Source organism: Manis pentadactyla, chromosome 4 (genome assembly GCF_030020395.1).
Source record: "Manis pentadactyla isolate mManPen7 chromosome 4, mManPen7.hap1, whole genome shotgun sequence".
Classification (NCBI taxonomy): domain Eukaryota; kingdom Metazoa; phylum Chordata; class Mammalia; order Pholidota; family Manidae; genus Manis; species Manis pentadactyla.
In genome coordinates this window covers 168,768,570-168,890,465 of record NC_080022.1, presented here as the reverse complement: position 1 = coordinate 168,890,465, position 121,896 = coordinate 168,768,570, and the positions used below count along the sequence as shown (strand labels likewise).

At 48.9% G+C, this 121,896-nt stretch overlaps 7 protein-coding genes and 1 non-coding gene across 19 annotated transcripts; 3 read left to right on the top strand and 5 right to left on the bottom strand.

The window, feature by feature from the left end:
• Positions 1 to 698: 698 nt before the first annotated feature.
• CASC3 (CASC3 exon junction complex subunit) lies at positions 699 to 22,943 on the bottom strand. 2 transcript variants are annotated; one of them, XM_036930411.2, is made up of 14 exons: positions 22,659 to 22,943; positions 22,284 to 22,311; positions 21,932 to 21,969; positions 8,164 to 8,319; positions 7,927 to 8,078; positions 7,227 to 7,403; positions 6,360 to 7,045; positions 5,020 to 5,084; positions 4,582 to 4,696; positions 4,233 to 4,331; positions 3,769 to 3,983; positions 3,028 to 3,150; positions 2,817 to 2,880; positions 699 to 2,363 (listed from the first exon to the last, which is right to left on the bottom strand). In XM_036930411.2, the coding sequence occupies exons 1-13, from the start codon at positions 22,887 to 22,889 to the stop codon at positions 2,857 to 2,859; spliced, it is 2,109 nt and encodes a 702-aa protein (XP_036786306.1). In that variant the 5' UTR covers positions 22,890 to 22,943; the 3' UTR covers positions 699 to 2,363; positions 2,817 to 2,856. The 2 variants fall into 2 exon arrangements, with proteins under 2 accessions (XP_036786306.1, XP_057357445.1); XM_057501462.1 differs by having other exon boundaries at positions 699 to 2,358.
• A 1,823-nt stretch (positions 22,944 to 24,766) lies between these two features.
• Positions 24,767 to 36,804, bottom strand: MSL1 (MSL complex subunit 1). Of its 2 annotated transcripts, XM_036930384.2 has the most exons (9): positions 35,674 to 36,804; positions 33,044 to 33,267; positions 31,627 to 32,009; positions 29,674 to 29,721; positions 29,156 to 29,220; positions 28,443 to 28,510; positions 27,921 to 28,045; positions 27,682 to 27,754; positions 24,767 to 27,297 (listed from the first exon to the last, which is right to left on the bottom strand). In XM_036930384.2, the coding sequence occupies exons 1-9, from the start codon at positions 36,436 to 36,438 to the stop codon at positions 27,207 to 27,209; spliced, it is 1,842 nt and encodes a 613-aa protein (XP_036786279.1). In that variant the 5' UTR covers positions 36,439 to 36,804; the 3' UTR covers positions 24,767 to 27,206. The 2 variants fall into 2 exon arrangements, with proteins under 2 accessions (XP_036786279.1, XP_036786281.1); XM_036930386.2 differs by lacking the exon at positions 29,674 to 29,721.
• Positions 36,805 to 41,060: 4,256 nt separating this feature from the next.
• LOC130683575 (uncharacterized) lies at positions 41,061 to 52,758 on the bottom strand. Of its 6 annotated transcripts, none has more exons than XM_057501457.1 (4): positions 52,013 to 52,758; positions 46,589 to 51,182; positions 42,256 to 42,455; positions 41,061 to 41,181 (listed from the first exon to the last, which is right to left on the bottom strand). In XM_057501457.1, exons 2-4 carry the CDS (start codon positions 47,224 to 47,226, stop codon positions 41,069 to 41,071), a joined length of 951 nt encoding a protein of 316 aa, XP_057357440.1. In that variant the 5' UTR covers positions 47,227 to 51,182; positions 52,013 to 52,758; the 3' UTR covers positions 41,061 to 41,068. The 6 variants fall into 6 exon arrangements, 5 of the variants coding, with proteins under 5 accessions (XP_057357440.1, XP_057357442.1, XP_057357444.1 ...); XM_057501459.1 differs by having other exon boundaries at positions 46,589 to 51,153; XM_057501461.1 differs by having other exon boundaries at positions 46,589 to 51,148.
• A 595-nt stretch (positions 52,759 to 53,353) lies between these two features.
• Positions 53,354 to 60,759, top strand: NR1D1 (nuclear receptor subfamily 1 group D member 1). The gene is made up of 8 exons (XM_036930432.2): positions 53,354 to 53,980; positions 56,618 to 56,956; positions 57,237 to 57,325; positions 57,429 to 57,573; positions 57,939 to 58,582; positions 58,892 to 59,077; positions 59,576 to 59,786; positions 60,429 to 60,759. Exons 1-8 carry the CDS (start codon positions 53,950 to 53,952, stop codon positions 60,626 to 60,628), a joined length of 1,845 nt encoding a protein of 614 aa, XP_036786327.2. The 5' UTR covers positions 53,354 to 53,949; the 3' UTR covers positions 60,629 to 60,759.
• A 320-nt stretch (positions 60,760 to 61,079) lies between these two features.
• THRA (thyroid hormone receptor alpha) lies at positions 61,080 to 83,575 on the bottom strand. The gene is made up of 9 exons (XM_036930433.2): positions 83,387 to 83,575; positions 72,637 to 72,981; positions 70,182 to 70,249; positions 69,502 to 69,602; positions 67,498 to 67,645; positions 66,665 to 66,870; positions 65,596 to 65,742; positions 64,824 to 65,082; positions 61,080 to 64,451 (listed from the first exon to the last, which is right to left on the bottom strand). Exons 2-9 carry the CDS (start codon positions 72,687 to 72,689, stop codon positions 64,201 to 64,203), a joined length of 1,233 nt encoding a protein of 410 aa, XP_036786328.1. The 5' UTR covers positions 72,690 to 72,981; positions 83,387 to 83,575; the 3' UTR covers positions 61,080 to 64,200.
• MED24 (mediator complex subunit 24) lies at positions 83,049 to 113,871 on the top strand. Of its 5 annotated transcripts, XM_036930425.2 has the most exons (28): positions 83,049 to 83,204; positions 85,533 to 85,655; positions 91,093 to 91,292; positions 91,380 to 91,462; positions 99,788 to 99,826; positions 100,121 to 100,194; positions 100,556 to 100,788; positions 100,924 to 100,980; positions 102,436 to 102,547; positions 102,696 to 102,846; positions 103,127 to 103,240; positions 103,791 to 103,835; positions 104,266 to 104,348; positions 104,635 to 104,721; positions 105,127 to 105,238; positions 105,746 to 105,888; positions 106,413 to 106,450; positions 106,885 to 106,967; positions 107,323 to 107,501; positions 107,618 to 107,717; positions 108,030 to 108,205; positions 110,128 to 110,392; positions 110,771 to 110,952; positions 111,130 to 111,220; positions 111,537 to 111,636; positions 112,564 to 112,644; positions 112,980 to 113,128; positions 113,312 to 113,871. In XM_036930425.2, the coding sequence occupies exons 3-28, from the start codon at positions 91,163 to 91,165 to the stop codon at positions 113,426 to 113,428; spliced, it is 3,024 nt and encodes a 1,007-aa protein (XP_036786320.2). In that variant the 5' UTR covers positions 83,049 to 83,204; positions 85,533 to 85,655; positions 91,093 to 91,162; the 3' UTR covers positions 113,429 to 113,871. The 5 variants fall into 5 exon arrangements, with proteins under 5 accessions (XP_036786320.2, XP_036786319.2, XP_036786323.2 ...); XM_036930424.2 differs by lacking the exons at positions 83,049 to 83,204; positions 85,533 to 85,655 and adding an exon at positions 90,646 to 90,714; XM_036930429.2 differs by lacking the exons at positions 83,049 to 83,204; positions 85,533 to 85,655 and adding an exon at positions 99,485 to 99,570 and having other exon boundaries at positions 91,178 to 91,292.
• Positions 106,703 to 106,806, top strand: LOC118934776 (small nucleolar RNA SNORD124). The gene has a single exon (XR_005033590.1). It is a non-coding gene; the product is annotated as a small nucleolar RNA SNORD124 (small nucleolar RNA).
• A 1,326-nt stretch (positions 113,872 to 115,197) lies between the features above and the next one.
• CSF3 (colony stimulating factor 3) lies at positions 115,198 to 117,687 on the bottom strand. The gene is made up of 5 exons (XM_036930548.2): positions 117,657 to 117,687; positions 117,354 to 117,508; positions 116,884 to 116,991; positions 116,606 to 116,752; positions 115,198 to 116,261 (listed from the first exon to the last, which is right to left on the bottom strand). The coding sequence occupies exons 1-5, from the start codon at positions 117,667 to 117,669 to the stop codon at positions 116,097 to 116,099; spliced, it is 588 nt and encodes a 195-aa protein (XP_036786443.1). The 5' UTR covers positions 117,670 to 117,687; the 3' UTR covers positions 115,198 to 116,096.
• Between the last annotated feature and the right edge of the window lie 4,209 nt (positions 117,688 to 121,896).

The window sequence follows — 121,896 nt, the reverse complement described above, 5'->3', positions numbered from 1 at the left end:
TCCCGCAGTGTACAAGGATGTGTGGGACCCAAGAACACATATCATCAACTCCACCTTATACTCAGTTGCTCCCCCACACTGGGGACAACCTCTGTAGTAAGGTTCCACCCCATCGAGGATCTGGAGGACAGCTGACTTAAAGCTAGGAACTGCCCTGTACACTTCAGAGGCCATGTGGCCTAGGTAACTGGGATGAACCACAGCTGGGGTCTTTCAATTGCCCCTCCCCTTTACCTATACTAAGACAGATGGGAGCCTTTCTTAGACTGTGGTCCTGGATACTTTAGTGCCAGTTTGAGCAGTTACTTCTCAAGAAGCTGGCTAGCTACTTCCTTCTCATCTAGGACCTAGTACAATTGTATTACTTGGTGCATTACCTTGGGAAACTTGCTCATCAAATATAAAGGCATAAAGGATATGAGATGTTCATGTAGGTAAACAGCATCTCACTAGTTTTTCTGTCCTTGAATTTCAATCTAAGGGACTGCATGATATCCTGGTGTCCATGTGACAATGTCATTAGAAAGGATAACTGATGGGGATATAGATGGACTTGCAGCCTTACAGAGGACCCTCATCTCTGTGGGCTTCCATTTCACAAGTCAGCTGGTTCAAGTTGTGACTGTGACTCTGTGGAACCAGGGGGTCCTCTTCCTTCCTTCACGACTCAAGACTCATGCAAAACACTGGCAAAAAGGCCAAGTTTACAGTCTAAATTTTATTATCTCCAAGTCACAATACTTATCACAAACGTACACCCTTTAAAACAGTAACAAAACAACAACACACATGAAGAAATTCTTGCAATGAAACACAGCAGGCCAATAGAGAAAACTGTCACAGTGTCTTAAGGTCTGGGAATCTGGGCATGCTGCCCACAGGCTTGAGGAGACACCTTCAGGTTTAAGGCAAAGGGAACAGCCTACAAAAGGCACAACCACTAGCTACCCCAAAGAATCTCTTAGTTATTTCCTCCTTGGGGGTTACAGATTGAATGCCTCTTCCCCCTCCCCACCCCACACCTGTGACTCAAAAGCAGTCAGGCCAGCTGCTAGAGAGAAGGAATAGCAATAGACAGTGACATTACTTGGGGAGAAACAGCCACCACCTTCTCCCTTGGGTTCTGTAGGACAGGGACAGTGGCCAAGTTAGCCCTGGCAGACACAAGTGCAGCAGTAACAGCAATCTTATCCATAAAGGCAGAAGGAGAGTGGTTCAGAGCCATGGATAGGGAGGAAAGGGAGGAGCCCTTGCCCCGAAAGTGGCTAGCTTCCTTAGGCCTTATGCCCACGTATGGTATCTTCTGTTTGCAAGGACAGGAGAACTTAGGAAAATAAGGTAGTAACATATAAAACACGTGTAGCAGGAAGGACATGGAGATGAACAATTACAAAGGACAGGTTAGACTGCTTGCTGGGTAATATTTGCTTTGAGAGAGATGCATTGGTCCACAGCAACTGGAAAGGGGGTGTGGTAGGAGGATGGGAAGAAGAGAAGCAGAGCCATTTAATTCCACTTACCTCAAAGACTGAGCCCTGAGGACTGTGTGAATACATACCCCTAAGCTGTAAAGGCTCTCCCTCCACCCCACAAAAGCATCTGGTTTGCCCTCTGCCTCCACTGTAGAGACTCTGCCCTCAGTAGAAGTCTGAAGCCACCAGAATACTGGGACTGATAAGAGGCTCAGACTCCTAAAAACCAAAGTCAAGAAGGGTTCCTACCACACAGTTTGAGCTTTTCTCCACAACGGGACACTCTGTGCAGACAGCTATGTTTCCAAAGGGTTAAGAGAACCCAAGTATACAATAACAGAGGTGGCCAGCCGAAAACAAAAGGCCAGCTTTTTGAAGAAATGGTGAGGAAGACTGGTTGGTAAATTCTCAGTTATCTGGGATGCAGAAAGAACAAAAAAACCCAGAGGAGATAGCAAACCAGAAAAATCAACCTGTCTTTAGAGAGAAACAGAGAGAGAAACTAAAAGAATATTAAGAATAGCAAGCCAGGCTTTAAAAACAAACATCTTAGAAGAAAAAACAAATAGGAAGGAACTTCCCTGGGAGAAGACACTTGAATTTCCCAGGAGAAAGCGAAGACAAGCAAAAGACGTGGGCTTCTAGATATAGACTTAGAAGCCTGGGCTATCTGGACTTCTGCTCCTCTGAGCACAGCCAACTCAAGTAGAGTGGAGATGGGAGGAAGTCTATTCATTTCTCCCTTTTGCCAACAAAGCCTGTCCTCGGAGGAAGGCAGGGGTCCTCCTCATTCAGCTGTTTGCTGTTAGGAGCCACCCTGTTACTTTGAAGCCCTCCTGGTAGTAGAGTCAGTTGTATTCTCTTCTCTCCTGGGTTCTCACCTCTGCTGTTCTGACAAGGGTGGGGAAAAGGGTAGAACCTTAGTGGTTCTAGCATTTATAAGCTGTTTTCAAAAAGCCACATTTCTCAATAATGGGGTTTTTAAAGCAGTATCTCTGAGAAAACAAAATGACAACAAAAACCCACTTTCTCCTCCATGACCCTTAGAACTGGCTATGCTCTAACACCTCAAATTTAGATTGCCCTCTTCCATTTTTAACTTTCAGCATCCCAAATGAAGTTCTGCCAAGTTAACAATGGTTTCTACTTCAACCCTGGCTCAATGCATTCACAAAACACACATAAAGAAACTAGAAGATCTTGGGACTCCTTTAAGCCTCCTCCCAAGATATTCCATGATTACAACTAAAAGCATTAATTAGAGGATTGTCTGTCTTTTAAGCAAGTAAGTGTGTGCATTGGTTTTAAGAATGTTACAAGAGTCATAGTGAGTTGTGCACTTACTTTCATATGATGTTAGATTTAAAATATTCAGAAACTCATATTAACTGGAACCCCTGCTTACAACCTGAAATAGTAAAATTGAAATTTATCAGTTCATTAAAAACAAAACTCTTTTCCACAGAAACACATTCAGAAAGAGGTAAATCTTCTGGGGAAAAGGAAAAACCACTAATGTAGGATGTGTTCTAGGCATAGGAAGAAGCTCTCCTACCTCAGGCGGTGGGGGCTTGATGGTGACTGGCTGGGGAGTCCTCCGGGGTGGGGAGGGCTTTGGCTGTACCTGCTGCTGGGCGGGGTTATAGTAGGTAACTCCTCCATATACCTGCGATGGAGCCTGGGACCCCAATAAGCCAGGAGAATAAAAAATTAGGCATTAATTTATCCTAACTATGAAGAACAAGAAACAAAGTATGAGTACTGGGGAATTTATAATTTTTAAATTGCTAAGCTGCCCCTCCACTCTTCAAGTGATTATTCATTTCTGCCTTAATAAGTCTGAATTATGCTCTGGTTCCTAGTTCTTCAAACTACTGCCCATTTTTTTCTCATTCCCACCATTAGCTGACAAGTGGAAGAGGCTGAGCTCACTGGTGACCTTCCATAGCCCAGATGGTGTCATCCTGTTGAGAGTTAAGCAGTAGCACAGGGAGGGGTAGGGTGGCAAGTAGAATATAGCTTCTTTATACAGTTCAGTAAATAACACACATGGCCACCTAAGACATACCAAAACACTTGAATGAAAACACCATTAAAGAAATGGAAGAGAATAAACAGATGGGCATTAAATAAGCTGCATTTCCAGCTCGTGACCACCAAGAGGCAGCCTGGTGCCACATACAAATCAGTGACACTGAAATGTTCTCTCAAATTCCTTGAGCATCCTCCCCATAACACATTCCTATCTGATTTGAAGGATGTGTACCTAGAAAAATCTGCTCATTAGTCATCTCACCTGCGTGTTAGGATATAGATGAGGAGGTGGGGGGGGAGGCAGTGCCCCTGGAGCATATGGGTAACTTGGATTGCCAAAGTTCATGACGCCTGGAGCAGAAAAGTAAGCAGGAGCAAGCAACTGCTGAGGTGGTGGCTGTCCTGGAGACATGGACACTGGTGGGGGATAGAGGCTCGGATTGGGCAGAGGTGCCGGTGTCTGGTGGGGATGTAAACCTGAACAAGGACAAGAAATCAAAAACTGAGATAGAAAATAACATCATTTCCATGGGATGGCCTGGCTAGACTGCTCAGCACAAACAGGCTCAGGATAGAAGTCCTCAGGATGGACCCAAAAGGAGTGTATTGCCCAAGCAGCAAGGGTGGCCAGCTTCATAGGCAAGCAGAACAGAGCTCAGGAGGATGGGGTTTGTGAAGCCTCTCAACACACACCCTCAAGCATACAAGCAGAGGTGTAAAGCTTACCTGGATGGGGAAGGTGCATTTCTGGCTGCACAATCATGCCCTGAGGAGGCAGTGGGGCAGGGGTGTCACCATGGGTATAGATTGGTCCCTGGAACTGCACTGTAAGATACCATGTTGAGACTCTCATAAACTCTCACACTTCATATCCTAAGTCTCCTTGTCCCCCAAACCCTTTAAAAGATGTTCTTGATTATCCATGTGAAGAAAACAGCAACCAGATGATGTTTGATAACCACTGTGGGAGGTCAGAAGGGAAACTCTGGAGGCAGCAGGCTGGTCTCTTAGTTCAGTTCACCCTGCAAGAAATGTACCCCAACAAAAAAACAAACAAAAAACCCTCACAACTCACATGGATCATAATAATGTCCTTCCATGATACTGATGTGCACAGGAGGGGCAGGAGGCTCTGGCACAGGTCTTTGCCGCTGAGATGAATAGCGTTTGGCTCGCCCACCCTGGACACCCTGAAATAAAGACAGAGGTCTGAACAAGATCAGAGGGTGGACTCTCCTATTGAGTCCCACCCTCCTCCTCTAGGTGCTGCAAAACACTTGGTACATGTGAAGTATTTAAAAAGTGTTTGCAAAATGGATTAAAAAACCAATGAAAAACATCAAGATTTGAACTTAAACCTTCTACCCTACCTTTCTGGAGACCCCTCCACCCCCCAAAAACACACATGGGGGTAATCAATGGGAAACTGACTTCAAGACCTTTTCTTGGTTTAAACAGTGAACCAGCTATCATATGCAGTCCCCTCCCCCATCCACCCTTTTCCCTTCTGTACCATTTCTTCTATCCGGTTAAACTGAGGTGGAGGTCCTGCTCCCATGTGCATGTGGTTGGGCATACCTGTAATACACCAAAAGAGTCACTGCTATAGAAAAGACAAGATGTGAATGGGACTAAAGATACCATCAAGAAAATGACAGGTTAAAGAATCCAACGAGGGAAATGGCCTTCTTCTTTTAAACTAACAAAAATTCCTTTTAAACTATCTCTGCTTTCTGTCAACACCAGCACTTGGAAATTTGCCTTCACTGCCTGCAATCATAATATAGCCATAATGCCTTTAAACATGAAAACAAATTGTTTCAGTGAGAAAATGCATGTTCAAATTTTTTCCCACCAAGTACTTCCCTTTATAGAATCCTTGAGATGTTGTAATTAGCACATTACATTATCAAACATACTGAAAAATCTCAGCTCTAAAGCTTCTGAGCAACAACTAGAAAAGGGAGGGATGTTTTGTAAATCTGCCTGATTATTCCTGCTACAGTGGTCTGGACTAGAGTCTGGGAAGTGAGAAGATTCCCTTCTGGCTGAAAATGACTCAAGACAAAAAAGAAATGTTCTAGAGACTGTCTTCCAATGGTAAGATATGGGTAAGAGGGTATATTTCTCTATTCAAAGATCAACTCTAGGTCCAGTTTAGGCTATGCTAGTTTTTGGTGCTCAATTATCATGCACATCAGAGGATACCTAAACTCCCAATCAAATGAGGATCTCCAATCTTTTAAGTTCGATTTAGATTTCAGAAACTAAGGAAAAGATTCTTTGAAGTACCTGATCTGTCAGTCCTAGTTTCTAAAACTATGCTGTCCAATGTGATATCCATTAGCCACATGTGGTTATCAAAAGTTCAGTTCTTCAGTCACTCTGATCACATTACATGTATTCAAAAGTTCTTACATTACAGAAAGTTCTACTGGGCAGCTTGGCTCTAGATTAAGGAAATTAGAGAGACTTCCTTTCCAAAAAGATTATAAAATTCTCATCCAAATTAAAGTAAGTTTCTGCATTCAAACATTTAACCGTTAGCTCAAATAATAACACTGCTGACTCCATCCACCTTTTCTACAGAGTGGTAAAGGATTCTGCACTCAGCAGCTCAGTATCGACAACTGATCAGTTAACAGTAGGCAAAATAGTGGGGGCAGTCTTGGGTAATAGATAAAAACTGCTCTCAGGTCTTTGGATCAATGTATCTATGAACTGTTTCTTCCAATTAGTGAAAACATAGATATTTGTCAGACACTACATCCCTGAGAGACCTAAGTTCCATGTCCCTAAACCCGATGATACAAATGGAAAATGCTATTCACTAACCCTAGGGTAGGTACCTACCCCGAAGCTCACGTGGTTGCAGGAAGGAAGGCTGCCCTGGACTCCAATTCTGTTCTGTTATATTTAGTTGTGCCACGTCCTGCTCAAGTCCACTGGTAGTAGAATCCACTGGAGTCTCCCAGTTCCCAGTCTTAGCAGGTGGAGGAGGAGGAGTTTCTGGGACTGAAGGTGCTGGGGTCAGCCCTTCAGGTGGAGGGGGCATCTCCTCTGCAACCTTGACTGCATCGCCAGCTTTGATTCTGGTTCTTCTTACCCGGGAATAGGATTTCTTCTCAATAGGCCTGTCAGGGGCTGGTGGTACAGTGTCAGGAGTAGGAGCTGGTATCTCTGAAACCTCCTCTTCTTTCTCAGGACTGCCAAGCACTTGACCATCTGTTTCTGGAGATGCATCCCTCGCAGGAGTCTGCTCCAAGCGCCGTGACCGGTAACTAGTCTCGTGTTTCACAGTCTCACCAGATCGGCCACCACGCTGCCCACCAGCCTCCACAGGTCTAAAACCAGCACGTCCTTCCTTGAAGCCCCCAGATCGAGAGTAATTCCTGGGAGCAGACATGCGGCCAGTACCTGCAGCATTCCTGTTGATAAATGTCCTTGGTGGTAGGATGCCCCCAGGACCCTGGTGGCGATGGGACTTGTTTGGCCGCTCACCAGTCCAGTTTGGATCTCTTTGTGGAGGACTCCCAAATCTGAATAAATGGAATGAAGAAAGTCTTAAGAAAGAAAGAACAAGACACCATTAGGGACATAAAATGAAGCTCAGGGAGACTCCCCATATTCCTAACCCTTCAATTATGGGTTGGAATGGCATTTTAAAAAGCAGAGCTCCTTCTACAAATATCAGTAGTATAGGCTCCAAAATTTCTTCACCTGGGTTTCCGGATTCTTCGAGGTTTGATGTCATCGGGATTGTGAGCTGAGCGGATATCATAGCCATAAAGAGCAATGAGCTCCTGTCGGGACTTGGGAGCCTGTTCATCTTCCCGGAACTTGTCATGCTCCCAGCGACCTTCATCCTTCCATAGCTTTCGCTGACGACCCTTGGGTCTGAATAAAACCAGGGAAACGTGCCTTAGGTTGGCAGACTCTACCAAGATGTTCACAGAACAAACAGGGTTGGGCAGGAAAACAGCAGAAACTTCATGTAGTCTCCCCATCTCCCAGAGAGATTATACAAAATGGGGTTTCCAAAAGTAAGAGTGGATCACAGCACCTAAGGGCCTGCTGGACTCAAATGTAACAGGAATAGAAATGAGGAAAGACTTCATTTCAAACTACTCAGCACCTTGGAAACACCTCTCAAGTAAAAGGCAGCTTATGCAAGTACTTATTTCCAAGCCCTTGAGACTCAGATTAAGGAAGGCAGTGGAAGTGCATCTGGATCCCAGCTCCTCCAGTTACCAAATTGTCTAAGCTCCACTTTCCTCATTTGTACAAAAGCGGCAATGTAATATTTACCCTAAAATACTGTGAATAGTAAATGAGATAATGCAAGTAAGCCCCAAACCAAGTGCCTGGTATGCAATAAGTACAAAACACATGTTACATAGTAGTAGTAAGTGGCTATTACCTGACTTCTTCCTCCTGAGTTTGCCCTCGAAGATCATGTTCAAAGAAGAGCCCTTTCCGGGGTATGTATGCTGGGTTCTTCCGATCTTCATCATCATCCAAATGCTTAGGACCCTTCTTACCCACTTTGTTCTCCACAGGCTCTGTGCTCTCCTGGAGGACACAGGGTGCCTTATTTCCTCCATGGTTAAAAGCCCATATTCCAGCCCCCAGACGGAGGCCTTCAGTGGGTACTGACCTGCCCATCCCCACTCTGCCTCTCTCCAGTCACAGTGCCTTTGGTATCAGATTTTTCTTCCTTCTCTTCTTTTGCTGAAGAATTAGCAGCATCATTGGCTTCTGATTTCAGCTCTACTTTGGAGTTTTCCTCTTCACTGTATTCCCCTTCTTCACCCTGAAATAGACTTTCCCTGTCAGCTGTGGAGATAAGATCTGAATGGCTCATTTTTAAATTTTCCTATCTTTAGGAAAATATTTTCTAACAAACTTTATAGTTACTACCATGTTAGAATTAAAAGCAAACATGTCAGTAACCATACTAAAATTTCTAGAGGATAGGGACACTGTAAAAAAAGAAGGCACCTTAAAAAATATACATACATAAATGCTTATATAGATCCATTTATATAATGGATAGAGGGGATAGAGGCTTTAAAGTGCCTAGCAAACAGAAGGAGCTTTATCTTTGTTGACAACTTCTCTCCTCCATGAACTGTCTCCTAAATATGCAATGCCTAATAATTGCACTCTTAAATTGTGAATTCTCTAATCTCAAAATGGCTTAAATAAGAGATTCCTAACCTTGTAGATTAAATGGACCCCTTTTTAGGATCTAAAATTTTCAAGGATACCCATGAGACAAGAGCTCAGTATGGTATCCACTGAGGGAACATATAACAAACAACTGCTATACATTCAATAATATTTTTAAATATATTTATTAATGTATGTAATAAAGAATAGGACATAAGGGTAGGAGATGTATATTTAGTCTATAGATCATAAGAGCTGAGCTAGTCAATTTGCAAACTCCTTGTGATTCCAAGACTTTCCAAGGCATTACTTATCCTCAAGTTGGAAAATTGAGGCTTACATTTTTTTAAGTCTATGATGTGAATACTCAGTTTTCTGCAGCATGAGATTCCCCTTAGCCAACAACACTGTCCAGAATTACATTAATTATAACATTTTGACTTAGAAAACTTTAAGGAACTTATACAACTACAGTGCCTTACAAATGAAAAAATTAAAGCCCAAGTGCTCTCTCTCCTCCCCATCTTCTTCCCTCTCCTGCCACATCAAGATTGGATAATCCTGCCTGTGACAAAGAAAATGTTCAGTCTATACAAAGGAGAGTCCTTAGGCCTTCAACTAAATAGGGGCCACTGGAAAGTCTTAGGTAATAGAGGTATGGCTAGTTCTCCACAGGGAAAAGGAGCATCTAAGGCTCATGCTAGGAGGACTGGCTTCAGAATATTGTTACTCTCATCTCCTTGTCCTCTCAGGATTTGGAACTAAGAGGGCAGAGCTACAGGCTAGGGAGGTGAGTTTACAGTTCTCGGAGGACACAAAAAAATGGGCTCAAGGGAAGGAAGGTGGTCTAGTCCCCACTGCTGGGTTTTCAGGTGGAAGATACAGGTACACGGGTCTCTTATTCTCCTACTGGGTCTGACCCTTGACCTGAACTTGACCCTCCCATACCCAGGCTGGCCTCAGCAATCTGATCAAAGAGACTCACTGTGAGATTTCTGATGAAGCAAGAAGCTCTCAAGCTCTAAGTTTCTGCCCTTTCTTCAAACAGAGAGGAGTTGACGGGCCCAGACAAGCCAATTCCCCATTCTTCCCTGCTCAACATCTGGGTATTTCAACCTCTAAGTGTTTTGGGTTAAGATTCTCAGAAAGGTGATACTATTATGAAATCCACAGTACTGAGAAAGGCTGTTTGACCACACTTGTACTATAAGGATCAAACTTTTTACCCATAGCTTTTTAACAACCAAGTATACTTGGTTCTTCCCATTTTCCCTCAATCACAAGTTTTCCCTTCTATTCAGATGCAGATAGGTGGGTGATAATCATTCAGTTCTTTCCTTTATCTATGTTCCCTGCAGGTTCTGAAGCAGAAATTATAAGAATCCTGCTTGGTATGTGACTTTAATTCATTACCCGCCCCCCACTCCCAACACATTCAATGACTAAATTCAAACATCTTAAAATAGTATCAGCATGATTAATGATGGAACTTTGTTTTATGCTCCATCTCTCCTCTAGTTGTAGTAGAATGTCAAATGAGGCAACTCTTTTATTCTAAATGACAAACTAATTTTGTTTCCAGGACAGGACAGAAAGACACAAAGAACATAGTGCTAAATATTTGTATAGTGCTCAGAAGACTCCAAATAAGAGCCAAAGTCTGGTCTAACTGAAGCCAAGGTGCTACCCTAGGGTCATGCTGCTTTGGATAAGGGCTGACATCAAAACCCTTTTCCAGAGACAAACTCCCCTACTGCTGATTCCACCCTTCAATGAATACTCTTCCCAACTCTAGCTCTCCCCTGAAGCAACAGCTTCCCTAGCAGGATTCTCCTGCAGAGGTTTAGCTGTTTTCCTCTCCCCACATATTTCAGAGTAAGAGGTAGAGTTGGTGTCTTCTTCATTCTCAGTGTCTCTTCCAGATTACGTCCTCCAGCCTCATTTTAAACTCTTGCTTCTCTGAAGCTCCCATCATCTAGCTATGCCTCTGCCTGGGCCCCTAGTGCCACTGACTTGAAGACTTTGGCAGGGAGCTCAGTGTTCACCTTCACTTCAGCCATGGAAATGGCCACACTCATTTCTAGTCTTAGCTGGAATTGCTATACATTTTTTTAAAAGTAAGCCTGCTCCTCTTTAAAAACTCTTAAATATGCCAGACTTTGATCAAAACTGCCACATGCAAAAGAATGAAGTTAGAGACCCTTACCTCACTCCATATATAAAAATTAACTCAAAATGAATCAAAGATCTAAAAGCAAGAGCTAAAACTGTAAAACTCTTAGAAGAAGACCTAGGATTTAATTTTCATGACTGGATTTGACATGGATTTGGGAAAGGCTTCTTGGAGATGACCCCAAAAGTACAAGCAATAAAAGAAAAAACAGATATATTGGACTTCATCAAAACAAAAGCCTGACACCATTAAGAGTGAAAAGACAACCCACAGGATGAGAAAAAAGATTTGCAAATCGTATTTCTGATAAGGAACTCATATCAAGAACATACAGAGTTCTTACAACTCAGTAATAAAAAGACAACCCAATTAAATAATGGACAAAGTATTTAAATAGACATTTCTCCAAGGTAGATACACAAATGGCCATAAGCACAACAAAAATGCTCAACATTGTTAATCATCAGGGAAATGCACATCAAAATGATACAATTTCACACCTACTAGCATGGCTAGAATAAAAAAATTAAGACAATAGCAAACACTGTTGAGTATGTGGAGAAATTGGAATTCCCATATATTGCTGTTGGGAATGTAAAATGGTGCACCGCTTTGGAAAGCAGCCTGGCAATTCCTCAAGCGATGAAACACAGTGTTACCATGTATGACCCGGCAATTCCATTCCTAGGTATATACCAAAGAGAAATTAAAACACCTTCACACAAAAACGTGTACACCACTGTTCACAGCAGGTTATTCATAATAATAAGAAAAAAAAAGGAAACCCAAATGTCCATAAATGATAAATGGATAAACAAAATATGGTGTACCCACACAATGCCATATTACTTGGCCATAAAAAAGAATGGTGTACTGATACATGTACAACTGGATGAAAACCTTGAAAACATGTAAGTGAAAAAAGTCACAAGTCCACATATCACATGATTCTACCTTATGGAAGACTAGAATAGGGAACTCTCTAGTCACAGAAAGTGGGTTTGTGGTTGCTTAGGGATGGGGAAATGAGGATGGAAGAACTCGGGGGTGACAACTAAAGGTACAGGGTTTTTCTTTAAGGTGATGAAACTATTCTGAAACTAACTGTGGTAATGGTTGCACATATCTGTGTATATACTACAAACCACAGAACTGTATACTTCAAATCAATAAATTGTTAAGATATGTAAATTATATCTCAATAAAGCTGCTTTTAAAAAAACCACTGTTCTTACCCAATTATTCCCTTACCTTCTCTTCTCCAACTTAAGACATCCAGTCCCTTGACCTTTCCACCTTCTCCCTATCAATCAATCAGTCCTTTCCCACATTCACTTTCCTCTCTCTCTAGACTCATGACCCATTCATTTCAATCACTACTATGTAACACTTGCCACTCCTGTGCTTAGAACTAGATACACTAAAATGTCTGTTTTTTCTAGGCCTACAACCAGACTACTGATCATTACTGATGGGAGTTTAAAAAATCACTCAACTTTATACATCAGTGTGGCCTCCAACCTCAATTAGTCAAACCTCCTTTAGTCCATACCCTGCCTCTCGAGCAACCTCCCCTTTCTCAATGTCTTCCCTTTCACTTTACAAGGAAAACAAAACCAAGAAGGGAATACCAGCTTCCTCCCCACACAGTTTTCCTCCCTTCCTCTCTCTGTAACTACAATGGAAGAGGTTTCCCTTGTCCAGTTAGGTTTCTTCTCTTGTACTCAGTCAAGGACACCAGTAAAGTTATTACCTACCCTCTCCCTTTTTCTTTACCTTTCTACTTGTTTTGTCAGTCTTTAACAATTATTTGATTCTCTAACTTTAAAAAATAACCACCAAACCCTCTCTTGACCTCACAGCCGCCTTCCCAGCTACCACCTCTCTAGCCTCCCCTTCACAGCCAAGTGTCTTAAAAGTTCTCTTGGAGGGTTCTGGGGCCACGGCAGCAGCATAGTTTTTGATCTCTTCAAATGTCCACATGAAATGAGAGCTTCCTAGACAGCCAAACCACAACTCTTTAAGCCCTTTGGACAACACTTACAACAGAACTACATTATAAGGTATCTCCCAGACCACAAAATACAAGCACATGAAAATAAAACACCAGAGCCACAAGACCCGCATCAGACTGTTGTAAGTGCTGGAGAAAGCAGAAAGTAGTAAATGGACCTGGGAACATGAGAACCCTGAACTAATTAACAGATATTCAATAGAAAGCAAAATTGAGAACCATAGTTGAAACTAGTTAGTTTTTACTGTCTCCAGTAGCATGTGAGTTTAAGGGTTCTGCAGTAAGAAGGTCTAAAAGGGCTAGAGCAGTCTGACCCCTCTGAAATCTTGACAGTGAGGAGTCCCTTCTACGATAGGGTCCACACTGAAGAGAAACTGTTGAGAGAAGAGTCAAACTGAGCAGGAGAGGAACAAAAAGAATAAAAACAGAAGCTCCAAAACAAGCTAGGGAAGAGAACAAAAACAGGAAATCTCAGAAAGCAAGTCTCAGTATTTTTTTTTAACACTACAGGTAAACAACAGAAGAGGGAGTGCTATGAAGTTAGAAAAAGCTACTCTGAGTCATACTTCCTTCTAAAACATCAGGAAAATGAATTTGAGTTAAAAATCAAGAACAGAAAAATATAAAGGTCAAATCCCATATAAACTTATTCTAAGGGAAAAATAAATTAGTAGAACAGCATTCGTACAAAGAAAGCATCCCAGAAAGACATGCCCACATCCTATCAAAATTTCTATTTCAAAATGAGCTAAAAAGACTTTGAGAAAATTATATAATCACAGACAAACATCAGTTATAATTAGAAAAACTCAAAAATAAAATGGACTCAGGAAGGGATTAAAATTAAAGAAAAATCATTTCAAATACAGAATCTAAAACTAGAAGGGACAAAAAATAAAAAGTGAGAAAGAAAATATTTAAAAATCAAAAAGAAATGAGGAAAAAGATAAAGGATTAGAGAGAAAAGGTCAAATACTGAAAAGAGGCAAAGAATATTTGTATAGGAGTTCCATGGCACACCAGAGATCTCATACCTGTGAACTGTCCCAGAACAACCAACACCAAGACAAATTCTAACAGAATTACTGGGCCTTAAAGAAAACATACTGGATTAGGCAGACAAAAACTGTAAATGACTTATAAGGGCAAGGAAATAAGGGGATCATCAGTCAGTTTTGACCAAGATAAAATCTCTCACTCACATGTCTGTCCATGGGTCCAGAAATACAGAGGACAGAGGGAACACGCTGAGTTGTACCACGAGTAAGCAATCATCAAAATCTTTTTGACTGATAAATTGAAAAGAAAGGGATGAAAAACTAACCTATAGATTATAACCCAGGTCAAATTTTGATATAAGTAAGATTAAACTGTTGTGTTTAGGTATATATAATTAGTAACCAATAAGAAATGCAAGTAATGGATTACTATGACAGGATATCAGGTGTTCTCTAATATAGAACAGTGCTGTCCAAAAAGACTCTGGGATGATGGAAATATTTTTATTTGTAATAATACAGCAGTCCCTAGCCACATGTGGCTCTTGAGTACTTAAAATGCGGCTACTGCAACCGAGGAAGTGAAGTTTTAATTTAAGTTTAATTAAGTAGCCACCTTTGGATGGTGACTACTGTATTAGAGCAGAACGAGACTCCTCTCTCAAACTTCAGATAAATACCACATACCACGACTTCAAAGTCACACAGGTCTCTCAATCTCAAAACATCCAAAACTTAACCCTCTGTCCTTCCTGAAATCTCTTCCTCCAATGGTCCTTTCTTAGTGAATAACACTATTCATCAACCTGGGCATCCCTTTGACTCCTTAATTCAGGCTCCACCATCAGTCAAGAAGTTCTATTAGTACCACCTGAATCTCTGTCCAATCTGCCTCTATCTCACCAGTCCCGCTCCATGTCCCTTCTTTACGGTACCAACATGTTCTTGCCCTATCCTAACAACCTCTTAACAGATCTCCCTGCCTCCAGTCCTGCCTCATCCACAATTTATCCTCCACACTTACGCCTTCTTTCCTTGTTACTAGGATAACATCCAAATTCATAACATCCTGAATGTGAGTTGCTATAAATCAGTAATCACCAAACCTTACTGAATACTCCATATTGCCTAGCAGTCTTTCTGTTCTCTAGTGCTACTGCAAACATTCCTCACCCCAAAACCACTTATCATCCTTTTACTCTTTGCAAATAAGTTCACCACCAACTTCAGAGAAAATAAGTCCTTTCATCAATCCGTCTGTCAATTCCATGGCCTAAATAACTTTCAATTCTGTTGTTCACTTCTATTTTCACTGCCACTGCCACCACTCCACTCCATGCCACACCTACTGCCTGCCTAACTTTCATGAAAGCTTCCTTAACTTTTCTGTCCCCAGTCTTACTCCCCTCAGATCAACTCTCTCCATTGCAGATAAAATATTTATTATAAAAATAATAATTCTCAAATTATATTCTGCATAAGTATCAACCTGGGATCATCACATAAATGTCTCTTGAGTCTTCCCTTCCTCTGCAAGATTCTGTTTCAGTAGGGCTGGCTAGCTGGATTTTCTGATACAGGTGTTTCTTGTATCTGACAAACACTGCTTTGAAACCTAAGGCTAGGTACTGGCACAAGAACAGACCCACAGACCAATGGAACAGACTAGAGAGCCCAGATATAAACCCAAGCATATATGGTCAATTAATACACGATAAAGGAGCCATGGACATACAATGCAGAAAAGACAGCCTCTTCAACAGTTGGTGTTAGCAAAACCAGACAGTTACATGCAAGAGAATGAAACTATATTACTGTCTATCCCCAAACACAAAGTAAACTCAAAATGGATCAAAGACCTGAATGTAAGTCATCAAACCATAAAACTCTTAGAAAAAAACATAGGCAAAAATCTCTTGCATATAAACATGACCAACTTTTTCCTGAAAACGCATCTCCTCAGGCAAGGGAAACAAAATAAAAAATGAACAAATGGGACTTCATCATGCTGAAAAGCTTCTGTACAGCAAAGGATACCATTAGCAGAACAAAAAAGCATCCTATAGTATGGGAGAATATATCTGCAAATGACATACCCAACAAGGGGTTAACATGCAAAATATATAAAGAACTCACACACCTCAACACCCAACAAGCAAATAACCCTATTAAAAAATGGACGGAGGATATGAACAAACACTTCCCCAAAGAAGAAATTCAGATGGCCAACAGGCACATGAAAAGATGCTCCACATCGCTAATTATCAGGCAAATGCAAATTAAAACGACAATGAGATATCACCTCACACCAGTTAGGATGGCCAGCATAGAAGAGACTAGGAACAACAAACGCTGGCGAGGATGCAGAGAAAGGGGAACGCTCCTACACTGCTGGTGGGAATGTAAACTAGTTCAACTATTGTGGAAAGCAGTATGGAGGTTCCTCAAAAAACTAAAAATAGAAATACTATTTGACCCAGGAATTCTACTCCTAGGAATTTACCCTAAGAATGCAGGAGCCCAGTTTCAAAAAGACATACACCCCTATGTTTATTGCAGCACTGTTTACAATAGCCAAGAAATGGAAGCAACCTAAGCGTCCATCAGTAGATGAATGGATAAAGATGTGGTACATATACACAATGGAGTATTATTCAGCCATAAGAAGAAAACAAATCCTACCATTTGCAACAACATGGATGGAGCTAGAGGGTATTATGCTCCATGAAATAAGCCAGGCAAAGACAAGCACTAAATGATTTCACTCATCTGTGGAGCACAAGAACAAAGGAAAAACTGAAGGAACAAAACAGCAGCACTCACAGAACCCAAGAATGGACTAACACTTGCCAAAGGGAAAGGGAGTGGGGGCAGGAGTTGGGGAAGGGAGGGAGAAAGGGAATAAGGGGCATTATGATTAGCACACATAATATAGCGGGAGTACAGGGAAGGCACTATAGCACAGAGAAGACAAGTAGTGACTCCATAGCATCTTACTACGCTGATGGACAGTGCCTATAATGGGGTATTTGGTGGGGATTGATAATGGGGGGAATCTAGTAAGCACAATGTTGCTCATGTGGTATATTAATGATACAAAAAAAAAATTTGAGAAAATATTCCTCCAGTATTAAAGAAAAAAAAAACTTAAATCTATTTCATATTATATTCTTGTTTAAAACTAGTATTTTCACTTCCTTAGAATAAAATCCAAATACCTTTTAACCTGGCTTATAAGGTATTTTAATATTTGGACTCAGACTCATCATTTACCACCAGTCATACTAAACTTTTCATATCCTCCAACTAATCATGCAGTCCATCCCTTCTCTATCTTCCTCCCAAACAGTTCACTGTTTAGCAAACCCTGCCTAGCTAACTCCTACTCATCCTTCAAGTCTGTATTTTAACATTCCATCCTCTAAGCATCTCTAAACACCCTAAACCCTGTAAGTTGCCCTTGTTATGTGCTCCCAAAGTACCCTATGCTTCCAATATCATGGCACTTACCAAACACTGTTAATTACTTGCTTAACTGTCTATTTTCCCCTCTGGCCTGGAATGTAAATTCTACAACCATGTCTGATTTTTATTCCAGTGCCTACCTAGTACAGCTCCTGGCACAGATCAGGTACTTAGTTAAAAAACAAGCAAGCCCCTAACAACATGTTCCTAAATAATCAATGGATCAACAACAAAATCAAAAGAGAGATCAAGCAATATATCGATACAAATGACAACAACAACACAAAGCTGAAACTTCTGTGGGACACAGCAAAAGCAGTTTTAAGAGGAAAGTATATAGCAATCCAGGCATATTTAAAGAAGGAAGAACAATCCCAAATGAATAGTCTAAAGACACAATTATCAAAATTGGAAAAAGAAGAACAAATGAGGCCTAAAGTTAGCAGAAGGAGGGACATAATAAAGATCAGAGAAGAAATAAATAAAATTGAGAAAAATAAAACAATAGAAAAATCAATGAAACCAAGATCTGGTTCTTTGAGGAAATAAACAAAATAGATAAGCCCCTAGCCAAACTTATAAAAAGAAAAAGAATCTACACACATCAACAGAATCAGAAATGGGAAAGGAAAAATCACGACGGACCCCATAGAAATACAAAGAATTATTAGAGAATACTACAAAAAACTATACGCTAACAAGCTGGAAAACCTAGAAGAAATGGACAATTTCCTAGAAAATACAACCTTCCAAGACTCACCAAGGAAGAAACAGAAAATCTAAACAGACCTATTACTGCAAAGAAATTGAATCGGTAATCAAAAACTACCCAAGAGCAAAACTCCCAGGCCAGATGGATTTACCGCGGAGTTTTATCAGGCATACAGAGAAGACATAATACCCATTCTCCTTAAAGTTTTCCAAAAAATAGAAGAGGGAATACTTCCAGACTCATTCTATGAAGCCAGCATCACCCTAATACCAAAACCAGGCAAAGACACCACCAAAAAAGAAAATTACAGACCAATATCCCTGATGAACATAGATGCAAAAATACTCAACAAAATATTAGCAAACCGAATTCAAAAATACATCAAGAGGATCATACACCATGACCAAGTGGGATTCATCTCAGGGATGCAAGGATGATACAACATTCGAAAATCCATCAACATCATCCACCACATAAACAAAAAGAAAGACAAAACCACATGATCATCTCCATAGATGCTGAAAAAACATTCGACAAAATTCAACATCCATTCATGATAAAAACTCTCAGCAAAATGGGTATAGAGGGCAAGTACCTCAACATAATAAAGGCCATATATGACAAACCCACAGCCATCATCATACTGAATAGCGAGAAGCTGAAAGTATTTCCTCTAAGATCGGGAACAAGACAGGGATGCCCACTCTCCCTCTATTCAACATAGTACTGGAGGTCCTAGCCATGGCAATTAGACAAAACAAAGAAATACAAGGAATCCAGATGGGTAAAGAAGTCAAACTGTCACTATTTGCAGATGACATGATATTGTACATAAAAAACCCTAAAGACTCCACTCCAAAACTACTAGAACTGATATTGGAATACAGCAAGGTTGCAGGATACAAAATTAATACACAGAAATCTGAGGCTTTCCTATACACTAACAATGAACTAATAAAAAGAGAAACCAGGAAAACAATTCCATTCACAACTGCATCAAAAAGAATAAAATACCTAGGAATAAACCTAACCAAGGAAGTGAAAGACCTATACCCTGAAAACTACAAGACACTCTTAAGAGAAATTAAAGAGGGCACTAACAAATGGAAACTCATCCCATCCTCTTGGCTAGGAAGAATTAATATTGTCAAAATGGCCATCCTGCCCAAATTTAATGCAATCCCTATCAAATTACCAATAGCATTCTTCAACAAATTGGAACAAATAGTTCTAAAATTCATATGGAACCACCAAAGACCCCGAATAGCCAAAGCAATCTGGAGAAGGAAGAATAAAGTGGGAGGGATCTTGCTCCCCAACTTCAAGCTCTACCACAAAGCCACAGTAATCAAGACAATTTGGTACTGGCACAAGAACAGAGCCACAGACCAGTGGAACAGAATAGTCTCCAGACATTAACCCAAACATATATGGTCAATTAATATACGATAAAAGAGCCATGGACATACAATGGGGAAATGACAGCCTTTTCAACAGTTGGTGTTGGCAAAACTGAACAGCTACATGTAAGAGAATGAAACTGGATCACTGTCTAACCCCATACACAAAAGTAAATTCGAAATGGATCAAAGACCTGAATGTAAGGCATGAAACCATAAAACTCTTAGAAAAAAACATAGGCAAAAATATCTTGGACATAAACATGAGCGACTTCTTCATGAACATATCCCCCCGGGGAAAGGGAAACAAAAGCAAAAATGAACAAGTGGGACTATACCAAGCTGAAAAGCTTCTGTATAGCAAAGGACACCATCAATAGAACAAAAAGGTACCCTACAGTATGGGAGAGTATATTCATAAATGACAGATCCGATAAAGGGTTGACATCCAAAATACATAAAGAGCTCACGCACCTCAACAAACAAAAAGTGAACAATCCAATTAAAAAATGGGCGGAGATGCTGAACAGACAGTTCTCCAAAGAATAAATTCAGATGGCCAACAGACACATGAAAAAATGCTCCACATCACTAGTCATCAGAAAAATGCAAATTAAAACCACAATGAGATGTCACCTCACACCAGTAAGAATCGCCACCATCCAAAAGACAAAGAACAACAAATGTTGGCGAGGTTGTGGAGAAAGGGGAACCCTCCTACACTGCTGGTAGGAATGTAAATCAGTTCAACCATGTGGAAAGGACTATGGAAGTTCCTCAAAAAGCTCAAAATAGAAATACCATTTGACCCAGGAATTCCACTTCTAGGAATTTACCCTAAGAATGCAGCAGCCCAATTTGAAAAAGACAGATGCACCCCTATGTTTATCGCAGCACTATTTACAATAGCCAAGATATGGAAACAACCTAAGTGTCCATCAGTAGATGAATGGATAAAGAAGATGTGGTACATATACACAATGGAATATTATTCAGCCATAAGAAAAAAACAAATGCTACCATTTGCAACAACATGGATGGAGCTAGAGGGTATCATGCAGTGAAATAAGCCAGGCGGAGAAAAACAAGTACCAAATAGTTTATTTCACTCATCTGTGGGGTATAAGAACAAAGAAAAACTGAAGGAACAAAACAGCAGCAGACTCACAGAACCCAAGAATGGAATAACAGTTACCAAAGGGAAAGGGACTAGGGAGGATGGGTGGGAAGGGAGGGAGAAGGGGGGTGGGAGAAGAAAGGGGGCCTTACAATTAGCATGTATAATGTGGGGGGGCATGGGGAGGACTGTGCAACACAAAGACAAGCAGTGATTTTACAGCATCTCACTACGCTGATGGACAGTGACTAATGGGGTATGTGGGGGGGACTTGGTGAAGGGGGGAGTCTAGTAAACATAATGTTCCTCATGTAATTGTACATTAATGATAACAAAATAAAATAATAAAAATCAAAAATAATAAAAAATCAAAAAAGAACAAGCAAGCCCCTTCATGACCTGCCCCCTGCTCACAAATTTGCCTTTATTTCTGGTATCCACTCTATTCCAACAATGTTCCAGCCACACCAAACTATTTTTAAGTTTCCAAATATTCAATCCTCTGTCGTGTGTCTGGACTTTTGCAGCTCTTGTTCCCTTTGCCTAGAATACGGTTTGCCCAGCTAACTCCAACTTTTTTCCTGATCATCTAAGATGGATTCAGTACCCAGCCATTAACACCCTACTTAATCCTATCCCTCCGCAGTTGTCACTCTGGTTGCCTCATTGTATGACTTCCTAAGTTGTAGATTCCTAAAGATAGGAATTTTGTTATAGTGTTCACTGTCACATTAGGAAGTCTCTTTAGTAGTAAGAATTCTATAAAATTTACAGAATGAAGCTTTGATTCATAACCCAGTTCCTCTTACATGCAACCCCATGACCCAAATCTGGAATTCAGGACTCTGTTCAACAACCCCAGGAAACAAACCACCATTCAGATAGCATCCCTCATAGTTTACCTAAACAAGTAAGCTCACAAAGGTTGGCTTAGGGACACAACAGAGAAATCCCCATCTATAAACTATGGGATGTTTCTGACACAACCAGTCAAGAATCCTGCCCTTCTGAAGTCTGCAGACACTCAAGAAAAAAAAATCCAACTAACTGGCTTCCCTCCCTAGGCAGCATAAAATGAACTGTCAAACATCCTGTGAAGGACTTCAGGATGTTCTCATTCTCTTATTTAGAACCTTATTTCTTCAAGTGAAAAGCCAACTACTAATTGCCTAAGACCTATGGTCTGAAAAGGCTTGCACTAAGTTTCCCTCACTCTAACTAAAGGAGCCCTTCCCTAACAGTTTTTCAGAAGCATAAATGAAAATGCACAAGAGTCATAATAAGTACATGGTAGTTTTCAATCACAGGTATGTACATGCTTTTAAAACACATTTTCCTACGTAAACCCTAGGAAAAGGAACCTATCACACTCACTTCTGAGTCTTCTGCACTTTCATAATCCGAGAGAACAGCTGAAAGAAAACAGAAATGTGTAAAGAAAAAGAACACAACAGAAATTACTAATACATTTTCTGACTGCTTGTTGTGAGACAAGGACTCATATTTAATTCTGGCATCAACCTATGAGGTAGATAAAACCATAGCCCCCGTTTACAGACAGGAAACAGGGTCAAGGAGTGACTTGCCCAAGATCATACTGCTCTTAAGTATTATGCTACAAAGCGCCACTTTATGGCACCCTCCCCAAATCCTTAACGGTCTGAGACTATGTCAATTGCCGGAAATGAATTTATGGGCAAAAAGCTCTTGTTATGATGCTACTCACCATCGCCCTCGATGCCATCTTCACTCTCCTGAAGGAAAGGAAAAGACATGGGTTAGTTCCGTGATTTCCAAAGGGTGGTGAGCTGAAGACTCAACACAAAATGGTTGAAAAGGAAGATGAGGAAAGGTGTATATTTAACAAGCAGCATCCGAGAGAGGTCAGATCTCCACCTCCAGTCCCAATTTCTCAATAAACACCCGCTTTCCATCCGCAGCGGCTCTGCCCTTTCCTCAGACCCCCAACCCCTCCTCTTCTTTTGGGGCTCCGGATCAAACCGCACTGGGATAGCGCTTCTCTTCTCCAACACAACCTGCCCCGGCGTCTACCATCAACTCGCAGCCTCCCATCACCTACGCCCCGCCCACGCGCACTCACACACTCCGACTCCTCAGCGCTCTTAGCCCCCCCGCTCTCCACCCGCCGCAGATGGAGGGCGCCAGCTCGGCCTCCGCGCTGGGAAGGCAGAGAGCCGCTGCCGCCGCCTCCAGCGCTCTCGCTGCAGCTCTCCCCTCCCCGCGCAGGGGAACCGCCGCTGTCTGAGCCCGAAGCACCCGACTCTTCATCCTCGGTGTCCTGCGAAGCGCGCTGCCGCCGCCGGTCCGCCATCTTACGGAGAACGGCAGCCGCCAGCCACCTCCTTACGTGCCGCGCCCGTCGCAGAGGCTGCCGGGAGGCTCGAGAGCTAATCCCAGCATGCTTCACTTGCGGCTCTGACCGCCCCGCTTTTTAGGGGGAGGGGCCGGGGCAGGGCCGGCGCCCTGCAGCACGTTTGCCAGTGAGCGGGATTGCGCAAATCGGTGACGTGAGGGGGCGTGGCACCATTCCTCACTTGCCTTGGGTAGGCCCCGGGCGAGGAGAGCTGCTCTCAGGCAGCCTTCTGTTTCCCAGCCCGGCCATCTTGGGCTTTCCGAGTGAAAGTCGTCGACCTGTCACAGCAGCACTGAGGCACTGGAGCTGTTTCATGGTTTTCTATTTCCATTTATCTTTTCTACCTTCGTTTTAAGGAGATCATTTTGTTGCATTCGTTTGCTTGGTAAAATCACGGGTCAAGGTAAACACAAAGCCGTTGTGCTGCGTCGGATTTGCCACCGTAGCCTATTTTAAGCTAAAGGGCGAAGGACTTAGTGTTGCAGCGCTAGTGTTTTCCTTGTACTCTCTCATTTCCTCTTCTCTCTTCATGTGCCTCCCCACCCCAGCCATCACCTCTCCCAAAGTGCTGGCCGGTATGATGCTGAACTTAACAAAATTTTAGAATCGATTTAAAAAGAAGAGATGATCATAGGAACCGGCGTTGGTTCAATCCTGACATGATCTTAAGGGTTACCAGACGGGTAGATGAAGGATGCTTTGATTTTGGCAAGACATTTCTCAACAATTAAAAAAATTATTTTCTTTGGACTGTAATAAGGACACGCAAGATCCATGACCTAAGTTTTTAGTGCAGCTACAGGAGTGCACAATATAAAACAAAGTCACTATGGTGTAGCACAGGATTCTGTCCTGTGTAATCGTTTTCCAAACTATGGCCAAGGTTCCTGATGGTTGTCAAATACATAGACAGTAGGAAACTACCAGGCATTCTGAATGTCTTTAGAGATAGAATCAGGATCCAAAAAGATCTTAACTGTTTAAACAAGTGGCCAAATGTGACAACTTGTAACTCCAACTCCAAAACCAACTACCTGAGTTCAAAATGAAGAATACATGACTTAGTACTTGTTGCAAAAAAAAGACCTAGATGGTCTTATTGATCACAAGGTAAATTGATGCAAATAAGTCTGCCAAGTTTAGTGTCTAAATGATAGTCTACCACTTTGCCTTTCAGTTATTTGGCCTGAGTTCCCGTTTTCACAGGAGCAAATTGTTCACTCATCCAGAGGGAACTGAAAAATTAAAAATCCTTTCTTTTGAGGAACAAGTGTAAGCTCTCTGAATGTTTACCATGAAGACTTAGGATAGCCACAGCAATCTTTAACTATTCCAGGGACTATGAAGAAGAGAAATTGATCTTTTTTCATCACTTGGAGGCAGAGCAAGAACCAATGGGTTCAAGTTTCACGAAGTTATAGATTTTGTCAGTAAGAATTTTCTAACATTTAGAAAAAATGTATAGGACAGAAACAAAATATTGGAGCAAAAGCTGGGCTTCATCAGGAATGCTGTCAAGGAGAAATATATTAGGGGTCAGACTAGATGACCCAAGGTCTTCCCAACTATGAGGTTTTCATTCATTTAGACACCAGGCACCAAGTATCCTACCCTATAATCTCTTGTTTTTAAAGTTGCCAGTTACATGAAAAGATGCACATAGAAGAAAGATGAAACATATATAGTGCTCATACACAAATGTTAGCAGATACACAAAAAGGAAAATAGTGTGCTTTTTAATTTTGTGAAAATCGATTTTTTTCTAATTTTTAAAATCAAGCAGAATTATTTAATGCTTCTAATAAATCTAATAAATTGAAGCAGAAGTTCAAAAATTAACAGCCACAATAGTTTATTTACAGTTGAACTCTTTATAAGATATTTACAAGACAACCAATTTTACACGTCAGAAATGGTATCAAAAGTATGAATTACAACACAGACAACAATATGAAATGGGCATAAAACAAAGCTGAAGTGGACAGACAAGCAATTTCTCTTTTTAATTTATTAACACTAGCTTACACTTTGTTAAAGAAACAAAGAATTATGTTTTAGGAGAATTGCAGGGCATTCAGTTGAAGATGGAATTTCACAGTGTTGTATCCCATGTAGGGAAAAAATAAGACTAATTTTTCCCCCACACTCTAACACACTGTAATTCGCTTTTGGAACTTTGCTAATCTACTCTCAAACCTCCTTCTCAACAAACCTCACCTTTTCCAAATGAAAGGAGAATTGATCTAGAAGAGGGAACAATAAAATAAGAGGTCCTAAGTAGAGGGAGAACCAAGGAAATAGAATCCGCTTAAGTCTGGCTAGATAGCACCTCATGGATTCCTTAGTCTAGCTCAAATTCATAATCTGAGGAGTGCCCCAAGTAGGACACAAACATAAAGGTTAAATTTGCTAACCCATATCCAAATCAGGAATCCAACAAATGCTGAAAATCAAGAAGAAACTCAGAGGAATCAAGGAACAAAGTAAAGAGACACTGATTCGTCTTTTTTCTTCTTGGGCACATTATAAAGGAACATATCGTAGGTCAGAGTAGGAAAGCCAAACAGCTTGTCATATTAAAATGATGGAAAACAAAGAAAATTGGCCCAGTTTTTCTAGAAGTCTCCTTTCTCTCCTTAAGGTGTGAGATGAGAGCCCCTAGTGGAGTTAAGTCCTATTTCTCTACATTCTTGCTGCAATGAAGTTCACAGCAGGTTCCCTTGTGGAGAACCCACTCTCCTAAGCAGATGGAGTTACAAATGAAAACCCATAGCCACACACACAAAGGAGAAATAAAAGCAGCAAGATTATCCAAGAATACTACATGTGCTGCCGGAACAATTCTTTTAAAAGTTAATCTCCGAACACAGATCAACATCTCACAAAAAGCTTTAGCAGTGGGAGGCCCCTGAGGAACTTTACTTTTCTTCCCACAATGGTATCCCAGTCTCTCATACTCCACCGATGGGCCAGCCACACACCCTACATACCTTGGCTTCTCCTCTAAAAGTGCTAATAATCTGGGGACATATTCTCTTTAAGGATAAAAGCCCCTACCTTCTAGGAGATTAGACCCCTACTTGTTTTCACACAATAGTCCTAAAGACTAAAGAAAGGCAGTTCCTATATATTTAAGACCAGAGGTCTTGGCTCTATTTTCCTTTCAGATAGTTACAGGGATCTTACACTGAGACCAAAGTGGCCTGGAGCACTGTCCTGAAATTTTTTTTAACAACATGGGGGCAGGTAGGTGGGTTGGGAGGAGACCAAGATGGTACATGTACAAATTTATTTTTACAACGTGAATGGAGAAGCTCATTAGGTACATCTGTTTGTTTCAAGATCTAGACATTTGCCAGCCAAAGGAAGCACATATTTCCACATACACTCCCCACCCCCCTCCCTATATCTCTATCCCACCACCAAGAGCTTAGCTAAAAGGATAGAGCCCAACTAAGGAATACTTGAGAAGTGATGTGACACAAGGACATCTATACAGGTTCTGGCAAGCCATTCCCAAATGCCAACTACTTCCATTTAGAGCCATAACTTGTCCAAAACTAACCATTTCTGTTCTCTTTTCCAAAGATTTTACTTTTTGAGGGGTAGGGGAAGAAATTGTTATCCATTAACTAAGAAAATAATCACAGCCAAACATCCTTTCCCATATAGCTATATCACAGAATAGTCTTAAGAGAATAACTGTCTTTTCAGACATTTATCTACCAGTTTTCCAATCTCTTTTCTACCCTGTGAAGATGTCTTGCTTTATCACTTCACTTTTTATTCCTTTTCTGGTCAAGCTCATGGTGAGGTTTTTGTTTTGTTTTAGGGTAAACACCACTATACTTAAACTATAAGGAAGGGTATACCAGGGTGAGAAGAGTGCCATGTAGGCACAACTCCAAAGGCAGGGGTTGCTTCATCTTCCACAAGTTTAATGAAGAGAGCCCTTTTACCCCTTGAACATAGGCAAATGTATAGAAGCAGACCCCTGAAGCTTCCAAATCTGCCATCCTATAGATTTAGCTTGAGAGCTCATTTTCCCGAAAAGAGAAAAGAAATTGCAGTCACCTTCCATAATTCACAATTAGCCCAATGAAAGTTTATGTGAAGTCAGTGATGAAAACAAAATCAAGATCAAGGGAGTATGGAAGGGCATTATCAGCGAATGAAAACATACATAAGGACACAGGTCACATATACAGGTCTCTGCCACTCTTTGGGAATGGCATGCTACAACTATCTGAAGACAGAAGGTTCTTGCCAGCCCAGCTATTTCCTACATGTCCGGTGAGGTGTTTGCTTCTTCTGGATCTCCAACCTGCATCGGCTACGCTCATCCAACCAGGGCAGCTCAAAATTTCTGGCAAAAAAGGAAATCAGTTTGAAAGACTACAGGTATTTAGTGTGGACATGAGAGAACTCCAAATATACTTTATGCCTCACCACTCCTAGCCCTGACTCCTAAGTCCCAAGTTTGGAATGTTTTTCCTGTCTCAAAGCCAGAGCATCAGTGTGCTATTTAATTGATTGAATAATCTATTTCTAACTCAAAAAGCAATCCTCTTAATTGCTGACTTGGGAATCTTATCACTTGCAAGAGCTAGTTACCTAGGTAGCCTCATTTTTGTGGAAGAATCATGGCTAACCACCTGTTGCACCTTATCTAGGCTTCCAATGAAGTCTGAAAGGGAGGTAAAGTGCAGACTACCTGAGAGGGAAGGGGGAGAAAAAACTTTATACTTACTGTGGAGTTAATTTTGGTAATGGTTGTCCAAATGCTACAACAGGCAAGAAGGGGGTAATCATCAAACTTTCAACTATGAAGAAAACCAGATGAGACCTTATTAGTGATATAGATGGGATATGCCTAGCAACTATACCCACTCCAAAATGCTGTTCATTCATTCAAAGCAAGTTGTATCCTGGAGACTTGCACCCTTTTTCTTCTTAAAAAACCTACTCTTTTAGACAGACAAAACTTACCATCATCTGGCTCAGGGAAAAATGAGGTAACCTCAGGCTCAGATTCCTGAATTCCTTTCTTTTTATACATTCTGAGCTGCAGTCGCTGTAAAATTCTTTGTTCCCTGATCCTCTGAATATCCCACCTGGGAAAACAAACCAGACAAACAAAACAAACCCAACATTACTGAAAACCTGCTCTATAAAAGCAACTCATACAATCCATATGCAAGGGAGATTTTTGCTGACTCTTCTTGATTGGGGTAGGGTAGGGGGGTCTTGTATAGAGAACTGCCTGCTATTTAGGTTTAGTTGTCAAAGTCAAATGTTGGTGTTCCAGAGAGCGGAACTGAGAAAGGCCATACATGAAGAAAAAGAAGCCAACATCTTCACCTACAACAACTACCACTTGAAATTAAGATAATGAATTGGGAAACCAGTAATGTCAGAGTGCTCAGAGGCCCAGGACTCTCCACCATCTGGGCGGGCAAGGTCAGGTTCCTGGGGCTCAGCTGTTCCCAGGATGAACATCTCTAGCTTTACCTTTTCCTTCTCTTCTCATCCAGCTCCAGTTTTGCATGCCGCTTTGCAAACACACTGTCATCCAGGTTCTGTGTGAGGAATAGCAGCCAATAAGCTATTTATCACCATGTGACACATGTATGCTAACTCATTTCGTTTCCAGGAATGTAAAATATTTCACCTTCACGTCCCACCTGAGTCTGTGAGTTCTATGGATATCATGGGAACCTCCTGGTAACAGAATCAACAAAACACTTATTCCTTTTCCCACCTCTACCCCCTTTGCAGAATCTCCAAATGTCAAAATCATTTCTGTAACTTTCTGAGGTGAAAGTCATGTCAAACTGAAATAACCTGAGACTGTCATAAACCCTCCCTACTGCCATACTTTGTGAAAATCTGAGTTTGAAATAAGTATCAAACTTTTAAGAGTCAAATGAGTTTGGAATATATAATTTTGTTGCTGAGAAGTACATGCTAACTTTTCTACTTAGCATGAAATCTAGCTTTGTTTTGAAGACTCCTGAGCTATTTATTTTTTGATAAATCACTTAACCACTCTGGACCCCCATTTTCTCATCTGTACAACAAAGAAGTTGGACTATATAATCTCACAAGTTCCCTCTGGCTTTAAATTTTCATTAACCCATCTATACAGTTACTACGAGATATTCGAGTTATATCCCCATTTCTACTCTCTCACTCCTTTCCACTGACAGGTCTTGGGTACCTACCTCCAAAATGTCTGAAGGATTTGGGTCCCTTAGAGGCTCTACTGAGTGGTCCCTCCAAGAAGGAACTGAAAAAAAGAAAGAAAAAGAAAAAGAAAGGGAGGAGGGGTGGAACCACCCTTAAGTCCAAGGTCACAAAACCCTACTATTCACTAGGACAAGAGGTTTCTCCCCAAATAAGACCAAGTTACCAAAGTGATAGGAATCCATTCTATGGCCTCGCCTGAAGCCATATTCAGTGTCCTTGCTATGGTGTACAAGAACCTAAAATGCCATTGAAGTCTGCCCAACACAGGATCACAAAAAACCCTAAGCCAATACCTGACAATTCATATAATGGATGCTATTGCAGTTCCTGAAAAACAACTGAAATTTGCAGTCATTTTGAAGTCTGCAGAGTAATCATACACCAAGCAATCTCACTCTTCCACATCCAGCTGACGGAGAATGCGACTCCCAACCATCCACCATCCCACCAACCGCCCCCCAGCCCCAGCCAGCACAATTCCTATTCTACTCACCAGCCAAGACTGAAGTTTCTCCTGCAACACTTGATGGCATCAGACACCCTAAATAATGCAGGAAAGAAGAATCATCTCAGTGTAAAAAGAAAAAATGCCCATACCCAAAATGGAGGAAAGGATCATCACTGAAGTTCTCACTAGAAGCCATTTTGGTTTTTGAGTTGTTCTTTTGAGAATTTCTCTCTGGGGGAGGGGAAGAGGGAACAACAGACAAAAGAAAAGAAAATAAGCCCACCACTTTTTTTTTTTACACTGAGACGACTTCTTTTCTTCATTATTTAGGGTGGTTTCCCTGCAACAGTTGATGGCCAAGGATATCAAACCTTAAACTCAGAACATGGCAGGTGAGTAAAAGTTAACCCTATTTTTCAAATAAAAGATCAATGTTCTCAAAACTTACATATGTAGTCTTCTTAAACAGCTCCCTCCTCCCTCCAAACAACTACCTTGCTGGTCCAGCCTGAACAACATGCACAAAAGACTTTGGCTTCCTTAGAACAAGCCATTGAGACTTCCTCTTGAGATAGGGGCATCAAGAATAAGGATTGACACATTTGTTCACAACTCAGGCTCCTCAAAGGGCTGGGATCCCCCCAATCAGACTCCTTCTGTACTGCTATGCCCACAGTCTTAGAGGTGTTTGGAATTTTCTGTACTAGGGCAGATAGGGTTTTCAAAAACAGCCAGTCACACAGAACAGCTCTGAACCAAGCCATTTCCCAATTCCGGATGGGAAGTTGCTTCACAGTTTCTCTTAAGTTGTTACACAGCATTGCCCTGGCAGCAAGAAGGTTAACCATTAAGGATGAACTTGTTCAACTGACTGAACCAACAAAAAACCTGAACCTAGATCAGGATCCTGGTCTAGCTCATGTACTCAAATGTGAGGCCTAATGAATTTTAGATAATTAAGAAGAGTCATCTATCTTCCCCACTTAATTTTGTCATCAGAACAGCCAAACAAAGCCTGGAGAATGCTCTTGTCTCTTTGGAATAGATTCCCATCCCCATCCCTGCTAAGGCAAGACACAGTGGTAGGAACTTGGGGCTGTGGCTCTACCCAAGGCTTCCCCCCAGCATCACCCCAGAGCACCCACAGTGACTTTCATAGACTAACATTACATGATTGAAGGCACATTGCAGTTACTGATTGATGTAGGAATAGGGGAGCATCTCTGTGTGGAAGCCATAAAGAAAAAAGGGAATGAAGACCAAGGTCCCACACCCCACACCCTCCCAAAGAGCTCAAATATCCCAAGATAGTCCTTATTGTTTGAAAAATAGTTTGTAGACCATTTTATTTAAATATATGAACAACCAATGGGCTACTGCAATCCAAGTAAACTCTTCACATTTAGAACCTTTGTGAAGTTTATAGTAAGATAAAGTAAGACTGTTGGTCTTTGGCAGATTCCTCCTGCCCCCCAGACCGGGACATAGAGATACAGATAAATGTTTATATTGTTAAAGAGCGGAGGCCCAGGTGAAATTCCCCACCCCAAGCTGGCTCCCCAACCCAAAAATTACCATTGGCCCCTGAGAATACCCAAAGACCACCCTCCCAGATTTCACACAATATCAATTGCAGGAACAGTCGTGCATGGCAAAGTATAAGTTCTATGCATTTCACAGCACAGAAAACCCTTCTTTCAGAGGGCATGCAAGTTGCCGGAGATTACACCCCCAAGTCTGGTGCTCTTGTGATGAGCAACTTACTGGCAAACACATCTCCCAGTGTTGTAAGCAGGCAAATACATTGAGCACATTTTGCTGTAATTCCATCTATTTGCAATGCCTGCACAGTGTCTGTCTCTGGCTGTTAACTTACTCATTCTTGACAGAACTCTGCTTTATTGATTGCACTTTTTTAAAAATGCCAAAGGCATTTTCACACTTGTTAGCTTGACCGCCACCACTAGGGTATAAGAGCAAGTGTTCTCTATGCCTTACTTGCTACAGTCTCCTCCTTCTTTGGAGAGGATTCCCGTAATGGTAACGGTGATGGGGGAGGCTGGTGCCAACGACACAAATACATTTCTGTGGTGGAAAGGTACGGCAAATCTTCTATCTCACTTGAGAAGGCTTTCTCCTTGGGATGAGTGCTGGGTCCCTTCTGGGGAGTGGAGAGTCTTGGCGGGGTGTCCACTGAAGACCGGGGCTTTTCTGGAGTTTCTTGGCTCCTCAATTCACGTTTACAAACAGTTTCAGATAAGGAACCACAGGGTTCCTCTTTAATGGGAGAGTGCTTAGGAGTTTTTGTTTTGACTTTTGAAAATTCAGGAGCCAGCTTTTTAACAGGAATCTTTCTTTCTGTACTTCCAAATGGAGATTTCCTATTAGATAGGGAAGAGAACATAAAATGTATTGACTTTTGAATAAAATCTGATTTAATTACATTTTGGGGCAAGAGAATAAACTAGTTCTCTTGCCCCAAAGTGACCAGTATTCAGGAATCTAAATAACTGGGTTCACTTGTCAGTCATGAGCAGGAACAACCTCATGCTTACCAGTATATATAATAGGTCCTTAGTAAATGTTTGTTGAACAAACAAGTTTCCATGTTTAAGAACATCTGATAGTATCCTATTGCCTACTGTATCTAGAAAGGTTCCTATTTTATTCAAGATCCTTTAGCTACATTAGGAGCCACTACCTTGTCACCTATTTCAGTCTTGTTGACCAGATACCAGGCTCTTATTTTTTTCCCCCGGCCTCATACCATGCTAACTGCAATCTCAGTTTCTTTCCTTTTGCTGTCTGTTGGCTCTTTTTCTCCCACTAATCTCTCCCTACCAACACACACTCCTAGAATGCCATCTCCTTTCCTTTTTACCAACCTAAATTCTATACTTTTTTTTCAAGATCCATCTCCTCCTCAGTTTCACTATTCTAACTCATAATAATCTTTAATGTCCCTGAGTCTTACAAAACTCAGTTTGTATCACTGTTGTCTATCTGCATATTTTACTGCAGCTGAATTCTGAGTTTTCAAAATTTTATGCCATCCTTACAGCTAGACTAATTTCTTTGAGTCCAAGGACAGTTAGATCTTACTTTTTTGTCTACCAATGCCTAACACAATGAATGAATTTAATACTTCCTAACTAAAAATGAACTGCTATAGTTTTAAAAGCTCAGCTGTCCCATTTGTTGCCCATTCTGTTTCTGATGTACTCTGCATTCTGTAATCACTACTGTCAAAAAAGTTCCTAACAGATGTTTCAAGATATTTTCTCAGCATGGAAGGCTCATAATTTAGGGTATGGTTGTATTAAAACTAATCCATAAATCCCAATCCCCTACTCTCAGTCACTGAAAACAAGTGTCCTCATCATGTCCAGACAGTGTAACAAAGTTATCAGCACACCTTTTGTGTCCCTTTCCACTCCGCCCACATGAGAAAGGCTTGGGAGGCAGAGTCTGGGATGTCTCGGAAAGCTCTGGCTGGCACTCCAGTTTAATTTTCTCAGATAGGTCCGTTTCCTCTCTCTCTTCAGTTTCATAGCCCTGAAACAGCTTGTGTCTTTCTTTCTCGTTATCCTTCTTTACCAGCTGCATCCGCCTTTCCATACGTTCAATCCGAGCAAGGAGCTAAAAGAGAAGTGGCAAATGCATACTTAAAACAGAAAAAACTAAACACAGGTACTTATTTCCATTTATGAATCAATATGGTCTTGTGCCTCTTTCCATGGACCACAGCAATTTATTTTTAGTAGGCAGACATTAACTGATTAGTTTTCCTTAAACACAATAGAGAAGACAAGGTATACTGCTTAATTGTAGGGGCTAATCTAGTTGGGGAGGAGCATGGGGGAATTTGTAGTTCATTCCTCTGAAAGAAAATCCTCTTCACTGGGAGGGGTGACAACATGCCTTTTAAATGGCATGGTCTCTGCTACTGCTAACCACGTGGCTCCAAGTCAGTTTGGGAGTTTCCAGAATTAACCTTTATGTTCTTTTAGGAGGCCCTAAGGTTCTCCAAATCCTGTCCTCTCTACCTCCACTCCTATAAATGCTATACACAAGGGCAGAGTCCAACCAGTACATTGAGAAGGAATTAAGAGCTCATAAAGTACCACTAGGGATTACAGTGTTATTTGAAAGGGGTAAGTCGGGTGTGGGGGGGTGCCATCTAAACAATGAATACTCAATTTGGAAGAATTATAATTGAAACCAGTGCCCATAAATTCACTATTGATAATGATAACATGCCTGTTGCTTTGCATTTGCAATAACAGAAAAAATACCTATTTATCTAACATTGATTAAAAACAGTCTCTTAACTCTAATTAAAGAGAGAACTACATAAACAGAAAATGCAAGTCTATTATCATTGAAAACTTCACATTAAAATGTTGTAAGGTGCCAGCTGTGCTTATACCCTATAACAAGAATTTTACTTGCGTTAGACAGTGATACTAATGTTGTCTTCATTACATCTACTTGGTTGCACAGATTTCAGTAGAGGCCAAACAACAACTGGAATAAGAGAAACAAGCTTAAGCAACGCTAAGACTGCAATACACAACAGAAGCAACAAACGCCAAGTTTAGAGACACTCTATCCTTAACTCACCCCACTTTTCTTGCCTACGAAAGTCTGCAAAGGGGCCATTACCTCAGGAACTGAGCAGAAACCTCCACAATCAGCAGAGTCCACCTGTCAGCCATACTCTCATTTCATCTTGTTTTGATTCACAGCCTTACTTAACCATGGTTTGTGAGTGACATTCCCTTGATTTCTTCTCCTTCACTGGTCCATCCCCCTGCACCCGGGTGAGGATATGATGTGTTGTAATTACAGTACCATCACACCCCTAGACTGCAGTACAGTAGCTGAGCACTGCCACCTCCATGTTGAGTAACTTCCACAAATCAACACCATGAGATATTTTAATGAGACCTGCCCCAGCTCCCATTCCACCTTGCAGAATGCATTCTCCAATAAGACAGCCGCTGCCTGATGCGATTCATTTGGAAAGCAGACAACATGAATAGCCCTCTGCTCCCCTGCTCAGCCCTTGGTGCACACAACACCGGGAGAGGGTGGGGGAAGGAGAGAGGCTGCTGCAGCCTGAACACAATTGTAGAAACCATGTTTATTTTTAGGCAGCTATAAGGTATGCTAGCACAGTAATACCCCACCACCACAGCTTCCCTGATAACTGAAGGAATATGTTTTAACACATAAGGTACCCTTCGCTACTGCTGCAGTGAAAACAAGCCTAGATAGTCATGCTCCTCAGAAATACAAAGAAATGATAAATGACTTTCCTATTACCTTAAGATTCCAGAACAGGGATTTGGAAGGATGGGGGAGTCTACTTAATAAACTTTCTTTCCCCCGATGCCCTTAAAAATCTACCAGCCTCTAAACACCATGATTATACAAGGGAGCTAGTCTATGGGTCATGTTTTATAACTAAGATTCCTATTAAAAACTGTCTGAAATCAAAGGCGGTGAGTCCCTTAACATCATTTAGGAAAACTAAAATAGGATTTCACTGTGAATCACCTCTGCCCTTCTGCCAATTAAAAAGCCTACTACCCTCCTATCTAAAGATGCTACAGCAATGCAACAGCTGCTATGTCCCGTTCTTCCAGAATGGCATTTCTTACACAGAAGCTCTTTAATTTTAACCCCTTTCGTAAAGCCACCACATATTCATCCCACCTTTTTATTTTCAACTCCCCACAAATCAGGTCTTTTCCCACTCTAAATGTCTTTCCCACAAGTCTGAGGCTGTCATTTTAAATTAACCCTTTGGCTCCTGAAACTCCCCTCCCCCACTCTGAGAGGTTACCCTTTAACCTTTCCCTCCCATCCAACGTGTTTGTGAGCCTCGTTTGCAAGGCCCCGGCACTTAGGATACTCCTTTGCTGGTGGCCACCTCCTTAGCCCTAACCAAGGGATACCTTAACCTCCTACAACACCCCTGCCCCCGAGCATGCGCACAACTCGCTCCTCATCCCCAACGCACGTTAACCCCTCCCGTACCGTGTCTCTTTCTGACTTCAGCTCCTCGATCTCCTTTTCCTTGGCCTGCAGCTGCTGCTGCTGCTGTTCGATGAGGTCCAATTGCAGCAGAAGGATCTGTTTGAGGCAGGCGGCCTGACTGGAGGCTCCCGAGCCGCCGCCACCCCCATGAGGGCTCTTCCTCATACTCTTCCATCTGCCCTCGCTGGCCGCCAGAGTCCCGGCGGTGGCAGTGGGCGCGAGGGGTGGCGGCCCCGGCAGAGGTAGTGGTGGGGGTCCCGCCGGGTCCGAGGCGGTGGCAGCTGGAGCAGCCGCCCCACCCTTGTCCCCAGCCCAGGGCGTAGGCTCTTTGGCCGCCGCCACGAGAGAGCCCGTCTGAATGGGCAGCACCGCCTGATACTTGGGTCGGGGGCTGCAGCCGGCTCCGGCTGCCGCTGGCTCCCCCCCAATGCCGGCTTGTTTGGTGGCCGGGGGCGGACAGGGCAAAGGCACCGAGCCGCCCCAGCTCTCTTCCTGCTGCCCGGGGGCCCCGGCCGGGAGTAACAAGCTCCGGCCCTTGCCGCCGCAGCCGGCCGGGGAGGGCGCGGGGCTCCCGCCCTGGGAGGAGGCCAGCGGGGGCCCCGGTTCCTTGAGCTTACGGTGCCGGGGGAGGAAGTGGGCTTCGGCCGCCCCGGGCTCGTCCTCTGGCCCGCCCAGCGCCGCAGCCCGCTCGTAGTCCAGTCGCTGCTCAGGATTGCCGCCGGCAGGGGCCGCGGCCGCCTTGAACACTGCGGATCTCATGGTCATAGTGGTCCGGAGCAGCGCCGGGGACAGAGACGGAGGAGGGGGTGGGAAAGGGGCGAGGTACGGGGGGTCGAGGACGGAGGAGGGGGAAGGGAGTTTGGCGGGCTCGCCTCAGCAGTGCGACAGCAGGCCTCGGCTAGTGCGGCTTCTCCGGGGCCCGGGCGCCATCCCGCCGGCGTGCGGAGAAGTGGAGGCCGCGGCTGAGGCCCGCCGCCGGCCCATGGGGGCCTCGCCGCCGCCTCTGCTGCCGCCGCCGCCGCCTCCTTCGCCTCAAAGGCAGGAGCTCGCACCCAGCCGCCCCCGAGCTCATCCCCGGAGCTCGCTTCGGCCCCCCCTGGCCCGGCCGGGCCCGCCTCGTCTCCCCACCCCACACCCCCCTTCCCCGCCCCGGCCCCCCGCCCCGGAGCTCGCCTCAGCCGCCCCGAGCCTCCATTTTCCCCCCCCTCCTCTTCAGGAGGGGTGGGAGGGATGGGTCCACCCAAAGCCCTCCTACTCCGAGAGGGGGTCTGTCGCTTCCCTCGGGGGTCTCTGCCGCTCGGGGTTCCCTCCCCCCCAGTCACTCCCGGCGCCTCAGCGTTTCCCTTTAAAAAAACGGAGCCGCTCGGAGCCGCCACAGCCGCAGCCGCCGCCGACAGGAGGGCGCATGTGCAGGGAGGGAAGCGGGCGGGAGCAAACCGGGCGCTGAGAGGAGAGAGGCGGGCCGCACTATTGTAAAAGGGGCCGCCGCTGCCGCCTCGAGGGGGGCGGGAGGGGGGCGGCCTCGAGGGCCCCGGGTAAGGGGGCCCGGCGAGGGGATGCCAGAGATAAGGGGCTAGCGCGGAGGCGCCCGCGGAGGCGCGGGGTGAAGGTGGGCCGCCGGGGGAGGGTCAGGAGGTGGGAAGAAAGGGCGAGGGCGGTGTCTTGTGGATGGGGAATACGGAGGCTCCCGGAGGAAAAGGAGCGCGAGAATGGAGTTGAGAGGAAGGAAGGGGCGTCGGGAGGCAGATGCGACCTTCGTGGAAGTGTAGCGGGCGCTCCAAGTCCCCGGCCTGCGCTGGGCGGCCCCTTCCCCGGGCTTCCTGGCAGCCCGCCTGGCCCTCGAGGAAGGGGCCCCGCTGCCCCTCACTCCTCCTGGATCCGAGTCAGGATTCAGGCTCCTGTTGGAGCCTGTGGGTGTTTTCTAGGGGGTAGAATTCTAACCCCTCCACCCTCTCCCTCCTCAGAGCCCCACACTCGAATAGGAGAGAATGAAGTTCTTTGTCTCTAAGGGATGCAGACCAGAACGGAGGGACCTCTGGTTCCCAGAGGGAGGAAAATCCATGATGTCTGCTGCTGAGGGAGTTGTTACCACAACGTCCCTGGAATGTATTGACAACTACCAGCAGTTCTTTCCCAACGGCCATCTCCCCGGCCTTCTTAAGCCACTTCTAGCATCTTCTGGAGGTTCATGAAGGGTCGAAGGGAAGAAAATCAAGAAAGGGATTTTTACCTTTACCGGGAATAGGAATACATTAGAGTATTCTATACTGAGCGCTTACGATCTCTCAGTGTTCATTGTGTGTGTGTGTGTCTTAATTTCTAGACAACTTTAGCCAACAAATCCTCACATAATTCATGGTGGAAAAACTTTAAATAGTTTTAATTGATTGTTTTTCTTTTCTGTTGAAGGTTGTTTTTTTTTCCCCTCAATCCATATGGAGATGACTAACATTCTTGGCCTAATGTGAAACCCTTTAATTAAACTGTACCTCTTCCTTGTGGACCCAAAGCGTGAAGCACTGGTAATTTTAAACGAATGGGTGTAATGTGTTAAGCTAAGAGAGCCCCAGCCCATTCCACCAGATTGTATGGCCACAGGTCTGCAAAGGAAGTACTGGCTCTAGACTTTCAATACCATCTCTACAGTGACAACTCCCAAATTTGTATCTTCTTCCTGGATTCATCCCCTAACTCCAAAATCGTATATCCAACTAGGAGACCTTCCACTTGCATGTCGAATAGGCATTTCAAACTTAACATTTAGAAATCACATTCCTAGATTTCCACCATCCAAATCCTGCAGCTTCTACAATTTTCCTCTCATTCTCTCTCCCATATCCAATCAGTATTCAATCCCATTGCCCTTCAAAATATATATCCAGAATCACCCACCTTCGCTACACCTCCACAACTTCCACCTTGGTCAAAGCCATAATCATATCTCACTTTTTTTTATTACTGTACCCTTGTAATTAGTCCCCCAGTTTCAACCTTTGCCTTCCACTCACTACTCAAGTCCCTCACAACACAGCAGCCATCGTGATCCTGATAAAAAGCAAGAGAAATCATGTTCTTTCTCTGCTCAAAACCCTCTCATGGCTTTCCATCGTACTTAGAATATAAACAGAATTGTCGTCATGGCCAATAAGATCTGGCCCTCTAGTACTGTTCTCTGACTTCAACTCCTGCCACTCTCTGCCTTATTCACTCCTCCTGCCACACCTGTCCCTTTACTTTCCTGCAAACACACCCACATGTGGCATGTGTCTGCTCTGGTCCTTTCACTTGCTGTTCTCTCCCCCAGGATCACTCTTCAGATATCGACATGCTTTCCTCTGTCACTTCCTTCAGCTCTTTACTAAATATATTTTCATCAGACCTCTGGCCACCCTGTGTAAACTCACTACCCCTTCCAAACTCCCTCTTCCCCTTTCTGTTTTATTAGTCTTCATAGTACTAACATATTTTACCTTGCTTAATGTCCTCCTACTAGAATTTAAGCTTCATGTTTTGTTCACTGCTGTATCCGCAGCACCTAGAACCATACCTGTTACAAAGTAGGCACTTAATAATTAGTCATTGAATGAGTAAGTGAACTGTTTAAATATGTTCAGAGAAAGCAACTACCCTTGCCCTTAACTTGGTTGAGTGTAACAGTCATGAAACAATATAGCATAAGAAATAGTGAAACCTAGGAAAGAATAAAATTGTCTAGGACCACAGAGAAGATAGAACATACTATCTGGAAGGTATTGAGGAAGTGGCAACTGAGGTGGGCCTAAAGGTTGAGGCCATAAGAGGACATTTCAAAAGGATGAAAATATTGCAAAGGCATGGGATAAAAAAGAAGGTTTTGGGGTAAATGGGAGAAGTTAGCTGGAGTTTAGCTTAGATAGGGGGCGTATAGGGGACAAAGCCAGTAACGTGGGTTGAGACCACATTATGAAGGTCTGAAGGTCCAGTTAAGGGATGGATAATTTGTCAGCCAAGGTGAAACTGAAAGATTTACAGCTAAGCCTGGAATGATAAGATTTGTGTTTTTGAAAGCTAACTTCAATATTTGTATCTTTTATGAAGCCAAGAGGCAAGCTTGAACACTTAGTCCAGGTGTGAGATGAGTGGTTAATCTAAGGTACTAATGGTGTGGAAATTTGGAGAAATGGCAGGAGACTCACTGGTTATGAGCAAAGGCAGCAATCACAGTCCTACCGCTTACTAACTATACATTACTTAACCTCTCTACCCTGGTTTCCTCAGCTGCAAAATGACCCAAACAACAGGTTTATTGTGAAGATTAAATTAGTCCATGTAAAGTGTTTTTCATAGTGTGTGACACCTGGGACTGCTTGAGAGCGTAGTTACCACATTATTATCAATTTACAGAATTTGTTGATCAACAGAAAGTGGGGAGGGAGTGGGGGAGAGAAAAGATCAAGATTTCTAAGGCTAGACAGATGGCAATATCATAAACAAATTGCGTATGTTTTCCTCACCAGACCAAGTAAGGTCCTGGACCAGCATCATCAGCATCACCTGGGAACTTGTTAGAAATGCAAATTATAAGGCCCCACTGTAGACCTAATAAAAGAAAATTGGGGTAGGAATCAGCAGTCTGTTTTAACAAGTCCTCCAGGTGATTATGATGCATCTCAAGTTTGAACACCTGTCTTGCCTAAAGGTTTCAGCCCTGGGCAAGTTCACTCTTGATTCGGTGAGACTGAAAAATGACAATGGAACGTTCTTGGGGTAAAAGGGTTTATAATTGACTTTATTCTCCCAGCGATGGCGGCGGGTCAAGTACTAGAATCCCATCCACCTCAGAGCAAGTCTGCATGCAGCAAGTTGGTCTCTGCCTCTGGGCCTCTCTGCCCCCACAGCCATCTCACTCTCTGTTCTCAGACCTGCACCACTCCAGCGCCTACTTGCCTGCAGCCCAGAGCACTGGGTGGAGCTCTTTATATAGAGTCAATGATAACATATTGCCCACCTGTGTGTAGTGAGCAAGCTGACCAGGGTCAGGTGAGAATCCTGGCCATAGGAACTTCCATTTTCTCCACCACACCACTGCTTTGGAGTCTATGTTATGGATTGGCAGACCTATTCTTAAGGGCTAGATAGTAACTATTTTAGGCTTTGACAGCAATGGGGACTCTTGCACTATTCAACCCTGCCATTGTAGCCCAAAAGACAGTATGTAAACAAATAAGTGTGGCTCCTGGTAAGTGATAAAACTAGTGGTATGACCATACTAGAATGACAGGTGGGAGACAGTGAAAAGCAAAGGATCTAGTATGAGACTGCAAGCAGCAATCACTGTTCCACCATTTTATAAAATTTTATTTAGGGATACAAATTTGAATTAATAGCTTTCATGTGTCGTGAAATACCAACTATTTTAAAATTCTAGCTTGTGGCACATACAAAAACAGGCATTGGGTTGGGTTTTGCGCTCAGGCTGTAGTTTGCCTACCACTGGTCTAGAGTCCAATAGACCAAACTGGAGCCAATCTACAACAAAATGGAAAAAAAATGGCACTATATAGTACTCATGTATGTCAGTGCAGGGTGGCTTAGAACTAATATTTATTCTGAGATTACATGCTTCCAATTTTATGTGTTAAAATGCACTTTTCTTTGTGAAAATGATGGTGATAGTAAACCATATTTAGTAGTGGTAGTTTTTTAATGTCCCTGCCTAACAGAAAGCTGGTGATCCTGTACCAGTCCCCCATTTTTTTTTTTCTGGAATCTCTGTAACTCTGAAATCCAAAGTCTAGGATTTCACTGCTCCAAACTAAGTAAACATGCTTTTCTCCTCTAAAGCCAAAAAGCTGGAATTTTTGGATTGGAGGTGTGATCTTCTTGATTTTAATTCACAGGATGAGGTAGATAAACCACCAGAAAACTGAACCCTGGGAAGAGAAGCTCTTCTACGAAGGAAAGAGAATTCTTGGTTCTAAACCCTTCAGTTTTAAATTGTGGTAATCCCTGAACGAAGACGTATAAAGACAATATGAGAGTCAAGGCCAAGAGGAGAAAGTGGGGCTGCTAGCTGTAAGGGAGCCTAGGAAAACCTTAGGACCCATAAATGAAGTCCCTAAACAATTCTCTATTTTATCCATAATGGAGTAATGACCATTCCCTTTTGCCCTCTGCCTAAGGGTATGGACGGAGTTAAAGCCAACACTTTCACCATTCCTCTGAGGCTTTTAGAAAGCTAATTCCATTTCCGTGACCTACATTCTTTGAAGGGAATGCCTATGGCTTGGAAGGAGCAGGTAACAAGCCCTTTTTATTACCTGAATGGGTCTTGGTTTCCCCACCCCAGAAAGAAAATTGAAATAATCATCTTTAAATAGTCCTTCCAGTTTAAAGACTGTATGAAGCTGTGTTTTCCTAACAGTAGGGCAGAGCTAGGTAGTAAAATGAGACTTGTTTTGGCTTCTTCCAGGGAGTGAGGATTCATCTATGCGGCTTCCTGAGGCTCTTGGAAAACTAAAGACGGGTTGCGTGGCTGGCATTAGCCCAGCCCTACATGGCACCGAAATGAGACCCACAGGAGACCATGGGTAGAGAGATCACCTTTCCCTTCGGGAAGCTGGGGGATGGAAGCCGGTATGGAGCCACGGTTCTGGCTCCGCAGCACCGCCGGCTCACAACTCTTTTCTGGCAGAAACCCCAACCAGCGTTCCAGGCCTCCGCGAGCAGGATGCTCATGTGCTGCTCCCCTTCTCCCCGCTGCCGGGGACCTCTCCAAGCGCAGGACGCACTCTCCTTGCTGCCTTTTTAAAAAAAAACAAAATCACAACTCCAAGTTGGGCAATTTTCTCCCTTTTCCAGCCCCGCCAAAACTTTCAGTGGGCCCCGCCCACTCCACGTGGCCCTCCCTTCCCTGTCCCAGCAACCCTTGCGAGAACCCCCACACCACCCCCAACACGTGACCAATTGTTATGTTTCCTTCCTGGGGCTCCCTTTTCGCTGGCACCAACTAACGACTGAACAAAAGTGCCCCCTTCAGGGTGAGCATGGGGCAGCAGCCTGGGGAGGAGAGGAAAGCTGAGGACTGTAGTACGATAGGGGAATGTGACTGCTTCAGCTTAAAATGATTTCATATCCACATAGCTCAATGGTTAATAACATTAAGGATCACACAAAAGATGAAAATTCGAAAAGGATATCATCAAAGAAAACTACTTTGGGAGTGGAGTCGGGTAAAGCTTTAATCCCTAGCTACGAAGTTACCTCTGCTCCATTTCCCCTAGTTTTTTAGTGATGTTGGCAGAGCTGTCTGAGATACTCAGATACCAAACAAGAACCAAGAGTTCTGTAATTATGGGTTGGATAATGGGAACATGGCCCCTCCTAGGGTGAAGGTTCTGCTTCTTGTCTCCTTCACCACCTTTCCTTCCCCAACGACACTGGAAGTAGTTCTCCTTCTTTGGGCTCATATTCCTTAAGATGACATAAAACATTTCCAGAACAGAGAAGAGAGTCTTCCTTCTCTCACCATTGGGAAAATTTTCCCTGGACAGGAAAGCATAAGATCATGTTGGAGGAAGAGGAATTGGACAGGACAGCAAAAATAAGTCCACTGGGAAGGCTTGATGTCCAGAACAAGGGGACTAACCAGGAAAATCTAGAAAACAGGGCAAGTGAAGCCAAGCAGAGAGAACTGGTTTGTTTGGGGGAAAATTCTGAGCTAGGTTTTGGCCATTTTCCTTCTTGTTCCCACATGAAATATGGTTGGGAGATTGGGTAGGGAATTAGAGTGAGGGAAGGTATGTTGTTGGAGGCTGACTGGAAGAAGGAGTTGTACATCAGGCAGTGCTCAGAGAAGGAAGGGTAGGGAAGGATAAATTTAAAATCAGAATGATCATGGGGCCATTTGCCCCGTGAAAGTCATAGAGGTCATGAATAGTAGCCAGTCCAAGAGCTACAAGTCCTGGAGCCCAAGGAGGGGGACCTCATTGTATCCAAGAAGCATACTACCCTGGAGCATGTTATGGAGCAATCCATGAAAGGGAGGAGACCCTGACAACTACTTTGAAGGAAAACAGCCCCAAAGCTATCAAGCTAGAGCATTAAGGATTAGGGACACTTGCTCTTCTGTAACTCGGCATTTGCCTGCACTCCCATTTCCACGTGCTATTGCCAGATTCCTGGCCTTAGTGGAAGAAAAGGGAGAGAGGCTGTGGTGGACAGACAGACGGAGACCCTCAAGGCTCCTCCAGCCCACTGCAGTTCCAGATTTTGGCCGCTCGAGGTCTCCCGAGCTCAACCACAGCCCCAGAGTAAGGGAAGGAGAGAGAGAGAGAACCTCTAGAAAACTGTGGGATGTCATTGATGACTGTGAGCAGGGAGGTGACCTAGGGGTCATCTGCTCTGAAGCTGTAGACCCTTTGCGTGGTTGTTTGGAAGGCATTTAGCCTCAACTGTTCTCTCTAAAAGGGACTTGTGGCAGTGGAAACTAGCTCCCCACCTCTTAACCCTCACCCCGTTCTCTGTGGTCATTTCCTCCTCTGTGCATTTCCTTCTCCTCCCCCATCCTGGTGGTAGGAACACCACCACCCTCCCCCACCCTTTGGCCTGTCAGAGTCCTGAGGAATGCTCTCACCCTGGCTAGGTGCCAAGCTGCGGACTTCCTGGGCTTTGGGGTGGTGCTTGGTGGAGGGGAAGCCCTTTGGACAGGACAGCCACAAAGTCCTAAACAGCCTGTGTGCTCTGGAGGCTCATGCATGTTGGGTCTCTCTCTCTCTCTCTCTCTCTCTCTCTCTCTCTTTCTCCTCTTTCTGCTAAGCAAAAGGCTCATTTGTCATTCTCTGTTGCCACCACCTAATTTCCTTCCCCCACAATAGGATTTCTTTGCCAGGGCAAAATATACACACCCTGGAGCTGGTGGGCATCCCAAACACTGTGAGAGAGGGAAAGCACCTATTTCAGAAACTGCCTTCTCTGTTTCAGAAAGCTGTAGCTGGGAGGAGAGGTTCAGCTGCCAGGGACCTGAGGTAAGAGGTTTATTAGAGGTAATTCACCTGCCTTCTGGAGCCTTCTCAGAACTCTTGGGTCTAAGGAAGTACTTAAGTCTCTACATAGTGAAGCCTGGGAGTGGATTTCTGCGTATCTGACCACCTTCACTCAGCCTTAGCATGTCCCTGAAATAAATCAGCTGAAATCTGAACTCACTCGTCCACATCACTGCCAAGGAAATCTTTCCAGCTAGCTGCAGCAGACTAACTTGCAGGGGTGGGTTCAGCAAGAATGAGGAGCAGACAGAAACCACTCCTGAATCTAATGAATAGAGAACAGATCTGTCAAGAGACCTCTGGCTCATATCCAAAGGGTCACTGCTCAGAATGTTTTTGCATTTGGGGATTGGAGAGTCTCCTGATATTGTGCACAAACGACAAAGTGAGAACTCAGTCCTGTGATGTCCCCGGCCTCACAGTCCGGTCCCTCAGTGCAACTTTTGCAGCTTGTCTCCCTGACGTCACCGTCTGTAGACCTGTGCCAGATTCCCAAGTTCCTATCTTGAAACTTCAGCCCCCACACTCGAGGCCTAGGGGAGAGCCAATGTAGGTCACTGAAGCTGAGCCTGCAGGGCTGTCTGCTCCTTGAACCTTGAGCCTTTTAGGCACAAAGAGGAAACCAGGCAGAGAAGTGAGAGAAACAGGTCTCTGAGACTCAGAAGCAAGTATTCCTGAAAAAGTTAAGCAGGGAGAGGCTGGGAGTCAACTGGTCACACCTGAGACCTCTGCTTCCTTAGGGGTACCTCTGCTCCTTAGGAGCTGCATGTGATGGAGGAGGGAAGGCCAAAAGAGGGGCTGAGCATGGCTCCAGGACTTGGTTTTTCCCCTAGACCCCCACCTTGCTCAATTGCCCATGTAAGGGAACCCTTCTGATTGGTGTCCATACCCCATTCTCCAGTCACTTAATTTCCAGGTTTGGGTTTCAGTCTCAGGAGCCTTTGTGTTTTGCCTTAGCGTCCCTCTGCTTCCTGTGGTCAGTTTCTGGGTCTCAGGAAGCTGGAGTAGGCCGGGGTTGCCTCCCCCCTCCCCCATTGAAAGACTTTTCCTGCTTGTTATCTGTTAAACTCATATTGCCCCCTGGGTACTTTCAACCCTCTGGGACCTCATTCCTTTTCTTGGCTGTCCCTACCCCTGCCTCCAAGATCCCAAGGACTGTGTGTTTTTGTATGTGTGCATTGTGTTCATAGGTTCTTAGTTATGCATGGGGACTCAAGGACCTATGGTTGTCACTAGCTTGGGGTCCCCATAGCCAAAAAAATAGACAAGGGACCAATTTCCACCTCTAGCCTCAAAACAATTTAAACTCCTCTAATAGGAGCCTCAGGACAGGAAGAAAAGTAGGTAAGATGGAGACAGGATAAGTAATTGCAATCCTAGCCTACTCATCCTTCCCTCATTTCCTTCTTTCCCCCTTTCAGATCTCAGCTACTCATTCTCCCACTACTCATTTACTCTCATATCCAGAATCCTTGCACACAGTAGGCACTCAGTAAATGCTTTTTACACTGAGTCAAACTGAATCTGGCTTTGCTTTGTGGGATAAACTTTGAGATGAAGAAGCACAAAGAGGGAAGGTGGACATTCCCCAGATTCTGGGCTAGATTCTCCTACAGGACTGATTGCCAGGGAACGAAGAGCTTTGAGCAGTGGTTCTCAGAATTCTGCATGTATCACCTGGAGGGCTGCTTAAAACTCAAGACTGCTGGACTCTACTACCAGTTTCTGATTCAATCAGCCTGGGAATTTGCATCTCTTAATAGTTTCCCAGGTGATGCTGACCCCAAATCCCTTGACAAATCCTGGGACCACCAGTGGATCCCCAGAACCACTGTTAGGGAACCCGAGAACCACTGTGTTAGGGAACCACAGCCCCTCACCCTAATGCTCACCATGGGGACCTAGGTTGGTGAGATTTGGGAACACGTGACTCCTGCTCAGTCCTCCATCCCAACAGGTCCAGGGATCTAAGAAAGATAGGGCAAGCGGGAGCAGAAGTCGGTCTCCGTCTGATTATCCATCCTGTCTCTTTTAAAAATAGTCCATTGACTCCATCCTTATTGAAAGTCACTTCCCAAAAACATGTTTTGCAGCAGCAAAGGAGCACTAGGAATTTCCTGTGGCGGAGCAGCGCCAGTGTGGGGAGGGGAGAGGCAGTGCTGAGCGAGCGCCTTCCCTTGGCTCGAGCAGGGCCACGTGCCCCACCCCCTCGCTTGCACATGTCTCTGCCGCCACTGCCGCAGCAGCCGGCCTGTTTATGAGCGAGTTGTTGTGGTAGAAATGGAGCAGCCTGCACATGCCCAGGCCATGTGACCCCAGCAGCCCGCGTGAGCCTTGAGCCGGCACAAACACACTCAGCCCTGTCCTCTGCTGGCCAGAGGAACAGGAGAAAAGATGGGGAAGGAGTGAAAGGGCAGTGGGCTCCCTTCTTGTCTCCTGGCTCTTTATACTGTTTCAGTCTCCTTTTGTCTCTCTGAGCCACCACCAGGGGAGCAAACACCCAGGAAAGAAACGTGATTTCCCCAGGCATATTCTCCTCCCAGGCAGCCCCTTGGCGTTTACAAAACCCAGAGCCCTAGGCCCTAAATGAAAAAAGGGCCTCCCCAAGCCAAGAACGCAAAATGGCCAGCCCCAGCCCTGGAGTTACGTGCTGATGTCAGCTCGGAGCCAAGACTTGGTTTCCCTGCAGCCTCGGCTCTCCATATCGGGCTACCTGGTCCCCTCTTTCTAGGAAGGATACCCCACAGAGATTTAGCAAGTGCCCTTTCTAGCATTAAAACAAGGAGAGGTCAGTGACACAAAGCAAGGGCTCTTTCAGCAGCAGTGATCTGTGGGGTTAGGGATGGGAAGGGAAAGTCTGCCAATTGGGAATAGGGAGGAGCTGAGGGGAGGGAGGGGGGATCTAGAAGAACTACACACTAACCCTGGGCCAGCTGGAGAGCAAACACGCTTGTGAGAGACAAGCTCAGCCTCCATACCTCATGGAAGTGTCCCCTCCCAGCCCCATAGAATCCTACTCTCATCACTCTAACCCCAGACCCCCACTTCCAGCCCTCGCTCCAGGCCCCTGCCTGTGACCCCATTTCTGAGCAGCCTGTTCCTCTTGCTGGGATGTGAGACTGTGCTGGAGTCAGGCGGACAGTAGGTTAGCAGGAACAAGCAAATGAAACGAGCACGACCCACATTTCCTCATCGCACCAAAACTTCGCAGATCCTGCATTGCAGAGCTAGCTTTTTTTTTTTTAATCTCAGCTGGGCCCCTACACACGTCTGCATTTTTGCAACCAGCACAGATTTTTTTTTCAGGGTGCAAACTGTGCATTCTGATGAGCCAAAGCTCCTTCCTGCCGCATTGAAAATCTCTTTGGCAAATTGCTTTTCCCCCACCACCAATTTAGAAGAAGGGGAGGGATCCCAAATTTGTGAAGTCGCATCCTCTCTCCTTCCACTGCCCCCTCCCCCAAGATACTGCAGTCTTTCCAGCCCAACTAACAGCTGCAGACCAGGAAAGAGGGACGGGAGAAGGGAAAATGAGCCTTGTTTCTTCTTCTCATGAAGGCTGAGCTGGCAGGGCAGGGGTTGCTTTTTTCCTGGACAGCCCATTTCCCTCCCCATCCCAGCCAGTGTTTATGTAAGCCTCCCAGAAGCTACACAAGGCCCCTGATGCCTGCACATGCTGTGGCTCCTCTGAGGTCCATCCTGCTCACGAGGATTGTCATGAGCCTCTGGCCTCTGCGGGCAGCTGCAGAGAGATCCACTGAGGCCCAAGGAATGGGGAGACACTGTATAAGGAGAGGGTTTGAGATAGAAATTGGGCTAAGGGGTGGAGGTAGGCAGGCACACAGGCACCCTTCCACCACTCCCCACACACATTCCCCTGCATCTCAGTGCTACAAAGGCTCACAGACAGCCAACAGGCAGGTTTAAGAACCTGGAAGATGACACCAGTGGGTTCCAGCAGCAGCATAGCAAAAAGTGGACAGGATGGCCTTGGCGTAGCATGTGCTGGATGCCACCACACCCCAACCCAGGAGGAAGAACCCCTGCCAGAAAGAGGGCAATCTGGGGCTTAGTTTTCCACTGCCAAGGACAATTCATGTCATCTCCCAGATCTTGTGTTGTGCATGGGATCCTAGGCTCTGAAAGGGGGACCCTCCTTCAGGTTCCCTAAAACACCTGCCAATGAAGCATTGGCCCAGGGTGGTGGGTGGCTTTCAAAGGGCTATTTTTAGAGGTGCACATTGCTCAAAGAGGTAAATAGGGAAGCAGGATGTTGTTTCCTTAGGGCTTTTTAAACTTACCTCTTTTGTGGCTTTCCACACTTTCATTGAACCAATCCGTTAATACATCCCCTGAAAGGAAGCAGCACAGTGTTTTAAAGGGCCCTGACCTACCGGTTGCACATCCCAAAGTTAGGGGGCTAGGGGAGAACAGAGATCAGATGCCTGCTTCAGTTTCTCACCTCTGTGCAATCCATGTGGAAATTTATGTTTGTTGCCCCCTGTTCTGGCCCCCTTTGACCTTTACAACCAACCACACAGGAGAATGTGGGAGGGAGAGAGGGAAGAGTTTAAGGGAGGAGGAAGTGGGGTTGGAGTTAAAAGAGGGCTTCTGGGAAGCTGAGGTATTTGTGGGGACCGGAGCAGCGTGCTTCAGGCTTCTCTTGGTGACACACCTCACTTCCAAGCACCAGCTCAGGAAACACCAAGGTGAGCTCACACCTCAGACATTCCACCAGAATAATCATTCTCTCCAGGAAGGGCAGTCTTTCTAGTGGAAAGAGTTTTATACTCAGGCCTGGGGTTGAATTTCAACATTTCCATTTTCATTGTGACGTTGATAGTAGTAGTTCTGAGAGGTAGCAGGGGGAGCTTTAGCCCTTCCCCAAACTTCTATCAACTCCACCTTTTGATGTGACATCTTCTCAATCTTAAATGCTTCACTTCCAATACAAAGATAAATAAAAGACAAATATATTTTCAGTATAAGACAAAATCGCCTAGTCTCTTTAGTATGTTGGGTAAATTAATAAACATCTCTAAGTCTCAGATTCTGTCTCTAAAATGAGATCTACAGCATAGGGTTGCTGTGGATATTAAATGAGATAGTGTGTGTAAAGCACTTGGCACAATGCCCAACATACAGTAGGAACTTAATACATATTTACTATTTCCTTTTCTTGGAAAAGGGAATAGTAAGGTAAACATAGACTCTGAGGCAAAACATATTCACGAAGCCCAGCACTGAATCATGCCTTACCTTCTCTTTCTCTATCTCCCCCAAAGACAAAATTTAGCATAGACTCTGACCCTCATGTTCATGAAGTTTTCCCCAAGACGTCAAAGCTGTGAGTGGATTAGGAAAGATAGTTGGGCCTTTTAGAGACTAGGAAGAAGATGTAGAAGGGTAGAGAATGAGTCTCTCCCAGGCACATGGCTGGATCCTTGATTTGGGGGCATCCCACAGGTTTCTATCCAGGTTTACATTACTTGGGAAGGCAGGTTTTCCCCTGGGCAGTGGCTCGCTTTGTGAGAAAGGAGAGGGAAGGGAAGGTATCTACTAAAGTCTATCCCAGTTTCCAGCAAGGACTCACCTTCAGTCAGTCAGTCAAGCAGTAGGCCCAAGATTTGGGCTGCCCAGGATTTGCCTAGGGTGTTACCTTGTTACCCCAAACAACCTACTGGCCAGGAATATAGATCTTGGATCAAACACCCACACCTACATGTACTCACACATGAAGCCTCTCATATAATCACATGCACACTCTGACCAGAACTAGAGTTCTCAATCCCTTCCTCCCTCTGTTTTATCTCTGTTCTCCCCAGTGCACAGAAATCCAGGAGTATTAGACATATTTGAAAACACACACACACACACACACACACACACACACACACACACACACACACACACACACACAGGATTCAACCCTACGCCTAAATGGTGAGAATCCCAGACACTGAGGAATCTGAATAGAAGTGTGTAAAACATGGAGCCAGAGCTATGCTTTGCTGTGCCAGGTCTTCTATGTGCATCTATTCCACATGGTTCCAATCTGAGCACTGCTCATGAAGAGTCCAGTTCTTTCTTGGGATGAATTTGGCTGTGGGAGGGATGGTTATGTGTGTGTATTTGTGTGTAGAAGTGAACTGGAATGTCCAGCTGGCAGGAGGGTGGGAGGCTGTGTTGAGAGGCACCTACTGTCTTAAGTTCAAGGTTGAAGTCAAAGAGGGGCCAAAGTTAGATTTTACTCCAGGTCCAAAAAGCTAGAAAACTCAACCTTTTCTCCCTCCCTTTGATGGCTCTGGGTCCCATAGTTTCTGTACTTCTCCCAGCAGCTATTGGCAGAGACAGGAACAGGGTGGAGAGACTAGAAGTTTCTGGAGTCAAGAGAGTTCTGCCTCTTTATTCTTCTGTATCCTTCTCTCCAGTTGTAGAAGGAAGATGTGTATCTTCTCTCCAGTTGTTAAGAGAAAAGAAGGGGCCCTATTAAGAAGTGCAGAGGAAAGAGGGAACAGAGGTAACCTCCCCTCCTTTTCCTCCTCCCTCCCAGTCTCTGCGTTCATACTTCAGACAGACTGCAAAACAACCCAGCTTTGTGCCAAGAGCTAGGCTGACTGAATTTCAGCACTCCCTGCCTCTTCTTCCTCCTCCCTCTCACTGGCTGCAAACTCGGGGATGGAGTCTTGACCACGGGCCCTTCCCCTGTAGGGGAAAAGACCAGCAAGTAGACTGGGGTGGGCAGGATCACCACAGCAACAGACAGAGCTGTGGGCGTTAGGGAGGGTCCAGGACCACTAAAGGGAGTGTGCCAGTGGTGGTGCTGGGGCCAGTGGGGGGCTGCAGGTCATGCCAAGCTCCCCTAGTGTGAGAAGAGCTCTGGCAGATGCATGGGCTCTCGACCTGGCTCTGATGAAAAGTCAGGACGGGCACAGAGAGCATGCAGCATTGGACATGGCAGCTCACCTCCCAGCTTTCCCTCCAGAGCACGGAGAGAGGAGGGAGAGGGGGTGGAGGCTGAGTTCAGAACCCAGTTTTCCTGAAAAGCCTCTTTCCTTGTTTGTCCTGGCCCCTCCCAGTACCTCCCACGCTCTGCTGCAGCTTCCCAGCTCTGGGCCAACAAGCTAGAAGAGGCCAGGAAGAGCCCACTGCCCTCCCTCTCCTTCTCTTCTTGGGGACGGGGATGGGGGAATAAAGCTAAAGTCCAGGGCATTCCAGGGAGCCCATCCTCTCCTGGGAGTCAGAGGGTCAGTGGTCAAGATAGCTGCCCAGCCACCCCCACTTCAGTCAACATTATGGTCTTTTCAGCTACTCACTTCCTTACTGCCCAGCTTACTCTGTCCTTTTGCCCACAATCTTCCTTTTCTCTACCTCTTTGGTGGCTGTCACGTTTCTAGGCATCCATCAGTGCTGCCCTGGTTGCTGCCTGGGAACAAGTAGAGAAGGGCTTTCTGTACAGAACCCCCCCCCCCCCCCCCGCCCTAGAGGCACTGGGACTGAGGAGGAACAGGCTGGAGGCAGCAGGTGGCTCAGGCTCACCTGACTTCCATCTCTCCCCACAATGCAATCCTCAAATGGGACAGACCTCTACCTGAGACCCATTTTCACCAAGAGGGCAATTGCTGCTCTGAAAGGAGATGCCGTATGTTTCCAAACCCTGTTCAGTGTTTCACTTGTGTATCTGCCCATTTCCCTGATGACACTAGGAATACATATCTAACTTTGGGCCAGTAACTTCTTCTAAATCTCATTTTCGTCATCTGTGAAGGAGAGAGGACTAAGATGATCTTTGTGTTCCCTTCTAAGTTACCTTTTGTAGAATTCGCAGCTACCCTCAAATACTGGGGGTGGTGTGTGTGTGGGAGATGGTATCACTCTGCCCCCAGATCCCTGCCTCACCTCTAGCCCCATTACTTTAGGGCTTCAAAGCACTTTCATCATAAAGTTCCCCTCCCCTGTTTTTTTTATTTCCCAGACAAAGGGAAATGACTCATCTCAAAGTCACCTCGAGTGAGTGGGGTGGTGTCATACAAGCAAATAGGGAGTCCCTAGGGACATCCTCACCGCCCCCCCCCCCCCCGCCCCATGGCAACTCCTTTCTCTAGGGGTGTTCTCCCGAAGGGAAGTATAAGGGAAAAGGGGTAATTTTTCCTTTGGTTTCAGGACTTAGCCGTGAAGCATAAATTCAGCTTAAGCTCCTGACTGGGGGATTAAGCTCCCTTCCCTACTGGTCATCTCTCCTTTTGTCACCAGTAACCTCAAGGCGAGGTCAGTCCTGCAATCACGTGAAGCTCTCACGTTTGCAAGGTTTGCAGAAAGGGCCCATTAACTTTGATCTCCCAGGGAACTGCCCAGTTTGCCAATTCCTTCCCAGGAATTCACATGCCTCTGCCATACAGGCTTTCCAAACACGCCACCGTGACTCTTCAGCGCACCCCACCCTACCCCGTTCTCAGCTCCTCTCGGGCCCCAGTCACAGCTTCTGCCAAGCGGAAAGGGGCAAAATATACGCAGTCCGCCTGTTTGGCCAGTGGACTACAAATCCCGGCAGTCTTGGCGTTACGCAGGCGCACAGAGCTCAACGTGCCTGCTGCTGGAAAAGTGTGTCACTGGGGCACGAGGCGCTCCCTGGGATCACATGGTACCTGCTCCAGGGCCGCGTGCAGCCCGGGAACCCTGGGTTGCTGGCGCCTGCGCAGAGCCCTCTGTCCCAGGAAAAAAGGCTGGGGCAAAAGGCGGCTGAGATTGGCAGAGTGAAATATTGCTGCCGAGGGAACGTAGCAGGGCACAAGTCTCTCTTCTTTGCGCCTGGGTGCCCCGTTTCTCCCCATCACCTACTTACTTGCTGACTGCAACCTCTCTCCCTGTGGGACTTTTGCACCGGCAGCTCTAGATTCGCTACCCTGCAGCGCTGTGGAGTCGTCAGGCAGTGACATCCCGTGCACTGCAGAGACCCGACCTTCCTTGCTTCCTTTTAGCCAGAACAACTTCAGGCGATTCCCCTTCCTCCTCCCCCATACTCTTTTTGCCCTTCTCATGCAAAGCAGACCTCGGTTACTTCAGCGTCCTACCCTTGTGCAGGGCTGCAGTTCGACCACCGCAAGACCTTGCTGCAGGGTGCCTCGGATCCTGATCGTGAGCCGCGGGGTCCAGTCCTCACCCTCAGCCAGTGCCAAGGGGGCGAAAGCGGCAATTGCAGCCTCCAGTTTGTGTCAAGGTCCAGTTTGAATGACTGCCCTCAGCTGGTGAAGACATGACGACCCTGGACTCCAACAACAACACAGGTACTGAGATTCCTTTTACTATCATCATCCTCCCTCTGTCACTGTCTCCTCACTCCCATCTATGTCTTAGAACAAGAGGAACTTTGCAAGGTACTGGGAACTCCCTCCTTCCGTAGATTTGCTAACATGATGGGGATCATAGGCTGGAATTTCCAAAGCGGGTTGTTCAGCCTGGGAATGCGCCCGGAGGCTCCCCACCGCCACCCGAGTCCCAGTGCTTCTTTTAGCCGAAGCACTCAGATCATGGGGAGAAGGAAACGTTAAGCGGGTAGGTATGGTGAGAGGAACAGTTTAGAGGGGCTGGGAGCTTTTTAACAGTGCCCCAAACGCCCCCATCTGTCCATCCCCTGCAGTGTGGCATGCCTGGCCTTCTCGGAAAGAGAATCCCTCTTTCCTCTCTTCCTCTTTCCCTAGTTTCCGCAGGCTCGAGGGTGCCTGAGAAGCCGTGAGGCGATCGGGGCTCCAGGCAGGTGGGGCCTGGGGAAGGGTCGAATCTCCCTGGGGAATCCTCAGGGCGCGGCACCTGTGGAGCCGGGAGAGTGGTGCTTGGTCCCAGGGAGGACACCCACGGCACCCGGCCTGCCGGGAGGGCTCACATGGCTGCGGAGCCGAGCCCACGTGCTGCGTTTGTTTTCATTCAGCAGAAGCCGCGGCCGCCACCCCATTGGTGGTTGCTTCTCGGCCCCGTTACATAATGAGCTCCGCCCCCCAGGTCGCCCGGGCAACGCGTGTTACCATCTCTTCTCCAGTCGGTTCTTCTAGCCTAGCTCGCAGTTGCGGCCCGGCCCAGGATCCGGACGCTGGGGCGGGACGGGGGCGGGGCTGCTGCTGCGGATTGACGGGAAACAGAGAGGGCGGGGCCTCGAGTTCCGGGGTTCCTCGTTGGGGATCCACGTGCAAGAAGCACACGTGGAGCTGGTACGTGAGGCCGGCTGAGGGCTGGCTCCCGCCCCGCCCCGCTGAGATCTGGGTGAAGCTGGGCTGACTCACCGCAGCCGCCTGCCTCCTTTTCCTGTCAGCCTGCCGGGCACCCCCTCCTGCCTATCACCAAGCGGAGTAAGATGGAGCCATCCCTGACCTCTCATGGCCTCATGTTTACACTCCTCAAAGGGACCTCACATCTAGCCACCTTCTCCTCATTCCTTTCCTCTTTATTCTGTTTGCACCTACTTCACTGTACTGCTTTTAGACTCAGCTTCTCCATATTCCGAATTCTTTCTGTTCTCCAAACATCTTAGTCCTGCAAACATTGCCCTCCCACCACCACCAAACAAGCTGCAGTTTGCCTCCTAAGTAAGGGACTTCCCCCAAACAACTACATTCCAGAATCACAGCTGAAAGGATATTAAGTCTCTTTCACCTTTTTTTTTTTTTCACAGAAAGGTAAACAGATGCAGAGAGTGGAGTTGATTTCCTTTAGGTGGTGATAGATGTAGATCTAAAACCAGACTCTTTTGAGCATTCCCCTCACTTCCAGGTTGGAAGTCTCTTCTTTTGAAGGTCTTACTCCCCTTCTGGGGTTGGGTGAACTAGGTCAAGTTCATCTGCCACCTAATAAATATCTCATCTCCCCACCTCAGTCCTGAAACTGTAGAGGCTGATCTGTTGTGCAACTGCTTTACAGGAAGCTGGGTTCACCCTGACCAACCTTGAGCTATTTTAGGGTTGCCCTGCCCAGCTTAGTGTATGTCAGTGGGTGAGCAAGACATGTGCCTCTGGAGGCAGGTGGTGTGGTCTGTGTCAATTCACACGTGTCCTGCGATCCTCCCTTTTCCCACCCCACCCTTGGTGGGCCAAGTTAGGTGCTTGGGAAAGGTGTGGCAGGTAGGTCACCTTTTTCTCCTGCTAATACCATGGGAACATGGCCACCTAGTTGGCAGTATAACCAGAAGGCTGAAGTCCCTGAATGGCCAGAGAGCCAAGGTCATTGCCACCAGGCTGAGAGATCTGGAAGGGGGAATTTCAAAGCCCTAGGTTGGACACTTTGTCCTTTGTGTCCACCTCCTGCAACTTGCACTGTTAAGACTTTCCTGGATCAGAGGGAGAGTCCACTTTGACTCTTGCTCTTAGAGGTGAGGGGAACCAGGGTAGGCAGATTTTCAGTACTTTCAGGACCTTAGGAGAATACATCTTCCAGTTTTGAGAAATCTGTCTTGCTTTTGTAAGACCTTGACTTTCCTCACTGCTGGCTAGCTAGCCCTCTGTGGTCTCATCCCTGGAATGGTCTTGGTGTTAAAATCAACAGCTTTTTTTTTTTTTTTTGAAGACTGGCCATTATGAACGGGTCTCAGCTGCTCATCCCATCCTGAATTCTGCCACAGACAACAAAGTCATTAGCGCAGTGCATACTCCCCAGGAAGGTGTCCAGGGCAGGGGGTTATGTATGTGAGATGCCCACAGAGGTCATGTCACTAGGGAGGCATCTCACACAAGGCAGAAGCTGAATGTACCCTGCAAAGGGTCATGAGTGAGGGAGTTGCTCATTGTGGCTCTTCTGGGGACTGCAAGATGTGGTTCCACATGGTTAACTTCTGAGCATCCAGCAATGTTTTGGGGAGACAGGTGGGGGATGAGCAGAGCCCTAGGACCAAAGATACATGGCCACTGACACCCCCTTTCCTTGTGTTCTCCTGCCAGGTGGTGTCATCACGTACATTGGCTCCAGCAGCTCCTCTCCAAGCCGCACCAGCCCTGAGTCCCTCTACAGTGACAGCTCAAATGGCAGCTTCCAGTCCCTAACCCAAGGTTGCCCTGCCTACTTCCCACCATCGCCCACTGGCTCCCTCACCCAGGACCCAGCTCGCTCCTTTGGGAGCATTCCACCCAGCTTGAGTGATGATAGCTCCCCTTCTTCGACATCTTCATCGTCATCCTCCTCTTCCTCTTTCTATAATGGGAGCCCTCCAGGGGGTCTGCAAGTGGCTCTGGAAGACAGCAGTCGAGTTTCTCCCAGTAAGAGTGCCAGTAACATCACTAGTGAGTATATTTCCAACTGATTGGAGGGAAGGGAAGGCAGCCAGGCCTAGGTTGGGAGTTGGTGTTCACGTGAGTTATCCCAGGGTAGGTAGGCCCTGGCCTCAGGGATTTCTGCTAGAGTTGCACCAATTGATGTCTGTCTGGCCCAGTCTGGTCATTCAGGTGCCCCATATACTGGAGCTCCTCCCTAGCTTTCCCCCAGAATCTGCAGCCCAGAAGACCTTCATATCCCTGGCCACTCATATAGTCCTGCTCACCCACTGCCCCTCTCTTCCTTCAGAGCTGAACGGCATGGTGCTGCTGTGTAAAGTGTGTGGGGACGTTGCTTCGGGCTTCCACTATGGCGTGCACGCCTGTGAGGGCTGCAAGGTGAGGCAGTTTGGGAGTGAGGGCAGGGGGCAGTGACCTCCTTCCCCAGGACATACAGACCCAGCCTAGACGGAGATGCTCACTAGCCACCCCTGCCCCCCAGGGCTTTTTCCGTCGGAGCATCCAGCAGAACATCCAGTACAAAAGGTGTCTGAAAAATGAGAACTGCTCCATCGTCAGAATCAATCGCAACCGCTGCCAGCAGTGTCGCTTCAAAAAGTGTCTCTCCGTGGGCATGTCTCGAGATGGTGAGGCAGCACTATTGCTTCACAGCATCCCCAAGCCCTCCCCCTTCCTACCACCCAAAGTTTCTGAATTAATCCCTCCCTTTCAAAAAAGTCCCAAATCGAGACACATCATTGCTGTCTCATTTGCATAGGGGCACCCATATTTCATCCTCTTGGGTAAACACACATTTCTTTCCCATTAGTGCCTTTGTCACTCCTACCACAATCCCTACTTGGAAAACCTCCTCAATAGGCATGGCCCTGCCAGTTTTAGTTTTGATGTGGAACCCCAAGCCTTCAGGGTCTTGCCCTTCAGGAGGAAGGAAGGAAGAGAAGCATGTGAGTGTGTATGAGAACTTCCTGACATGGCTCTCATCCTGTCACAGCTGTGCGTTTTGGGCGCATCCCCAAACGAGAGAAGCAGCGGATGCTCGCCGAAATGCAGAGTGCCATGAACTTGGCCAACAATCAGTTGAGCAGCCAGTGCTTGCTGGAGACTGCACCCACCCAGCACCCGACTCCAGGCCCCATGGGCCCCTCACCACCTCCAGCTCCAACCCCTTCACCCCTGGTGGGCTTCTCCCAGTTCCCACAACAACTGACGCCTCCCCGATCCCCAAGTCCAGAGCCTACAGTAGAGGATGTGATATCCCAGGTGGCTCGAGCTCACCGAGAGATCTTCACTTATGCACATGACAAGCTGGGCACCTCACCTGGCAACTTCAATGCCAACCATGCATCGGGTACCCCTCCGGCCACCACTCCACATTGCTGGGAAAATCAGGGCTGCCCGCCTGTCCCCAATGACAACAATGTCATGGCTGCCCAGCGTCATAATGAGGCCCTGAATGGCTTACGCCAGCCTCCCTCCTCCTATCCTCCGGCCTGGCACCCTGGCCCTGCCCACCACAGCTGTCAGCAGCCCAACAGCAATGGGCACCGTCTGTGCCCCACCCACGTGTATCCCACCCCGGAAGGCGAAGCACCTGCCAACAGTTCACGGCAGGGCAACTCCAGGAATGTTCTGCTGGTGAGGGCACTGGGGGCGAGGGGGGCAGAGGGTCTGGGAGAATGAATTTAGTATAGGGCAGCTGGGTGTGCCCAGAGACTAATGCAGGGATATCCTCTTCCCAGGGGAGGATGCTCGGCCCTGCAGTAAGGGCTCTGCCTGGGAATCCCTGATCTCTACCTGGCCCCTGATTGCCACTTAACCTGACAGACCCATCTTCCAGGGCCACATCTCCTTATCCAGGCAGAATCTGGGGCCCAGCCCTGCTGGGGGAGCCCATCTGAGCCAGCCCAACTGATATTCTCCTCCTCAAATCTCTTCCTCTTCCAGGCATGTCCCATGAACATGTACCCGCATGGATGCAGTGGGCGAACTGTGCAAGAGATCTGGGAAGATTTCTCCATGAGCTTCACACCTGCTGTGCGGGAAGTGGTAGAGTTTGCCAAGCACATCCCCGGCTTCCGTGATCTTTCTCAGCATGACCAGGTCACCCTCCTTAAGGCTGGCACCTTTGAGGTGAGTGACCCTCTGTGATCCCTGCTCTTGACTTTGGGAAGGCTCCAGCAGCAGGCTTGGCGTCTGGGGTAGGCAGGGGCTCTGAAAGACTTTGGAACCCAGCATCTTTGTCCTTGCAGACTGACTGATGAACGGGGTGCAAAATTCCTCCCACTCCTGGCTCAGGACATTTGGGATGTCTGTCATCTCAGCTGGGGTCTAATCACAACCCATTACCTTAAACTAACCCACAGGGTACATTGCTACTCCCATTCTAGACATGAGCCAATAAACTTTGGCAAACTTTTGTGACTTTGCCCAATGTCATAGGTAGTGATGAAGTTGAGACTTAGATCCAGGCCTGCTGGATTCTAAAGCCAGTGGGATGTTCCCCATCCTTCCACCTGTTCCTCAGACACTACCCCAACTCTTCACTGAGAGATCTAAGGCAGAACACCATAGGGGGGATTTGGCAACTGCTCCTCCCACCTACCCAGGATGATTGACCCTCGCCTTTAGGTGCTGATGGTGCGCTTTGCATCACTGTTCAACGTGAAGGACCAGACAGTGATGTTCCTGAGCCGCACCACCTACAGCCTGCAGGAGCTTGGCGCCATGGGCATGGGGGACCTGCTCAATGCCATGTTCGACTTCAGTGAGAAGCTCAACTCCCTGGCGCTTACCGAGGAAGAGCTGGGCCTCTTCACCGCGGTGGTGCTTGTCTCTGCAGGTAGGTCAAGCTCTCGCCTGAGCCTGACCTGGGGGAGGAGGCGGACGCAGTTCAATTCAACACACCTTTTATGGAGTACCTACTCTATGCCAGGCCCAGCACTGGGCACTGGGGGATACAGACATGATTCAGACACATCTAGCTTGGGAGACAAGACTTATGCCCAACTAATTATAAAACAGTGAGATAAGTGTCACAGTAGAAGCATGAACCAAAGGCTTTGGAAGCACAGACAACTATTTCTGCCCGGGGGAGCTGGGGAAGGAGGTGACACTTGAGTGGGGCCTCAAAGGACAAGTAAGATATTGCCAGGCAGAGAGAGGGGGAAGGGCATCCCAGGCAGAGGGAACTACAGAGCAAAAAGCAAGGGAGCTTGGACATGTTTGGCCTGCTCTGGGCAGGAGAGTGGCCTTGTGGGGTGAGAGGTGACCAGCCTTGCTGAGCCTGTGCTCCCAGCTCTCAGGCCCCTCCTGCTTTCGGGACAGAGGCCTGGGAGAAGGAGTTGTGCACCCTCTCCTTTGCCATCAGCCCTCTGAGGGGCCTCAGGGAGAGGCTGTATTGCCCGCCACGTCCTCGCAGACCTCCGGTTCCTCGTCAGAGGAGCTCAGGGAGCCTGCCTCACTGCTGTCGTCTTCCCCACAGACCGCTCGGGCATGGAGAATTCCGCTTCGGTGGAGCAGCTCCAGGAGACGCTGCTGCGGGCTCTTCGGGCTCTGGTGCTGAAGAACCGGCCCTCGGAGACTTCCCGCTTCACCAAGCTGCTGCTCAAGCTGCCGGACCTGCGGACCCTGAACAACATGCATTCCGAGAAGCTGCTGTCCTTCCGGGTGGACGCCCAGTGACCCGCCCGGCCGGCCTTCTGCCGCTGCCCCCTTGTACAGAATCGAACTCTGCACTTCTCTCTCCTTTACGAGACGAAAAGGAAAAGCAAACCAGAATCTTATTTATATTGTTATAAAATATTCCAAGATGAGCCTCTGGCCCCCCCGAGCCTTCTTGTAAATAACTGCCCCCCTCCCCCATCACTGAACCTCCCCGTTCTCCCCTATTTAAACCACTCTCCCCCACCTGATTCTCCAGCCCCCCAGTTTGTTCTGTTACTGTCTCAAATCCAATAGTTCACAGCTGAGCTGGCTTCTGTGGTGTGTGCTCGTTTGGGGGATGGGATGGAAATACTGCCAGGGCTGGGGGCACATCTCTCCATCTGGTCAGTTTGTGGGGTAGGTACTCTGCCAGCAGATGGGAGGATACAGGGAAACAGCACACAAGTCTAAGGGGGGGTGCCCACGGGGATTATTTTCATCATATATTTATTACATAAATATATAGTAAAATAGACGAGCAACAATTACCATAAAAATATCTTTCTTTAAAATCCTGACCCAAAACACAACGGGGTGAAAAATCGCACATAACAGACATACTGATTGTCAACGTGGGGCAGGAGTAGGAGACCCCCCCAAATCACCCCTACTGGCCCCACCACTCCCTGGGAAAGGGACCTACCTCCTTCCCTGTTTCTGACCACAACCCCCCACCCCCCACCCCAGCACCAGCTTCTCATACATTCAGTAGCGCCTCCAGGGAGTGTCCCCCTCTCCCCACACAGGAATTCCCAGGACAGGAATTACTGTCCCCTTTATGGACGGTGTCTGTGTCACACGCCCTGCCCTCTCCCAGCCCTGCAGACCTGCCACCAGGGGAAGGGGTAGGGGCTTCTCCACCCCCACCCTCCCCAAGTCTGAGCAAGGAGGAGGCTGGATGAGGTATGTGTGTTATGAGTGATGGGAGGGGGAATACTGAGATGGAGAGGTGGGGGGTGGGGGTGGGGTAGTGGTCATGGCTCTGGCACCCCCTTGTCCTGGCCTGGCCCCCTCAGCCTATTCCCAGCAGCCCCTCCTCCCACCAATACTGCACCTTCTGCCCCACCCTGCCTGCCCTAGTGCCCTGGGCCAATCCTGGGGAAGGCATACTCAGCACCCACATCAAGGCCATCCCCCTCATTAGCACCAATGGCCCCCAGGAGAGGGCCCTGTCCCTCATTTCCAAAGCAGGACTGGGACAGCTGCCTCTCTAGAGCAGGTGCGTGGCACTCCTGAGTCCTCCTGGCTCCTCCCCCACCACGTGGACTTGCTCACACATTCTAGCAGAGAAACACACACTTACACCCCACATCACGGAGGGAGGGAGGATAGGGTCAGGTGTCAGGGGGAGGACTGGGGGATCACAGCTCATATGACTGGGGAGGCAGACAGGAGTTCCCAAGTGCCTGTAAGAGGCTGAGCCTCTGGAAGGCCTTTTCTCCACCACTGCCTTGGCTGAGAATGGGGATGGAGGGATGGAAGGAAGGAGGGATGGGGAGACAGCAGACAGGTCAGGAATTCCAATGGGCCCTCAGGGGTGGGAGAAGGGTACAAGAGGGCTTAGCCATGGGACTGGAGAAATAAAAGAATCAGTACCCCAGGGGAGAGAGAGAGGATAGAGACAGACAGCACAGGAGCCCACAACCCCAAGGGGGGCAGGGCAGCACATGCATAGGTGACAGCAGGTGCTCTTCGAGGCCCCCCCCACCCATCAGAACACCTGAACAGTGGGGGGAGGACATGCCCTGATGGGCAGCACAGCATTGCCTTCCCGTGCGTGTGTGTGTGTGTGTGTGTATGTATAGGTAGGGGGCTGTGACAGGCTGAGGGTCAGGGTGGCAGGTTCCCCACTGCTTAAGACATTTTTGCCCCAATAGTGCAAAGCGCAGGAAGCCCTGGCGCCCCTTCCCCCCACCCCATTCCTCATGGCTTCCGGGGGCATCTATGTCCACCCATCCATCCCTGCCGACATGCAGCCCTGAGCCTAGGGCCCTCTGGTCTGCTGTCCCTCCCCACCCTCACCTCCCCTACCCATGGCAGGGCTACCTCCTCCCTCCCTCTCTCCCCTACAGAGTGGGCGATAGCCAAAGGGGGAGGAGGAGGACAGCTCACCCAAGTGCAGACCAACAGAGCACTCCTCACCAGGAGGGTGGGAGATGACTCAAGCCAAAGTCCCTGAATTAGAGAAAAGAGGGGCGAGGGGTCCCAGGGGCAAACAGGCGGCTGGCCTAAAGAGCTTCAAAGGAAAAAGGAGGAGCACCAACCACCCCCTCCCCCGGGGCCCCAGCTAAGTGCCATTTATCTAAGCACCCCCATTCTGGTGCCTACCTGCCCAGACTCTGGGTTAGTGCATTGAGTGGAGTGGGGAGGGGAGAGGGCAGAGGTTAGAGAGAGCCCAGAAGACAGACGGGAGACAGGGTCCTAAGGAGGTGGAGGCTCTGGGAGAAGCTCCCGTGCACACACACCCCCAACTCCTCCCCAGTGCAACAGCATCTGGATTGTAGCTAATACTGCAGGCGTGAGGAAGGCGGGAGCTTGAGCCACAGTTTTTCCTGTGTGGGTGCCAAGGTGCAGAAGGAGTGGAGGGCAAGGAGAGGCCCCTGGGCCTGGGCACTTGAAAGGGGAGCTGTGCGGGCAGCAGGGCAGGCTGCTGAGGGGCCAGCTGGCATCCAGCGTGAGAGGTAGATGGAACTCAGCGGGCACGAGTGGCAGAGAGCAGAGGGAGTAGGGGGGTGGGGGTGCCAAAGGGGCACGGTGTGGGGGGCAAGGCAAGGGAGGTGGCCAGGACCCTGTTGTATTAACTCACAGCTCTGATCGGCAGCCCTACCCTTGGGGACTGGGGATTGGGGCAGTTTTCTGATTTGGGGGGAGGAGAGGCAGCTCTCAAAGTGCTTGGGGGTGGTAGGGGCCAGCCTTGTTAATAACTTAATATCTCTCTTTATCAGTCGCTCACGCTCTCTTTTTTTCTTTTTTCTCTCTGTCTAGTTTTTCTTCATTAATCTCCCCTTGCTTGGTTTCCAAAGTGCAGTTAAGAATGACTATAATTTTTAACCTCCAGGGGAGGAGCCAAGCCAGGCCCTTCTTTGCATCTAGGAACTGGGGAAGCAGAGGCCCTTAGCCTGGAGGGGGAGCCCAGGCCAGGAACTGGACAGGGAGTGGGGGCTCTCTCTTGTGTGTGGGCAGGGGGTGAGTTGGGGGCATCTTCCCCTGCTCCACATCCCTCTGACCCCTATGGTCGAGATGGCTTATCCCCTCTTAGATCTCCTCCCTTCCCCTACCTTCTCAGAGACAGGCTCCTGGGGACTGCTGGGCACGGTCCCCAGCCTCCCACACTGTCCTTTCCATAGCAAGTTCATTCGTGTGCCCTGTCCCAGGGCTGGAGGTTCTGAGGAGGGATGGGGCAGTGCAGGGATGTGAGTGGGAGCTGAATCTATCCGAGGGTGAGAGGAAGGAGAGAAGAGGTGTGGGGGGCCTCCCTGAGCCCCCAGCTCTGCCCCTTCTCTCCAGACTCCTCCCCACCAGCTCCGCACACCCTCTGGCCGCCTGAGGCTTTAGACTTCCTGATCCTCAAAGACCTCGAGGAAGAGTGGGGGGAAGAGTTCGGTGGGGCACTCGACTTTCATGTGGAGGAAGCGGCTGGCGTGGCAGGCCCCGATCATGCGGAGGTCAGTCACCTTCATCAGCAGCTTGGGCCAGAAGTGCGGAATGTTGTGTTTGCGGTGGTTGACGTAGTGCTCGAACGCCAGTAGGTACGCCTCCTGACTCTTCTCGATCTTGTCCACACACAGCAGGCCCGAGCGGTCTGCAGGGGAGGATGGGGAGAGGGTAAATGGGCGAGGGTAGGCAGAGGAAGGATGCAACCTCGAGAGGCCAGGGCTAGGGGACAGAGAGGCAGGGCAGGAGGAGGGGTAGAAAGGGGGCGAGGGGCAGGGAGAGAGGATTGGGGGACAAGAGATGGAACTGGGAACAGAGGTGGGATGGGTGACAGAGAAGGGGACAGAGGATAGGCCTGGTGACAGAGATGGCCTGGATGACAGAGGTAAGCTTGGGGAGCAGAGAAGCCGAGGAGCAGAAAGATGGTAGGGTTAAGAAAGGAGCAGAGTGACAGGCCCCCAGAGCCCAGCCAGGCTTGGGACCCTGGAAGCTTCTGGCTTCCCAGTCAGTCAGCAGGTACCTGTTGACATTAGCAGCACAGCCTGCAGCAGAGCCACTTCCGTGTCATCCAAGTTAAAGGCAGAGAGTGACTTGCCCAGTTCAAAGATAGCGTCAGAGACTACGCCCAGGCCGCCATTCTTGAGCTGCTCCCGCTTGACAGCCATCTCCCCACTCAGCGTCAGGGTGTCACTCTCTGGGTCATAGCGGACAGCCGCCCGCAGGGACATGATCTCCATGCAGCACCCCTTCAGGAGGATGATCTGGTCTTCGCAAGGCAGCTGTGGAGTGGCGGGGTCACAGGGACACTCAGCATACCCTTCCCCAACAGTGCCCTCTGGGTGACCTTGACGAGCTGCGAGACCACCACTGGCCTCAGCCAGTAACACATACATGACAGCTAACCTGCACTGGACTGTGGATATGCCCTATTTCATTAAACCTTACAATTACGCCTATGAGTTGGGTCCCATCATTGTCTTCATCCCCACTGCAGATGAGGAAAGTGAGGTAAGGGCTCTGGTCCAGGTCGCACAGCTAGAAGGGCAGTCTGTCCCCAGACTTAAGAGTCAGGCAGCCATGTAGACTTGTGGGGAGAAGGGCAGGGAGGAGCTGGGGAGGCTGGGCCCGGGGAGCCTTCTGGTTCTGTAGGGATCAGCTGGCTGTGCATGTGTATATACCTACAGGAATTTCTCCCTGTGCAGAGAACCTCAGGTGAGCATGTGCTGGGACTCGGTGACCTGGCCAGCAGCCTCAGGCTTCCCTCCGTGGCTCTCCTCCCATCTGCCACTCACCTCGGAGAACATGGGCAGTTTTTTGGCAAAGTCCACCACACGAGTGATGGCTGGGGTGATGATCTTGGTAAACTCGCTGAAGGCCTCTAGGTCCACCTTGTCTCCGTCAGGCATGGAGACGATGGGTGATTGGCCAATGTCATCCGGCTAGAGGGAGAGATGGGGGTCAGCTGGAACTGCAGACCCCTTTCAACCTCTCACTGAGTCTCCCTGCCCACCAGGGGGAGCTCCAAGGCAGCTTGGGGAGAGGGGCCACCAATAGGCTTCACCTTCACCTTAGGGCAGAGCATTGGCCAGAGCCAGGGCTGTGAGTCAACTAATAGTAACAATGACCATAACAGTAATAGAAGTAACATCATAATAACAGACAATATATTTACTGAATATTTAATATGTAGCTAGGCATTTGGCTACAAGTTTTACATGTATTATCTCATTTAATCCTCACCATGACCTTATAAGGAAGACATTATACTTATCCCCATTTCACAGAAGAAGAAACTGAGGCATAGTGCAGCCCAAGGTCACATGCCTAGTAAGTGGTATAACCAAGATTTGATCACCCATGCATTCTGACTCCTGTTACACACACGCGTGCTTGGCATCAGAGCTATGCTCTTAACACTGAACTGTGCCACGCACTGGCATACTCCACCAGGAACCAGATGCCTGTTTTCTGCCTTCCTCCACCATACACAACCAACCGTCCATTTCCTTCCAAGCTGACCATTCAGTTTTGCCAGGGCCTAATACAATGCCTGGCACCTTGCAGGTGTTACATAACTGTGTCCTTACCCTCTCTTCCAGCCACTGTGGGCAGGAAAGATGCTGCCTCTGCTCACTGGAAACTCAGTGAGGAAGGCAAAGCCCTATCCTTATGGAGCTCCCAATCAGATGGAACAGGCAGGACCCTGACAGCAGCTACATACATACAAGTGTACAAATCAGAATCACTAAGTTGTGGCAAGTATCAGCTTTGGGTCAGACTAAACTAAGAAGGCTTCCTGGAAGAGGCAAGGCTCTGAGCTAGGTCCCATCTCTGGTCACGTGGCTGTCACTCTCCCCTTACCAGGAATTTCCGCCTCTGCTTCCAGTGGCTGCCCTGGGCATTTGTGCTGCGATGGGCCTCCGTGGCAACATGGATCAGGTCCCACTCTTCGGGAGTGGGTTCTGGTCGCTGCTGCAGTGATCGGATCATCTCCTCCTTACGTCTCCGCTCCCGGTTCTGCTCAATCAGTTTGCGCTTGGCCACTCGCTTCGAGTCATCTAGAACCACTGCCAACATCAGAGAGACACAAAGCCCTTTGCATGGCACTCTTTACAACCTGCTCAGAAACTACTCTTCCCAGCATACATGCTGGGGAAACTGAGGGCCAGAGAAGTTAAGTAACTCCCCAAGTCACCTAGCAGTTGGGTGGCTTAAGTTGATCATAATCACTGGGGCCACAGCAACTCCAATTTGGGCTGATCCGGAGGAATATCATGCTCTGGTCTAAAAGGTTATGATGACACTGGTTACCAAAAGACCCTGCCATCCAGTCCCTAGTCGATGAAAGATGTTGTCTCTCACCCAGAAGTGGGGTGCTTTCTCCAGTGGTCAGGAACACTGTGCTTGGTTGGGGCACTCAAGACTTACTTTATTCAATAACCCTATCATCCTGGAGAGTGAAAGGCAGGTAGAAATGGGGCCCAAGCACAGGGCCTATAGAGGAATCCTGTTTCCTTTTCCCTAGGGATAAGGGCAGCAGGGACCATGATTCTGAGCATCCATTCTATCATCAGTCTGGCTTGGGCTGTCATGCTGCCCTTTGGGCCCTGAAGGTACCCTGGAAGGGAGCTGCTGTATGTGAACCCAGCCCCACCCACAGCCACCTGGCCCAACACCCCCACCCCTCCCCTTACAGTCCATGGCCATGCCCACGGCAATGCACTTCTTGAAGCGGCACAGCTGGCACTGATTGCGGGTGATCTTGTCGATGACACAGCAGCTGTCATATTTGCAGGAGTAGGTGGGATGGAGGTTCTTCTGGATTGTGCGGCGAAAGAAGCCCTGGGGTGGGGGGAGACAGAGCATGTTATGATCATGATCTCCCCTTCCTGAGCCAACTAGGCAGTTCTCTGGGGCTGGGGGATTGGTGAAGGCCCCCAGCATCCTCCTGACACAGCAAGCCCAGGATCACTGGGCTCTGCTGAGCCGAAGGACCTTGAAAACATGCACCCTAGCCCCTAGGCTCCTGGTGGGGTGGGTGGTACATGGGTAGCAGTGGTGAGAAGGTAAGGATGAGGGCGAAGTGGGGAGGTTTGAGCCTAGGGATGGTGTGATGTGCTACAACAGCCAAAGGAATATCAGCTTTGGAGGTCCAATTAATACCTTATTTTCTATCTTGCTAAACAACTCTGAAAACAACACTGACCCCAAAGCAATTCCCATACATGCTGCCTGTTGCCCAAGCAGGTGGAAGTCATGAATGGAGGGGGTCAAAAAGTCAGGAAAAGGCACTGGGTATGAACTGTAGCTTTAAAAGAAAATGTTCAGGTCTATGTATCAGTTTTAATCTTTACTTTAAAGGAAAAACCTCAAGAATCAAGATGGCAGCAGTAACACAAAGAGCTATATGTGCTAATGCTGACTACAAGGCCTTTTCCTTCGTGCATTATCACATTAACACTCATGTCAGCCACAGGACGTAAGGTCTCTTACTATCTTCATTTTGCAGACTAGGAAACTGAAGCCTGGAGAGAATAAGCAATTTGCCCAAAGTCATATGGCTAAATGGGCACCAGAGCCAGAACGAGACCTGAGGTATGGGACACGAGGTCTGAGCTCTCAGATTCTGGAGCTCATTAAAATCACTTTTACTAAGCGCACTTACCAAAAATACAGATTCCTGGGCCTCACTCTAGACTTACATCAGACTCTCTAGGGTTGGGGAAGGCATTTCCATCTTTTTAGGATGCCCCTCTGAGACTCATGTCCTTGAGGATGAGGATCCTTGCTGTATGTTACCCTGCTTTGTATTGTTTCCAAGACCACTGCTGTGGGGCCCTAAACCCCTTTGGTCATGGTTTGGTTGACACTAAGAAAGGAACTTGAAGACGTAACATCTTTTAAAATATTTCTGTTTCTTGGAAGATCTTACATTTCCAGGAGGTGATGATCCAGAAAAACCCCTGCAGGTTGAAATGGCCAAAGTGAGATCTAACTAAGGCTACCCCATCTATGACCTTGTTCCCTCTGCTCAGGAAGCCTTTGCCCCCCTCTTCTCTGGGCCCTACCATGCCCTCCAGCACTGCTTCTCAATCTCTCAGGCACAGTGGAAGCAGCTGGGGAGCTTGTTCCCAGGCAGATTCCTGGGATGCATCACAAAAGGCTCTGCCTGAGTAGGGTTGGGATGAGGCCCAGAGATCTGCATTTAACTAGTCCTAGAAGAGGTCCATGAACCACATTTTGAAAAACAGTGATGTTTATTTCAAGTCTTTCTCTGCTAGGCTGTGAGCAGCTTGAGGGCAGGGCATGTACTACATCCCTCATACCTAACACATTGAATGGCTGAATGATAGCTGAGATTTATTGAATGCTTTGTATGTTTCTGGCACTGTTTTAAATACTTAATGTGCAAGATCTCATTTAATTCTCCCAGCAACTCTATGAGATAGGTAGTATGATTATCCCATTTTATAGATGAAGAAACTGAGGTTGAGAGAGATTAGGCATTTTATTTTCAAATGGCAGAGCAGGAATTATAAACGAACAAATAAATCAGAAATGAGAAAGGATGATGTAACATATGGGCTTTAGGTTACGTATTTATAGAGCTGTCTGCTGTGCCAGGTGCTGAGGGCCCTAAAGGGAGTGAGATGGGTGCTCAGGTGGTGGGAGAGGGGCAGGAGCTGGCTGGTCCATACCTTGCAGCCCTCACAAGTGATGCAGCGGTAGTGATAACCAGTTGCCTTGTCCCCACACACGACACACTGCTCGTCTTTGTCCAGGTAACTAGGGATATACCCTGGTAGGGAGGAAAGGAGGCAGGCAGGCAGGCATGGCTTAGGCTCCCAGCAGAGAGGTTCCTACACTTTTCCAGCCCCCAACTTTTCCTTCCTGGCCACCCCCTAGCCCAGCCTCCCTGAAGGTTTCTTTGTGTCCAGGTAGAATCCTGGAGACACATCAGAGATCATCCCCTTCCCTAAGAATATGGAGAATCCCAGTATTCTGAATGTCCATCCAGGGCTTTTTTCTTGCTGCATCTGAGGGGCAGGGGATGCAGGAGAAGGAGAAGCAAATGTCAGCAACTCACTTCAGGGGAATACAGCCCCCCTGCCCTTAGCTCAGGCCCTGATTTGGGTTGGAGGGCCTCAGGCAAGAGTGTTATGGGAGAAGGGAAGAAGTCCTGGCCTAATCTATCCTCGAAGGCTAGGGCATACCCCACATCACCTTCTCACCTCCAGACAAGTCTGTCCCAAGCCATCTAGGAGGCTCTTCCCATGGGACACAGGAGTTGCTGGTCCATGCCCAGGCCCCAGAAGAGCCCTAGCCTGGTTTGGTGGGGTTGAGGGTATGGGGGAAGGGCACACACAGCCAGGCTCACCTGACATGCTGGTTTTCAGGGAACATTGGCCGTTCTTTCTTTTTCGCTTTCCATCTGGTGACCTGGCACTGAATGGGGGTAAAGTGGGCAGAATCACAGAGCAGTCTTGGGCAGACCCTTCTCATCCAATAAGCTTATATAATCACCAAGGCCTGACCCTCTACCTTGCATCTGCATTTTACTTCTCACTCCCAGATCAGCTGACAAAACTGAGAAGGGACCAGCTATCTAGAAGCTTCAGGGTGATAAGGGGCTTGGCTGGGGCACAAGCATATTCTAGGGCCTCAACACACACATTATAGAATCTTAAATATCCATAATCCACAAGATATCCACATATTTAAATCCTTAGTACATGACACATATGCAGAAAGAATCTTCAGGACATGGTTAAAGCTATTTAACTTTTATAACACATGTCTATATAAGACCATAAGACCCTTGCATATGAATAACTATGCAGCCTTCAGTATAAACCCAAGCATGGCAAATAAGTACCAGGATCTACATATCTATGCAACTTTCAGGGCATTCTCACTTAAATGCATTATATGACCTCTAGAATATGCCCATGTGTTTGTTACACAACCCTTTGGACAGGCACCTAGTAATACCACCTCCCTCCCCCAAGTGAACATATTGCTTGCTTCCCAGGTCATGTACACATACTAAATAACTGCAGGAATTGAAAACATACAGTGTCTGGCAACTGGAACCTAGACCCAAAAATATTAAACTAGGGACCTATTCCAGAATCACCCTGTCCACAGCCTCCATTTAACAGAGCAGCAAACCAAGGCCCCACCTGTGCCTAGTGACATTGTGCACTGGAGTCAGAGCCAGAACAAGGACCCTGAGCAAGGACTCCTTGCTAGGGATTAGCAACCCTCACTGCACATATATGTCACCAGCCTCTCCACATACACGTTACATAACTTCGGCAGACTCAGGTTACATAGCCTTTTTACATGCATTCATGGATTGTATAACTTCCTACACCCACCCTGCATGTGGCATATTACAGGGCCCCTCCCCCTGGAGCCTGATGTAGCTCCCAACACACTGACACAGTGACCTTGGCCAGGGTCACAGACACAGACAACTCTGTGTTCCATGCCCCCTGGAGATTACCCCTGTTCTAATTTTTAGAACAGCTGGAGGGTCAGATCTCCCTCCTGCCTGCAGAAGGGGTGGGTGCGGGGGAACTCCAGACCACAGAGGCAACAGTTGAGCTAGCTGGTGGTCTTCAACAATTACTAGACTCACAGCCTCTGGGTGCAGTCCCAGGGACAGCCACAAGGTGGCGTGGGGGACATGAGGAAGGGGAGAAAGATGGAGGAGGGTCTGCAGCTCTGGAAGACCAGGACCCAGCATTCCCGCCTTTCTCCGAGTTGGGATCCTAGGCCCACACGAGTCTGGGCAGGGAGGTACAGAGGTTGCAAGTGAGAGCTCTGCATTGCCAAGCTAGACCTTTTTTTTCAGAGCCCCCCTGGAGTAAGGGGGGCTTTGTGGGGGAATACCCCAGGTGCCCTACTGAGCAGCCAGCCCCATCCACTTCCTCCTCCGGGGACCCAGTCTTGGGCCCCAGGACTTTGCCTGGCCAGGCCTCTGGCCTCCTGGCTCAGGATCTGGTCTCCCAGGCAACAGCCACACTGCTCCCCAGAGTATCCCATCCCCCACCCTTTCCCTGGCCATAGGCACAGGCTGTACCCAGCTCCTGGGGCATCATGCCAACTGGGACAGAGTTCTGTGTCACTTGGTGCTGATGGAGAGGCAGAGACCCTCCTCTTTGGGCAATGCAGATCGTAGGTAACCCATTCCTAGTTGTATATGCAGGGCTGATGCCTCCTCCACGTGTGGGCAAAACCTTCAGCGTCGGCATTCACCTCCACTTCCTGGGAGGAGCCCCATGGCAGAGCCCGCCTTTGCCCATGAACAAGGAAGAGACTGTGGGGCTCCCAACAGGTTCCAAATATAAGCACAGGCTGCGACCAATAGTTACTGGTGCATGTGCTCTGAAATGTCCTGTCACATGTACCATGGCTTGTGGACCACACACTAGTGGTCAGATGTGAACAGGCTGGTAGGGAGAGGAAGAAAATGGCAAGGCTCTTTGTATTGCACATGCTCAGGTGAGGGTGGCTTAGGAGATGTGGAGGGGGGCATTTGAGACTGCCTCACATTGTCAAGGGAGGGGCCACATGCCCGCTGCCTGTAATTACTCTGCTCTGTACACCTCCCCCCTCCAAAATGGGCATCTCTCAATCCAGGTGCCTAATTTCCTGCCACAAGTGAACATGACCCATCTATTGGGCAAAGGTAGGCAGCAGGCTTGCTGGCTCATACCCATCCCCTGAGAGATGCTTAAAAGAACAAAGCTCAGTTTCTTGTGCCCGTCTAGGTGACCATGCCTATTGCCTAGGAGCTGGCACAAACTAGTCACTGGACCCGTTACCTGTTCTCCTCTGGGTCTGACCCACACTCCACCTTGCTTGGCTTCTGTTCCATTCACTTCAATTCCATCCAGGATGCCCTCCAGCACGCCAAGAGATTGGGGTGGGCACACTGGCCCCCCCAGCACGCCCACGGGCTGCCCACCCCCTGCCACCCAGGCCCTAGGGCACAGCACCCATGGTGCTCGCCTCAGCACTTGGCCTTTCACACCATGCCCTGTGCCCCAAGGGGGCGGGCGGTGAGAGGGGCCAGGAGGTGGCAGGTGGTAGGGCTGGGGGGCAAGCTGAGTCCAGGGGGATCCTGGGCTGGGGAAGTAGCTTCAGAGTCTTGTCCTGTCCAGAGGTCCCTGCAGAGACAGGAGAGAATTAAGGGTAAAGTGGCGCTGCAGCGGGTGTGGGGGCGGGAGTGGTGGAGGTGGGGGGATAGGACTCCTTTGGTGGCAACATTTTGGGCTCTCGGAGCTCAAACAAGATGGTGGTGGGTGTGGAGAGCAGGCACAGGGAGAGGATCAGGATAACCCCTCAGATCAACAGGCACAGCAGGCAAGACTGGAGCTCCACATCCTAAGCCCCAGACATGGAAAGGGATGGAGGGAAAGAATGAGGTAATCCACGCACATGTCTCGATCCTCACATTCAATCAAGTGCCTGGCCCTTCATAAATGTCTATTAGGAGTTAGCTATTACCACCGCTCCAGGCAAGTTTTCCTAAAACTATTGGTATTATAGGAGGCCATAGGTGAGCCCAGGCATGGGGGGAACAGTGAAGGAAGGGTGGGGTGTGGGGCAGCACACAGGGATCATGAAAGCCACCTGAGTACTCAGGGAGAGAGATGGAAACAGTGGGGAGCTGACCGCCACTGCTGCTGGCTGAGTTATGGTTCCCCAGCCTTGGCCCCCCAGGGATGCCCAAGTTTCCCATACAAGGTCCCCAATCACACTTTCCAGTCTGGGAAGCAGGCTTCCCAGTTGGTTTAGCTGAGCTGCCACCCCTCAAGATGGCAAGGGGAAGGGGAAAGGGAACCGTTAACTGCTTAGACAACAGGTGCCCTCTGAAGTGGGCATCAGAACTTTATGGGTGAGAAAACTGAGTCCCAGAAAGCTTGGACAGTCATTCAAGTTCACACAGCTAGTAAGCAGGTGGTTCAGGGATTAAAACCTCAAAGCCTGGCTTGAATGCCAGCCTCGTTCCACTACCTGGGGTCCAGGGCCGTGCCAAGCTGAGCCCACCATTCCCTCTACACTGCCCCTCTGACCACAAGCTGGAGACCCAAGGCTTACTGTCTGCACACACAGGCAGGTGTGGGCATGTGAGAAGGGGACAAAGGGTGCAGCTCCCCACAAACAACCTCCATCACGTGGCTGCTGCATCAGAGACCTCGCCCCTGGGCCCCCCGGCACCCTCCCCAGGAACTGATAAGGAGCCAGGGTGGGAGCGGAAGGCAGAGATAAGTCAGGCCATTGGGCAGGGCAATGGGACAGGGCGTCTGTACCCAGGCAAGCCCCCAGTGTGGGGGATGTGGCAGGAGTGCAGAGGGGCGGCCCAGTCCACCTCTGATACCCCCACAGACCAGGGCTGGACACTGGAGGTTGGAGGAGACTGGGGGCAGGGGTGGGGGCAGGGGGCGTGAGCAGGGAGCCTTAGCCCAGGGAGCCGTCAAGAAAGTAGGTCAAGTTTTTCTTGGCTTGTGGAGAAATTCCTGTTATAAATTTATAATGGTGTAGCCAGCCCTAAGGGGTGGAGGTAGGGGGAGGAGAAGGACTGGGTGGGGATGCCCAGGGCCTGGGCACTGGGGCCTGCTCCTCCTAGCAGGAGCAGTGAGGTTTAGGGGGCCAGGGATGTCGTGGGGATTGGGCTGGACAATGGAGGGCTATTTTCTGTCACCTCTGTTTCGACTTTTATCTGTGCCCAGCGAGGCTTCCTTTGGTCTGTCTGCATCTGAATGTCTCTCTCTCTGGGTCTCAGTGTCTCCCCGTCTCCCCCCAAGGCTGTGCCTCGGTGCTTGGCACACCCTGGCTGTGGTGCTGCCCCCGCCTGTCTCCTGCCCACCTGGCATGCTGCCACCACTTGTTTACAGAAGCTGGAAAAATCCACTCGTCAGCCGGAGGCCCAAGTGCCCCCAGGGAGGGGAGGAGGCAGGCATAGGAGTGGGCATGCTAAGAGAGGGGCAGCTCTAGGGAGAGGGCCCTGGGGGCAGATGAAGAGGGCCAGGGTGTGTGGGAATGGCTACTAGCAGCTGTGGGCCAGGCTGGGCCGGGAACACCAGCAGCAGCCACATGGCACCCACGGCTCCTGCCCCAGGCCATAGCTCTGGAGGACCCCCTCCCCTGCCACTCCTGCCACTGCCAGTTGCTACAGGGCACACCTGGGGTGGTGCCAACCTGAGCCACCATGTTTATTTTCCCTTTTTCCTCCCCAGCCCAACCTTACCTCTAAATGTGTCTGGGCACTGCCAAGGGCTTGCACGTGCCTGCCGTGGGGAGGGCCAGGTCCCTCTCTGCCCCACCTCTGTGCGTGCTGAGCTGAATGGTGCTCTGGTGCCTCCAGTGCAACCCAGGCTGCTGCCGTTGGCAGTGGGCAGAGCAGCAAGGTGCTGCCGACAGCGCTCAGGACACCCTCACCTGGCACCTAGCAAGAGGCTGGGAACCCCGGGGACTCCTCTCCTCTCTATAGGGATGTACCTGGGCCTCTGAGGCAGCACAGAACAGGGCCCAGTGGCAGGGAGGCACAAACCATGCAAACCTGTGTCAGCTGTGGGCAGGAAAAGGTCAGCATGGAGTACCCATCCCGAAGGGCAGCCTCTCTCCCCTCCTCCTGGAGTCCGGCTTAATTCCTCAATCTCCTTCAGAACACATGCCCTGAAGAGGTGGGCGCTCAGCCCCGAAGAGGTAGAGAGAGTGGACCTATATGGGGTTCTGAGTCTAGGCTGGACAGACCGATGGCAAGACCCACCCATTGGCTGGCTTGGCCACCCACTCCCTCTTCATCAGATAGGAGATGCTGGGTGGCAGTGTGGGCAAGGTTCCCGTGGAGGGGGAAGCATTTCATTAAGCTTAAGTGCTTCTGCAGTGTGTGTGTGTGTAGAGGGGGGTACAGAGACAAGAGGCCCATGTGGCATCCATGGGCACCATGCCAGGTTCCCACTGCTGATCTATGCCACTCTGCAATCCTGGAGACCCAAGGGACTCCCCCAAAGGACTCCTGGGGCTGCCAGAGGGGACTCTCTGCCTCCAGAATCTAGTCTCAACTTCTATACTTCTCCTGTGCCTGTTCTTGGCTTTGGCCCCACCTGTCTGGGGCTCCTGACCTTTGCCCTTAAGGCACTAAGCCCAGTCCTCTTCCTTACCAACCACAGAGGGAAAGACACACATATAGAGGGGGCTAAGAAAAGGGAAGAAAGGGGAGGAGAAGAGGGGTAAAAGGGATGATGGGGGAAGAAAGACGAGGAGGGGCCAGAACAAAGAGATGGGCAGGGATGGGTTAGAGCCAGGATGGCCATGAAGCGGAGGGACAGGATGGAAGGTGGCAGCAAGCCGGGAGCCAGGGAGAGAAGGGGTGAGAGAGAGAAGAGGACAGACGAGGGGTGGAGAGACAGATGGAGGAGAGGGGAGACAAAGAAAGGTAACAAAGAAAGATGGGTGAGGGGTGCTTCATGCCCCGCCTAAGTCCCACCCTGTGCAGGCTGGGGGAAGGGGGAGTAGAAATGGTTTCCACGGTGACAGCTGGTTCTTGGTGGCCTGGCATGTGGGCTATTAATAGTGCTGTGGGTAGGTTCACACCTCCCTCTCCCCTTCCCCTCTGCCTGCTGCTAAGGTGGGGGGGGGATATTTGCCCCCATTCCCAATTACCTGGCATCAGTGCCCTGGCCCCACACCATGGGAGCCAAGAAGGGGGATGCTAGGGGCCCGGATGGCCACTGCAGCCCAAACATACACAGGGGCATGCCCGGGCAAACACAGGCATCTGTGTGCAGACACGGCCGCCCATGCCAACGTGGGCTCCCATGGGCAGCCACAAACACCAACAGCCCCTGAGAGCCTGGTGATGGTGGAGGTGGTAACCCCAACACAGGCCCCCACACTGAGGGGTGGATGCCTCTCAGGGCTGGACCCCTTTCTCGTTTCCCAAATCCCCCCCCCACCCCTCTCTTCTCAGGTATGGGCTGAGCGGGACTGCCCCACCCAGCTCGCCGTTCTCCTAGTGCCAGGAAAGCTAGGAGTGAAGGCGGGGAGGAAGGCACTGTTTGGCAGGTGAGAGATGGCAGAGGAGTGCAGTGACGCAGGCACCGGCTGGCAAGTGGGGGGCGGCACAGGCAGCAGTCCTTGGTGGGCTTGTGCAGGGCCTCCACAGAATGGGGTTCTGGAGCCTAAGGGCAGGGACCCTCGAGTCTGGTCTAGCCACTGTGGGCCCTGGAGGCTAGAGGGTGGGAGATGGGGGTGGGGGATGTAACATGGGGGAGACTGGTCACTTAAACAAAAGATCCTCTCCCCCAGAGAATGTAACAGGAAACGTCCCCCCTGCCGGTCAGGGACAGAAAGACACCAACAGCAGCCTTGACTTGGGCCAGATTCCCAGTCTTAATATCAAAGACTGCGCTCCCCTTCACACCACCATAACCTCAACCACCTGCTGCTCTCTTCCCCTCCTATCTTCCCAGGGCAGCTCTTGGCAGCTCTAGTCTGGCATCAAGTTGGGCACCTCCATCCCCTATGCCCACCTACGATGGTTGTGCCCACAACCACGCTCAAGAGCTCAGCCCCTTCCCCTGTCAACCCACAGAATTTCATTCCCTCTGCCCCAATTCCCCCCAGGAATGGAGGTGGGAGATGCACTTAGCCAAAAAGGCAGAGTTAGGAGCACCCCGAGCTGGGCACAGCACATTCTCCCCCCCTTCCCCCCAGCAGCCAGCCGGGTAATCGGAGCTGGGGCAGCTGAATGCTGGAGGCACGAATGTCATGTGGCCAAAGCGCTTGCTGCAGATGGCATCACGGGCACAGGGCTCGGGGTCCTCCCCTCTCCACTCTCTTCTTGTGAGGAGGCCCTTGAAAGGAGTTGTCTGCCAGCCCTGGGGAGATGGCCCAGGGGGAAAGGGATCCACGGAGGTGGGAAAGCAGGAATTGTACCCCAGGCACCCCACGGAGGCGGGAGCTAGCCCCCACCCGAGGAAAATGGGCAGGGAAAAGGGGAGGGAGAGAGGGAGAGAGGGAAAGAGGGAGAGAGAGGGAGAGGGAGAGAGGGAGAGAGAGGGGGGGGGAGAGAGAGAGAGAGAGAGAGAGAGAGAGAGAGGGAGGGAGGGAGGAAGGGAGAGAGAGAGAGAGGGAGGGAGAGGGCGGAAGGAAGGGAGGGGGAGAGAGGAGGGGGGAGAGAAAGATTGAAAATTTTGTGTATGTGTTTGAGGGAGGGAGAGAGACAGCAGGGAAGAGCGAATGAGCGCTGGAGCAAGTGAATGCAGCTGAGTCTCAGGCACACACACGGACACGTGCAGACACACACACCCCGCATGCGCAGAGCTGCAGGCTCCCCGTACCCTTCCAGCAGATACTGAGTCCTCCCCAGCCCACACATGCACAAAACACGCACACATGGATGTGCGCGCAACACACCCACTCACTGCTGTGTACAAAAACGCGGGTAACCACCAATAACCAATAGCCTCGGGTCTGCGTTCCCCTTCCCCCGCCCAAGCTCCTGGGTCCAAGAGAAAATGGAACACGCAGCCAAGGCTCTGGAAGCTAAGAGCTCATCTCTTCCTTACAAGAGGAAGAGAGGACGAAGAAAAGGTGGACTGGAGGCTGGTCCAGTCCCGCTGCTCTTCGTCACCGCTAGGTTGTAGCTGTGCCTTTGGCTCTAATCCTAACCCCAGACCATTGTCCCTAGACTGAGGGCTCATGCCCAAAGCAGGGGAGCAACCAGAACATTTCCTGGGCACCAGTACGTGTCATCTTGCACCCCTTGTCTACCCAGAGAACTTCGGCACCCTCCCTCTGGACCACCGCACACAAAGGCATACAAGAGGGAGGAACCCTTTGGTACCCCAGCCTTGGCCTGCCAGGAAAGAGGGCAGACAGTACCACATGTCTGAAAACCACGTGTCCCCCACCATACACCAGCCCTATGCCTCCATGAGAGACAGAACTGTCTCTGGCTGCACGTATCCCCACCCTGCAGCGGGCCAGGCCCTGGGAGGACAGGAGAATCTACAGGCATTGCTTACCATAGCAGGACGCAACACAGACTGAACACAGGTGTCACCCTCACTCTGAGTGAGGTAGGCATCCTTCTCTCCAGATGATGGAAACCCAGGCACAAAGTCAGTAACTGGTGAATGGCAGAAACCCAGCTGCCAACTCCCAACCAGGGCTCTTTCCACAAGGTTTGTGCTTGCCTTCCTTCCCAAGAGGCACAAAAGGCGCCTTTGCAGCCATGGGAGCTAGAGTTGAGATTAGCCCCCATTCCAGAGGCTCTCCAGTGGCCCACCACATGGCACCCCCCATTGTCCTTGCTCTACCTTGGGGAGGGACTGAATAAATGGGATTTTCAGGAGGGGAGGGTGTCTTATCACCAGACTCACAGAGGGAAAGAGACAACCAAGGACAGACCCTCGATTTTAAAGTGCCACGCCCACCACAGTGCTCCTTAGTGCCTGCAGCCGCCATATTAATGTTCCCTTAAGCAGAAGTGGGGAACCTGGTGTCTGTCCTGGCTGATTCTCCATGGTAGGTAGATGGAATTTGGGATCCCCAGGAGAGAGGAAGATATTCAGAGTACTCTATAAGTAAGACAGGAAAGGGCTTGGGGAGAAGAGCCTACTTTCCTTGTATCTCTCCCCACTCCCAGTGCTCAGTCTTTTCCCAACAGAGATGCAATGATACCCAAACATTCATGCATGTGCTGCTAACTGGAGAGGTGTGTCCCAGTCCAGTATGCCAATGGTTCCTTTTAAGCAGCTAAAAGTTGAAGATAAGAGGAGGCTAGGCAGGGGGCACTAGGTTGCAAAAACTTGTAGGGGAGAGACAGGTGACATGAACAGCGAGGAAGCTGTAGATTAGGGACCCACTATCCCCATCCCTCACCCCCATCCTATTCCTGTGATGTCTGGGAGATTTAATTCTCCACCAGGCTTCTCCAAGAAACCCAGGGGATGCCAAACCCCCACAGGCTTCCTCATTGTAACACGTTCATGGCTTGTTATGCACCAGACACTTTTTAAAACTTCTATATATTTTAACTTCCCTAATCCTCAAAAAACAGAATAAGATAAGTATTATCATCCCCAATTTACAGATAAGGCAAGGGAAAGGTTAAATTGCTTTCCCAAGGTTATACAGCCAGCATATAGTAGAGGTGGGATTCAAACCCAGGCAGTCTAAATAAAAAACAAAACAAAACATAAAAACCTGTTCTTAACCATTACAGAAAATTACCTGCTAGAGGAATGATACCTTGATTTTTCATCCAGCTGTGTTCCATGACCAAGCCTCAGTTTCCCTTTCTGCAGCAGCCCATGGATTCTCTACGGTAGAATCACTACCAGTGCCTCCTCATCAAAATAGGCCATGGCTGAAGAGAGCCTTGGGGCCTCCTGGGCTCTGGGCCTTCTGCCCCAGTGCCCCCTGCTCAAATTCCCTCTCTAGAAGAAGTGCCCACTCTGCCACTCTGGGCTGGAGACTGCATTCATGGGAGAGGGTCTTACTCAGCCCCGCTGACAGTCTGGGCAGCTGTACCCTCAGAACCAGGCTCTGTGGCCAGGCTAAGAGGACACAGCTGTGGGCATCTCCGAGGTGGGTCTCAGCTGCCAGGGGTGTGGAGAAAGGCCATTGTGAGTCCTGCCATGGGCTCTGTTCAAGCTGGTCCTGCCAATTCCTGCTATTGCCCATGGGGGCCATTATTTTCCAGTGGGTCAGTGTGGTGGGGATCCTCCCTGCTGGCCTGTTTAGGAACTAGCTGGCAGTAGCCTGCACACTCAGGGCTTCCACTGAGCTGGTGTACCCTGCTCAGCCTGCCAGCCTAAGAGGTCAGCATGGGCAGTAGCTGACCCCCTCCCCTTCTACCCACTCCCAGCCCCCAAAACTTGCTGGCTGCAGCTGCAGCACTGAGGAAATGCAGGATGTCCTGAGCAGCCAGCTGAGCCCCCCGCCCCCCCCCAACCTCTGGTTGACCCCAGAGGCAGGGCAGGCTGGGCTGAGGGGTGGGGTTTCAGTATTAACAACTGGAAAAGTATGAAGAACATCACTGCCAGTTCCCAGCTCTGAAAAAGGAGACTGTGGCAGAACAGAGACAAGAACAGGGGTAGACAGGGGTAGCGAAAGGGTGACAGAGAGGTACAGACTGGCAGAGAAGCAAGGAGGAGAATCAGACAGAGCAAGACAGCAATAGAGACAGTGTTAGAAAGAAATTCCAAGTCAAAAATACACATCACTCACCCAGACACTCAATAGCATACAGCCTCCTAAGAAAGGCTTCCAAGTTTAGACAGCAGGGCAGAGGTGGGAAAAGGGGCCAGATTCATGGGGGAGGCACGAACTCAGCTGGGGGTGAGGGACTGACCCCAGGAAAGGCTTAGACAATGACCCCAGCAGGAGCAGCTAGATCTCATTGGCTTTTAGGGTGGGGATAGGGAAGGCTCCCTAAGAGCCAGCTCTCCCTAAACACCCCAGCCCCCCAGCAGCCAGGATAATCCCAGCTGCTGGAAGTCACTGGACACTGCTTTAGGCCCATGACTCGGCCCTCTGGAACCCCCCTGTCCCTGCTCTCTTTGCTCTCTTCTCTGTCCCTCAAAAAAAAAAAAAAAAAAAAAAAGCTGAGCCTAAAGGAAGAAGCTTAAGGGAAAAAGCCTCTGTGTGTGCATCTAGGAGTGTGCCTGACCACACAGGTACACTGTGAGCATCTGGGGTTGTCTGGACATAACTGTCAGTGCAGACCTGTGACTGTGTGGACCTGAGCCTTATGAATCCCTGGATGCACCTTCTTCTGCACCTGAGTCCCTGGGACTGGGTGCAAATGAGTGCACCTGTGTCGGGAGAGCCCACAGCCAATCAATTAATAAGTATTCACTGAGCACTTCTGGTGCAGGCTCTGGGTGGGATCCAGAGCTCCTGGAGTGATTCTCCCAGGTCTCAAGGAGTTCACCTTCTAGTAGGGCGGGATGACAAGTGATACAGAGAATGTTATCTTGAATGTATGCCTTGCACCATGATGCAGGGAAGTCTTTTCACACAGATGAATTTAATTTTCTTGGCAGCAGGGGTTTTGTACACTGAACCTCAGAGAGCCACAGTAACAGTCCAGGAAAATACTTGTTGCTAAGTTGTGTATACATGTGTTTATGTATAACTGCATTTGCATTTGACTGAGTGACAGCGACTGTCACAGATGGCGATGATGCCTGTGTGACTGAGCTCATGCGAGCACGTGTGTGCCTGTGAGTGACAGGGTCTTTTGTAATGTGTGGCTGTGTGCAATTGCTCTGTGTTCATGCATGCGTGTGATAGTGACTTTTTCTGTGTGGGTGACAGCGACTCCTCCTTGCCCGTGTGTGTGACAGCATCTCCGTGTGACCCTGTGCGTGGGTATGTGCATGGGCCAGTCTCCCTGCTCTTGGTCTCCCGTGGGTGTGTCCCACCCCTCTGAGCTCCCCAGTGCAACGGCAGCCTGCCTCTTCCCTTGTCCCCATGTGGGTGTGTCCAGCAGCTCCTGTCCTTGAGTCTGCTTGGATGTCCCTGTCTGTGCATGTGGCTAGCTGTGTGGGCATATCTTTGTGTCTGCATATCACATTTGCTTCTCCCCTCATCTTGGACAACAGCCCCCTTCATCCCTTCCCCCTCCTGGGACCAGAGCCAGCACTGAGGGGCAGGCTCACAGACCACTGGCTTGCTTTCTGCCCCCTCCACGCCTGGAAACGGTGGCTCTCTCCATTGCCCCTATCGTGCCTCCACCACAACCTAGACCTTTCTCTCACACCGGACAAGGGAGGGCCCCAGGCAGAGAAGGGGCACCAGAGACACGTTGCAAGGGGAGGGAAACAAGGGGGGTAGGCACACACAGCACAGGTTACAGGTCCATTTCTCCCTCTCTTCCCCAACTACCCTAGCTTGCAACTCTCCTAAATGTCTAGGGACCCTCAAAATACACTCCCTCCACAGTTACCCCCTCCCTCAAGCCGCGTTTTTGCAATTAGGAGTGTTGCAACCAGAGAGCCATGCTCAATTGGGGCGGCGAGTGAAGGGGGGGACTTCCCTCTCCCAGGGCCCGTGCAAGCCCACCCCCCACCCCACTCAGACTGCCCTCTGCATCTGGAGGAAGCTTTGCAAAGGCCACTCACTCGGCCTCGGCCTCGGCCTGGGAGGCTAGGGGTGGGGGCTGGGGGGGCAGGCCTCCGGCGCACCGTAAACAAACCGCGGCGGGAGGGGGAGCTCGGGTGGCCGGCAGTGGGGCCGGGTCCGGGAATGCGCAGCAGACAGGCTGGACAGAGGCCGGACGGGCCCTCGAGGGGGGGGGGCCTGGACGCCATCTCCGCCGGCGAGCCTCGGGGCCCACCGACCTCTTAGCAACACTTCCCTTCCCCAGGGCGTAAGTTGCGGGCTCCCGGGCTGTGACAGGGTCGCCGGGGCGCCGGGGCAGACTGAGGCTGGCAGCAAGCACCCTCCGGGCGCCCCCAGCCCGCCTGGGAAACCGCCACCGAGCCCCGCGGCTTTGCATAATCAATCGCGAAGCATTTGCATATTAATGCCCCCTCGCTCCCTCCCCCTTACCTCGGCGTGGCGCGCTGGACCCGGCTGGGCAACGACGCAGGGTCTCAGCGCCCCGTTACGGGGGCGTCCATGGGGGGCCAGTGGGGCCCGGGCCGCCCGCCTCCTGCGCCCGGGTGTGAGTGCGAGTGAGCGCGGGGGGGGGGGCGGGGGGCGAGTGTGGCGGCCCCGCGGCTCCTCCGGCAGAGGCGGCGGCCGCTCTTGGCTCCTCCCTCCCCCGCCCCGCTCCGGCTGGGGCTCGAGCTCCGCGCTCCCGGCCGGCTCGCGGGTGCTCCCTGCAGGCCGCCTCGCCGCCGCCGGCCCCCAACCCCCGCCCCCCGCCGCGCCCCGGGACCCCGGCCAGTCGCCCGGCAGCCCCTCGGCCGCCTCTGCACCAGCCCCGCTCGCCCTCGCCTCCCCACTCCAGGCGTCTCCGGCAGGAGTGGTACTTGGTAACATATTTTGGAAAATATGTCATTTAAAAAATAGCCGTCGCTTTCTAGACGAATTGGAGGTTTTGGGGTTTGCACCATGGGATGGAGAAAGGCATATCGACGAGTCGCCTGCACCTTCTAAGCCGGGGCGGAAGTCTAAATGCTAATCCGTAGGAGTTTGTTCTGAGTTCGGGTCCCTTCTTCGCCCTTACTCACTGTGTGACCTTGAGCAAATCATCACAATTCGCGGGAGCAACGCTTCTTCAGCCTTAAAACACGAGGGTTGGGCAGGTGACCCTTGAGGCCCTTTTAACTTCATTCTTTTAAAAATTCTTTTGGAGGTTTCCTCCCCATTCCTCCCCATTCCTCTCTCATTTCTAACATCATTACCTGATCCGCTGCCTCCCCTTTCAAATGTCACTCTCCTCCTCTGTAGGCTCTTTCTATTCATTGTCATCAGCCATTTCCTCAACAATCTGGTCCCCTTGCTGATCTGGGGAGGGTGCAGGGGTTGTCCTATGGCCTCAGCTCCCAGCTTCATGGAAGTGGTATTTCCTCCTGTTTGCCCCCACCAATATCCAGATGGTACCAGGGCCAATCTAAAAAGGCCAGGCTGCATAAAAATTGATCTGCCTCCCCAGAAAAGAGGTGTCCACTAGACAGACCCACTCCCCGTGCATGCATGTGTGCACACCTGCGTTCACGGACATAAAATCATTCCAGTGACGCCAGAGCCCCTTTCATCTCTGATCTCCCAGCGCCAGGCGGAGCTCTAATTACCCCAGCACCCACCCCTGGCCCCACCGGTTCCCCTGCTGTCATTAGCCCAGTTTTACCAGTGGGGGCCACAGCCTTCCCCATGGTTCCCAGGGTGGGGCCCTGTCTCCAGTCTGCTCTTGGGGAGGGGCATGTGTGTGTATGTGTGTGTCTGTGCGTGAAGGGGAACTGCTGTACCAGTCACCCAGTTTATACTAGGCAGAATCACTTGCTCAGTGTGGGGTTCTAGTCAACGGCCTATCTAAGCTGAGCTGCCCAAGCTCATCTTAGTCTCAGCTGCCTGCATCCTCAGCTCTGTTGGAGCCACTTCTCTTACAGGGGTAATAGGGTTTACAATGCATGGGAAGGGTCGGGCCTCTCTCGGGACCCCCTGGAATCATGGGGATGAGAAGGGGCAGCTGGAATGAAATCCATGGGATGCAGAGTGGAGTGGTGGTGATGAGGGGTATGCAGTGGGTGAAGGGAGTCTGCAGCTGCAGTGGGGAGTTGAGGCTGCAGTGTGCAGCCTCAGCACAGTAAGTGAACCTGTAGGTTCAGCCTGGGCTTGCAGTGGACATGCAACAGCTGCACATGGGACAGGAGGCTGCGTGGTGCAGAGTCAGGGCAGTGGGCAGTGTGAGGTGCGTTGAGAGTGGCTGACTGCCAGTTGATGCCACCTCCTCAATGGTCGAGGTTGGCTGAGGTCCTGGGGAACAGAGCTGCAGTGTGGAGGGCTCAGGGTGCACACTGTATGACTGTCCAAGGAGTTGGGAGAGAATCCCGATGCATGGGATGCATCTGTGAGATAAGCTACATTTATACTTTGCATCAATCAGGCTGCAGCAGGAGGGAATGGAGAGGTCTGGCAGTAATCAGGATTAGGGCAGGATGATAGAGTCTAGGGGAGGAAGGTAAAAGTGCTATGGTTTTGTCTCCCTTTCATGCCAGCTTCCCCCACCACCTCTCTCTTTTTATGAAAGGCCCTAAAGATTTTGGGTTGGCAAGTCTTTTTGAAATCCTAGTCTCAGAGCCATGGAAAATGAAGTGTCTCCTGATCCACCTTTTTTCCCCCAGAAGAGGAGTGAAGCATCTTGAACTCAAAGGTAAATTTACTATTCCCATCTTCTCTTTACCTCTCTCCCTTTCCTTGGCTCCTAGTATGGGCTGGCAACAGACCTGGGCAAGGGCAAAGTGAAGGGCACTCACTGCCTCCAAAGCAGGCATCTCACCAGATGCCAGGATCCAGCCCAGATCCTAGGCAGATAGCCCCTGCCCCTGTGCCGCATCATCTCCCTTTCCACCCCACTCACCCTGCCTGCCCCCATTTCTTGAAGCTTCTAGCTCTTAGTCTCATTTCATCCCCAACTCCCATTCTCTTCCTGCCATGAAACCCCTACCCGGGCGTCTCCTCTCATCCCCCCCACCTCTGCTTCAGTGTTGACCAGGGAGGGAGGACAGGGAGCAGGAGGGTGGGGCACAATAAGGATGGATAGAGGCTCTCCAAGGCGATGTCTGACAGCCCCCTCCCTCGTAGATGTTGGTTGCCCAGGAGGCAGCAGGAACAGCCTGTTCTCTGGGCTTGCTCCGGAGCCGGAGCCGCTATGCCCAGGCCCCACCCTCTCTCCCTTCTTCCTTTCTTCCTTCTCAGACTGTTGCTAGGGAGCACCCCAAGATTTCTCAAGGGTCCCACCCCTAGAAACCAGAGGATCCAGATATCTTTCTGAAGAGCTTCCCCCAAAAGCCTGGAAGCTAAGACCCCACACAGCACCCTCCACCCCTGCCAAGAAGCCTTGAGCAGTTTGGGGGAGCAGGGCACAGCCCCTCTACCAGCCTGTCCTGGAATTACCTCTATGATTTGGGCCTCAGTAATTCCCCTCCCCCATCTCATCTTGACCTCCTGGGCTCTAAGTGATGTCAGCAAGTGATGAGGTGTCCAACAGGCTCCCCTTGACTGTATCACTTATTACAGATGCAGTCCACTTATTGCAGAGTTCTGGGAAGACAGCAGAGGGAACTGAAGTACCACCAGCTAAAATAATCTAAAAACAGGTGTTTCTCCCCTTTGTGATCTTTAAATCAAGAAAAGATGGTGGAAATGGAGAAGAAAAAACGGGGACAGCTTATGGGAGTTGGGGATCAAGTGACTGACAGAGATGAGAGAAGAGGAAATTAGTGAACAATTGCCCTGCTAAAAGTGGCCGTTTAATGCCCTTCTGTCAATAATCTTTGTCCCATCAGGTGCTGTGGTTCGGGGTCATAAAACAGGGGAGCCAGGAAAGGGACACAGTTCAGGCTGAGCCTTGCTTTTGGTAGCTGAGGAAAGAAGTAGAAAATAGCTGACACCTTCTCCAGGTTGTCTTTCAGGGTTTCTCATACTTTTATTAATTCATTTGACAGGTTTTTTTTTTTTTGGAGCATTTTGTATGTGCCAGGTATTGGATCACCTAACTTTCTCAGCTTCTGTTTTTGCTCCCACATAGAATCTGCTCATCCTCCCTTGGCCAGTGGGAGAGAGGAGAGGAGGGGTAGGGGGCAGTCTCCTTTACCGCAGGGTTTGGGTCGTGCCATACTGCAGCCTTACTCCTCCAGTTAAAAGAGCCACCAGGGCAGGCAGGTGAGGAGGCCAAGAATATAGAGCAGCTCTCAGGACGTGGAGGGAAGGGCAGGCTGACCTCCCTTTCCTGCCACTGTCCAGGTCTTAGAATCCTCAGCATCTCCTCTCTCCTCCTCTCTGCTGTGTGTGGAGTGTGGAGAGGGAAGGCATCCTTAAGGATGTTAGAGAGGAAACTACTCCACAGATTCATTCAAATTTTGCCTTTCATTGTCCCGGCTGGTCTCTTTCTGGGCTCCTGGTGGGGACAGTGGGAAGACAGGCACAGAGAACTGTGGGGGATCCAGGAGCTGTCCCTGAGATGGGGCCACCATGTAGGTCTTTCCCCCATTCTCCCCTCCCCCAGGCAGATAGAAAGCAAGGATTCTAATGGGAAGACTGTTGGGGGAAGGGAACTGGTTTGGAACCCGCTGTGTATGAGTGTGTGGGAACAACTCACTTTCTTTTCCCATCCGCCTGCTGCCAATTAACTCCCCATAGTAGGGGGAACCCAGGCTTCCAAAGGAAAAGATTCCAGTTTGGGGAGGGGAATGACTCAGTTTCCCTATGGAGAGAGGGGAAGCTGAAACACTTTGTTCCTTGTATGCTTACCAAGTATTTCAGTGTTTCTGCCTGCATCAGGGTGTAGATGCCTTTCACTTTTCCTTCATACTTCTTTCCATCCTACATAAAGAATGTGCCCAACCCACTGGATACCCAAAACTCTGTTTCTTTCAGCCCCTTACCCCACCCAAGTCCCCACTCTGGCTTAGTGCCTTTTCTGCCACTGCTCTGGTGTTGCCATGTCACTCTGGCTGGCCCGCTTCCAGCTGCCCCTGTTCTCCAGCTAGACTACCCTTCCCCAGCCAGACCAGCCAACAAGATGAAGAGGTTGGGGCTCACGGATAAGAGAGTAGAGGCACAAGCTCAGCTTCTATCAGTGAGGAGGGAGAGGGAAAGGACAGCAAAAAACAGTGAAGTAAGTAAGAGGGCTTGTTGAGGGGGGCTTTGCGGGGGAGAGTTTCCTTGGACACCCAGAGGGGTGTCGGTATCCTCTTTCCAACTGGAGAATTATCATGGCATCTCATCTTTCTGGTGGGCAAGTCAGAAAGCTTGTGGGTCGTGGGAAGCTATTGTAATGTGGAGGGAAGAGGTTGTGTACAGAAAGGCTCTCTCTGATATTATAGGCTAGAAAGGCAGGGCAGTCAAAGTAGAGAAACTGAAAATGGCCCTTGCCAAGAGTCCTTGTACTCTCCTGGGAGCCCAGTCCGTGGAGAAACATTGTCAAGCTGCTGATGAGTGGCAGGGGGACAGGGAAGGCAGATGGCCTGACTATGAAAATTGCCTCCCCTGCCACTGTGAGGGGGTGAGGATCCCCCCACCCCCTATCAGCCAGGCTTCTTGCCAGAGGGAGATGGTTTGAGCTCAGAATATCACTATTTGCAGGGCCTGCATATTCCCCACTCCCATGTGGTCTGGACCTGACACCCACTAACTCAGTGAGGAGCAGTCACAAAGCTGACAGCTTCTCTGCAGAAGGGCCAGTTTGGGCCACGAGGGTTGGGAGGGAGTCATACTATCCATGAATGGCTCAGGTCAGGGCGGGGGGTGGGTGGGGTGAGGCTGCTGTGACAGCAAAGGAAAAATGAGAGGAGGGGAGCAGTCAAAGGTAGAGTGAGGGTCGGGGAGAAGAAGGGAGTGTGTGAGAGACTGCAGAGAAATGTGTGTGTGTGTGGCTGGGGGAGTTTGGAGGCTGAGTGGGAGGAGTCTGGGTTCCCTCTCCTTCCTGCTTTGGAAGCTTTGGCTACACATATTTGGCAGCTGTTTTGTATAAACTCCCCAGTGGTGTCACTTGGGCAGGCACAAAAGGGAGCAGAATTGAGGGGGATGTGGGTGGGAGTATGGGAGGGAGGGAGGCCATAGGCAGTAATGACCTTACAGGGATGTGATCTGGCCCTCCTCCAGCTGGGCTCACCCCTTCAGAACAAGAGTCCTCATTTCCCTGTTTAGACTATGCTCCAGATACCCAGGATCCTATTATTCTTTCTCTAAGGGCCACAAGTTTTTATCCAGAGCCTGAATGAGATGCTCTCCCATATTCATCCCCCTAATGATTGATTTTGCCACTGAAAGGGCAGTCAAAGAATGGTTGTTGGGAATACATGTGGAACTTGGACTCATAGATGGGGATATAAGACTTCTCAGGGTATGGATGGGCAGACTCAGGCCCCCCACCCTGAGTCATTTGTGGGTGGTAAGGCTCCTTTCCCATCCCTCATGGCCCAAACTGCCTCTCTTTGAGAGAGGCTGTCAACTCTGTGACTGCTTCTGACTGAGTTAGTGGGTGTTGGGTCCAGGCCACATGGGAGTGAGGAATATGTGGGCCCTGGGGATAGTGGTATTCTGAGCTCAAAATAGGGGTGACAGAACACTGACTAGGGCCTCCATGTTTACTCTCATCCCTGGTTGTAAATGTTAAAGGTGACCTGTGTACAGGACAGAACGGAGATGAGGGCTATGTATAGGGAGGCTCAGACATGAGAGCCAGAAGTGGGTAAAAACTGGGGAGGGGTGGAAGAGGGCTAATACCCAAAGTCCTGGACATAATTATCTACAATATGATTCCACAGGATAAGTGAAACATCACACTGTTTTTAATAAACTTAAAAAAAAGAATAGTTTTAGATTTATGGGAACAAATCTGAAGATAGTAGAGTGACTCCACATACCCCACACCCAATTTTGCTTCTTAGTAGCATCTTGCATTAGTATGGTACATTTGTTACAATTAACAAGCCAATACTGATATACTGTTATTAACTAATGTCCATGCATCATTCAGATTTAATTTACACCTAATGTTCTGTTTCTGTTCCAGGATCTAGGATACCAAGTTACATTTAGACATCATGTCTCCTTAGGACTTCTTGGCTAAAACAGTTTCTCAGACTTTCCTTAATTTTGATAACCTTAATCTCAGTTTTCTCCTTACTTTTTCCCTGTATTCAAGCAGTATGCAGAACTAAGAGATTCAGGGAGGACTGCCAGATTCAGGGTGAAGTGATGATGTGTCAGTAACTGACAGAGCCTTGATACTGTCTCTGGAATACAGATGTGCAAATGAGAAGTCCGGTAGACTTAGGGGTGTAAAAGAACAACAGCAACAAAAGGTTAGGAAAGAGAAAACTTGTTGCAGGAACAACGCTACCCACACCTTTGAGGTGCCTATTAACTAGCGGGTATTGAAAGAGTGATTGAAATGCCCGGTCGATAGTTACGTCACTGGGAGCCGCATGATTGCAAGTGGCCCTTCGAGAGCCCTTCCCCATCCGCCCCTGCGCCTGCTTGATACCTCAGCTCCTACAAGCCTACCAGTAAAGAAGAAAAACCATGTGGGCTAACTTCACGGCTAGCCCCTTCCAACCAACTACAATTCCCAGAAGGCATCGTGGAGGGCGCTTTCTCTTGCTGCATTCCTATTGGTTTGTGCGTGTTACGCCCATCCAATAGAAAACTAGCTCTTTGATAAGTGCCAAAATGGCGACACCTAGGACCCAGAGCTAGGCTGTGCGGTAGGCTCAAATTTGGGCGCGGGGGGGCGATGAAAAGGAAATAGGGAATTATAGTTTCAGAGTTGGGGAAGGTGGAGGACTTGGGGGGAGGAAATCTGGGTTTGGCTGAGGGTCGCAGCCAGAGCTAAGGGCGTAATTGGGCAACCGAAACTAGCTTAACCCCTTGCTGCCCTCTTAACTTTTTGTATTAAGCCCCTTAGACTGTGGTGTCTTAGTGGTCCAGTTTCTTAATGATCAGTTTATGGAAGAATGGTTCAGGAGGGAAAAACCTAACAGGATCCCTGCCTTGCTCCCATCCCCCTTTTTTCCATTCTAGTTCCTCTGCCTCCCTTAATTCTTCCCTGTTCAACTCTGCCCTTCCCTGTTCTTTTCCCTCAGAATCACGTCTCCTTCTCTAGCTGTTTCTTAAAGCTGACTGCCGGTGGCCTTGTCTCCTCGAAGTGAAATCATGAAAGTGGTGAACCTGAAACAAGCCATTTTGCAAGCCTGGAAAGAGCGATGGAGTGACTACCAGTGGGCAGTCAACATGAAGAAATTCTTTCCCAAAGGAGCCACCTGGGACATTCTCAACCTAGCAGGTCTCAAGTGAAGTAGGAAGGAAGAATGGGAGGGCTAAACCTAGAAAAGTTTAACCACCTAGTCTTACTTTGTTATTCCCTTTGCAGAAGCACTACTGGAGCAGGCCATGATTGGACCTTCCCCCAATCCTCTCATCCTGTCCTACCTGAAGTATGCCATTAGTTCCCAGGTAAACTGTTCCACCTGTTTCAGAGAGGTTGAAGTGAGGTTTGATGGTAAAAGGCAGGGTACAATTAATTGTCAGCTCACACTTTGTAGGGAAGTTTGTTTAAACACATTACTTCTCTGAGCCTTGGTTTTCTTGTGAAAATAATAACACTTCATTGGTTGTGATGAATATTGTATTAACTTAATCTATCAATCAATATTCACAAACACTTGTATCTGCAGAAGAGTGCCATAGGCCCTGAGGATATAGCTGTGAACAAGACCTGATCCCAGCACACAAGAAATTTAGTGGGTAATACAGACATGTGAGTAAGCAGTCAGCCACAGGATGGGTGGTGACTAGCCTACCATATAGGTCAGGTTGGTACTATGGGAGTATGTGGGGTGGGGTGGGGGTGAGGGTCAGCGCCTAACCCAGTCTGAACAGTCAGAGAAGGCTCTCTGGAGAAGTGATGTTTAAATCAAGACCTGAATGTTGAGTAGGAGATAGCCAGACAGACTGATGAGAGTGTACAAAGCAGAGAGAAAAGCATATGCAAATGCTGCAAAGCAAAAATTGGCATGATATTGTTTAGCAACTGAAAATAGTTTAGTATGACTAGAGCAGCATTTTTGGGCTTAGGACCCTTTTTTATTCTTACAAATTATTGAGACTCCCACAGAGCTTTTGTTTATATGTTTTATATCTATCCATATTTATATTTTTAAAATGAAAACTGAGAAATTTAAAAAGTACTTATGAATTTCTTTAAAATGACAATAAAAAAATCTATTACATGTCAACCTAAATAACATTTTATGAAAGCCATATTTTCCAAAACAAAAATTTAGCAAGGCAAGTGGCATTGTTTTATGTTTTTGCAAGTGTCTTTAATGTCTGGCTTAATAGAAGGTGGCTGAATTCTCATATTTGCTTCTGCATTCAGTTTTTGGAGTAGGCTATTTTGGTTGAAGTACAGGAGGAAAATCTGGTCTTACACATCTGATACTTAGTTTGAAAAGGGAGGAGTATTTTAATAAGCTTTTCAGATAACTGGATATCCTTTTATATACTAAAATTCAACCATACCAATGAACTTTTAATACTCTTACATTAAAATCCATTGGTCTCTCTCTTAGACTCTGAATAGACCTGTTATCCATACACGGTTTTATGATATTATGAATTGGACATTTGGAATGTATCCATTCCTAAGTTACACAGGTATTCCATTGTTCACACATTTAATTATATATCATCAACATATCTTGGAGCTTCTGGAACATTCCATATACATTTGTGAGAGAATGAGAATGAAAAAAGGTAAATAACATCTTAATAGTATTTTAAAAATAGTTTTGACCTCAGAGACCCCCAGGGGTCCCTGGATCACGTTTTGAGAACTGCTGGGCAAGCCTTTAAGGAGGGGACGGGTTTATAGAGAGAGACAGAGGTTAGGTCATAAAGGACCTGTGGTGATGCAGAGTCTGGACTTTATCTGAGGGTGTCGAGTAATCATTAAAGGGTTTTAAGTGGAACAGTAGTGTGATAGGATTTATATGTAATCCTATGCAAAAAAATGCACAGATCTTAAGATTAATTCAGTGAGTTTTAGCAGTTGTATATACCCATGTCACCAACATCGAAAGTAAGATACGAACATTTCCATTTTCCCAGAAAGTTCCCTTCTGCCCCTTTCTAGTCTGTTATCCTATAACCACTAAAGGTTTACTTATCACCATAGATTAACATTGTCTATGTCTAGATTTCATAGAAATGGAATCATGTAGCATCTTCTTTTGTTTAACATACATGTTTATGAGATCTATGTTGTGTGTATGTCAGTGGTGGGTTCTTTTTTTAAATTGCCAAGTAGTATTCCTCAGTTGGCACATGGTGCTGGTACTTCTTTTTTCCTCTTGGCTTTATGTCCACTTCTCATGTTGTACATACTCATCTACTTTACTCTTTTTAACTGCTGCATGATGTTCCTCATGTACTCTAATTTAGGTTTTAATTTTTTACTGTTACAATCACTGCGTCACTGGACATCCTTATATTTCCCTCTCTGCATATCTGGGAATAGTTACCTAGGATAGCTACCTGGAAATGGAATTGCTGGTTTGAAGAGTACTCACATTAAGTTGTACTAAGTCCTGTCTCTTGCCCTCCAAAAGGATTTTAGCAGTTTACACCCCTCCATAGTGCTTGGCAGTATTTCCCCACACCTTTCTTATGCTGGACAGACTCTTTTAAGGCTCTTTTCTAGGGAGGCAGAAATTGCATCCTGTTAGTTTCGATTTCCCTGAATGTGATGTTGAGCACATTTTTTCATATGTTTATTGGCTCTCTGTAGCTTTTCTGTGAATTACTTAGGTATGTCACTTGCCCACTTTTCTATTGTTTTGTTATTTATTTATTTTTGGTAAAAGCTTTATTGAGATATAAATTCCATATTGTACAACTTACCCATTTAAAGTATACAGTTTACTGGGTTTTGGTATGTTTAGCTATCACCACAGTCAATTTAGGACATTCTCATCACCCCAAGAAGAAATCTTCCTGATTTTTAAGTATCTTTCAGTATAATCTATCTTGTAATCCTTTCTGTTACATATATTTTAAATTTTCTATCACTTAAAAAAAAACACTTTTTAATTACCATACAGAAATTTTTAATGTTTTGTTGTCAGATTTAATCATTCTTTTCCTATATGTCTTTTGTCTTGCTTAAGGGCTTCCCTGCTCCAAGGATCAAAATGTATTTGTCTCTAATTTTTGCCAACATTTCCCTTCTATTTTTTACATTTATTTTGTCTGATGCATTTAGAATTTATTGTGTGGTAATGACGAGATCCAAATTTTTGTATCTATTTTTCGAAACAGATGGACATTTGGCTCAATTGCCTTTATTGAGTAGGTCATTCTTTGTCACATCTTAAATTCTTATATAGACAAAGTGTATGACATTCTAGTATATTTTATTTCATTGCTATATTTGTTTTTTACACCAGTACTTTTCTATTTTAATTGCTATGCAGTTATAGAATGTTTGCTATCTGGTTGGGCAGGTCTTCCGTTCATTGTTTTGTTTTTCAAAAATTTCCTGGTGTTTTAGGCATTTTCTTTTCCAGACACATTTAGAATCAACATTAAATTCCTATAAAAAATACAATTGCATTTTGATGTGGATTTTTTTGACTTTGTGAATTTGGGGAATTGGTGGATTAATTTTAGAATGATCAGTCTGGCTATAGTTTGAAGAGTGTGTCTGAGGGAGGTATGGCAGAAGGCAGGAAGACCATTTAGTCTGGCATGTTTTTTCTCTAAAGGACCAGATAGTAAATACTTTCTGCTTGTGGGCTGTATGGTCTCTGTCACCACTAGTCTGTCATTGCAGCTCAAAAGCATATGTAGACAATATGTAAATAAATGTACATGCTTGTGTTCTGATAAAACTTTATTTCCAAAAAAGGTGATGAACCAGATTTGGCTCATGAGTGATACAGTTTTCCAACCCCTGATTTAGGCTATTACAGTAATTCACATAAGAGATGATACTAGCATAAACTTGGTAAGTGGCAGCAGAAGAAAAAGATAAATTCAGAACAATTTAGGAAGTAGCATCAGGATGATTTGGTGGGCATGAGAGAGATGAAGAAATCAAGACCAGTGTATAGGTTTCTGTTTTGGGCAACTAGATGACTGATGGGACTGGGAGGAGACAGTGGGAGTAGATTGCAAGGACTTTTGTTAGGGTCAGGATGCAGGTGAGGGGTGGCGATGACGTGTTAGATGTGGGCCTTGTTAAGTGTTGAGGTGCCTGTGTGGGCTGTCACCCAGAAGACCTTCAGAAGGCAGCCGAACATAAGTGTCAGGAACTCAGAAGAGGTCTAGACTGGAACTTTTGATGATTTACCACAGATGGTAACTGGGTAATTGAAGCAATGGGCAGGGATGAGATTGTGGAGAGTGAGCAAAAAAATGGCCCAAGTCTAATTCCTGAGGAACCAGTCACATTGAAGGAATACCCATAGGAAGAGAATTCCTCATAGGAATCTGAGAAGAAGTAGTCAGTGAGGAGGGAAGAAAAGCAAGAGTATGTGGCATCAAGAAAAGCCAAGGGAGGAGAGGACCACAGAATGAGGCAGTGTTCCCTGGTGTTAGATGCCAGGAGAGGTCAGTGAGGTCAGAACTGAGAAGTATCCACAGGGGGTGGTGAACAACAAGAGTTTGTTGATGAGCTTGGTGAGAAGATTCACAGTGTTAAGGACAGAAGGGGTTGCAGTGGGATGAATTGCGAACGAATGGAAGGTGGGGAGGTAGAGACTATGAATGTAGAGAAATCTTATGTCTGAAGAGCAGGAGAGAGAGGGTGGTGGTTCTTTGGAAATGTGGGGTCTGCGGGGAGTCCTTTTAAAAATAGAATCGAGATAGGAAAGGCAAGAGGGGGAAAGAGGTTAAAATAACAGTGAGAGAAATAAATATATATGAAGGACCTGTATGACTGTAAAATGCTATCCAAAATTAGTAATTTATTCTTCTTTCAGAGTCAAGAGGGCTCTTTGGTCCAGTGCTGTGCATGTAGGGGGCACTTAGGAGGAATTTTAGGTGTTGAGTATGAAGAGCAGAGTCAGTGAGACAGCAGCTGCAGAGTCAGTCTGGGCCAGGCAGGCGTGCAGTGAGCTGCAGAGATCCCAGTCTCAGGAACATGGTACTATAGAGCTTCTCCATTGGTGGGTATACTAAGGCTGGAATAAGTTAAATCCTGCTGTGAAAAACAGTTCACCATGTGGGAAGTGTTTTTAGGCCTCTAGAGTAGCAGTGCTTTACTGAGACTGTTAACAAAAATTCACTGAACAGAATTCTGAATTTGGAGGCCATAAATTGATAATAACTAACGGCATCCTCAGAACATACAGAACTGGGGACTTCTTCTCTGGTAGTTTGGGGTCAGTTTCTAGTGGGAATATCCAGCTCCCCCTTCAGGTTGCTATCCAGCAACGTTCAGTTCTCTGCTAAGCTCTTGCTCTGGGGACATCAGTTATACATAAATAAACACCCGCCTGGAACGTCATGGCCTTTCTGCCCCCAACTTTCTGATCACTGTCAGATCGCCAGCTGTGCCTTCACAGTGCATCCCGCTGAGAAGAGTGGCACTAAACACTGATCATGTATCTAAGTCCTCTATGTGTTTTGCTCCTGTTTGTCCAAGAATACTAGTTAAAGATGTCTGAGCAGAGAGCAGTCTCATCAGGTGATGGGGAAACTGTACAGGGAAGGCATTGCCATGCATGTAAAACTCACCATACTGAGGTGGTTGAGACTGACTTAGCTTTCTTCTTAAATCTTTGGGAATTTCTGTTCCTCTAGGGAAGACAACCCATGAGGCAGGTGATTATCCTGACAGTTTCTGCCTTTGTATTCTGCTTTTTCTTTTTGTTGTATTTTTCCACTTTATGATTTTGAGTATACAATTGTAACTCTTTTCTACAGGATTATTTGTATTTTACTGGCATGCTGTAATTACTTTTTAAAAATATGATAACGCAGAAGACTTTCTATAGAATTTAATTTCATTCAGGACAGATTATTTCTCTTGAACCTATACTTCCAATGTTATAATGGTGATGAATAGGTTTCACTAAAATAAATTTGTTTTAAGGTACAATTTTTTCAGAATGCTAGTTACTAGAATTCATCAATCCAAAGCACTAAGAACTTACTGAGGGCCTACTATGTGCTAGGCCCTGGGCTGGGTGCTAGAGAAACACACAAAAATTCAGTACTATTTCTGTTCTCAGGGAGCACACAGTTCAGGTTGAATTTCTCAAGACGCATTTTGGAAATACTAGTTAGATGAGATTTCTTGGTCAAATAAGTTTGAAGAGGGTTGCTTGTTTCAGCTCCAGTCATCTTAGAGATTCTCATTGTATACAAGTATACTATGACTCAGAGAAGTCCTACTGTAAAGTTCTGTGCTAAACAAACCTTTTACTGACTTGAATGTAAGTCATGAAACCATAAAACTCTTAGAACACAACATAGGCAAACATCTCCTGAATATAAGCATGAGCAACTTCTTCCTGAACCCATCTCCTTGAGAAAGGAAAACAAAAGCAAAAATGAACTCATGGGACTACATCAAACTAAAAAATTTTTGTACAGCAAAGGACACCATCAACAAAACAAAAAGGCATCCTACAGTATGGGAGAATATATTTGTAAATGACATATCCAACAAGGGGTTAACATCCAAAATATATAAAGAATTTACACACCTCAACACCCAAAAAGCAAATAACCCGATTAACAAATGGGCCGAAGATATGAAGAGACAGTTCTCCAAAGAAGAAATTCAGATGGCCAACAGACACATGAGAAGATGCTCCACATCACTAATCATTAGGGAAATGCAAATTAAAACCACAATGAGATATCACCTCACACCAGTAATGATGGCCAGCATCGAAAAGACTAAGAACAACAAATGCTGGCAAGGATGCAGAGAAAGGGGAACCAAACCCTCCTACACTGCTGGTGGGAATGTAAGCTAGTTCAACCATTGTGGAAAGCAATATGGAGGTTCCTCAAAAAACTAAAAATAGAAATACCATTTGACCCCGGAATCCCACTCTTTGGAATATACCCAAAGAATACAATTTATCAGACTCAAAAAGACATATGCACCCCTATGTTTATTGCAGCACTTTTTACAATAGCCAAGATATGGAAGCAACCTAAGTATCCATCTGTAGATGAATGGATAAAGAAGATGTGGTACATATATACAATGGAATACTATTCAGCCATAAGAAAGGAACAAATCCTACCATTTGCAGCAACATGGATGAAGCTGGAGGACATTATGCTCAGTGAAATAAGCCAGGCGGAGAAAGACAAGTGCCAAATGATTTCCCTCATTTGTGAAGTGTAACAATGAAGCAAAACTGAAGGAACAAAATGGTAGACTCACAGACTCCAAGTATGAACTAGTGGTTACCAAAGGGGAGGGGTGTGGGAGGGCGGGTGGGGAGGGAGGGAGAAGGGGACTGAGGGGTGTTATGTTTAGTACACACAGTGTGGGGGATCATGGGGAGAACAGTGTATCACAGAGAAGAGACATAGTGGATCTGTGGCATCTTGCTGCACTGATGTATAGTGACTGCACTGCGGTATGGGTGGGGACTTAATAATATGGGTGAATGTAGTAACCACGTTGTTTTTTCATGTGAAACCTTCATAAGAGTGTATCTCAATCATACCTTAATAAAAAATTTAAAAAAATAAAAGAACCTTTTACTTTAAAGAAAACTCTTTTTTGATGTTTATTCTAGGGTTTTTCAAATTTATACCACACAGAAGCTCTGTGTTTGTGCATGTGTATGTGTGTAAAATTTCTTAATATCTTGAACCTTTGGAATATTGTCACAAAGAACTTTCTACAGTGATAGAAATGTTCTGTATCTGCTCTGTCCAGTACAGTAGCCACTAGGCACGTATGACTGTTGAGCACTTGAAATGTGGCAAGTATGACTAAGGGACTGAGTTTTTATTTTTTTTTATCTTTAAATTTAAACAGACACACGTGTCTAGTGGTTTCTGAATTGGACAATGCAGCTTTGGAAGCTTCTTTGGGAAATGCTTATTTAAGGGTATGCTTTTCCTGGTTCATTCTACAAACATTATCTACCATAAGTTCATGGTGGTCCCTGACTAAAAGCATCCTTGTCCTCAAGTGGCTCCCAGTTTGATGGGAGCAAAGCCACCTGGCTGTGTGATAATGACTATAAGAGGATTACTTCGAGCACAGAGAGAGGATTGCAGCTTTGGGTCGGAGTTTGGGATTGATCAGAGAAGGTTCATGGAGGAGTCCTAGAGAATAAGAGTGAAACCCACTACCTATTTCAAGGTGCAGGTACTACTACCTGTTCACTGGAGGAAATGTTTATCTCCAGTTCTTCTCCAGATAAAAACACTCTTAATAGAAGTTGCACTGGTAAAGTAAGCTCATCCATTCTTGTCAACTCTTCTGCCCTCCAGCAGTCAGGTGAGCCTCATACCTAGTGGACACTGAGTGGCATGTGAACATGGGTCATGGTGCCTTTGGATGTATCAGAATCATCTCAGTGAGTTTATGCTAATGATGTCATTTACAATGAGTCCGATAGAAGCAGGAATGAGGGCAATGCCTAGAGTTACTGCCTCTGTTTCAGTGAGTTGAGGATGGCCCCTTGAAGGGGTCGGGGTTTTAAGAGAGCCACAGCAATGGTCAGTGGCAGTATTTGTTCCTCTCAACTATGCGACACTACTTGTCTGACCTTTATCTCTCTTCTTTCCCTCCAGATGGTCTCCTACTCCTCAGTCCTCACAGCTATCAGTAAGGTACGACCATAACCACCCAGGAGCCAGGTGGGGACAGGGGGAAAGAGATATGAAGTGACAGGCAGGCAGCACATGATGCCCCTGGCAGGCATTGCCGCCTTCTATTGGAGGGAGGGGCTTCCTGGGAGGTGGGGGTGGCCATTAGAAGCCAATTTCCACTGTTGAAAAGATGCCAGGTCTGCAACCTGAGGTTGGAGGAAAGATGCAGGCACCCTAAATGTGCCATCTGCCTCATTTGGGAGACCAGGGGTTGACTGGGGTATTTTTGTAGCATTGCCACTGTTCTTTCCACAGTTCGATGACTTTTCCCGGGACCTGTGTGTCCAGGCTTTGCTGGATATCATGGACATGTTTTGTGACCGACTGAGGTAATGGCAGGAGGGAGGGGCTCGCAGCCTTCCAGCATTATCTTAGCATAAGAGAGAAGCTCCTAGCCCACAGACTGAGACAAACCCTGTGGGCTCCCACACTTCTTGCCACCTGCTCATCAGCACGCACCCATCTCCATCCTTTTCTGCATATTCCCGTAGGACAAAAATGCCTCTTCTCTATTTAGAATAGCTCATTTGAAATCTTGTCCAGTGCAAGCCAGTGGGGCTGTCTTCCCCAGGACTTTGCTAGTTTCCCAACTCTTGTCCTGAGTAGGGGAGTGCCAAGCATTCTGGGGAACACTGGTAGGGGACAGATTTCAGCCTTTGGAGCAGAGACAGATTGCGTCCTTTCCTGCAGCTGTCACGGCAAAGCAGAGGAGTGCATCGGGCTGTGCCGGGCCCTGCTCAGCGCCCTCCACTGGCTGCTGCGCTGTACCTCAGCCTCTGCGGAGCGGCTCCGGGACGGACTGGAGGCCTGCACTCCAGCCGCTGTGGAGAAGCAGCTTGCCATGTGCCTGCAGCGCCTGGAGAAGACCCTCAGCAGCACCAAGAACCGGGCCCTGCTCCACATCGCCAAACTAGAGGAGGCCTGTATGTCCCCTGGTTCCCCTGGGCCCCACCTGCCATTGCTCCCATAGCCGGTTCTTTAATTGAGAGGGTATGCCATCCCACTTCTTTCCAGGAGGATCTGAAATCATCCCACTTCCTTTTTTTTCTCCCCATAAGCATTGCATACATCCCAGGGACTTGGGCAGGGTGGCACCCGAGCCAATCAACCAACAGGTATTTACTGAGCATTATTATATGCCCAGCACTGTGCCAGGTGCTGGGGGTGGGGGTGGGGGGCTGTTGAAGGAGCATGTGGCAGGGTCCCTGCCTTCAACAAGTGTACATGCTAGTGGGGAGCAGGACTAGTGTGTAACATACATGGAAAAAAACTGGAGGACAGACAAGCACACTTTCCATCCTCGTGTTGTTCTCCATGTAACTGTTCGTCTAAAAGCACATGACTCTTGTGTTGGAGTGTTGGCCTAAAACAGCCTTTTAAATGTGTCTGTCTGTTGTCAGACCTGTTGTGCCGTACACCTCTTGACCCAGGCACAGATGCTAAATACTAGAATACTCCAGAGCCTGAGGTCAGACAGCTCACTTGGTGGGAGGGAAGACTCTGGTATTTCTGGACCTGGGGCCCGAAGGCCACAGTCTTGCTGTGGCTTGGGACCACTATGGATCTCTTGTTCTCCAGTAATGAGAATGCTAGAATGAGTTACACCCAGGTCTTAAGGGCCTGGTTGGAGAACTTGTTACGCAGTTAGTATATTTATTACTTTTTCAAGTATGTTGTATTGCCCTGTGAAAAGTCCAGAAAGATGATCACTCCATAAAAATGGGCTATGTTGATGGTTTCTTACCTATCTTGGCCACTTAATAAATGTTTATTGGCTAAAAAAAAATGAATGAATATTTAACAATTTTAATGGCTCTCAGGTCTTATCTTTTTGTTTTTTCCCTGTGCTAAGTGGAGGCTAATGGGCTAGTTGGTGCCATTATTCATCTTTTGACCCTCTGGAGTTGTAACTAGGATAAGTAACTTATAATTCAGTGCTAAAAAATGCAGTATAGACCATGAGTTCAGGCATTTAGGGGGAGAGATCAGTGGGTTTAACCAGTTGGGTAAGTTGTTAAAGGATCTGGGACTTGAACAGAGTCTTGAAGGATGGTGAGAATTTGAGAGGTGGAGATGATTAGGAGGGGCACTTCAGAATGGGAGGGCAGGGAGGGTGCAGGTCCAGATAGGGTATGGGTGAACGCAAAAGGCTGTGAGAATCCCGCTTGATTGGGGTAGAGAGTGATGGCCACCTGCAAGGCTGGCCCACTCCTGAAGTGGCCTGTGGCTGCCTCCCTGTTCCAGCCGCTGGACTCCACACCTCCACACCCCCCACCGCCTTTCTCCACCACTGCCCGTGTTAGACCCTACCTCGTCTCCAAAGTCAGCTGCATACATCCCCTAGAAGTTAGGCCCCTGGGAATAGTTTCCAGGGACTTCACTGTTGGTGCTCACCCTTCTTCTAGAAACAGTGCATGCTGCCCTCAGGCCCCTGGCCTCCATATCACCCTTAGGGCAAGCCTTCCTGTATGGTTTTATGGGTCTAAGGGGTGTCAAAGTCAAGGACTTTGGGGCCAGTCTCTCCCTGTCCTGTTTCCCATCGTGTGTCTGCATTTCCTTTTGTTCATCAGCCTCCTGGACTGCCATTGAACATTCTCTCTTGAAGCTTGGGGAGATCCTGGCCAATCTCAGCAGCCCCCAGCTCCGGAGCCAGGCTGAACAGTGTGGCACGCTCATTAGGAGGTACCCAGCTCCCAGGGTGATTGTGGTGGAGGGAGAAAGGAAAGGCCGGAGTGTGGGTGAGACGCTATGACCCCAGCCCTGCTCTCACCTCCCCTGCAACACTCCTTGGCTCCTCGAATATTATGCCCTGTGTGTCTGCTCCCCTCAGCATCCCCACGATGCTGGCTGTGCACTCTGAGCAGCTGCATAAGACTGGCTTCCCAACGGTCCATGCGGTGGTCCTGCTCGAGGGCACCATGAACCTGACAGGCGAGACCCAGCCGCTGGTGGAACAGCTGATGATGGTGAAGCGCATGCAGGTGGGAAGCCCAGAGTCACTTCCTTCTCCCCAGGCGGGCTGGCCATTTGGGGGCAAGAGGAAGGATTTTTCTGGTTGTTCTTGGAAGAAATAGGGTCTCTCCTGATTCATGGAGGAAAGTAGATGCCCATCCTGCCTGGTCCTGCCATTTCACCTGCCATCCCTGATTCTTGCGTTAGAGTCAGGGAGTGCAGTCTCTGACCGCACATGGCCCCCAGGGGCCTTCAGAAGATGAAGGGGACAGGCATCCTCTTAGGCATCACTCTCTGGATCTTCAACAGCATATCCCCACCCCACTTTTTGTCCTGGAGATCTGGAAAGCTTGCTTCGTGGGGCTTATCGAGTCTCCTGAGGGTACGGAGGAGCTGAAGTGGACTGCTTTCACCTTCCTTAAGGTATCTGGCATGTGGGCACCACAGAGAGCCAGTCTAGGAATGGTTTCAGGAAAGCAGCGACACCCTGGCCCTTTGCCCTGTCTTTCTCCCTGCTGGCATTGTGCCCAGCCTGCCAGGTCCCCCCAGCACAAGTTCCCATCGATTATCTTCTCTGAAAGTCCTTGAGCTATATTTAGCCCATTTGGCAAGGCCCTGCCATTTCTTAACACCCAGGTACTGTTCAGCTCAGTCATCAGCCAGCTGGGTGCAGGTCAGTTATGGGAGCCAAGGAAGCGGGCCTCAGTCCTTGAAATGGCAGCTCCACTTTTAGCTTGTGGCATTTCCTTATTGAGCTAGCAGAAGTGTGGAGTCCCTGTGGCCTGTAGGCGGTGGGCGCCAGGCTCCTGGGTACCTGTCAGCTTTCTGATTTGGTTCTAAGAGTCCTTTCACCTCCAGGGCAGGAGTGTTCCTGTCTCTCTGCCCAGAGCAGGGGTACAGAGGGGATGCCTTTAGTTTTGGGTGAAAAAGAGAAGAAATTGAGCTTTCTGTTTTCCCTCTGCTTACCCTCTAGATTCCACAGGTTTTGGTGAAGTTGAAATATTCCCATGGGGACAAGGTGAGTTTAAGAAATGAGATGGAGGGGTAGCATGGGAGGAGGTAAATCCTTGTTTCCGCCCTGGAGGAAAAAGGGCAAAGGCACAGTCACTTAGGCGCTAGCAGGGCAGTAGTGTGTTCTTGTGCCCGGGGCAAGGCTGGAAGTGTGTGTCCCTATGCCTCTGTGTGCATCCACACGTGTGCCCAGTCTCCAGATGAAAGGCAGCCAGGCCCTCAGGAGGCAGGGTTGCCCAAGATGATCAGGGCCGGGGGGACCACGCAGGAGCACTGACGCTTCATATTTCTCCCTGTCCAATTGCTGGAAGCCAGTGGTGGGCCTGGCAGGGTTGTAGGCTCTTACGTCCAGTAGGGTGTTCTTCTGAGCCTGCATCCCAGGCAATGGGTGGAATGGAGGACCTAGAACCCGGGTGGCAGTTTCTGGCTCTTTATAGGACTTCACCGAGGATGTCAACTGTGCTTTTGAGTTCCTGCTGAAGCTCACACCCTTGCTGGATAAAGCTGACCAGCGCTGCAAGTATGAATTCCCCTGCTCACCCTGCTCTCCCAGAAGGTGCTCTGGGCTCTTCTCCTGCTCTTTGGTGCCAGAGGAGCCTCAGGGCATCATCTCCTGTTTGCCCGCTTGGCTGGGGCAGAAGGCAGCAGCCCCATAGTTGCCGAGTGCTTGAGCCACGTTAACTTCCCTCAGGCGCCTGAATGTTCTTCATCCTGGAGGAGGGAGGATCCGGGGCAGGGGCCCATTGCTCCCACCTCGTGATACTCCCCCCTATTTGCCTAATCCCCTCTCATCTTTTCCCTCACAGCTGTGACTGTACCAACTTCCTACTCCAAGAATGTAACAAGCAGGGGCTTCTGTCTGAGGCCAGTATGACCAACCTTATGGGCAAGCGGTAAGTGTGGTCCCTTTGGCTGGCCCACGGTCCCCTTGACCTCCTCCTCTTGTATCTACCCTGGGCTGCTGCATGGCTCTTGCCCTTGTGTCTGGAGTTTGGGTCACCAGTGACTGGGGCCATGCCTAGGTTTACCAGACAGAGGAGACACCAGTTTTTCTGCACACCAAGGGTTTTCTTTGTGAGCAAAGTAGACATCCTACATCTTCCTTTAATCTTAAATGAGCCTTTTAAATAGATGTAATGACCAGTGATCAGTTCAAGAAATTGCGGTATTAGATATACTTTGGTAAATGTCACCCTGCCCCCAGAGACTTCCCACCTCTTGGGGGCCTGGACTAGTGAGCAGGTCAGGAATTTCTCTATTCCTCTTCCCTTCTTTTGGCCAACTGGTTATGGCCACAGTGCAGCAGACCGGGAACAGGCGCCCCAGGCAAAGTCAGGAGAAAATGCCAACATCCAGCCAAACCCCGGGCTGATTCTCCGGGCAGAGCCCACTGTCACAAACATCCTCAAGGTGAGTGCGCCCATCTTGTGGCGCCATCTCTTCCCTCTTCCAGTTTTTGCCTCTGCTTCCAGACAAATAAACAGAGGCCACAGACCTTCTGACTTTTATACATAATTACTTGGAAGTAGAGAAAGGGAGAAGGCAAGGGAAGCCACCATTGAAAACAAACATGTTGCTGTCAGTTGTCAGCGAGCCCTGTGCTAGGCGCCTTCACTTGCTCATGTGGAAACAATGGAGAATCTCACATTAACAACTGGGCACACCGGGGAGCAGTGGCCTTGCTCCCCCCAAATCCACCACCCTCATCCCAGTTCAGCTGAGAGGGACGTATCAGAGAGCAGGGATAGATTTGAGGAACGGTTTTCCAGATTGGAGTCAGAAAGATGTAGGTTAAATTGTAAGTTGTGGTATCCTATTTGATGGACATATACAGGGAGGGAAACTGCAGCTAGGCTGTGTGTAGTGGGGGGTGGTCTTCAGCATCCTTCAGGACTCGATTTCCTGTCATGTCCCCAGACGATGGATGCAGACCACTCCAAGTCCCCAGAGGGGCTGCTGGGGGTCCTAGGCCACATGCTGTCTGGGAAGAGTCTGGACCTGCTCCTGGCTGCTGCCGCTGCCACTGGGAAGCTGAAGTCCTTCGCCCGGAAATTCATCAAGTAAGGAAGGCCAAGCCCCGTACCAGGGCCAGGGAGGCATGTCTCAAGGAGGAGCTAGCAGAATAGGGGTGAGGCGCTGGGGTCTGGGTCTCTGCAGAAATGTCCAGGGCAAGGCAGAGAGCATCCTAGCTGGAGACCTGGGGAGAAGGGCTGGTTCTCTGGATGTGAAGTGCTCTCTCCTCTTCAGCCAAGGATGAAGTGGTGTGTGATGAGGTGATGAGGTGTTAAACAGTAGGCATCGAGGGATCCCATGTTTGCCCGGTTGTTAATAAGGGGCTCTTGAATTCTGTTGACCTGGAATTTGATATATAGAATGTTGTTCCATTCAGTGAGTCATTCTCTAACTCTTGGAAATCTTTTAAAAATAGGTGGAAAGAATTATTTTTTCTGTAGCAATGGTGTTTAATTTTAGCCCATAATTTAGACTCCAGTGACCACCCCTCTGAGTTGGTGTAGTCCCTTGACCCTGGCTGCTGCTCAGCCCTCACCCTGGTTGCTGTGACCTGTCTCCATTCCTTCCACAGTTTGAATGAGTTCACAACCCACGGCACTGAGGAAAGCAGTGAGTTCAGCTCTGCCCGTCCCCAGACCCACTTGGCACTAAAGGAGGGGTGCCGAGGAAGGGAGCAGGAAGCAAGAGGGCGCCTTTGCTCATCCTGGGGAGGCTGTTTTTCTCCACTGAGCAATGACTGAGTGGAGCTTTCAGGGAGCCTGGAAAGAGGGAAAAGATCTCCCAGAGCCACCCTTTGTCTCTTTCCCTCCCACTTTGTGACCTGGTTGTGTATTAGGAGAAAGGAAGGGTATCAGGAGTCTTTGATTCTAAGGAAGGGATGATGTTCCAGTTGAGACTCAAGAAAAGGATTCTGAGCCTCAGGGCTTTGAAGGAGCCACTTGGTCCCTGACCTTCCTTGGGTCAAGTCCTGATCCCCTCCTGACCCAGAAAAGGACTTTGGTCCCTACCCTAGGCTGCAAGGTCAACCTTCTTATCCTTCACAGCCAAACCAGCCTCAGTTCGAGCCTTGCTCTTTGACATCTCCTTCCTTATGCTGTGCCACGTGGCCCAGACCTATGGCTCAGAGGTAAGTAAAAGCAGTCAGCTGAGGGGCAGCGAGTGGGTGGGGCAAACAGGAGGAAAATAACCAATAACTTCCTCACCTCATACCCCCATCAGCTTCCCGAGCCAATTACTTCTGCTGGCTGCAGAAGTTAGGTGTTCACCCAGGCAAGGTCATTTGGTAACATCCTGAATCCTTCAATGCCTATTCTCACTGACCACTAGGTGGCAGCATAGCACCCATTTTTCTCCCTGGAACCAATTTGTCTCCAGTTCTTCAGTCGCGGAAGGGAGAAGCTGAGGCTTTTGGGGGGTGGAAACAGAGGTGTAGGGCGCTGCACCATCCCCTCTCAGCTAGCAAGTCTCCCCTCTTTTCTCAGGTGATTCTGTCTGAGTCAAGCACAGGAGCAGAGATGCCCTTCTTTGAGACCTGGATGCAGACCTGCATGCCCGAGGAAGGCAAAATCCTGAACCCCGACCACCCATGCTTCTGGCCCGACTCCACCAAAGTGGAGTCCCTGGTGGCCCTGCTCAACAACTCATCAGAGATGAAGCTGGTGTCAGTGGTCAGGGTGCCCACTCCAGGGGTGGTGGTGGGGGCCGGACCAAGACTCTTTCCCTCAGTCTATCCCGCACTCCCCAGTAGTGATTTTTCTCCCACCCACAACCCTGTAGGCAGATGAAGTGGCACGAAGCCTGTCTCAGCATTTCAGCAGCCATCTTGGAAATCCTCAATGCCTGGGAAAACGGGGTCCTGGCCTTTGAGTCCATCCAGGTAGCTCTGCATTTCCAGCAGCCTTCTCTCTTCTCTGAGACACAGAATCAGTCTTTAATTACTTGTTATATTTTGGAAGAACAAGAGTACCCTTAATCCAGGAGCTCATGTTTAGATATTGATCTTTCTTGTAATCATAGTCTTAGCTGCTCCCTCCCACCCAGGTAACTGGGGAAATCAAAATGGTGAAAAGAGGTGTGGAGTGTGGTCCAAGGCTTCACTGGCTGCACTTAGCTGCCCACAGAGGCCCGGGAAAGTGATAGCCAGGGAAGAGGAGAGAGTGGCCCCAGTCACCCTTTTCCCCTCCCCCAGAAAATCACAGATAATATCAAGGGGAAGGTTTGCAGCCTGGCAGTGTGTGCCGTGGCTTGGCTTGTGGCCCACGTGCGGATGCTGGGGCTGGATGAGCGTGAGAAGTCGCTGCAGATGATCCGCCAGCTGGCAGGGCCACTGTATAGTGAGAACACCCTGCAGTTCTACAATGAGAGGTCAGTAACCCGTCCCTTCCCTTCTGGGACTCTACAGGTCTGCCATGAGAAGTCAGCGCCTCCAGTCACTAGTAATCCCTCTTCTCTTACCTTCCCAAACATTCCGCTTATTTGCTCACTCACACCCTCTCTCACTCACATTATTCACCAACTAACTCACTAAACTCAGCAACATTTAGTGTATGAACCTGAGCCAGGAGTGCTTATAATCCAGCAACTGCTGTGTCCCAGAAGTACAGACCCTAAACAGCTATGATTCCTGCCCTCCAAGAACTCTAGTTGTGAATAACTATCTTGCCAGAAGAACAAAGTGATTCTCTCAGCTGTATCGCTATCTAGGAACTAGGAACTATGAGCCCATCCTTCGATTTTACAGGTCATGGGCCTATCCACCCCTCTCAGCCCCCAGCAGGGCATCTTTTGGGACATTTTCCTGCCTCTGCTTTTCAAGGACTTGGAGGGCCTCCCTGGTGACTTCAGCTATGTTGTTCAGTGCTGTTGGTTCATTTACTTGTCAGTTAGACTTTAGTTTTTATATTTTGGCAAAAAATACATAACATAAAATTCACCATCTTAACTTTTTAAGTGTACACTTTAGTATGAAGTAATTTCACATTGTTATGAAACAAATCTCTAAAACTTCTTAATCTTATACATCTGAAATTCTGTACCCATTAAGTAATGACTCACCAATTCCCCCGCTTCCCCAAGCCTGTGGTAACTACCATTTTACTTTCTGTTTCCATGGATTTGGCTCCTTTATGTACCCTGTGTAAGTGGAATCATATAGTATTTGTCTTTGTGACTGGCATATTTCAGTTAGCACAGTGTCCCCAAGGTTCATCCATGTCATAGCATATGTCAGAATTTCCTTCCTTTTGAAGGCTGAATAATATTCCATTGTGTACAGAGACCACATTTTGCTTATCCATTCATGGGTCAGTGGACACTGGGTTTCTCCCACCTCGTGGCCACTGTGAATACTGGTGCTGTGAACGTGGGCATGGACCAACCCGTAAGTTAGAAGGGACACCTCACAGGGTAGCCATCAGGATGTCTAATAAGGGAGAAGTGGGAGCACTGAGCTGAAATGAGGTTGGGAGCATCTGTAGGTCACTCTGGTTTTCCCCTGCCTCCTTCTTTGTTCTTTTTTTCTTCCTTCATCATACTCTCCTCACACGTAATGGAGTACTTGTTCTGACATAATTCATTCTACATACCCTGACTCCTTTCTGAGTGAGGAATAGTGGGAAATCTGTGGCTCCATCATGCAGGTCGGAAAAGTGACTCTGAAAGTCATAGGAACTTTCCCAGAGCCAACAGCATTCCAGGAACAGTTAGCACTCAGCCCCAGCTCTGTGTTCACAGTCGAAGACTCTTCATGAAAAAATCCCTGGATGTACACTTCTATTTGCCCAGCTACCAAGGGCCGGGAAGAGCTTTGTGGGGCAGCCCTTGGGCCCCTGTTCTGGAAGTAAGAGTTTACTTTGGGAGCAGGCCAAGGCTGGGTGGGGACCCCCGTAAACACTCAGCCCAGAGGGAAGTGTTCGTATTTAGTTATGCCAGAGGATTGGCAGGGTTCAGGCCTGGGGGGTGGGGTAAATTGCAGAGAGAGAGACAAGTGTGTATATATCACTGGGATAACCTGGGGAAGGAGGGCCCCCCCTCCAGCCCTCCCTCCTTCCCGGGCTCTGTGCCCAGCAGGCTATAGTCCTGCCAGGAGCAGGAATGGTGGGGTCAGGTCTGCAAGGGGTTCACAACTTCTTCTACCTCCTCCTTCAGCATATATTGGGGTTAACTCCCCAGGAATATTTCCGTAACCCAACTCCTGGGAAATGTCTGGTCTGGTTGTTTCCTCCCAACCCCACCCTGGCTCTTGAACCTGATGTTACCTAAACCTCAGGTCCTGTCCCCTCCCCCAGGGTGGTGATCATGAGCTCCATCCTGGAGCATATGTGTGCTGACGTGCTACAGCAGACAGCTGCGCAGATCAAGTTCCCATCCACGGGTGTGGATATGATGCCCTACTGGAACCTGCTGCCCCCTAAGCGACCCATCAAGGAGGTGCTGACGGACATATTTGCCAAGGTGCTGGAGAAGGGATGGGTGGACAGCCGCTCCATCCACATCTTTGACACCCTGCTGCACATGGGAGGTGTCTACTGGTTCTGCAACAACTTGATTAAGGTATGGTACTTGGAGCAGGGTGGCTGTGAGCCAGACATACAGGTTAGGGGAGCAGGTGTCCTCAGGTACCAGGAGACACCGTAGAAAATACCTGGGAGGACCAGGCTCAGTCCTGTCCTCTGACTTCCCAACACCCAGTCTGCTCAGCCAGGCTTGTCTGAGGGGCCTCTAAAGTGCTGTGGCCAGATTCCTTGGAGTAGAGTCTCTTCCTCACCTCCCGCTCAGCTCCTGGGCTCTGGCGCGGAGTGAGGGATGGAACAGAGCGCCCAGGGCTCTCCCTGCGTGTCCTCCCAGAGAGCCGGGCTGGAAGGGCAGCAATGTCAGAGCCCCACATTCAGGACCCTCAGCTCCTGAATGCCACCTCACCTGCCCATCAAGGAGCTGTTGAAGGAGACGCGGAAGGAGCACACGCAGCGGGCAGTGGAGCTGCTCTACGCCATCTTCTGTCTGGACATGCAGCAAGTGACCCTGGTCCTGCTGGGCCACATCCTGCCTGGCCTGCTCACCGACTCCTCCAAATGGCACAGCCTCATGGATCCCCCTGGCACTGCTCTCGCCAAGTAGGATTCTATCAAAGCCTCAGGTCCCCACAGCCCAGAGTTGGGTGCCCCTTGCCTGGGTGACCCAGGGTAGCTGGGCTGTGGGGAGGTCATCAGATGGGGCCTGATGAGCATGGGCACAGAAGCCCCCTTTGGAGCCCCTCTGATTTTACCGTCTTTCCTGGAACCCTTTGCCAGGCTTGCTGTCTGGTGTGCCCTGAGTTCCTACTCCTCCCACAAGGGACAGGCGTCCTCCCGCCAAAAGAAGAGACACCGAGAAGACATTGAGGTAGGGGACCCCTCTGTTCACTTCTGGTGGGATTGTCCAGCAGACATTTACTGAGCCTCCTGTGGTGCGAGGGGCCTTCCCAGGCAGAGGCGGTCAGCGTAGTCCCTGCCCGTGGGCGGCTGTGTCAGGGCTCAGGACAAGCATCTGCAAGGGTGACTGTCAGGGCCTCTCTCTGGGACTGGGGGGATGGTGAGGGATGGACTGAGATGCAGAGGGAAGACGACCCTGCTGGAGATATTGAGCTTCACCTCTTTACTCTAATGACGGGAAATGTGAGGCTCCAGGGGTGGGTAATGGTGACTCTCCTGCCCTCCAGGATTACATCAGCCTCTTCCCCTTGGATGACATACAGCCCTCCAAGCTGATGCGACTGCTGAGCTCCAGCGAGGAGGACACCAGCATCCTTTCGAGTCCCAGTGAGTCTGTGGCCTGGGCTGGCTGCCTGCTTCCTTCCCTGGGAACTCACTTCAGCCCTGGAAGGCTGCTCTGCGGTAATGCCCAGCCACAGGCTTCTTGGCTGGCTGGTCAGAGAGTGTGTGGCAGGAGTTTGTCCCATTCTGTGCCCTATGGCTGCTGTTTCCTTCCTGCGAGACTGAAGACTGCTCCAAAGACTGCTGGGGATCTCTCCCTGAGGGCTGGAGCTCTTCTGCCCAGTCCCAGCCTAGTTCTGGCCTTGTCCCTTTCCTGCCTCTTTCTTACTGCAGGGTTGAGGAATTAACAAGTTACCCAAGTGAGTTCAGTGCTTCACAGTTTGCGCCATTGACTCACCAGCTGTGATTCCCCCTCTGCCCTGCCCCACATCAGGCCCTGAGGCTGGGAGCAGGCCCCGGGCTGGGACTTGGGGCTGCTCCCCACTCTTCCTGCCCGAAGAGCAACCCTCCTCCACCTGGCTCCATGGATGTCATTACCTTTACCTGCCAGGGGTTCCTTCTGTGCATGTAATTTTTCCTGTTTCCAGAGATTTTCTCCTGAGTCTGGAAGTTTCTCCCAGGGCTTTTAGGGGCTAGGGGACCAGCTGTGCACCTGAGCTGAGGAGAGATGCTGGGTGTTCCACCTATAGACTGCATGCCTTTGGTTGGTTTCTTAGCAAACCTGACTCTCAGTTTTGTTGTCTGTAAAATGGAGGTGTGAGGATTCAGCAGCTTGATCCTCGTATGGCCCCACGTCTGCCCGCAGCACCATCAGATGTCAGTTCTCTCACCTCCTTACGGAGAGCTCTGCGCTGGGGGTCCCACCTGCTCCAGGCGGGCTCTCCGAGACTGGTGGGTGAGGGCCTCCCCGGGAGCGCAGGTCTTGCATGCGGGCGGCTGGTTGCTCAGTGCTCCCCCCACCTGGCCCCACAGCCGACCGGTCCACGAGCAGCTCCCTGTCAGCCTCTCAGCTCCACACAGTCAACATGCGAGACCCACTGAACCGAGTCCTGGGTGAGTCCTGCCGCCCAGGCTCCTGAACCGGGGCCGAGGCCTCTGCAGCGGGGGGCCTCCTGGCGCCCCTCTGCCACCCTTTCCCCCCTCCTTCCTCCCTCTCCCCTAGCTGCCCGCTCTGGTGTCTCCTGGCTCCCAATAGTCCTTCCTCTGACTCGCCCCAGTTTTCCTTTCTACGCTTCCTTCCTCTTTTTGATGCTCCCATTCTGGGGGGCACTTTAGCATTTCCTTCTTTTCCCTTTTTGGTCCCTCCTTCTCCCAGAATCTAACCTCTTCTCAAACCCTTTTCATGGACTTCTTCTCCTTCTCCCCCAACCTCACTGCCGTCCGTACAGCCAACCTGTTCCTGCTCATTTCCTCCATCCTGGGATCGCGGACCGCGGGCCCCCACACCCAGTTTGTGCAGTGGTTCATGGAGGAGTGTGTGGACTGCCTGGAGCAGGGCAGCCAGGGCAGCATCCTGCAGTTTATGCCCTTCACCACTGTGAGTATTCACTTCCGGGCCAGGGGCTGGCTCCCCCTTCCTGATCACATGGCCCCAGCAAGTCTTAGCAGAGCCTGGGGCTCAGCGGCCAGCCCTCAGAATAGGGAGGGGGCCTTTGCCCTCCCTGGACTTTGCACCTACCGCAAGGGACCCTGAGAGCATCTGTCTGTCTGTCTGTGGCAGGTATCGGAACTGGTGAAGGTGTCAGCTGTGTCCAGCCCCAAGGTAGTTCTGGCCATCACCGACCTCAGCCTGCCCCTGGGCCGCCAGGCAGCTGCCAAAGCCATCGCTGCACTCTGAGCAGCCTGGAGGGGCCGCAGGGGCTGGCTGGGGAGGGTCCCAGGCCTCGGCGCCTCAGCAGGGGACAGTGAGGAAGGATGAGACATCATTGCTCATACCCACATGATGTAAGCCCTTGGCATTTCCAGATCTTTCCCCTACTCCTGACTTCTGACCTCTAAGACATCTCCCAGTGTCTGTCTTTCATAATTTCCTCTCCCTGCTGCCAGTACCTGAGGGTGTGAGCCCCTCGTTCCTCTACTCAGGGTGCTTTCACCACACCACATGGCCCTCATCTCCCAGGAGTGGGTTTCCTTCTGGGACTTTATAGGTGCAGCGCGCGCGCGCACACACACACACACACACGCGCACACACACACACACACACACGTTTTTGTTGTAATACATGAGGGAAGTTCACCCACCTACTTGTAAATAAAGATCCTGTGGATCCCTTTGTGACTCTAAGTGCTGGCAGTGCTTGTGTCCCATGGGTGGGGACAGTGTTTTTCTCCTTGGAATCTCACGTGCTGTGGCCTGGGGAGAGCTGAGCCCTGTGGTTGAGGAGAGGAGTTTGTGCCTTAGCAGGGGCAGCACCGAGCAAGGCCATGAGCAGCTTCCCTTCCTTCGAACCAGCTTGGGTATTAACGAGTCAGCACCCGCCTGCCACCTTCCCCCACTGCCCCAAAGTCAGACTGAATCTGAAAAAGAGGTTTTTGGCCAAAGGCCCCAGCGGTGCTGGGGTAGGGTATCCTGCTGTTCACAGGCTCTCCAGCCGGGCTCCACGCCACCCAGAGTCTGACTAGCCCAGAGCTTGAGCTGTTCTCTCCCAAGGGGGCTGAGGGGCAGGAGCTCTGTTCAGCCCCTCCTTGCCTGCTCCACACATCTTCCAGCCCCAACTCCTTCAGGCCCAGAGAGGGAGGACCCTGCACCACACAGCTGGGGGTTCTAGCCCCACTCAGCCAGACCCTGCTGCTGTGGAGCCAGAGGGGGAAGGGAGTGAGGTGACCAAGGTGCTGAGGATGGGGTGCCTTGGGAGGGGAAATGGGACCACTGGCCGCCTACACTTCTTGGGTCTGGTGGAGGCGCCCTGGACCTACACACACATGTTCAGCTGAGGCACACCTGTGGTATGAAGCGGGCCCTCCTATCTGCACACCTCAGCCCCGGGCCTACATGTGAGCTCGGGCCTCTTCAGCCATGGAGGCTGAGACAAGCAGGAAGCGGGCTGGTACAGGGTTGCTCCCTGCCAGACCAGAGGCAGAGCTGCGTGCCCCAGAGAGGTGCGGAGCCTGGAATCTGGGTTCTGACCCAAGTTGCCACATTGAACTCGGCTTCCTAATCTGTAAAAGGTACTTCATAATTCTATCTCTGTGGGTAACTGAGCGTGGGTGGGCTAAGGTTGGTGAACTGACCAGTCCTGTGAATACTGGGTGTTCCGATGCTTCAGGCCCATGTCAGGCCACTGTCTGCGTCTGGACTGTCAGCCCCCTGGCCCCCAAACCTCAGGCTCTCCTCTCGCAGTGGGGGTGTCCCATATGCATCTCTTCCCCACCTGGCCGGCTCCGTGAGGGCAGGGACCTGCCTGCCTTGTTCACTGCTGTGTCCCTAGCACTTAGCCCAGCATCAGCAGAGTAGGTGTGAGACTGATCCATCTAAAGGATTGAATGTGGCAGGGCTAGAGGACTGCCCCCTTCCTCCCCGCACCTCCTCTTCCCTCTCTTGGCCTCACCTCCCCAGGCAATTCCCTGCCCCCCAACTCCTGGCAGGGCACCAGCTGGATTCAAGAAGGAGGAAGAGACGTTTACTGGAGGCAAACATTTTATTGTTGTGAAGTTTGGCTACAGTGAGTAAGTAGGGGCAGAGCGGGAGGGCGAACAGCTGAGTTTCCCTCCCACACAACCCTTCACATAATTCCCCTCACCTTTGCCCTCCCCCAGACCCAGTCCCCATTCCTACCTAGCAAGGCTGATACCTGACTATCTGCCCACCCCTAAGAGGAGCCAGAATACTGACCCTGGTGGGGATGGGCTGGCGTCAGCAGCCTGTCGGAGTCTCTAGAGACCATCCAGAAAAATGAGTAATGCCTGCACTCCCCATGCGGGGAGTCAACACACGCCTGAAAATAGTCTTAAAAAGGAAAATTTAAATTCTTATAAAAAGGAAAATTAGATTTCCCAGCAAACTCATGGGACCCCAGGGTCAAGTGTCCCAGCTCCGGCTGCCTCTGCTGGGCTTAATGCCTGTGGGGAAGGGGCATGAGGAGAAGCAAGGCCTGGCCTACGGGTGTGCGCAGGCCGGCCCGAGGCCAGAGCAAGGTGCCGAGGGCCCAGGTGGGGAACACGGCTGTTTAAATATTAAACAGGGCTGTCTCGTCTCCCACGCGGGAGACTTCCTGATGCCTCCAAGGGCCCCAAGGTGGGTACCCTTGGGGGAGGGGGTCACTACGGCTCTTCTCTGTGACCACCACAAGAATTAATACTTGGTATTTACCTATCTACCTCCCGGTCCAGGGGACAGGAAGGCAGGAGCTCTCTCCCTGCTACAGGCAGGAGAATGAAACTGAGAGGTAGAGGAAAGGACCCAGAAGTCTGGGATTCCTTTCCACTCTTCCCTGGCTTTAAATATTTGATTTAAATAAGTATAAATATTAAATAGAGATAAATACAGTGGATGGGGAAGGTTTTGCTCAGGGCTTGGCAAGGTGACGCAGAACACGGTATGCCGGCTCCAGGAAGCTCTGCAGGTTGGAGGCCACCAGGACACCTCCTGCCCGGCGCTGGAAGGCAGAGGTGAAGGTGGGCAGGGTGCCCTGGGTGGGCTGCACAGCAGGGGCCAACCCCAGGTCTTCCATCTGTGGAGGGAATGATGAGATCAGCAGTCAGGCCCTGCCTAGTGGGCGTTACTACAAATGAGGCTATGCAAAGGGCTGTTGGGCCCTGGAAGATCACAAGGTTAACTGTGGAGCCAGGTCTGTTTCAAGGCCCAGTGATACAGCTCCTACCCTCCTCTAGGGGGTGCAGGGGAGAGCCAGCAGCAAGAGGGCACTGGGGTGAGGCGGTAGCTCCCTACACATAGTCCCCTGAGAATGCTCCCACCCCAGCCCTGAAGAACTTCCAGGATCCCCAGGCTTGCAGCACAGCCTCTGGGGACCAGCTGGGCCTGGGCCCCCAACTTGCCACTCCCAGCAAAGCTCACCTGCTGCCAGATGTAGGTGGCAAAGTCAGCGACATCCAGCTGCAGCGTGTCCAAGGTGGGGGCTGACTCCGGGGAGATCCCTGCCAGGGCCCGCAGGAGGCCCTGGTAGAGGACGAGGCCACTGTGGAATTGGCTCAGGCAGCCCGTCTGGGGGGACAGTAGGAGAATTAGGGGTGTTGCCTGGGATGTTCCTCTCGGGACCGCAGCTTGGAGTCTGGAGAGCCTTCCGGGTCATCCTTCCCTTCCCCTCGTCGCCCTTCTCCCCTCTATACACTCACCAGCTGCAGGGCCTGGCTGGAGCAGCTGCTCAGGGGAGCCTGGGGGATGCCCAGAGAGTGTCCGAGCAGCACCAGCTCCTCAGGGTGGCACAGCTTGTGGGTGGTGCACTGCGGACAGGAAGGACGCCGGGTGAGGGGGACTTGATAGGGACAGGCTGCTCCTCCTTCCCAAGTCCTCCCCATCTGAGGTCCTCCCCCGCTGCCAGGTCCTGTGAGGCTTCTCAGCCCCATTGATGGGCTCTGCCATCCCGGCCAGGCCCTGCCAGCACTGTCCCCATGGGGTTGTCATTCCCCAAAGGTTTCCCAGCCTCATGTAGCTCCACCTCTACTAATGTGCTTCCCTTTCTCCCTGTCTCTCCTCTCCCAGGCCCCTTCCTGATGGTGTCGTGAGGTTCCCTCTCTCCCTCAGCTATCCCTTCCGGGTCTTCCTTCCTCCACAGCCCCACTCTCTGCCTGTCCCTCTCACTCACCAGCCTCTCCTGCAGCGCAGCGCCATCAGCCTGGATCTTTCTCACTTGTTCTAAGCACTTAAGCAGGAAGCCCGGGGGCAGGGAGCCAGCAGGGGCCAGCGGGGTGGCCTCTTGCACCGTCCAGAGTGCACTGTGCCAGAGCAGCAGCTGCAGGGCTGGGAGCAGATGGGGGCTCAGGAGACATGCTGTCCACCCCCACGTGGGTCCCTTTCTGGGCCCAGGGACCCGCGGCCCCTCTGCCACTCCCGCCTCCCTTCCGTGTTGGGGCAGGCAGCTCTCCCATTCTGGAGCCAGGACACTCACCTATCAGCTTCATGGGGCTCTGGGCAGCAGGCTCAGCTGAGGGTCTGAGTGGGTTTGCAGGCGCTGGAATCTGTCAGGGACCAGCTCCAGAGGGCCTTTATACATAAGCCATGGAGGCCTGGGAGGAAATTACCTGGTGCTGCCACTAAGGCTTAGTAATAACTTCCCAGGATTTATGCAAATTTGGTGTCCAGGACAATGCAGGGGGGCTGGGACAGAAAACTGTTTGCGAAAGTTTTGTGAAATTGTGGAATCTCTGCTCCTTCTTTGACGTCTTGTCCCCCTCAAAGTCCCTTCCTCTCCCTCAGCCCCACCCAGGCGTGAATTGCCCCCGCATGTTTGAACAGAAATTCTGAACAAAGGCTGACCCGCTCGCTGATAAAAGCCCTGGAGGCTGCAGTCTGGTCAGACTGATGGGGAAGAGGCTGGCCTCCAGGCAGCCCCTCCCCGCCTCCCTCCTGGGCAGGTCTGCTGGGGCAGCCCCCTTTGCCACTCTCCCTTGGAATTCTCAAGCCACCTGCTCCCTGGACCCCCACATTCTGAGCGGGAAGAAATTAGTTGCCCCCATTTCTACCCCAAACTCCCAAGAGCTGCTTCCTCTGAGCCCCCTCCTGAGGGGAGCTTGCAGTAGACACATTGGGGTCTTGCCTCTGTCCCCACTCCATACTTAGATAGGCATCACGGCAGGTTCCTGTCCTGGTTAGCTGGGAACTCCCTCAGCCCCCCCATGACTCATTCCTTTAAGCCCCCGGAATCCTGGCAGAGAGCAGAGGAAACCGGATGTCTGTCCTAATGAAGCAAGACCCTTCGAGGCTCTTGGCTCACCTGACCTTGCCCTTCCTCCTCCTCCCACACAAACCGCGCCCCAGAACTTTGGAGTTGGGGGTCTAGGACATGTGGCTTCCCTGGCCAGGTTCACTGCCGGCCAGAGTGTGTGCTGCCCTGAGGTGGAGAAGAGCTTGGGGGGAGAGAGAAGAAACTGCCTTAGCTTCGAATCCTAAAGCCATGCCACGTGAGTGCTGGAAGGGACCCCAGAGTCTGTTCCAACCCTGTGAACTGGGCCCGAGGGGGAAGCGTCTTGCCCAGGGTCATGGGTAGCAGAGTCAGAGTCACAGCTGGGGCCTCTGCCTAGGGCCTGAGAGTTTCACATAGGCCATGGGGCCTGTCCAGGGCAGTCTGACCAAACGCACCCAAGGCTGTCACTTTCTGTCCCAATTAGCCCACAAAGTTCAAGGAACAGACATCGTTAGATGAGTGGGTGTGTCTGACAAGAACAAGGCCATCTCTGGGGTGGGGGTGCCCCCTGGTGGCCACGGCTGGCAGGGACTTCACCTGCTGATGTGTTCACACCCTGCCCCTGGTCCCCTGTCCTGAGCTGGGGCATAGCTCCCCACTCCACCGCAGGCTAAGCAGTTGGCCACCTTGCACTGATTGAGCCCAGCTCCATGCTGGCCCTCCGGAATGCAGGGATAGGCTTAGAACTGAGGCGGGCAGGAGGCTCACATTCACAAACATGCCCCTCTGGCCTCCCCTAAAGAACCTCCAGAGGACCCAGGCATTGTGCCGAGCACACTCTATACATTATCGAAGGCATTACTTTCAGGAAGCCTATGAGGAAGTACTAGAACCATTTCCCCTTTTGCAGAAGATGAATCTGAACTCTAAGAGGTTAAATAACTTGCCCGAGTAGCAGACCCATGCCCTGTGCCAGGGTCTTAGCCATCAAAATCTCTTAACCAGTGTTTGGCCTTCCTCACCTGGGACCAGGCCAGCTCCAAACCCAAATTTTCTTCACCTACAGTCCCAAGTGTGTGTTTGTTTGGTTCAGAAGGTATGTTAATTCTACACAAATGTTTTATCTGGGTAAGAGCAGGAGGGGGTTATCGCCTGGTCTCAAGGGCTAGAAGTGGGACTGGGAGTGGAAGCCACAGCCAGCCAGTTTTTAGCTCAACAGGACAGAGCTTTCCAACAGAAGTGTTGGAAAATGGAGTGGGCTGCTTCCAGAGGAAGTGAGCTGCCTGTCCTGGGAAGTGTTCTGGCATCCATCCCAGAGAGAGAAAACCTGAATGTTGGCTAGCAATTATTGGGCACCTCGTATGTATCCGGCACCTTCCATTCTACTTTTGTCATTTCATCCAATCAACCAAGTTGTAGGCTGCGGATTATCCCCGTTATAGATGAGGGATGCCATCAGAGGCAAAAGGCCTTGCCTGGGAACACTGAACTTGCCAGTGGTGGAGCCGGGCAGGATCATAGTCAGGCTCCCCAAGCCCCTGTCCCCATTGTACTACCTTCCTGTTCAGATAGCGGTATTTCTTGGATAATGGCTCAATCCAGGCGTCCGCCCCACCCACTGGAGAATAATGATCAAGTGGAGAGCAAGGGCTTGTGACTGGCCGTGACACACATGGGCTGAGCTAGACCAAAATGATCTTCTGGTATGGGGCCTGGCTCCAGAGACCCCTAGCTGTTATTCATTCCCCCAGCCTCCTACTTTCCCAGGTATTTCTCAATGGCCAGAACTGGTCAGCAAGTTCCCCTCACACTTCCTGTTTCATCTGGTGCTGGGCTTAAAAGCATGTTTATAAGGGCTCTGGAGGACTCATCTGTTGCAAGGCTCAGCCTGGGGGCTAAGACATGTACACCCCAAGTCAAGGATAAATTTTCTATTTTTAAATGGTTAGAAAAAAAATCAAAAGAAAAATTTGTAACATGTAAAAAGCATATGAAATTAAAATCCCAGTGTTCATAATTTGTTTCCATAGTATTTATAGCTACTTTCAAGAATGGCAGAAGTGAGTTGTTGTGACAGTTTATGGCTCACAAGCCTAAAAAAAGTACTGTGTCTGGCCCTAGACACGTTGGCAAACTCTGGACATAGTTCCTGTGCACAAGGAGATACACAGGTGTCCTGTGTTTGTAATGGTAAACCAATGCCCCCAACAGAGGAATGGCTAAGTGCAGTGTGGCCCATTCTCACCACACGCCTCCTTGCCCTGCCAGAATAAAAACTCCACAAGGAAAGGAATTTGATTAATTCAGTTGTATTTTTAATGCCTAGAGCAGTGCTGGGCATGGTATGAACATGATTGGATCTTGAACCTAACACTGTGTGGAAAGATAAGTTACATTTATGTGATACATCACTTACAAAGATCTAAAAACTCAAAACAAGACTATATTTTGTAGTAGAAGTATAAAATCATAAACTGCAAGGCTACCCATTGAATTCATCAGAGTGGCTGCCTCTAGGGAAGGGGTGGCAGGGCCTGGGAAAGACACAGGACGGGCTTCCAATTTACCTGTAATGTTTTTCTTGGATTACAAAACTTGACGCAGTACCAAAATGTTAAAGTTTATTAAGCTTGGGTGGAAAGGACATGGGCATTTACTAAGTTATTCTTTGTACTTCTCTGTACTTTTCTAATTAAAAAGCAAAACTGGAAGGTGGAGAACACAGGGAAACCCACAAGCATGAAAATGACAGTAAGCTTCTCAGGCAAAGAAAGTCAAGCCAATGGGGATGAATTACAAGAAACTTCCAGTGAACAGACAGTAAAATGGTCCATAAGAGTCAAGGTAGGTGGGAACCAGGAAATCATGGCAAATGACCCCAACTCTCTATAACAGGGTGATACACCCTCCAATATGTTACCAAGAAGGGGTTGGAGGTACTTTGGGCCAGATGCTCACTTTAAGATTTATAACATTGTGGTTACCATGGGGGAGGGGTTGAAGAGGGTGAGGGGGACAGAGGGGCACAAAAATTCCCAGTCGTAATGTAGGTTGGTCATGGGGATGGTAGGGTACCATGGAGAATATAGCCAGTGATTCTGGAACATCTTCCTATGCTGACAGATAGTATCTGCACTAGTGGGGGTGAGGATTTAATAACATGGGTAACTGTTGAACCACTATGTTGTATATTTGAAACTAATATAAGGCTATCAACTAAAAAAAAATACAAAGATTTGTGATGTCATGCAAGGTGGGATAGCACCAGGAATAATAATTACAAGACATGTTAGGCAGGTTAGAAAAGCCTCAGACAGCGGCACCTGCCCTCTGTACACAAGTCTCCTTATCACACGCTCCAAAAGAAAGAGTCAGCTTCAGAGTTGGCAGTGGTCCAGGGCCAGCCAGGGCAGCCATGTGGGGACGAACACCAACCAACCAACCAGGTACCAGAACCACAGCCTGAGGCTGGAAGAGGGCAGCACAACAGGACAGGATGTGACCT

Excerpts from the sequence above, each read along its gene's own strand:
- CASC3 (XM_036930411.2), bottom strand. The coding sequence starts at position 22,889 with ATGGCGGACCGGCGGCGGCAGCGCGCTTCGCAGGACACCGAGGATGAA. Across the intron at positions 7,404-7,926 it reads ACTCAGGAGGAAGAAGTCAG|ACCCAAGGGTCGTCAGCGAA; the intron begins GTAATAGCCACT and ends GGTTTTATTCAG. Across the intron at positions 3,151-3,768 it reads ATCTATATCCTAACACGCAG|GCTCCATCGCAGGTATATGG; the intron begins GTGAGATGACTA and ends TTGGGGTCCCAG.
- MSL1 (XM_036930384.2), bottom strand. The coding sequence starts at position 36,438 with ATGACCATGAGATCCGCAGTGTTCAAGGCGGCCGCGGCCCCTGCCGGC. Across the intron at positions 29,722-31,626 it reads GAAGGAGGAGACTGTAGCAA|GGTGTCTGATGCCATCAAGT; the intron begins GTAAGGCATAGA and ends TGCATTATTTAG. Across the intron at positions 28,046-28,442 it reads GATGAGAAGAGAAGGAAAAG|GTGGGATATTCAGAGGATCA; the intron begins GTAAAGCTAGAG and ends TTGTTTTCCCAG.
- LOC130683575 (XM_057501458.1), bottom strand. The coding sequence starts at position 47,226 with ATGCCTGGGGAAATCACGTTTCTTTCCTGGGTGTTTGCTCCCCTGGTG. Across the intron at positions 42,456-46,588 it reads CACCAACCTAGGTCCCCATG|GCAGCAAGGAGAGTGCGTCC; the intron begins GTGAGCATTAGG and ends TTTTTTAAAAAG. Across the intron at positions 41,182-42,255 it reads CCAGCTTCCCGAAGGGAAAG|ATTGGCTCCAGTTTGGTCTA; the intron begins GTGATCTCTCTA and ends ATTTTGTTGTAG.
- NR1D1 (XM_036930432.2), top strand. The coding sequence starts at position 53,950 with ATGACGACCCTGGACTCCAACAACAACACAG. Across the intron at positions 53,981-56,617 it reads GGACTCCAACAACAACACAG|GTGGTGTCATCACGTACATT; the intron begins GTACTGAGATTC and ends TTCTCCTGCCAG. Across the intron at positions 56,957-57,236 it reads GAGTGCCAGTAACATCACTA|AGCTGAACGGCATGGTGCTG; the intron begins GTGAGTATATTT and ends CTCTTCCTTCAG.
- THRA (XM_036930433.2), bottom strand. The coding sequence starts at position 72,689 with ATGGAACAGAAGCCAAGCAAGGTGGAGTGTGGGTCAGACCCAGAGGAG. Across the intron at positions 69,603-70,181 it reads CCTGAAAACCAGCATGTCAG|GGTATATCCCTAGTTACCTG; the intron begins GTGAGCCTGGCT and ends CCTCCCTACCAG. Across the intron at positions 65,083-65,595 it reads AACTGCCCATGTTCTCCGAG|CTGCCTTGCGAAGACCAGAT; the intron begins GTGAGTGGCAGA and ends GCCACTCCACAG.
- MED24 (XM_036930425.2), top strand. The coding sequence starts at position 91,163 with ATGAAAGTGGTGAACCTGAAACAAGCCATTTTGCAAGCCTGGAAAGAG. Across the intron at positions 106,968-107,322 it reads CCCAGACCTATGGCTCAGAG|GTGATTCTGTCTGAGTCAAG; the intron begins GTAAGTAAAAGC and ends CTCTTTTCTCAG. Across the intron at positions 113,129-113,311 it reads AGTTTATGCCCTTCACCACT|GTATCGGAACTGGTGAAGGT; the intron begins GTGAGTATTCAC and ends TGTCTGTGGCAG.
- CSF3 (XM_036930548.2), bottom strand. Across the intron at positions 116,992-117,353 it reads CTGCGCTGCAGGAGAGGCTG|TGCACCACCCACAAGCTGTG; the intron begins GTGAGTGAGAGG and ends TCCTGTCCGCAG. Across the intron at positions 116,753-116,883 it reads CCAGCCAGGCCCTGCAGCTG|ACGGGCTGCCTGAGCCAATT; the intron begins GTGAGTGTATAG and ends CTGTCCCCCCAG.